The sequence below is a fragment of the Urtica dioica genome, chromosome 2 (assembly GCF_054948205.1).
Source record: "Urtica dioica subsp. dioica isolate 48M chromosome 2, U.dioica_male_clone48M_v1_H2, whole genome shotgun sequence".
Classification (NCBI taxonomy): domain Eukaryota; kingdom Viridiplantae; phylum Streptophyta; class Magnoliopsida; order Rosales; family Urticaceae; genus Urtica; species Urtica dioica.
In genome coordinates, this window is record NC_142757.1 from 53,031,564 (window position 1) to 53,139,571 (window position 108,008).

Here is a 108,008-nt window from a genome sequence, read left to right on the forward strand (position 1 = left end):
AATGGGTCCCAACAAGAATCTACTTTGGCTGATATAGCTTACGGGTTTTGCAATTTGTATATTCTCTTGGGGGTGTTGAGTGTATTTTGAAAATATTTGAAATATCGATGGAGGAATTTGTTTATTTTTATTAAGGGAGAGCTGTGTTCTGAACTAAATTGAAGAGACGAGTGAAGTATTCAGTGGTGATGTCGGATTTGACCGTCAACAATAAACTATAGTTTAAAATAGTTTATTATTTTAGTTATATTTATGTGAATCTCAAAATTTCATCCAGTAAGAAGAAAATCAAACGTAAATACTTGAAATCAAATGATAAATTGAGTAAGAAGAAATCAATGATAAACAATTTAAACATAAATAAATTGAGAAGTTTTCACTGCTAATGCCGAATTTAACCGTCAACAATCATGAACTATATAGATTAAAGTAGTATATTATTTTAGTTATATTTACGTGGATCTCAAAATTTCATCAAGTAAGAAGTAAATTAAACATAGATCTTTGAAATCAAATGATAAATTGAAATCAACGATAAATAATTCGAACATAAATAAATGATTTTTTTTATATGAACCGTTGAATACAAGAGTTGCCGAGCTCCACAAGTGATTTAGAGTAATACAAATAATGTTTAGCTGAAAATAAAGATATATTATATGGTTCCTGAATTCGAGCAAAGCAAATTTATTTATATTTGAAGATCGGCTTCATCTCATTGTCATTCTCGGGGATATGTGGTCGAGGTGGGCTCATAGCGTGACGTGTATATTGACTCGATACAAGAATTGGGCGAAGATAACAAACGAGCTATGATCGTAAAAGAAGACCGCTTATTTGAGAGTAGGCGCGTGCTAATCCTGGACTCGGTCTCGAATACACACTAGGATCGTCGGATTTATGGGCTTTGGCCCAAAATGAACTTGTCCTCCATTAGCCGAGATGCGCTGGACTATGATGGGCCCGACGATGTTAGGCTACTCGAGCCTTAGGCCCAAATGATGATTTCAGGTGATGGAAGCCGGATTCTACACCCACGTTCACCACTTTGAACAACTTTATTTAGTCAAGGTAGTTTGTTTTTGAAAGTTTGTAAACATAAATATCTTTTGACAAAAGTCAAAATACCTTAAATTATATACATATTGAAAGGAAAATTCAAATTTTTTTTAATAAACTAGAAAGTGAATCACGAACACAATTATTTTAACAAGAAGATTTATCGATTACTAGTCTTTCGTATCACTAATAAAAATTTATGCATTTACCTATAACGCTTGCGTTTTAGGGAAAATTCTAAGACTGTGATTCATATGAGAAAAAGTAAATGTACTGCTTTTGTGATGTCTCTTATGATGTTATAACAAGTTAATGAACACCGGTAAGTTTATCATATTAGTGAAACTAAATAAAGTGTAAATCAAGAGACATGCAATTGGTAATCTAGTTCGGTCAATCATGCCTATTTTCTGGATGGATAATTCTCCTGGTGGAAAGAGAACCTCACTAAACGGTAGAGTAAGTACAACAATGGACAACCAAGGATGATTACCATCATGATTTCCTAAACTTCAAAACTACCCATGTGAATTCTAACCCAGACTCCCATTGTGTTTGAGCTCCTTTCACTTTCCACTCAAACCAACTCTGCAAACATGCTCCAACAACGGTAGTCAAGAACAACAGAGTCACATCCCACAAAGGACAAGGTCTTTCGACGATGACGACTCTCTCAAAAATCCTAAGTGTGTAACGCTACCAAAAAGAGGAAACATTCTTTTTATATGACACATTCTCAGGTGTGTGTCCTTTGCTAGGGTTTTCCAATGCATCTGGGGAAACCTCATTGGACGATCAGAAAAAACTCGGAAGCATATCAGACAAAAAACAATCTACAAAAATTCCACGTCACAGATCTTGACGTGGAATAAGACCCTAGATGTCATAGCACAGATGAGTTTTGCCAATAACAAAAATAGGCATAGTAATAACAATATGCATATAGAAAAGAAATAATATCACTAATCTGAGATTCAGATTTAAACAACTGAAATAAAAGCACATTAATCATAGATCCAATGGTACAAAATTCATATCGAAATCTCTTATTGAAATATAAAACAATAATAGAAAACAAAAGAATAAACAAAATGCTTCATTGGGTACGTTGTCGATCGGCATTAGTTAACATGACGAAAATAGACTTGTAGTGGTGCAGATGGTGACAGCTCTGAGCTCCAGACAATGGGCGTTAAGAATAATGAATTTCTCGTTAGAGGCGAACTTGACAAAAACCGACAAAACAGAGAACAGTTAAATATATATCTCTCCCAAAGTCGAGAGCCCTTCGTTGATTTAGACCAAATTCGAAGTCTCATTCACCAGTGGTGGTTGGTGAGCTGAGATTATTCATATATATTAATGGATATGCGTTTATGTTTATCTCGACATGAATATTGATGTACATTTAAATAAAATACAAAAAAATTGAGTTCATATATATGAGTATTATAGCTAAAAAGTCAATTACAATTGGTAAATTTGTAAAATACTTCAGGTTTTATTAAAATTAATGAAAAAATGTTGGAGTATATATTCTTTTTTTCCTTTATATATATATATATATATATATATATATATATTATAATTATTGGTTATTTTTAATTGGATTAATAAAAGTCGATTGGGTAGAATTTTCACTCTTGTCATCCTCTATTTTATCATAGCCACTACACTAGTATTCCCCCGCCTATCAATAGTATTGACTATAGAAATTGATTGAATTATATATTTATATGGTTATATTTCTCGAAACAAAAATGAATCTCACGAAATAAGTTTTGATAATTTGGGGACTAAAATAGAAACTTTGAAGGAATTGAGATATTTTGAAGATTAGATGCAATTACTGGAATCTAGAATACTTAGTTCTTTCATGTTTGAAAGTCTTTCAATCGTTTCTCTATGTAAGTTTTTCCTAGAATGTATGAGTTTTTAACATAATGAACAAAACAGAAAAAGTTAGAAAATAAAAATTAATGATATCAAATTTATTACATCGACATAAATGATAAAAAGCGCAAGCAGAAATTAGAGTGGCGAGATGAGCACGATATATGAGGTTGTTCGTTCTTTTAATGCTAATGACCATATTAAAAGATTTGAGAACATGTACTTATAATTTTATTTTAATAATTCAATTTTTGCATCATACGTCAAATCATCGATTATATTGAATATTTAAACACAAATTATAAAATTTAATTTTCAAATATCAATATTGCTTTTTTTAGAGATTGAACATTCGTCATTTCATAGAGGTCACTTCACAGACAAGAGGTATTGTCGCCTAAATTAAGCATGTGGGGTCAAGCTGGGCAACAGACGAAATCGGAAATGCCGTACCGAGGACGAGACCTTCCGACGATCTCCCGGAAGGAAGCTTTCCGTCGCGTTTCACACGGAAATTCCGTGGGTCCGGAAATGGTATTTCCGTGCCGAGTGAATATTCGACGGAACTTGACGGAACGCCTTCCTTCCGAGCTGCGAGAAACCTGCAACAATGGCAGACATGATCTGGGTCGTTGGATTTTATATCCAACGGCCCAGATGAACCCAAAAAAAAAAAAAAAAAAACTCAAACGTCAAGTCAGCGACCCCCCCGAGCGCTCCTCTGACATTTCCGCCACGTCCGCGGAAGGAAATTTCCGTCCTTCATCCAGCGGTAGACGGTTCTTCCACGAGGCGCAGTCGATGCTCGGAATTCCGTTCCGACGATTTTCTGCCGTCCGAATGCGCAGGATGAATGTGGGGTGATCATGTACTTATAATTGATTGATATGTCATATTGAATAAATAAAAGCTAATAGGGTTGTTTTTTTCCATTCCCTTTCATGCCACCTATGTGTCACTCGTTGCCACTTGCCACAAGTATTCCCTAACTGTTCACTATAGAAGTTGATGAATTCTATGGCGAATATTAGACGTCCAAAAAAAAGGTACAAGAAAGTCATCACTTGATTAACACTCCTGTGTTACATCATCCATAATTAACAAATATTTTACGAGATATATAGACATATGAAATATTGAATTTCGCTATTTAGTCAATTTTCTGTAATTTACAAGTCTAAATTAACATAAATATCTTATAAAATTTACAAAAATTAACGTGGAACACAAAAGTAAGACTATCCAAAAAATACCACGTCGCATTATGACTATTTACATAAAATTAACAAAAGAATTAGTTATTTAGAAAATTTCTTATTTGAATTTAATTAGTTATAAATTTGATTAACAAATTCGTCACTTAATTAACACTCTTGTCTTTCATCGATAAAATGAACTCATCACTCAATTTACACTCTTGTCTTCTTACATTAATTACAAATTATTTTGCCAATTGGATTTGTCCATATGCATAGCGACAGTTGGCTACCCGTGATCGGAGATCTGATTTAAAATCCTAACGATGAAAAACGTCCAAATTTACATAATAAATAAAGTTATTTCTTTTAACTCTACCTAACTGCAAGTATAGCTGCCTTATATATTCTTGAGTCTCATTATAATTAAGTAGATTTCATAACTACCTAGTATTATTACAATAAGACATCAGTTACTGTCATATTATTTTGTGTTACATATTTTCATTCCAATTGATGTCAAGTTTCTTCATATTAATAGTATAGCTTTCGTCTCCTTCCTCGTCTACTGTGTGAAACGACAAATATGTTGACTTCTCTTGCACAATAGGTTAGACAAGATTAGCTAGCAATCGTTTTCATACACCACCCCAAAACAACAATTATTAAAATAAATTAAACTTTTTTTCTGGCAGTAATTATCATTTTTTTTTTTGCATGCAATGAAAGTCAAATTTATTGTTCTTTAACTGTGATTTCATTTATTCAATAAATGACATGTTATCATTTTCACTAAATCAGTAAATCTAAAAAATTATAACATTAATAATTAGAATTTTCATAAATTCGAAATTAGCTACCAGACGACTATTCTGCAGAGAAAATAAAATAATTATTGGTATATTCTTCCGTAATTATAATAAATACACTGATTAACAAAGATAAAATTTAATTTAATTTTATAAATTTATATCTATTTTTTTTTCAATAACACTTCGAATAGACTTTTAATCAAGCCCAAAAACTTATGACCTATAGTAGCGTACAAATAGTATAATAGACTACAAAACATTCCTTTTTCACTGATTATATAATTTTTTTTTACTGACAATCAAGTCTCTGAACAGTCTTGAAAGGCAAATTAATCAAAACACTGCAATCCATCTCAACTTCTTTCCTCTTCTTCACTACACGCAAGATCTCCACTCTCCCTCTCATCACCGTCTTCCCGGAGAGAGTCAAATATCCGGCGCCGATCTCCGTCGCCACGGCGTTCCCGGCTAATCCGGCGAGTCCCGTCGAGCTCACCGTCGCGAATAAGTCAACCCCCTTCGTTGACTTCATCCCAACCCTCCCAGCCGGGACCGAGGCTTGGCCAACGATGATTCCCTGGTACACGAACGACACGGTCGTCGCGTCGTATTTGAATCGCCCGAAATTAGGATTTTTGATCGTTACCTTGGCTTCGAAGGCAGCGTCGAACGTGGGCGAGGCTGAGGTACCCGAAGCTAGGGTTTGGATTTGGAGTGAGCCGAGCCTGAGCTTCGGGGAACGGACTCGCATGAAGACGAGAACGATAATTATGATTACAATGACTTGGAACACAAGAAAGATCGGGATGTATTTGAGAAGTTTCTTCTTTTTCGTGGATTTTTTGTTGTGGGTTTGGTCAGACTTTGAGTGTCCTTCTTCTGCCATATTTTTTTTTCTTTCTTTCTTTCTTTATTTTCGGGTGTAGTGTTGAAAATGAGAGAGAGTTTGTGTATTTATTATACAAGGCTTTTTCTTAGAAGGAACAAAATAGAGTTTTTTTTAAAGTGGAGGTTACATTAGAAAAGGGCTTACTAGGAAGGTGTGTGGAAATATTCGAAAACACGTTTGTATGTATAGTATTCGAGCAACAAAAATGACAATCACTATAATAGAGGAAATTACGTTGTCAGACACGAGGGAATATCTTACGAAACGCACAAGGTTCTGTGTTATATAAAAAATAAAAAGAAACAAGCACCAACGTTAAAAGATATATATCCATACGATTGATTAATCAATAGCACTCATTGTAAACACTTTAACATGATTCTAGTATAACTCCATTTATAATTCAAAATATGGATCGAGTCGAGTGAAAGATATTTGTTTTGTCAATGATCGCTCTTTAATGAATGGCATGGACTTGTTTATGGGACTACATTTCTCCACCAAATTTTCCCTTGCCTATTAACAGTTCCATATTGAAGATTGGGTTTTTCCTCAATGAGGAATCTTGTTAATTAAGGGTGTCCTTGAGCTATATCAAGTTGCCTTACGCCAAGGGATTAACTCCTAGAAATTCTTGATCATGATTAATCCTTGGCATAACGTTATGATATTTCTCATGGAAATTATCTTTATTTATCACACCAATTTTGGTCACAATAAGTAGTAGGTGTCTTGTTCAGTTTGTGATCGAGTACGGATATAGCTCTCACAATGAAAATTTCAATCATTATCCGAAGCGGGACACGAAACACCCATCAAAGTGGTGGCATTAACACTTCTAACCTATTCTATGAGCACAAGCGTGATTCCTTGTCTTCGATCTGCCTTCATTAGTATTAATTTATCCTCAGGGCTAAGTCATACCCTTCCGTCTCCTTTTTAACGCCAAACTCGGGCAGGCAACATTTTACTTATCGAGATCTTTTCTTTAAGGGCAGTACATGCTTAAAAAGGGTTCTAGGTGGGTGGGTGGCGATGGGAAAAAAGTCATCAATGCCATTAAAGATCGCTAGATTTCAACATCGGATTCACTAAATCCGATCATGACACCTCTAATTTTGTTGCGGGACTCCTAAATTTATGAACTTATTTTAGCTTAATTATGTGGTGAGCTGGTGAACTAAAACTCGTTTAGCTTTTTATGCCCATCGATGTGTCTAATATATTGAGTTTCGTGTCAAGTCACCTTCCTTCCAACACCAACATGATTATATGCACCACAAATTATGGGACAAATTTCTTATGACAATGTGGAGATAATATTCTCCTCGTTGCAAGCCAATTGGGGAAAGAGTTCCAAAAGGAAAGTATTATGAGTCCCATATAACTCCCGCAAAGAAGATGCCCTTGATGCCAAGTTAGCAAAAGGTCAAAAAAATCCATGTAAACATCGGAGAGGTAGTTGCATCATTTTGCAGGCCGTCCATGCACGGTGATGGTTTACAAGCCCATTTGCAGCGGAACGCAACTCCACCGGGGAAGGTTTGTTGTATGCCAGGACCCACAAGGTAGCATTTTAATAACCAACGTTTGATTTTAATTAGAAATGAATTTTTTTCTAATATGAACCAAATTGACATGTCATTAAATTGGCTAATTTCCACTCTTATTATCGCTACTTACCACGTCATAAAATTAGCTAATTTCTAATTATTAACTAAACATTGGCCAAAGTACAATTAACAAGTTTTGATAATAAAAAAAAAATACTATTTCAATTATTAGTCAACTATCATATTGTACTATTTTTAAAAAAGTAGGGAGTATTTTAGAAGTCTGACTTTTTTTTATTTTTTTTATTTTTTTTCCTTTATACATTATGAAAGCTTAATGGTCGTTATTATCATTAAGTACAACTTTTTATGGCATGTTTGTCATAAAAATAGAAGAAGAAAAAAAATAGAATGGGCTGCCTCTCGCTCCTGTTCTGGCTGGGAGAGGTCTCGGCATCGACGTGAAGTGTCGGTTGTGTGGTTTACATGAGGAATCAGTCAGTCATCTTTTCTTCTACTGTCACATTGCTGCTAGGCTGTGGTTCAGAGTGACGAATGGGCGGAGATGGATTTCAAACCATCTCGATCATGGGCGCTCAGCGGTCGAAGCTATCCTCTGCGCCAACGAAGAATGGAATAAGGGCTCGGGGTCTACAGATGAGTTTTTAATCAAGGCTTGCTCCATTATTGATGAAATCTGGTTTTCTAGGAATCAGAGTTGGGCGAATGGGGTTGAGTTTAGCTTTGATGGGGCTATGAACAGAATTTTTTCGAAGAGTAATGAACATCTCAAAGTTAGAGCGGAGAGTATTTTCGAAGCTGGGAGCATCATGAATAAGCCGAGAGAAGGGTGGTTTCCCCCGAAGCCAGGTATAATTAAACTAAATTCCGATGCTGCCTTTAGGAATGGCTCCGCCGTGGTGAGTGTGGTTGCTCGTAACAACAATGGTGATGTGCTCTGGGTTTGGTCTGATAGCTGCCAGACTTCTACAACGACGGAGGCTGAGTTGTATGGAGTGCTTATGGCGAGTTCCATGGCTAGATCTCGGCAAATAAGGAAGGTGGAATTTGAAGGTGATAATCAAGGAGTTATGCTCAGCTTGAAAAAGGCCAAAAGCTCCTTGCATTGGTCCATGGTTAGTTTATTTTTTGCTGTTATTGACTCGATGTCCTGGTTTGATTGTTTTGATTTCAATTGGATTCCGAGGAGCTCGAATGTCGCGGCCCATGAAGTGTGTAAATGGGCGGTTCAATCCCGAGCTTCCGGTTTCTTTGAGTTAAGGGATCTCCCGCCCCTTGTGCGGGAGAAGTGTGGCGGGTTGTCACAGTTTAATGAGATGTAATGGGGTACTTTTTCCTCTCCGTCGCTCTTTTCGGGCGGTGAGGTTCTTTCAGTACCCCTTTTTCCCTTCAAAAAAAAAAAAAAGAAGAAAAAAAATTACTAAGAATAATGGAAAAAAATATTTGACCATAATTTGAGGGCCACAACCATATCTAGCAGGTTGAATTATACCTACACCGCAAGTAATGTGGTCAATGAAATAAAATGAAGATGATGGGAGGAAATAAAAGGTTTCTAGATATGTATGCACATCAAAATAATGATGTCTTGATTGCGTATGATACCCTAAAATGTAATTTTTGTGATGCTTCGAAATTTAAATTGAAGTTTATTTTAGGATTTAAAGAGGATAAATGAATAATAATTGACGTCCATTCGCTTTAGACCAATCGTTAGACTACCCTACCATTTCACTCGTGTCCGTGAAGTGACAGATCTCTGTTACTAATTTTCTTAAATGATATATCACCAATATGGTACAGGACTTATTAGCAAAACAATCCTTGTCACATAAAAAATTGACTTGTCAAACTTGTTATGCCACGTCTAGTCTTAGATATAGCTCTTCTAGAGGAATTTGCTTGAAAAAAAAAAAAAAAAAAAAACCCAGAAATATATAGACCTACCCGTGAGCTCTTTTTTTATTTTTATTTTTTGCAAGAAAATTGACGGCAATAATACTATTGACTTGTCAATCGTAAAAATTCATCGAAAACTAAATATAGACACATCTAATATCAAATATAGGTGAGAAAAATAAATGTTTCCCCAACTATCCTCAACCAATATTTATTTTTCTTTTCCTTTTTTTTTTTCCCTTTCTCCTTCACGCTCGCTTTTTTTTTTTTTTTGGTCTCTTTCACTTTCACGTTTTCACACTTTGAGCTCGCCGTATTCTTTCTCCACTGGACCTGCCATAATTCACTCACTCAGTTGGCCAGAATATCGCCAAGGAGCTCGTCATCTTTCATTCAACTTTGGATCACATTTTCCAAGTTTGAATGCTAAACCTATTTTAAAAGTCCAAACTACACGACCGAGAATTGGAAATTGGCGTATGCATGAGTTATTCATACTCAAAGATGTGAATCGTCATGAACTTATCCCGATAAAATCAAACATATCAAAGTAAATCCGCCTAACTTCCGATGTCGTCCCGCCGGTAGCCTAAGAAGAGAAGGATTCTCTCTCTAGGAGAATATTATGTCATGTCTCGCAAATGTTCTCGATGCAGAGATATAGACCACAATTGAGCTACATGTCAAAACCCAATTCCTTCAGAAATGAGAGGATGATAGATGGGTAGTTGGTTTGGTTTGTAATTTGGCATCAGACCTCTTTTTATTATTATTTGTGTTTCCTTTAATTACATTTAAGACTGTGTCTGCTATTGAATTTGGAACGAAACTCTTTTGTAATTTCCTTTACTGTTTAATTTCTTTTACTGAATTTTGTTTTAACTTGGTACGGACCTCTTTCATGGTTTCCTTTACTCTTTGATTGTCAAAGGTGATTCTCATCATGGCGACCTCCTGCACAAGTCCATTAGACTTCCACTGACGTGTCACAGAATCAACCGGTCTGTGATCGATGTGACACAGAATCAACTATTGCGGGACAAAAATCCACTATTCTTGATACATAGGTCAAGAAAATGTCCTGAAATCAAAGAGTTCATGATGCAGGGAAGCAATAGAATAAAACCTCGACTGTTGATTCGCTCGCGAATACCAGTCAAGATCCTCCGAAACCTGTTGAGACACTCACGAATACCAGGCTTTGGGCATCAAAATCGAAGTTTTACTGAAACTCGAGTTTGGGAACAAAAGTGTTTGATAATTTCGGCTAAAAACTGCCTTACATCCGAAAAAGAGAAAGTATAAATACCGAACGAAAAACCCTAACGAAAGAAAACAACCAAAACGCGAAAAAACGACATAAAACTTAAAAAGGCCCGAAAGTGCTCGAAACATTGTTTTTGGGCCTAAAAGTCGAATCGGGATGGGCTAAGCCCGTCTTAGCGTAGATATCGTCGAGAGCTTCGATTTGATATATGGTACGCCCAATTCCGACTCCCGAGTCAAAAGTTATGGCCCGCCGAAGTTAGGGCCTGCGTGAGCTGCGTGAACACCTGTCCAAACGCTCTAGGAACGTCAGGGCCTGCTCATCGGTGGATCGGGCCTCCTCCTGGGTTTGGGCCGCATCATTCTCTCCCGGGTAGAGAGAATTCGTCCTCGAATTGCCTGCCACATCATCGTCGGAAGAGTCGCCATGGAAGGGAATGAGGTGCTTGACGTTGAACACATCAGCGGTGCGGAGGTGGCTCGGCAGCTTGAGGCGGTAAGCGTTGGAGTTGATCTTCTCGATGATCTCGACGGGACCGATCTTCTTGACCGCTAACTTGTTGTAGTCGCCGGTTGAAAAACGTTCCTTGGTAAGCACGGCCCACACGAAGTCACCCACATCGAACTCCACGTGGCGTCAGTGTTGATCGGCATGCTGCTTGTAGCGGGCATTGGCTGTAGACAGGTTGTCGTGGACGGTTTTGTGCACATCAAGGAGGCTCGTGACAAAATCAGCGGCTTTACCATGGACTTTGGTTGTGCTCGGCAGTGACATGAGATCAAGCGGTCCTCGAGGTTGCACGGAGTAGACGACCTGGAACGGGTTGAAATCTGTACTTCGGTTGGTGGCATGGTTGTAGGCGAACTCGGCTTGACTCAATTTCTGATCCCAGCTCTTGACATGATCACCAACAAGATATCGAAGCAAGTTGCCAAGAGAGCGGTTAACAACTTCGGTCTGCCCATCAGTTTGAGGATGATAGACACTACTAAAGTTGAGCCGGGTGTTCACCATCTTCCACAGGCTGCGCCAGAAGTGACTAAGGAACCTGGTGTCGCGATCAGAAACAATAGAGGTAGGCAGGCCGTGTAGACGGTACACGTCTCGAAAGAATAGCTGAGCCACGTTAACAGCATCTGTGGTCTTCTTACATGGGATAAAGTGCGCCATCTTAGAGAAGCGATCCACCACAACAAAGATGGAGTCGTTTCCCCGTTGAGTACGAGGTAAGCCCAGGACGAAATCCATGCTGATATCCACCCATGTCGCGATGGAATGGGTAGGGGCATATAAAGGCCGGCATTCGTTGCTGCTCCCTTCGACAGCTGGCAGATTCGACACCTCTGCACGAACTTCTCTACCTCTCTGTGCATGCCAGGTCAGAAGTAAGAGGACTGGACAAGCTGAAGGGTTCGGTCTCTCCCAACATGCCCCTCGCCGTGGAGTTCCTTTATAATCTGCAGCCGCAGACTACAATCGGGAACACAAAGCTGATTTCCCCGGAATAGGAACCCGTTGTGCAACAAAAAGTCAGTACGTTTTCCTGCCTGTACGTCTTGCAGTACTACCGAAAAGTAGGGATCAGTAGTAAATAAATCACGAAAAGAGTCAAAGCCAGGTACCTTGACCCTCATGGTGACCAATAGGCTGCTCCTCCGACTCAAGGCATCAGCGACGCGGTTGGTGATTCTAGCCTTGTGTTTCACCACGAAGGTGAATCCCTCTAGGTAAGCAACCCACTTTGCGTGTCGTGATGAAACCTTATCTTGACGGTGTAGATGACGCAGAGAGTCGTTGTCGGTGAACAGGACGAACTCCATGTGAAAGAGATAATGCCGCCAATGCTTGACAGCTTGCACCACCGCATAAAATTCGACGTCGTAGGTGTTGTAGTTGCGCCGGGCACCCGAGATCTTCTCGCTATAGAACGTGACAGGTCTCCCTTTTTGACTTAACACAGCTCTGATTCCTACCTTCGAAGCATTCGTGTGCAGCTTGAATGGTTGTGAAAAATCCGGCAATACTAAAATCGGGGCGGTGGTGAGACGTTCCTTGATCAGTTCGAAAGCCGCGTCTGCTTCCTCTGTCCACTCAAAATTACTCCCCCTCATGCAATCCGTGATTGGCGCCATGATGCCACTGAAATGGGAAATGAAACGCCTGTAGAAGGATGCAAGACCGTGAAATCTTCGTACCTCGGTAATGGTCGTTGGTCTGGGCCACTGTTGCACCGCTTCGACCTTGGCTTCATCCACCTGTAAGCCTTCGCCGGAGACGACATAACCCAAAAATAACACTTTCGGGGTCATGAAAACGCACTTCTTCATGGCGGCGTAGAATTGTTCACGACGGAGCACGGTCAGGACCTCCCGCACATGTTGGAGATGAGTGTCGTGTTCGGCGCTGTAGATCAGAATGTCATCGAAGTAAACAACGGCAAACTTGCCGATGAAAGGCCGTAGAAGTTGGTTCATAACTCGCATGAACGTGCTAGGAGCGTTGGACAAGCCGAATGGCATCACTAGCCACTCATACAGCCCCTCGCGTGTCTTGAACGCTGTCTTCCACTCATCTCCGGGTCTCATCCGAATCTGATAGTAGCCGCTCTTCAGGTCCAGGCGTGAGAAAACGGTAGCACCACTGATCTGATCGAGCAAATCATCTAGCCGGGGAATGGGGAATCGGTAGCGAACAGTGATTTTGTTGACAGCCCTGCTATCCACGCACATACACCAGGAACCGTCTTTCTTCGGCGTCAATAGGGCTGGAACCGCACAAGGGCTCATGCTCTCCCGGATATGACCTTTGGCCAACAACTCCTCCACCTGCCTGCGCAACTCCTCGTGTTCGCTTGGACTCATCCGGTAATGTGGACGGTTAGGTAGGGCCGCCCCTGGTTCCAGATCGATGTGATGCTGGATGTCGCGGAGATGTGGTAATCCGTCAGGTAGCTCGTCGGGGAAGACATCCTGAAACTCCGTGACCAATGGAGCGACGGCATCGGGGATGGCGGCGGGCGCATCGACCTCCTTTCCAATCAGGACGTAGACGATGTCGGACTCTTGCATCTCCTCGTCGAACTGAGCCAGCGTCAATAGGTTTGCCGGGGTAGATGGCACTTTATCCGCAGGCTTACTGGGGACTAGCACAATCTTTACTCCTTCAAACACGAAAATGTAAGAGTTCGCCCGACCGTTGTGAGTGACCGTCCTGTCGAACTGCCAAGGTCTGCCAAGGAGCAGGTGGCAAGCATCCATGGCTACAACATCGCACCACACAGAATCCCTGTACTTCGTGCCAACCGAGAACGAGATTAGTGCGCGTTTCGAGACGGTTACCTCACCCCCCCGCTTTAACCAAGCTAGCTTGTACGGCTTGGGATGTAATTATGTCTTGAGATTCAGCTTCTGCACTGCTTCCTCTGACACGATGTTCTCGCAACTGCCGGCGTCAATCACGAATCGGCACACCTTGCCGAGAATGGTGCACGTCGATTGGAAGATATTGGTCCTCAGCCAATCGTCTTCAGGTGCCTTTGGCGTCAAACAGGACCTGCGTACCACCAGCGCCATTCCCACATCACCTTCTACGATCTCCTCGTCGACTTCAGCTTCATCATACACAGGCTGCTCGTGGAAGTCTACATCGTCGCTGTCACCGTCTGTGAGTAGGACTCTCTTGCCTACCTTCTTGCAGTCAGACTGACGGTGTCCCTGCTCACCACACGCGAATCACTTTATAGTGCTAGTGGTCGCTCCCCTTGTGAAGGTGTTTCCCCCGGGCTTGCTGTCGGTGATTCCTCCGCGAGAAGCGCTGACCCCGCCAACACCTGGTCGAGCACCATTGAACGAGGTGCTTGAACCGATAGTGTTAGTGCGTCGCGATTGTTTCTCCACCATCAACGCTCTCTGATGGGCTGTCGAGACAGAAATCGGGTCGAACATGTTCACCATCTCCTGGATCTGGAGCTTCAGGCCACCGATGTAGCGAGCCACCAACTGATCGTCTATCTCCATTACCTCGTTCCTCGCCAGCAGTTGATAAAATTCCGTCGTGTACTCGTCGACGGTGCGAAGACCCTGCTTCAGATTCTGCAGTCGCTGGTACATCAGCCGCTGGTAGTTGTAGGGTAGGAACGCAGAACGGAGGTGCTTCTTCATCTTCTCCCAAGAATTGATTTTCGTCTTGCTGGCCCTATTCCGAGTCAGCTTCAGCTGCTGCCACCACGCGGTTGCGCGCGCGACCTCGGAGTCTCGTGGCCACCAGCGCAACTCGTCTGTCCTCCGGGACTCCCTTGAACTCTAGTATCTCCTCAACCATAGCTAGCCAGTCGAGAAATTCCTCTGCTTGCAGGCTGCCGTGAAACTCCGGAATCTCGGTACGCATCCCAGACTCCCATCGCCTATCATCGCCGTCGCGGCCTCGCTGAGGTCTGCGCCGAGGTTGGGGAATCTCCTCGTAGTACTCGTCCTCCTCCGTCGTGGACTCATCGTCAGTGGTACCCACCGGAGCACATCCCCGATCCTGGTTTCCCAAAAGGGTCGTCATCCGTTGAGTCAGCTGCTCCATCATGTGCTCCATCCTCTGGTCCACAATCCGACCAATCCTCTGCTCCAACTGGTTTTCGTTGTCGCGATCGTAAACCTCCTCCACGCGCTGCTGGTGTTGCTGTCCACGTCGCGGCGGCATGATCGATTCAGCTCTGATACCAAATGATGCAGGGAAGCAATAGAATAAAACCTCGACTGTTGATTCGCTCGCGAATACCAGTCAAGATCCTCCGAAACCTGTTGAGACACTCACGAATACCAGGCTTTGGGCATCAAAATCGAAGTTTTACTGAAACTCGAGTTTGGGAACAAAAGTGTTTGATAATTTCGGCTAAAAACTGCCTTACATCCGAAAAGAGAAAGTATAAATACCGAACGAAAAACCCTAACGAAAGAAAACAACCAAAACGCGAAAAAACGACATAAAACTTAAAAAGGCCCGAAAGTGCTCGAAACAGTGTTTTTGGGCCTAAAAGTCGAATCTGGATGGGCTAAGCCCATCCTAGCGTAGATATCGTCGAGAGCTTCGATTTGATATATGGTACGCCCAATTCCAACTCCCGAGTCAAAAGTTATGGCCCGCCAAAGTTAGGGCCTGCGTGAGCTGCGTGAACACCTGTCCAAACGCTCTAGGAACGTCAGGGCCTGCTCATCGGTGGATCGGGCCTCCTCCTGGGTTTGGGCCGCATCAGTTCATGACCAAAATTACCTACAATTCGTCCATCTCACAGAGTCCACACACAATAACATAAAAGACCTAAAATTGCAATCTTCACATGCACAAACAAAATTTTCCTCTTTTTTTTTTTCCTTCACAAAATGAGTTTGTAATCCATACTAAGAATCTGAGTTGACGGTGTCAATTGGACCGATTTCCCTTTGTCTCGGTTTCTCAAATTGGGTGCGACCGGTGCGACCATGAATGCGTCATCGTCGAAATCGTCCGTTGGCTTATCGGCCTTCCTTTTCGAAGCACTCATAGAGCTTCGCCGGACTTCCTTTGGCGCCAAAGCTTTGGCCTTGCTCGATTTTGATTTCGACACCTTCGCCATTCTAATGGAGTTTGAGTTAGGGTTTGGTTAATAGAGAAGATGATGGGTTTGGAGAAGATGATGGGTAATGGAGAGAAGATGATGGGTTTGGTTTATGCGTAGTTTAGAGGGAGGGGTTTGAGTGAAGTTGAGGGAGAGATTTGAGCAAGGGAGAGATTTCTTGGTTTTTTTCGAATGGTTTGAGGGAAGTTATTTTTATTTTTATTTTTTTTATCAGAGATTGATGGAAGTTTTTTTGTAATTGAGAGAGACTGAGGAGAGAGAATGAGTTTGGTTATAATTATTTGTTTTTTTTCTCTTTATTTTATTTTATTTGTTTAAATGATTATTTAGGATATAATTATCTTTACCTACCGAGTTTAGTACTAGATGTGTCAATATTTGAGTTTTGAGTGATTTTTGGTAAGTGGCAAGCCAATGATATTATTGCTGTCAATTTTCCATTTTTTATCCAGTTTTTTTTTTTTTTTTTAAATATGCAATGAGATTTTATTTATATATTAAAAAAAAAGAAGTAAGAGCCTGAGGTTTCAACTTTCAATCAACAAACGATTATTAAAAAGCTACAAATAGATCATATAGATCGAACTCTATGTACATATTCTTTTCTGTTTGTGTATTAAATAAATTAAAATATACGCTGATTATTAAAATTTAATTTGTAAGCCAAATCGTTACAACAAGTATTCGAATTAGCGATGACGATGTGATTCGCGATGGCACAAGGGTTTAGAAAACAATACTATTAGTAAAACCATAAAAGTCAGACATAATCCATCAACATTAGAAAATAGTAGTTGGTTGTCTTAACTCCCAAGAATACCACTAGCTTTGGAATTAAGCATTATTATTATAATTAATGTTATTATTATTAATATTTGTTTTGAGAGATTATTAATATTATAATGACTATTATCGGTGAGGAACTGTAACTGAGTATGACAGCAAATTCTCAAAATCACCCTACATTGAATGTACTTTTTATTTGTATCCACTTTTAATCAATTTTTTTTATTTAGGTATTTATTTATTTGCTAATTAATAATAATCATCAGCAAATTGATTTATTAAGAGAGAAGCATCAAACTTACTCGAATCATTCGAGTAAATAATTTCATTAGAATTCACTGTCCCAGTCCCATGAATGCAAACATTATATCTCTCCCTCACACTCTTACTATTTTCATTATTACACAGACATATATAGTGTACGAACGAAGTAATGTCTTCCAATCCAAGCTCTCGGGTGTGAATGTATACATTATCGTGTTTGTAGAAATAACTTCACTTGAGTGATCTGATTTTCGTAATTTGTATGGCATAGAGACAATTGACCAATGAGTTATAATAAGAAGGACGAAAGAGATGGAAAAGAAAAATCCAAATAAGATAGCGTAGTTAATTTGCTTCTTCAAACAATAATTTAAGGCTTGCAGATAAAGAATAAATAACGCAAAAAAAAGAAAAATAAAGAAAGAAACCGCTAGAATTTAAAAATATCACGACTTAAATACAAACTCATGACTAGTAATCATAGCTTAAATGCTGAGTTTGATCGAATTGGTCCAAAACTAATATTCGATGATCCAATTTTTGCCGAAAATGATTTTAGTAAACTTTAAAAATCGATATTCGGTTTGAAAATTATTTTTAAAAAACAGATTTCGAGTTCTTAAACCAATTTATACAAACAATCACTTATTCGATTTTTATAACATTTCTAGGTTAGGATAGATATAAATTGAATTTGAGAATTGGGGAAAAACTAACTCTCATCTTGAATGATTGAGAGTGAAAATGTTTATTCCAATCTAAATGTAATTGTACAAGAAACAACATATTTATAATTGAATTACAAGAAATATGTAAATGACTAAAAACAAACCATCTAAAACAAAAGACAACAAACGATAGAACTAGGGACACTTATAATGAGTTCTAATAATTTTAGAATTGGTTATCCGTTATTTATATCAAATGTTGCCTTAATCAAAGATACTTAGGCAAGCACCATCATTCAACAACAATATCGTATGATCGACTATTCATGTATTTCGGAAGAACAAAACTAGTACCATTATATTTGCTTATCTCAATAGATAATCCACATTTAACAACAACATTCAATGACAGACAGAAGCTCGAAATAACAGACATAAAAGAGAATGTTTAGGATATCCAAAATCATTAAGTGATCGAGTTCCATAAATTGGACCGCCAGTTAACCAAACTATATTATTAGTTTACATGTAAGAGTGAATTTTTTGCTCCACATTAGTTGGGTTGGGTTATCCATTTAATCGATTTTTTTGTTGTCGTTTATTTTTAGCCCTAAAAGAAAGTAGACTATGAACAAAAAGTAAATTACAATAGATTATCTTCCATCATTGAAACACGACAAGATTATTGCGTAAAATACTAAATAATTCACATTAGTAATTTAGCAGTATAATGTAAACAAAAACATGCAACCTGATAAAAAGACACAAAAATCTTACATATAGGCTCGAGCAATAACAATAATATATTAAAAATAACCCAAAACTCAAAATCACGGAATTCGAACAAATAACAAACACAAAAATAAAAATTAATTTATAGATATTGTCTACAATATTTGCACTCCAAAGACTTGAGATTCTTAGCCTTGGCATTAGTGACAATAGTGCAAATTCCTATTGCCAGCCTTGTTTTTCTTTATGATCATAATTTCGCTCAATCTAGAGACATTTCTTGGTCCGAGAAATAGATAGTCTCCAAAACAAGCGATTAGCATTGCGTCGATGTGCTTTTTCTAACTATAGCATAAAACTGTGAAAAAGAAATAATAAAATGTAAAAATAAAGAAAAAACAAACAAAGCAAACTAAAGAAAAACAAACAAAAATATTTAAAGTTACCGTCTCATTGTCGTTGTTGTCTCTCAAATGATTTACGAAGTTCCTCATTAATCTTATTAGATATCTACATTTTTCTTTCTCGCGTCTTTTAATCTTAGACCGACGTGTGGTGTAATTTGGCTTGCTTGAAGTTGATTCTGGTCTTGCAAGACGTGTAACAATGGAAGATAGTGCGATGCTCGATCATCCTAATGTTCCTGAAAAAGTATTTTAATTGCCTCGTAGTACTTATTGAATTCTTCTCCATTCTATTCTATAGCTTTTTCATTTTCCCGCGAAATCCTAACAAATGAGATCTTTTCTTATGTCGATAAGATAGCAAGGTGATGCATTAAGAAACTCCCTTCCACTTCACCAATATATAGAGCATCTAGTAAGCTGCACAGATCCTTAGGCATTTCAACTTCATTAGGAAAAGTATCATCACCCACCAATTTTGCCAAGAACTTGAAGATTTTAATATAGTCATTCTTTACACCCTGGTCAATCTTGGTTACGAGTCTCATTAAACATGTTTTCTCCTAATCATCTACCATCACAAGATTATTGATATCAAATTTGCTCGTACACAACTCATTGCGGTGCAAATACGTAATAACATCTATCACATACCTGATTACATCTCTATATACCTCATGCATGTATGTAGCTTCAGCCACTATGACCCCTTTAGAAGGAACATACGCTCCTCCCTCCGGATTCTTTAGTATGAACAATAATGACTTCAAAAGATGTTGATGGTATCTTATTTGATACGCAAGTTATTAATAATGATTTATTTACCACACATATTATTTGGTATGTGTTTTGATTAATAATTGAGACCCAAAATAGAACAATTGCAAAAATACAAAAGTTACGAAAAAAAATTAACATCGCCATAAAAACATATGCTACTCTCTTAAATGACTCCATGAGCACTTAGTTTGAGCTTATTGTTAGGATTTAAGTAAGAGAATGAGAGTAACAACGGTTGCATGTCCCTATTAGGACGTGTTTTATGCGATGGATGTGTATTCTTCGAATTTGATTGAAAAAGTATTTTATATGTGATATAGAATAAGTTATATTAAAAATCTATTGCAAATAAACAATAAAATACATTAAAATATATTATGCGAAATACATATATAAATAAATATCCTAAAAATAAATATATTTATATGTCATACACTATAAATAAATATATAAACTACTTCAATCTGTCACCACTTCCGTCCAACGTAAAAAATGAGAATGCTTTTGCCACGTCGTTCAATCTAGCCACATTCCCGATCCGACGTTGGCAAGGAGAATTCCTTAAGCACGCTAGCTAGCGTCGTTCAATACTCGATCAATCCACAGACACATATAAATAAATATCCTAATATAAAATTGGTAAAACAAAATACATTACAAATTTTAGTCTAAATGGATGTATTTTATGTTAAAATAAATTCAAACATTAAATAAATATTCCAACATGCTTACGTTTCTATAGTATCACACGTGTGTCTTGCTTTAAGTTAGATTATTATTTTTAATTATAGCATAATTCGGCTAGAATTTTAACGTACGATACTTGAATTAATAGGCTATACGACTAATAACTCTCCAGCCATTAATATATATATATATTTTGTAAAAAAAAAAAAGGTCATTATATCAAATAATCCCAATATTTTAATCTATAACTTACTTTAAAAGAGCCTAAAATAAAGCTTCGTACTCAATGATCAGGATATTATTACTCGTGGCCATTAACATATTAGAGCATCTTTAATCTTTAATGGTAAGCATACCATATTAGCTTCAATTTGTCACATGTAGACATATGTCGTATGAATTATATTTGTACATGAATTGAAATTCAAAAATATAAATTGTATAAAATAATAAAAAAAAAATAACTTTTTTGTGCATACATTTTACGTATCTGAATTGTTACACATAAATAAATAATATATTATGTCACGCGCGGCGCGTCCCAAATAAAAACCACAAATGTATATAATTTAAACACCCTACGTTACTCTCTCGCTCACACGCACTTCAAATCTCGGACAGCCCTAGCTTTCAAATCGACCACCATGGCACAACTCAGCCGAACCGTCCTACTCCGACGCACCTTCATGGTCTCAACTCTCCCCTTAAGCCTTGCCTCGCACGTGACCGGCAAAACTCCGCGGCTCAGGTCAAGCCCTAGACCCGTCCGGTCCGAAACCCCATCCGAGCTCATCGGAACAGTTACGTTGAACCGCTTGGTGGATCGAGCTCCGATCGAGCGCTTTCCTATCGCGGCCGCGCCGACGGGCGTGCCTTGGTAGAGAAACGTGGCCTCGGTGCCGCGGTACGAGAAGAAGCCCAAGTTCTTGTTCTTGACCGCGAACTCGGCTCGCAAGTCCATCTCGAAAGACGTTTCGGTGGCGGTGATGTTTGAGGGCGTGACCGCGGAGAGAGTGAATTTGGGAGTTTTGATCACGGTGGCGGAGGGGATGAACCACGTCATTACTCCGAACACGGCCACCGTGAAAAGTATGGCCGAGTAGATTATGCACTTTATGCCTCTTCCTGATCTTTCTTTGCTCTCCTCTTTGCTTTCTTCCAGTGGTTGACTTTATGGAGAGAGAGAGAGAGAGAGAGAGAGAGAGAGAGAGAGAGAGAGAGAGAGAGAGAGAGTTTGATCTTATTTTGAGTTCCTTGAGGAAAATATATATAACAAAGCTGAATGATACTATTTTGGAGAGGAAATGGAAGTGTATGTACATGCCCAACTTGAATGTACTAAATACTAAATGATTATATATCTTCTTCATTGAATGTACCTTACTAATATTATTATTATTATTGTTGTTGTTGTTGTTGTTTCATGTGATAGTTGGAAGCTTTGAATATGGGAAGTTCATTTTTAATGTGCAGCTAATGTATTTATTTATTTATTTTATAATAACACTAGCAAAGAGGTGGCTAATCATGAATCATTATTATGGAGGAATTCGGTCAGCTTTGGGTGTACTGACTGAGTTGTTAAAAGCCGCCATTTTTATAGCATGTGTGTTTAACTTTGTAAATTAGAAAACAATCGAAGAGTTTAATTCAAAGTAATTAATCTTCTAGCTTGTTATGATAAATTATTGATTAAAAGAATATACAGGTGCTCGGACTGATTTTATTTTCATTTTCTTTTTTCAGTCAAGGAGATGTTTTAAAAGGAAAAAAAAAAAAAAAACAATTAATCAACTTTGTTTGAAGTTTGAACATCAAAACAAAAGTCCACTTTTTTTTATTTTTTTTTTATTTTTTTATTTTTTTATTGTTATCATTTACATCATGGCACCTTCCTTACATAAGCTAGCACCGCCACTTTGTTTGATCCTAAATTTTATGTTCAAACTTCAAATTTGAAAATAACACATCTTATCTGGTTGAACCTGTAGAAGGAAAAAACATGGTCTGAAAAAGAAGACTAATAAGTGTCCCAAGAGAAATCTGTAACACATCTTCACTGCACGTGTTTTAGTGATTCTGTCTTAAATGCAAAATAGTCTGGTCTATCTCTGATTATATGGAACAAAACAAATATCTTAGAAATATTGAGACTACATTTGGTTTGTTTTTTGACAAAATACTCTGTACGTTGAGTTCTACAAAGTAAAATTGTTGTATGTATTTCAGAAATCAGTAAATCCGATTTAAACTATTCTAAAAGAATTAAAAAAAAAAAAAACTGGAGAAAAATAACGAAAATTATAAAAACAACACTTCGAATTGCTGGTGATTGCTGGTTTCAAAATCTTTAACGCGATCCGAGTGTGCGCGGAAGATCAGCCATGCGACGCAAGTTCTTGATGAATCTACAACACAAAACCACCATCAAAATTCCGTTTCCGGTTACACCACGGTGGCTCTGGATGCCTCTCGATAAATCTTCTGCCGGTGAATCGGAATCTTCATCAATGTCAGGAAGAGGAGGCCATACAAACTCGGAGAGTCCACAACAGCCCGATGTGGACGCACCTCATGATCATCGTCTTTTCGGGCTCGGATTCGTTTCTCATTTGAAGACGAGCAATGAGATTCCAAGCCGTCCCATCCCTCCAGTTTCTCCGGACCTGCATGTATAACTACTTGGGATATCATTCATTACATGTAATATGTGTAACTTGAGTGAAAGGTTTGGTATTTTGTTTTCTGATTCTAATTTTAAATTTAATACACATTTAGAATTACGTTTCAAAATATTTTAAAATGTTATTTGGTTATGTTTTACATTCAATTGTTTTAGAGTTTAATTTAAAATATAAGAGAGATAAAATAGAAAACACAATTTCATTGTTTTCTGTTTTCTAAACAAATTAAAAAAAAAACATGATTCTAAATTTATTTTCCAAGTACTATAACCAAACATATTTTCTAAAAATGTTTTCTATAATTTAGAATTAGAAAACAAAAAACAAATTTGTAATCACAAACCAAACAGTTTTACTGAAAAATTTAACTAAAAAAGTTTTTGTTTTCTATTTTCTAATTTTTGTAGTTGTACTGAAAAATTATTTTGCAGTTATTTTCAGAAAGATGTTTGGTACAGTTTTCATTTTTGTTTTTGAGAAATTGAAAAAACTGTTTGGTGCAGTTTTCATTTTTGTTTTTGAAGGAGAAGGAGGAGAGAAGAGAAGAAATTTTTTTTACAAAACACATTTTATTTGTTTTCAGTTTTCTTTACTCTTTTACAAAACAACTTCAAAATTTTTTGAAAATTTTTTCCGAAAAATTAAACCAAACACAATTTTCACTTTTTGTTTTCAATTTTTTTATCTCAAAAAATCAAAAACACTTTTTGGAATGAAAACCAAACACAATAGGCACTTATGCTGCCATTTTCTCTTGTTGAAATCAAGAAATTAGTTATACTGAAGGGGAAAAAAAAATACATAACAAAATTTTGGAATTGTTGATGCTGATTTTTTAAGGCAATTCGTATGCGCGTCGAAGGTCTGCCATGCGACGCAAGTTCTTGATGAATCTCAAGCTTAAAACGACCACCCGAATCTTGTTTCTTGTTACACCGCTGTGGCTCTCAGCGATCGTGCTCGATGAATTATCTGCTGATAAAATGGAATCTTCAGTGTCGCTCTGATAAGTCCGTCCATATCTGCATATTTGTCCGACATCCGGCAGTGAAACAGAGTCACAGCTAAGCATGTGGAGGACCGAATTCATGGTGGGCCTACTATTGTAGTCCTCTTGGACACACAATAGTCCAATGTGGACGCACTTCATGATCATCTGCTTTTCAGACTCGGATCCGTTTCTCGTTCGTTGCTGACCGACGAGATCCCAAGCAGAACCATCCCTCCATTTTCTCTCGACCTGCATATATAAATATTAAGATATCATTCTTGACATATACGAGTCAGGGTAAAGGAAATTGATTTTCGGCCCGATTCACGAGTCCCGAACGATCCACTCGCGTGATGACACGTGGCAACAAACTGCCACGTGTCATCACGTGAGTGAATCGTTCGGGCTCGTGAATCGGGCCGAATAGCATCACTCCAGGGTAAAAGCATCTCCAACTCACTCTATGGGGTGAGAAGAGTAAAAATGACTTGATTGTCTCCAACATTCAACTCTATTTTCTCCAACATTTGGGAGGTGGTGAATTTTCCAATTCAACAAATTCCATGGAGTTATTTTATAATACTATGTTATATTTTTAATTTTTAAAGTACCTTAAAAATTAGTGTGTGTGTGTGTGTGTGAATTAAATGTAATAAATGTAAAATAGTTAAGAGTTAATAAAATAATAGATAATATTTATTAAAAATAATTAATTAAGAATACGTCTTGGTGGATTGTGGTGTTAAAATGGAGTCTTAAGTTGGAGATAAAACAATATGATAACAACTATCTTATTTTAAAGTTTGTGGTCGGAGATGGTCTTAATATTCCAGTATTTTGTTTGTACAACTTACCTTGTTCAATAGGGGGACGAAGTCTTCTTCAATGTGGTACTGGAGATTTTTTCGTCCACACAAAATTTCTATAAGCACGACCCCAAAACCATAGACGTCCGCCTTGGCAGACATTATGGCCCCCCTAAAACATTCTGGAGCAATATATCCCCTGAATTTTGATATATTTACATAAGAATGTGAATTTCTATTTATTTGTTTTAGTTAAAACTTAGAGGAGAGAAGTAATCCGGACATAATATAACTAAAAGATGTTTACTTCACTTACATTGTCCCAGCTACTGCTGTATTGTCGTCTTCACTCTGACCTGACACCAAAAGCTTTGCCAATCCGAACTCCGAAATCTTAGGCTTCATATTTTCATCCAACAATATATTACCAGGTTTGATATCTCGGTGAACAATTGTTGACAGACAATCTTCATGAAGATAGAGGAGACCACGAGCAACGCCTTTTATAATGCTGTGTAGTGTATCCCAATCCAGATTCGCTTCTTCACCTTTGAGTCGATCCAAATATATCAATTAATACGATTATACGAGCCAGAAAGGAAGACAGATCAGAGTGCAAATTAAATAATACCGAATATGCAACGATCAAGGCTCTTCGGGAGAAATTCGTATACGACGAGCGTTTCATCTCCTTTCACGGCGGAATCAAGAAGCCTAACCACATTGCGGTGTTGAAGCTTGGACAAAACCTCTATCTCGTTCTTAGAGACATCCTTTGATGTCAACCCCGGGCGTTTCACCAGGATTTGTTGTCCATCGGGAAGAGTACCCTGAAAAATACATCTTATAGGAAAATACATAGATATGTATGCACATTTACATATAATATATATTCTTACCCTGTATATCTGGTCCACAAATGATCCCGTGTGTACTATATTTTGAACGGAAAAGTTATTTGTTGCACGTTCAATGGTCGCAAAGTTGAACTGCGTGCATTTTGAGGGTCCAACTCCTTCAGTACGCCGCGACCAAGGATTTCTAAAGAATCTCGCTCTTTTGTTGCGAGTAGGCTCGGATACGGGATCAGCTCTATTAGGCTCAGATACGGGATCTCTATCTAATCAACATAATTAAGCATACGTATTAAAATGGATGAACTGATGATTAACATGTCATGATGAGCCATACCATTTATGCATAAATGAAGGCAAAAGTGCATATTAATAGGTACGTTTTTGTAACTGTCATGGTGTTTATAACAAGTAATAATAATAAAAATAATTAATAAAATGAAAACTACCACAAATAGTAACAGAAAATCACCACTAATGAGAATATAATTGTATCTTCATTGTGGTGATGTTAGGCTTAGCAATGATCTTCTCTTGAAAGATGTTTTATTGGTTCCTATCTTCAAACTTAACTTGATTTCTGTTAGTGCTTTGAGTGAGAATTCCACAGTCAAAGTATTTTTTTATTCTAACTTTTTTAAGATATAGGGTATATGTCCCAAGAAGATGATTGGCAAGGGTGAAAGACGAGGAGATTTGTATGTGTTTACAGGAAAATCTCAGACTAGCTATATCAACAAAGTCACTGCAGACATGTGGCATGATCGCTTAGGTCACTTGTCCTTTAAGAGACTACAAATCTTGAAGAACAAGTTAGATTATATCTCTCATGAAAATAAAAATAAAAGGCCTTGTTGTATTTGTCATTTAGCAAAACAAAGCATACCTTATTTTCCTTCTATGAACAACATGTCTTCTAATGCTTTTGATTTGATCCACTGTGATATCTGGGGTCCTTTTTCTGTTCCTTGCAAAACTGGACACATATTTATCCTTACTCTAGTAGACGATTGTACTAGATTTTGTTGGATCTTTATGTTTTGTAGAAAATTATGTACGTGTATTAGTAGTTAGATAATTTAGCGTAAATTAGCTGTTTATTAACTAAATATTAGATAAGTGTTAGCTGTTAGTTAGTTCCTATTCTGTAGGCTAGAGTATTTCCCTACTTGTTATTTTATCTTACTATAAATGTAGATGCCGTATGGCTTGATGATATACAAAAAAAAGTATTCTTTCTCCAAACTCACATGGTATCAGAGCTATAGGTATTCATCATCACGATGGAAAACGATAGCCCCAAATCTTCCCAGTCACAAAATGTCTCTTTTCCTATTATACAAACTAGCCCTACAGTAAACCAACAATCTTCTATTTATTCGTCTATGCTCATTACTGGCCATAGATTGAATGGAAAGAATTATTTAGAATGGTCTCAATCTGTCAAGCTAGCAGTAGATGGAAAGGGAAGGCTGGGATACTTAACCGGAGAAATCAAAGAAAAAAAGAGCAGCGAAGATGGCTACAGTACCTTGAGGTCAGAAAATTCCTTGGTGACAGCCTGGCTTCTCAGTTCAATGGATGCATCAATCGCCAAGCCCCACATGTTCATGAAGACAGCAAAGGAGGTGTGGGATTCCATCAGAGAAACATACTCAGATCTTGAGAATTCTTCTCAGATTTTCGAGTTGAAGACGATGCTGTGGAAATCAAAACAAGGTAATCGAGATGTCACGACTCATTACAATGAGATGGTGTCTCTATGGCAGGAACTTGACCAGTGCCATGACGACGAATGGGAGAGCGCAAAGGACCTGGCCAGGCACAAGAAAAGAGAGGAGAACGACAGAGTCTACATGTTCCTAGCAGGAGTCAATCGGAGTCTGGATGATGTGAAGGGAAGGATTCTAGGAAGGAAGCCCTTACCCTCAATCCGAGAGGTGTTCTCCGAAATCAGACTGGAAGAAAGCAGGAGGAAGATCATGTACAGCAATCCAGGACAGAGCAATGAAGCTGAAGACTCCTCGGCAATGATGATTAGAGACGAGAAGAAGAAGCCTTGGTGTGATCATTGTAAGAAGCTGTGGCATACCAGAGAGACGTGCTGGAAAATTCATGGGAAGCCACCAGGGGCAGGAAAGAAGAGACCCGAGAAAGCTCTCCAAACTGCCATGATTGAGACTCAACAGGAGCAGCAAGTCAATTCCAATCAGCCTAATTTCACAAGGGAACAGATAGAACAGCTTCTTCAACTCCTAACAGCCCAGAAAAATTCAAACCAAACCTCTCCTTCCTGCTCTTATGCTCAGAATGGTAAAATCGCATCATTTTTTTGTTCCGAAAAATCAAAAAATTCCTGGGTCATTGACTCGGGTGCAACCGATCACATGACTTCTATCTCAAAATCTATCATTCATATAAACCCTGTGCAGGAGATAAAAAAGTAAAAGTTGCAGATGGCTCTTTATCAGCCATTGCAGGAATAGGAGATATCAAAATTTCCTCTTTAATTGATCTTTCTAAAGTCCTACATGTCCCAAAACTATCCTGTAATCTTGCCTCCGTAAGCAAACTAACCAAAGATCTTCAATGTTGTGCTACGTTCTTTCCCTCTTATTGCATTCTTCAGGATCTGGCATCGGGGAAGACGATTGGCAGTGCTAGAGAGGAAGATGGACTCTATATCTTTGATGAAGGGATTGAATCAAATAAAAAAGGTCAAAGAAATACTTGTTTGCAAATTTCTTTTTCCAGTGACAATGAATTGTACCTGCTGCATTATAGACTAGGTCATCCTAGTTTTCATTATTTGAAAAAATTGTTTCCTAAGTTGTTTGCTAATAAAGATCCTTCATTATTTCATTGTGATATGTGTGCTCTTGCAAAACACCATAGAAATCCCTATCTTCCTCATACTTACAAACCTACTAGTCCTTTTACTCTTGTGCATAGTGATATTTGGGGTGCATCTAGAGTATCAACCTTAAAAGGAAAGAGATGGTTTGTAACAATCATAGATGATCATACTCGGGTAACTTTGGTGTTTTTACTTAAGGAAAAATCTGAGGTAGAAAATGTGTTTAGAAATTTTTATACTATGGTCCAAACTCAATTCAATACCAAAATTAAAATGGTAAGAAGTGATAATGGCCGAGAGTATTTTTCCCAAAATCTAAACAATTTTTTTTTGCTGAAAAGGGAATTGTTCATCAAAGTTCTTGCATAAATACACCTGCTCAAAACGGAATTGCTGAAAGGAAAAATAGACATTTACTTGAAGTAACTCGTGCAATCATGTTTTCAACTAAAATTCCTAGATACCTTTGGGGAGATGCTGTTTTACATGCAACCTACTTAATCAATCGGATGCCATAAAAAATTTTAGGATTTAAAACTCCTATTAGCACTCTTCAAGATTGCTTTCCGACAAATAGGTTAATTAGCTCTCTTCCTTTAAAAAATTTTGGTTGCACAGTGTTTATTAAAAACCCTGACAAAACAGCAAGTAAATTTGATCCAAGAGGAACAAAATGTGTTTTCCTAGGAATCTCATCAACACAAAAAGGGTATAAATGCTTTGAACCTTCGACAAAAAAGATGTTTGTAACTATGGACACTAGTTTTGTTGAAAATCAACCTTTTTTTATACTCATCTTCAGGGGGAGAGTTTAATTGAAGATGCGAATAATTATAAAAATGATAATGATCATCTTAATCTTGATTTTCTTGACATTAATCTAGATGTGCATCATACTAGAAATCTAGGTGCATCAGAAAATGGTCATGAAACATAAGATAATGAGCAGCATATAACTGAAACACGATCAGCAGAAAATGAGCAGAATGCAACTGAAATTAAAACAATTGAAACAAAGGAAAAAGAAGAGCAACAACAAATAAGTAAGTTCTTTGGCAAAATTTATGAGAGGAAGTTCCCAAATCAAAGAATAGAGAAAGTCCCCGATCTTGTACCTGCTCATGAATCTGACTCGGTGACAGCAAGTGAAGAAGGTAATAATTCCATTGAACTTGATTTGCCAATTGCTCTCCGAAAAGAAAAAAGATCATGTGCCAAATATCCTATCTCAAACTATGTCTCCTATTCTAGATTATCCTCATCTTTTGCAACCTTCATCTTTAGTGTCTCTTCTATCACTATTCCCTCAACCATACAGGAAGCTCTATCTAAACCCGAGTGGAAGAAGGATGTTTTGGAAGAGATGGATGCACTTGAAAAGAATCAGACATGGAAAGTTGTCGAGTTGCCCAGAGACAAACCAACAGTGGGATGTAGATGGGTTTTCACTCCTAAGTTCAAGGCAAATGGAACTCTGGAGAGATATAAGGCAAGGTTAGTCGCCAAAGGTTATACACAAACCTATGGCATAGACTATACTGAAACCTTTGTACCGGTTGCTAAATTGAATACTGTAAGAATACTTCTGTCTCTAGCGGTTAATCTGGATTGGCCACTTCAACAATTAGATGTGAAGAATGCTTTTCTTAATGGGAAGCTTGAAGAAGAAGAAGTATACATGACTCCTCCTCCAGGATTTGAAAGCAACTTCGGGTCAAAGGTGTGCAAACTAGAGAGAGCCTTGTATGGACTTAAACAGTCTCCGAGAGCTTGGTTTGACAGGTTCACTCAGTTCATCAAAAGACAGGGATTCCAACAAGCTCAAGCCGATCATACACTCTTCATGAGGTTTTCAAGTAAGGGGGAGATTGCAGTATTGATTGTCTATGTAGATGATATTATCCTCACAGGAAATTATCATGAAGAAATCGAAAACTTGAAAAAGAAGCTTGCTCATGAGTTCGAAGTAAAAGACTTGGGAGAATTGAAGTACTTTCTGGCCATGGAGATAGCTCGGTCAAAGGAAGGAATCTGTGTTTCACAAAGGAAGTATGTCCTGGATCTTCTCCAAGAAACAGGAATGAGTGCATGTAGACCGGCGGACACGCCCATTGATCCTAATCAGAAGCTAGGAGATGTCAAGGATGGAGTGCCAGTTAATATCCAGCAGTATCAGAGATTGGTGGGAAGACTGATTTACTTGGCGCACACAAGACCGGATATAGCATTCGCTGTCAGCATGGTGAGTCAATTCATGCATTGTCCATATGAGGAGCATCTTGAAGCGGCTTACAGAATACTCAGGTACCTGAAAGGCTGTCCAGGGAAAGGCCTATTTTTCAAAAAGGGCAATAGCCGAACAGTTGAAGCCTTCACAGATGCAGACTACGCTGGTTCTGTAACTGATCGGAGATCTACTTCAGGTTACTGCACATATGTATGGGGGAATCTGGTGACTTGGAGGAGTAAGAAACAAAATGTGGTGGCTAGAAGTAGTGCAGAATCAGAGTTTCGAGCTATGGCTAATGGAATTTGTGAAATTCTTTGGATCAAGAGATTGATCAAAGAACTGAAGATGGAGATGGACCTGTCTATGAAGCTGTATTGTGATAACAAGGCAGCTATCATCATTGCTCACAATCCCGTGCAACACGATCGGACCAAGCATATTGAAGTGGACAGACACTTCATCAAGGAGAACATTGAAGCTGGAATTGTGTGCACACCATTTGTATCCACGAAGGATCAAACAGTTGATATTTTAACTAAGGGATTATTTAAACCGGTGTTTGATTTACTTGTTAGCAAGTTGGGAATGTATGATATATACTTACCAACTTGAGGGGGAGTGTAGAAAATTATGTACGTGTATTAGTAGTTAGATAATTTAGCGTAAATTAGCTGTTTATTAACTAAATATTAGATAAGTGTTAGCTGTTAGTTAGTTCCTATTCTGTAGGCTAGAGTATTTCCCTACTTGTTATTTTATCTTACTATAAATGTAGATGCCGTATGGCTTGATGATATACAAAAAAAAGTATTCTTTCTCCAAACTCACATGTTGAAATGCAAATCTGATGTCCACACTATTATCCCTCGTTTCTATGCTATGATCACTAACACCTTTGATACTAACATCAAAGCCTTTAGGTCTGACAATGCAAAAGAGCTAACTTTCATTGACTTTTTTTGCAAAACAAGGCATCATGCATCGATACTCGTGTGTTGAGACTCCAGAACAAAATTCTGTAGCTGAAAGGAAACACCAGCATTTGCTGAATGTGGCTCGTGCACTGTACTTTCAATCCGGAATTCCAATATCCTTTTGGTCTGATTGTATTCTAACTGTTGTGTATCTCATTAACCATACTCCCACTCCTTTATTGCAGCATTCCTCACCTTTTGAAAAGCTGTATCAAAAGGAAGTTGATTACAAATTCCTTAAGAGTTTTTGGTTGTTTGGCCTTTGCCTCAACCATTAGAGCTCATAGGACAAAATTTCAACCTCAAGCACGCCTATGTGTATTCATTGGATATACACCGGGAGTCAAAGGTTACAAACTCTTAGATATGAACACCGCTATAAGTGTTCCTATCAAGAGATGTAGTTTTTCATGAAAACTAATTTCCTTTCATCATAAGAATGTTACTCATTCTTTCCATGATCCTTTTGACAAGATTGTTTTGCCATACATTTCACATGATGTTCAAGATATCAATTCTGACGATTTGATCCCCAACTAGCATACGCTTGGATATCCCTTATCAAAGTGAGGTTTCACATCATGAAGGTTCACCTACACGTGATGTTGTAGAACACACAGATGAGGCACCAACATTGCGACCGCTGAGAAGATCAGAAAGAACAGTGGTTATCCCTCCATATCTACATGATTACCATTGTGGATTGGTCTCATCTCTATAAAGTCAATGCTATAATTCTCCACATTCTCTTGATCTGGTTTTGAATTATGATCATCTATCTCCTTCATTTCGGGATTATATTCTCTGTGTCAGTGCATTACACTCCAAGCTACTACAATCAAGTTATGAAGCATCATGAGTGAAGGCAAGCTATGGATCAGGAGTTGCAAGCAATGACAGAGAACGACACGTGGTCAGTTGTTCCTTTACTTGAAGGAAAGAAGGCCATTGGATGCAAATGGATATATACAAACAAGCTTAATTCAGATGGATCTCTAGCACGACACAAAGCTAGATTAATGGCCAAAGGGTATAATCAGAAAGGAGTTGACTTCATAGAGACTTTTTCTCCGGTGGCAAAGTTGGTCACTGTGAAACTTCTTTTGGCACTAGCAGTATCCTAGAATTGGATCTTAGCTCAGCTTGACATCCAAAATGCATTCTTGAATGGAGATCTATTTCAAGAAGTCTACATGGCATTGTCTTTGGGTTTTGAGCCTCAGGGGGAGCTTCAAACTACACAAGGAAATGGGAAGTTGGTTTGCAAGCTACACAAATCCATCTAATGGATTAAAACAAGCCTTACGCCAATAGAATCTAAAATTCACACAAGCTATTGTTAGAGGAGGTTTTGAGCAATCAAAATATGATTACAGCCTGTTCACTAGAGGTAAAGGATTGGAGTTTGTGGCTATCTTGCTCTACATCAACGACATCATCGTTGCAGGCCCTTCATCTCCTATTATTGACTCAGCCAAAAGGTACCTAAAAGACTCGTTTAGGCTCAGAAATCTTGGTCCCTTGAAATTTTTTCTTGGTCTGGAAGAAAAAATTTCTACAAAAGGGATTGTAGTGAGTCAAAGACAATACTCACAACTTCTGGAAGACTTCGGCTTTTTGGATTCTAAGCCGGTTCAAACTCCCATGAATCCACACCAAAACTTGTCAAGCACTGAGAGTGACTTGTTGGAAGATATCACTCACTACAGACGGTTGATTGGGAGACTTCTATATCTGACAATCTCAAAGCTAGATATCATGTTCCTTGTTCATACACCGAGTCAATTTCTACATGCTCCAAGGGAAGTACATTTGAAGGCTGCTCATCATCTTCTCCGCTACATCAAAGGTCAACCTGGCCTTGGTTTGCTTTTCCTTCCACGTCTTCAACACAAGTCCGACCATACTCTGATGCAGATTGGGCGACTTGCCAATACGCGTCGACCAGTCACAATCTTTTATCTTTGTTTTGTTATTAACCCATACGACAACGTTTTGATGTAAGTTGTTCGTTATGTTCGTTAATACTGTTTTAGCTCGTCTTTATATATTCGCATGTATTAATTTTTATTTCAATTAATGAGAAAGTAAGAATCAGTTCGAGGTATATTATTCAATCCTCTATTCTTCCATCTCTCTCTCTCTCTCTCTCATTCAATTTGTCTTCTCCGATCGTTCGATCGTAATAGGTGACATTACCTCCTCACCTAAGGCGTGAGTTCAATCCTCAAGAAAACTTATTAAAGACTAAATAATAACTCTTTAAACAATAATTTTCATAAATAAATAAAGAAAAAAGTAAAAACTAATGATATTTAGGAACTACTGATAATAAGAATGATTACTCAAAAAATAAAATAATAAGAAATTAAGTTACTATTAATATTTATTTAAACTTACTTTCAACCACTTTCTGGCCACTTGATTTATTCACTCTCGTGTAGACGCCGATAGAGATAATGAGTCCCAACACCGCAGCACTTGGCACGACAGTAGAGATGATGATGATAGTTCTAGATTTGTTGTTCTTCTTTCCTGCAAATCTCATCATATTTATCACCGAAGTTTTGCACTGTTGAATAATTATAGTACGTATATAAACCTCTAACCCAATACACACGCGTACACCAAGGCAATACTCTCATAGAGAGTTTGATAAACATACACAATTGGAACATTATTCAAAACTTAATGAAAGGAATAGTCACAAGCATGGCCTCCCCTGTTCTGCGATAAAATTAAGTGAGAAATGAAACAGATAAAATAGGTAGAAACTCTGGTAATTTGTTTTATCAAAGAACTAATCGGAAGTGTGTAATTTAGATATGTCGTAAAACCAAAGAAGAAGACAGTAGCTTCAAGCTTAAGTTTTCAGTGAATTTGATCAAATGCTATAAAAACAGTTAAACGAAATAAAATTTTATGTCGCATGAACATCAATCCATCAAAAGCTGTCACATTGTAACGAAATATATTTCCAAATTTCCATCTTGTTCCTGAAAGAAAAATATTTTTCAGGTAATCTAACATTCCCATTTTGCTCATCGCATACCATGACAATACTTCAAAACAAAAAGTAAAAGGGTCTTGTGTACCTTTGTTAGATGATGGTTGAGAAGAATATCGTATCGTTGATTGTAGACGCGCTGTTGGTGTTGCATTGTATGAGCGTCCCAGGAAATTATAAACTTCATATCTAAAGTTACAGGTCGGCGTGATAACTCTTCCTCCGATCGACCCATTATGCGAAGCTATGTCTCCGAAAGCCTCTTCCAAGCAACGTTCGCACCTCCGACGGGACAAATCAGGCGTGCATTGAACGAAAGCGTAAATCGTTCGAAAGCCTATAATGCTCTCATTTCCCATCGCAAACTTTCTCTCATGACCTTTGATCGATGCTTGGTTTTTCAACGTGCTCAACAATTCCCTCAGGCTTCGCAGAAAGACAGTCACATATCCGGATGAAACATTTCTAGTATTAGTATCCCACAAATTGAGTCTCGGGTGAGATGACGTCAAGCTTGATGACGATTCATTCGAGTATCGCAACATACACTCGTCAAACCCTCCGATCGCTTCCTTCTGATTCGGACAAATTTTCGGCAGAAGATACATGGACTCGTTGAGACAACGACTACAAGCGTCGCTCTCAATGTCACCTCTACAAAGCCCAGTCACGTAAATTTCGCCGGATTGGCCATAGAAGGAACTAGACGAACTGTAAAAGCCATTGCCATTGTTGATATCCTGATCGGCTGAGGTAAGCACGGACAGGACTCGGTTTAGGTTGGCCTTGTAAGTACTAGCGGTGGAATAGTTTCCCTTGGCGTTTTCACAGGACTGGTATACAAAGCTTGACTGAGGAAAGGCTTGTGTCACATGAATAACCATGAGACAAGCTAGGAAACATGATTTTGACCAGCCTGTAATTGGAATGAACATTTATGAGAAACTAAGACCACTATCAAGACAAGCTTTATCTGAAACCAAATTATACTCGTGTTTATAAGTAAATTATAATGTTTGGCATTCTGAAGGATTCATAGCCTATGATATGCATTTATTAGTTTTCAATTACGCATAAAGTATAGGTACGATTTTCTAAATACAATATAATGGTGATGATCATCAAAGCATGGAAATGCTCTTTAAAGATTTCATAGTTCAGGATTTGAACATAGTTATATTAACTACTTTTTCAGTTGAATTTAATAATATGAGCACTGAAGAAAAATTAGGAAAAGAATGGCCTATAATTTCCAAGGAAAAAAAAGACAGAAAGAAGAGGGGAAAAGAAGTTAAAGGAAATACTACAGGGAGTACCTTTAGTTGTTGTTTTCTGTTTATTGATTTCATGAAAATGATTAGGAGATGCGAACATGCTGATGATTACGGACAGACTTCTTTAGAGAGGTGGAAAATGTTATGGTACCATATGAAAATGGAAACGACGGATCATAAAAAAAAAAGACAAAAGTAATCGACTTAGAATGGTTGGAACTTGAAGGGACGCATCAGACCGAGAGAGAGAGAGAGAGAGAGAGAGAGTAGAGAGAGAATTTTGACTCATATTTTGGATTTTTATGTCTACTTATCATGATAGGCTTGTTCCAGCTTCTTGTGACATCATAGATTGATCCACTTTAAGTTGCATGAGCCTATCCTCAGATTGGCATTGAAACTTAATTTCTTCTCTTTTCATTAAAAAATTGATACGTTTATGTCCTCTTTGAATATCATAATATTATTTTTGGGAACACTATTTATTCTTTTCTTTTTTTAACTACACAAGTGTCAGAAATTCGGTTCAACGAATAGTAGTATCCTTTCATGCATAAATTGTTACATATTATAATATACCTTAATTATCTGTCAGGCCACTGAAAACAAATATGGAATCAAATAGCATTGTTAAGAACTTACTTTTATTTGCCTCTCTCCTCGGTCAATTTTGTGTACACACCCACAATTATTAATAAAGAGACAGCAGAATCATACTCTTATTTTTTTCATGAGTGATTATCTGGACAATTAATTCTTTAGGTTGTCAAGAAAAAATAGACATTTAAAAATGTTGTAACTTAAGCCCTAAAACTAACAACCTAATTGATGACATTTAAAAATGTTGTAACTTAAGCCCTAAAACTAACAACCTAATTGATGAACTATCAAGCAAACAAACACACACAAACAGAACTGTGCAAGAAAGTAAAAGACATGGCAAATTACCGAGGTTCAGATTCAAACCAACAATGTGTTGATCTGAATCCTAATCCCGTTGACCTCCAATCGGAGAAACTCAGGCACTATCTTCAATTCTTCGATTACACCCTTCGAACTCTTCTCACAACCACCCTCTCTCTCAAAACAATATTAACTCAGTGTTTACAACGAACCAATTACAACAACTCACACAAGGAGCTCACAATCAAAGCGATCGAACAGACTCAATTACACACTTAGAAAATATTCAGAGAAGAAGAGAAGAATCGCTCAAACCCTAGCCGAGCAAACACAGAAGAGATTAGGTCTAATGATGAAGACCACGGTCAAAGCTCCTTTTTATATCACTCATCAATGCTAGGATGAGACTCGTCCGTTAGATTAGACCAGATCCAACGGCAATCAACAAGCCGCACATAACACACTTGTCTTAACAGACTCAGTGTCGTTCATGTCGCTGACTTGTTACTACACGTCGTTTTTGATCTAATGGGCTGGGCCTTCGGCAAATGACGTTGGGCTTCAACTCCAACAATCTCCACCTTGAAGTCCAACAGCCCATGCAATCGAAGTCTTCATATAGTGCCTGGCTTCTTCCACGATCATCATCACTCGGTACCTGCAAACAGTCATGCAACAAAGAGTAAGTCCAGGCAGTGCTTGAACTTAGCAACAGTAACAACTTTAGTTCACATATCAGCTGGATTATCCTCAGTATCAATTTTACACAATTTCACAACATCAATGGCTATCAAGTCCCTGATGAAATGGAACTTGATATCCACATGTTTAGTTCTTTCATGATACACAAGATTTTTGCTCAAGTGTATTGCAGACTAACTATCTGAATACACCACAACATTATCCTCAATCAACTTAGCCTCTTTCAGAAGGCCTTGCAGCCAAACAGCCTCTTTAAAGGCATCACAAACTGCAATTTATTCTGACTCTGTGGTTGACAATGCAACCAGCGATTGCAAATTGGATTTCCAAGAAATGCAATTCCTGCCCAAAGTAAAACAGAAAGCAGTGGTTGACTTCCTTGAATCCCTATCACCTGCAAAATCAGCATCTACATATCCAGTCAGGTCAAAAGGTCCAGGTCTTTTGCAGTAACACGGTCCAAGGTTGACTGTGCTACTTACATAGGCAATAACCCATTTCAGGGCTTGCCAATGTTCAGGACCTGGGTTAGACATAAAACGGCTAAGCAAAGATATAGCAAAGGATAAATCAGGTCTAGTGCTTATCATGGCATACATCAAAGAACCAATAGCATTAGCATAGGGAACACTTTCCTTTCAGAGTATCTCAGCTCTGGAGGCTGGACACTGAGTCTTACTCAGAATGCAGTGTTGAGCAAGAGGCATAGGTACACGCTTACAGTCCAGACTGCCAAACTTGGACACAACCTTTTCCAAGTAGGATCTCTGATGAACTTTAAGCCAAAATTTCTTTCTTTTTCTTTCAATCAACATCCCAAGTATCCTCTGGGCTTGACCCAAGTCTTTCATATCAAAGACATTGTTTAGCTCCTGTTTTAACCTGTTGATATTCTCCACAGACTTGCTTATAATTAGCATATCATCAACATATAAAAGCACATAAACAGGATCAACAGACAAGGATGAGTAATAAAAACAACTTTCATAATTACTCCTGGTAAAGCCAATACTCAGAACGAAAGAATCAAACTTTTTCACTACTACAAATATAGTTTTCCGGTGCGGTAGACTTTTGGGTGCGACTTTTCGCACCTAAAAGTCGCACCCAAAAGACTTTTGAGTGCGAAAAGTCGGACCCAAAAGTCAAACAAGCACTGGAAAATTTTCGCGATTTTTTGTCGCACCCAATGTCCTGTGACGGACTTTTGGGTGCGACCAAGTCGCACCTAATACTTAATCCTAACTATTAGGTGCGACTTAGTCGCACCCAAATGTCTTAAATTTTTCCGCGGCCAAATTTTCCCCCTCTCTTTTCAAATATCAGTGGGTGCGGCAAAATCGCACCCAAAAGTACTGACACACGTCATTGGGTGCGAGAAAGTCGCACCTAAATTCAAGGTCAGGATATAAATGAAATTTTCTATGCGATTTTCATTCATAATCAACCGTCTCTCTCAATCCGACCCTCTCTCATAATCCCTCTCTCCTCTCCGGGTTCTCTCCTACAACCACAGTCCACCGTCGCTCTCTCCGACCACCACCGACGGCTCTCCGCCCGGCCTCTGCTCCCGCGGCGAGCGACCACCACCGCGTGACGGCTGTCTGCTCCAACGGCGAGCGACCACCACCATTGTCTACAGCCCGCTTCTTCATTTCCTTGCGCGCCATCAAGCTTCGAGACCCAGCCATCGCCGCGCGCTCCGACCAAGAAAAACGACCGCCGCGAGCTCACCGAGGACGCCGGACCGAGAATCAGCGCCAGAGAAAGAGAAAGTGAGCACCGGAGACAACACCAATCTCACGAAAACAAGGTGAGAATCTCTTACCCGAAATGAAAATTGAAAAATTAGGGTTTGAGATTGGAAAATTTAGGATTTTTTATTTCCTTGATAATTGCGTGAAATTGATTTGCTTTCGATATTGATTGAGCTCGGTTGATGTTGATTATTACCTGGATTTGTGAATTTGAAGTCGTTTATTTGGAAATTTCTTGATTTTGGCCGAAATTGAAAAAATTAGGGTTTTGGATGTTTGATTTGGGGCTACTCAATGTGTATGTGTGTTTTTTTCTTTTTGTTTCAGTTAGTTTGGCGAAACCCAGGCAGCGACGCCCACGAACTCCCCGTCGCAGCACCGTCGTGCCTCTCGCAGCCTCGCCGTGCTCAAGTCCCGCCTACAGGTTAGCCTCTCGAAGCCTTTTTAATTGTGTTTTTAATTAATTTAGATTAATTGTAATTAGTATAATTAGTCAAATTGTTAATTAGTTAGGTAATTAAATAATTTTTTATATGTATATATGTATTAATAATGTAGTTAGTTTGATAAAATTGTTAATTATGTTAATGAAATTAATTTGATATAACCAACTACAAAAGGCTAATATGTGTTGATGATCGATGACTCTTAAGGATCGCATTCATCGTTCATTTTGATGCGATTTTTGGGTATAACTAATTGCATCCGAATCCACATCTAAAAACCCAATTTATCTTGTGTAATGCACATCATCAAGAAGATGAGCTCGTGTGGTAAAAAAAATGGACACCCAAGATTTAAATCGGCCTTGGCATGGAATATAATAATACACTTTTTATTATTATTGACAACGACGGTTTCAAACAATTTTTATTTAATAATTTATTATTGTTATATATTGTCGACATGTTCATGTTCAGTTAAATGAGAGTGCAATCATACTTGTAGCCAAGCCAAGTCAATGTCTCAAAACAAATTATGGCAGCCCGTTGGGTAGAATTAATCATTCAAGTCAATGTCGTTATGTAATAATTAGATCAAGGAAAAACGCTACTAATAATAATCACTGCCACCAAGTAAAATAAAAAGGCACGTTCGTATTTTTAAAAAGTTTACCTCGATTTTATTTTTTATACAAACATGTCCATATTTGTAATCTTAAGAAGATCATGAAATAATAACATGTTTGATGGAAATACGTAAATAAATAAATAAGAAAACCCTCGATGCAAAAGTATACCAACTAATAATGTAGTTGAAAGTGTATTTTATTTCAAATTCAGTGTCCATGTGCCTGTATAGCGCATTTTCTACTAGAGAATACCTTTACAATAATATACAAGAAAGTGTTCGAACCTAAACGGGAAAATAATCCATATAATAAAACACTCGAGTAATCAATCACCGTGTGAATGAGCATATTTCTGTACTACTAAACTGGGAAAACCTGGTCACTAACCATATATCTAAGTTTTCCTTTTATGGCTATGCATTTGCTCAACTTTCCAAAAAAAAAAAAAAAACACAATGATAATAATAATAATCTTCAAATCATTAATGCACTGTGCAACATATATCAAATATTCAACATAATACATGAATAATTACAATCTAGTGCCACATAAAATACAAAAAATAAACTCATTTAAAAAAAATTACAAAAAAAAAACTAGCCAGCTAGCTATATATCTAGGGATTGATAGTGACAAACTGACCGTCATTAGATAACGGAGACACCGTTGATATGCTTGAATACGGAGATGAAGATGATGACAACAACGGTAACGAAGACGGCAAAGATAACGGCAACGAAGACAATATAGCATCAATGTTGAATGGCATAATAACTTTTCATTTTATAGGATGTCGACCGCTTCAGGTTCTGGTGGAGATTCTCCACAGAGACCGGATTATCAAGGTCCGCCACAGGAACCTGATTCCCAAGGTCCTAAGAAATCAAGGGGACCAACAACCGGCTCGACGTCGGCGCGAGCAACACAGGGTGTACCGGGTGCGAAGGTGGTCAAGTGGGACCCAATAAACCAAACATTCTATCAAGAGATAAGGAAAGAAAATAAAAAGGTTGGACTATTGTAATGTATAAACTTTTGTAACCGCTCGACTTGTGAATTTGAATAAATGGACGAGTTTTAATTCAAATTCTTGTTGCATATGAGACGTCCTTAAATTTTAAATATCTTGGAATATGATAATATTTAAGGTCGATGAAATTTCGGAATGAGAATATTCGAGTAATCCAATATTATTATTCGAAACATACTCGGAGATTTAAAAATCTCAAGAGTAAAAATAAATTCCGGAATCCCTTAAATATATTCAAGATAACGAGAAATAATAATAATTTTCTCGGTTATTTTTCAAGATTATTTTTAATTAATTAAGGACAGAATTGTGAGAGTTTATTTTGAAAGGACTTATATGCAATATTTTGAAGGACGAAAGTGAAAGAAAAAGAGAAGCTGGGGTTGATTTGAGAGAGTTGTGGCAGGATGGGATTGGTCCACGTATGCACGCGTGGCAATGAATGAGGGTGCCACATGGCCACTTCCTCCTCAAATCCTTGCCACCTCACCCTTCTCTCTCTCTTCTCTATTTTCTTCTTCTTCCTTGCGTTTCTCGGCCGAAACCCACACGAACAAACCAGGAAAAAAAAAAAGAACTCTCTCTCGGCCGCTCCTCTGCTCGTCGCCGACAACCATCATCACCGCCATCACCCCCGTTCTTCTTCTTCTCTTCTTCTTCCTCTCCTTCGCGCGCCATCACCCAGCACTGAGCTCCACCGCGCGCTCCGGCCCGAGGAAGCACAGCACCGCCGAGCCCCGACGTCGCCACCGCCACCTCTCACTCGCCATCCTCTCTCTCACTCTTCTCCTTCATTTCTTCTTCGCGCGTCACCGAGCACCGAGCCTCTGCGCGCGCTCTGGGTCGAAGAAGAACGACGCCGCCGAGGACCGCCGTGACGCCGGAGCAAGGAAAAAACACCGGGAAGGACGCGAGAACCCTCCGAGGAAGCTAATCTCACGGGTTAAGGTGAGAATTTCGTTTCCTTGAATGAAAATCTCTTGAGCTAGGGTTCTTAGATTCAAAATTGGGGATTTTGGATCCGGATTGAATTCAGTGAAATTGTTTGTTTTTAATCGATGTTTGAACTCGATTGTTGATGTTTATGGTTCGAGTTTAAGGATTGGATTTGAATTTCCTTGGTTTGGTATGGATTTGGCCGAAAATGTGATGAGCTAGGGTTTGATTTGGGGTTTTGAATTTCTGCGTTTCAATTGATGTTTCTGAGACGTTTTTGAACCTGTTTGAAGCTTGGGTTTTGATGAATATAGCTGTTTGGAATTTTGTTGAATTTTTGGACGAATTTTCATTGAAATTCTTGTCTTGGCCGTGTGTGTTTGTTATCTGGATTTCTGTTTGGTTGAAAGTCTGATAGTTGTTGTCAATAAGAGGCTGTGATGATAGGTTGAGAACCTGTTTATGTTGGTTTGAGTGGTTGTTTTGGCTGAGTATGTTGTTTGGCCGATTGTTTGGTTGGTATTAGTGTTGGCCATAAAGCTTATGTTTGTTTGTGACCGTGGGCTTGGTTTTGGCTGGCTCGGTCTCACTGCTCGTGATTTTTCTGAGCCTCGATTTGAGTTTTGTGGTCGTTTCCGGTCAGTTGGATTTATGTTGAGTTCGCTTGATTGAGTTATGGGTTCGGGTTTTGAGTTATGTGATATCGGAATTTGGTTTTAAGATGTTAACTCGTCGTTGGGTTCCAAGTTTGATTTACAGACATTGACAGACGGACGGGAACCAGACGAGTCGAGAGCGTCGAGATTAGCCTCTGAAGATCTCAAGTTGATAGAGTTATCGAAATAAAGCTCGATTAACTCGTGAGTTTTAAATCGCTTACAGCGTTTAAATACTCTTATATATGTACTTTCAGTATTTAAATAAATAATTTAGAATTATTTATTTAATAATGTTTATGAATTTAATTTAATTATTCATTTGGAATTCTCGGTTATTTTTAATTTCGGATTATTTAATTTATTTAAGACTCGTGATTACTCGTTGAACATTATCTCGTATCACTCTCGATATGGGATACGCGAGTCTTGAATAAACCTCCGAAAAACCGGGGAATAATAAATTAAATTCTCGAATTCCGAACCGACTCTAATCCCGACAACGAACCCTATTATCTTTAAGTAAACTCGAATCCAATAACTAACAGAAGTTCAACTCCGGATGCTAGTTCTCTCGACGTTCGACAAGTGCCAGGTGTCTCGAAGAACGTGTGAAGCAAGACATCTTCAGGAATCGTCAAGCTTTCTGTCGAACAATTCCGGGTAAGTGTGGAGACATAAGTCAACTACTTACCAAGGGTATAATCCTGCTTGTTTGTGCATATGCTTGCTAGTAAACAAGAGTAGGTAAAAGCCTAAAAATGAATAAACTCGAAAGTTAAGGCTTCGGCCACTCTTGCTTGAAAACTTAGCTCGGGTTCGCCCGTTAGGTTCAAACGCTAACTTGAACCAGCCTTGTTTGCTTTGTGTGTGATTAGACTTCTCTTCTAACTCTAGGAAGTAGGTTAGAATCGAGAGGACGGAAGAGCGATAGACTCTCAAATTCAATCGAGAGTAGAGAGTTCGAAAGTCACATTTCGAGCTTTCAACCTAAAACACTAAACGAGCTTCAAAGGGAAACAATAATTTCTTTCGGGGTTTATCCCGTCACGCTCTTCCGTATATAAGTTTAACGTGTACGCTGCTAGCTGCAGTGTACCCAAACTTTAAACTCGTGTCGGTGGTACTCACAAGTCCCTGACTTGTGCTTGGCGGGCCATGTCGGTCCGTGCGCCGAGTACTCGAAGCAATGGGTGATGGTCGCGCATCGCGAGCTCCTTGCTTGCTGGAAGACTCATCGGAAGCTGCCTTGAGCACACCGGGGCGTAGTGGGTGATGGTCGCGGTTCGCGAGCTCACTATGCCAGAGACCAGTGGCGCTGACGTCATGATGAAGGAAGTACCACTAGTGGATCCCAGACATGTGTAAAACTTAGATCGGTTAACGACTGCTGCTCGAAGTCGGGAACTGGTCTCTAGTCGGACCGGAGGTTATAGCAGTGAGGAGTGTATAACCTTGCGGGAAGACTAGTTTCTAGGATGCGCGCTCATTAGTCACTTTTAGGTGATAGCTGCATCCTGCATTCTTGTTTGCTTGTTCGCACGTCATATGCTTTGCATTAGCTGCTTTTCTTTCATAGGCTAGACTCCCGCTTGCTGAGTCATTCGACTCATAGTTTTATGTCCCTTGGTAATGTAGATAAGGGCAAGGCGGCAATGTAGACGACCAAGAAGGAAACTGAGACGGAACGCGTATCTCTTGACCTACGGGCTATGGGTTCTGGCTCGGGAAGTAGACCTCTATACATATAATGTTTTGAATAATATCGACTCTTCCTTAACTAATATCCCGTGTATATATGTAAAGTCGGGAGCTTTTATGTACATATATATATATGTATAAGGGTCGATATACGACTTCTAGTTCTAAAGAAAAACGAAAAATTTCCCGAGATTTCCGATAACCACTTTTGTTGTAAACGTTTTCGCACTTTTAATAATATCGTATTTCGTATATTATATGTTTTGTAAATTATGTATTTACTTTAAATGTTTTGTTTACATTATATTATTCATATATGATATGCTCCCGCTACGTGATGTTGGTTCCGTCGAGTCGCGGCTTGCGGGTGAGGTGACGACGCTCGCGGGTCGTGACAGATTTTGTGGTATCAGAGCCAGGTTTAGCCGTTTCTGTAGACCTGAGATACATGTTCTGGTTATGGGAAAGTGTTGGAACTTGTGCTGACCGTTGGCCTGTCGTTTTGGCAGGTGGAATGGCTCAAGTGACGATACTATCCTACCCGGAGGCTCTCGCATCTGTTCCTCCTACCGCTCCGACTTTCAGCGGGGTGAGGGGTACACTTACGTGGGTGCGATGGATTGGTACTACCATCGAGTGGATGGACGCTCTTGCTATCCCTGAGATGTTCTGTACTAGTATTGCCACGACGCTCTTGCAGGGACCAGCCTGGACTCACTGGACCCGGCATGTAGCGCTGGGTAGTCTGTATCGATCATGGGACATGTTCCAGGCCATTATGGGGGCCACTTTTTCAGCCCAGGGGCGCACGGATGAGTGGAATGAGTTCGCTCATGGTTTCTTTCAGCTCGACTTCGAGTCGATCGCTCAGTACGAGGATCGATTTGAGGAGGAGATCGTGACATCTTGCCCCTTTGCTTTGGAGGACCGCCGACAGTTTATCTTTCACCAGGGGTTACGACCCGAGTACAGGTATCCGATGCTGTTGTGTTGCTGCCCGTCCATGGGAGTTCTCAGAGCGCGTTTGGCATTTATGATTCAGTCCCAGGTAGGATGTTGGATTCCTCCAGGTTACGAGCCAGCCCCGCACCCGGCATATGCGCCAGTACCACCAGCCCAGCCACCTCAGGCGCCGGCACCACCAGCATCGCCGCCGCACGCGCCACCGCCACCGCCACCACCCGCACAGCCACCTGCAGCTCCTCTTGTTATTGTGATCTCTGACGACGAGGAGAGCGAGGTGGATGACTATGAGGATGAGGATCCCGTTGAGGATTATCCTCTTATGTGAGGGTGTGTTTAGGCTTGTTGTAGATAGTGGTGGTTAGTTTTTGAGAGGTTGGTTTCGAGAGGTTGATGGTTGTTGTACATGTTTTTTTTGATCTAGTAGACTAAGCCTGGTGAGAGCTAGTCTACCTGTAGTTTTTTTGTCTAGCATGTGTACGTGTGAACTTGATGCGGAATCTTGGTTGTATCTTTTGATGTGTATATATATGGATGTAGATATGGTTGTATATATATAAAATCGCGCTTTCGTTTCAGTTGATCATGTGTTGATTGTATGTCTCTCGCATTCCGGTATGGATACCTGAGTAACCTTGTTTGTTCTCGTGTGTAGAACTGAGGAAATATGTCCGGACAAGACCCGTCTCCTACCGAAAATGCTACGGCGGAAGACCTCGCAGAAATGCGACACGCCTTGGAGAGACAGGCTGCTAGCGCAGCACAACGAGATCAGATAGTTGCACAGCAACTTGAAGCCCAGAATCGCACGATCACTGAACTTTTGACGAGATTAAATGCGCCACCTCCACCAAACCCGGAGCCTCCTGCTCAAGATGAACGACGTGAACATCCACCGCAGGCACGCGTGGATCCCCTGGAAGAGCTGAACTTCCGGATCCCTGATGTCGTTCCCCCGGTAGGCGAACCGGTGTATGAAAGATTTCGGAAACAGAAGCCTCCGCAGTTTGGCGGTAACGTTGACCCCGCGACAGCCGAGAACTGGATCAAGAGGATTCAGCAGATTTGCAACTATATACAGCTGTCAGATCAGGAGAGGGTAGCGTGTGCCGTGCACCAGCTGGAAGACGAGGCGAGAGGTTGGTGGGAGGTCGTAGCGTCATATGAGGACATCCACACGATGACGTGGATTCATTTCCTCAACTTGTTTCACGGAAAGTATCTAAGCGAGGCAAACCTATCGAACAAGGTACGCGAGTTTATGAACTTGCGACAGGGCACCCTGTCTGTTTCCGAATATACGGCGAAGTTCGATACGTTGGCCAGGTTTGCTCCTTCCTTGGTTCCCACTGATCAAGCTCGCAAGATGAAATACATGCACGGTCTGAACGTGGAAATTGTGAGCCAAGTAGATAGTGGCGACACCGGACCCCGTACTTATGCCAACGTTGTGCAGAGAGCATTACGCATTGCTGGTTGGCGTGAAAGTGAACGAATTCCTGAGTCAAAGCCGGTTGCAGCACCGTCTTCTGAACCTGCTAAAACGGGGCAAGGTAATTCACAAGGAAGAACCCGATCTCTATCGCGATGGGAGAATCGGCAGCAGCAGAGGTCTGGCAATAGGTTTCAGCAAGGATCAAATAACCGATCTCAGGCGAGTTCTAACCGATCTCAGGCGAGTTCTAACAATAGACGCCCAGGGCCGTCCAACAAGAAGCCCAGAAACTTCGGGAACCAGCCGTCGTCCCAGTGCTGGAGATGTGGCGAAGTGCATGATGGCGACTGCTTTGCTCGCACGTTGACATGTTTCCGATGTGGAAAAGTAGGTCATATGTCGAAAGTCTGCCAGAGTTCAGAAAGAAAGGCTCCTGCACCAAAGGAACAACCAAAGGCTAATGCTCGAGTCTACTCTATCTACGAGGATGAGGTTCGTGCAGGGTCCTCTACTGCCGTTACAGGTCAGATTTCTGTAGCCTCTTTCTCCGCATATGCATTGATAGACTCAGGAGCCACGAATTCTTTCATTGCATCTAGAAGATCTGATCAGTTGAGTAGAAACAAAAAAGACCTTCTCGTATCCGTTTGTTACGGTTACACCCTCAGGGGAGAGATATCAGTCGCTATACTGGTATAAAGATGTGCCTATTCAAGTTCAGGATCAGGTCCTTGAAGCAGACCTGATTGAACTAGAAATGGTTGACTATGATGTAATACTTGGAATGGATTGGTTAAGTAAGCATTATGCAGTCATTGATTGTAGAAAGAAGTCGGTTTTGTTCCAAGAGCCGGGGCTTGAACCATTCCAGTTCCAAGGTTCCTCTCGGAAGTTGGAATTTCCCGTCATATCGGCACTTAAAGCGTTGAAGATGATGCAGCAGGGATGTGCCGGATATCTCGCGAGTGTTGTGGATACTGCGAAGGCGACTAAGCCACAACCGCAAGATATTCCTGTTGTGAGGAACTTTCTGGATGTTTTCCCGGAAGATCTTCCAGGTCTACCTCCTGACCGTGAAGTCGAGTTTAATGTAGAACTCCTTCCAGGAACAGCACCAATATCGAAGACCCCGTATCGGATGGCTCCGGCGGAATTGAAGGAACTTAAAACGCAACTCCAAGAGTTATTGGATAAGGGATTCATCAGACCGAGCCATTCGCCATGGGGAGCGCCAGTCTTGTTCGTCAAGAAGGCAGATGGTTCGTTACGGTTATGTATCGATTACCGTGGCCTGAATCAGGTGACAATAAAAAACAAGTATCCGTTGCCGCGCATTGATGATCTGTTCGACCAACTGGCTGGAGCAACTGTGTTTTCGAAGGTTGATCTGCGATCAGGGTACCATCAGCTGAAGGTTCGGGACGAGGACATTCCAAAGACGGCTTTTAGGACTCGTTATGGTCATTACGAGTTCCTAGTTATGTCTTTTGGACTAACCAATGCACCTGCAGCATTTATGAACTTGATGAATCGAGTATTCGAGGACTTCTTGGACAAGTTCATCATCGTGTTTATTGACGACATCCTGATTTACTCGAAAACCAAGGAAGAACACGCGCAACATCTAGAGATGGCTCTGACAAGACTACGAGAAAAGCAACTGTATGCCAAGTTTTCAAAGTGTGACTTTTGGCTGGAGCACGTTGTTTTCCTCGGTCACGTAGTCAGTAGCACAGGAATCATGGTAGATCCGACCAAAGTGGAAGCAGTGAAGCAGTGGAATCAGCCGAAGACGGTAACCGAGATAAGAAGCTTCTTGGGTCTTGCAGGCTACTACAGGAAGTTCGTAGAAGGATTTTCTAAATTAGCCATGCCGTTAACCCAACTGACCCGTAAAGGACAGAAGTTTGTCTGGTCTGAGAAGTGTGAAGAAAGCTTCCAGGAGCTGAAGAATCGTCTGACCACGGCTCCAGTGCTCACTATTCCTCAGGGAGCCGACGGATTCGCGATCTACTGTGATGCCTCTAAGCAAGGATTAGGCGCGGTTCTAATGCAGCATGGTAAGGTTATTGCTTATGCCTCCCGACAGTTGAAGGATTATGAAACCCGGTACCCTACGCATGATCTGGAACTCGCAGCAGTTGTTTTTGCGCTTAAAATATGGCGACACTACTTGTATGGAGTTCATTGCGACATTTATACGGACCATAAGACGCTGAAGTATCTATTCACCCAGAAAGAGCTGAACATGCGACAAGGACGCTGGTTGGAACTTCTGAATGACTACGACTTCGAGCTACACTATCACCCTGGTAAAGCTAATAAGGTCGCTGATGCGCTCAGTCGTAAGTCGGTAGTTTCACTAGCAAGTCTAGTTAAGACGTCCCTCAAGCTAAAGAAGGATGTTCAACAGCTGGAGCTTCAGCTAATCACGGGAAGAATAGCTGCGCTCAGTGTACGACCAATGTTGTTGGAACAGATCAAAGACGGTCAGTACGCAGATGAGTATCTTCTCAGCAAGATGTTTGATGCCCAGAATGACGCAGAAGGTAAGTTTACACTGGACGAGAAAGATGTTCTAAGGTGTAACGGGAGAGTCTGTGTACCGTCCGACGAAGGAATCAAGAGACAATTGATGGAAGAAGCTCACGGAACGCCGTATTCCGTGCATCCTGGTGTGACTAAGATGTACCAGGACCTGAAAAAGGTCTATTGGTGGCCAGGAATGAAGAAGGATGTAGCTGCATTTGTTCAAAGGTGCTTAACTTGTCAACAAATCAAGGCAGAACATCAGAAACCAGCAAGAATGCTTCAACCCCTTGAGGTTCCGCAATGGAAATGGGAGCAGATAACGATGGATTTCGTGTCAGGTTTGCCAAAAACCACTGCTGGTCATGACTCTGTCTGGGTTATTGTTGATAGATTAACCAAATCAGCTCACTTTCTACCTATCAAAACCACTCACACGGTGGATAAGCTTGCTGAATTGTATATCAAGGAGATTGTACGTCTCCATGGAATCCCTAATTCAATCGTATCCGACCGAGATACTCGGTTCACTTCCAAATTCTGGAAGAGTCTACAGGAGAATTTGGGAACACGATTGAAGTTCAGTACTGCTTTTCATCCCCAAACAGATGGTCAGAGTGAACACACGATACAAGTGTTGGAGGATATGCTTCGGGCATGTGTCTTAGACTTCCCAGGCTCGTGGAGTCGTTATCTCCCTTTGGTCGAATTCTCCTACAACAACAGCTACCAAGCGAAAATCGGAATGGCGCCTTATGAAGCCCTCTATGGACGGAAGTGTCGCTCTCCAATTCATTGGGATGAAGCTGGCGAGAGCAAGCTGTTCGGACCTGAATTGGTAGAGCAGACTACAGAGGCAATCAAGACGATTCGAGCCCGAATGAAAACATCTCAGAGTCGTCAAAAGAGCTATGCAGACAAGCGGAGAAGACCGTTAGAATTCGAAGTAGGAGAGAAAGTTTTTTTAAAGGTTTCCCCGATGCGTGGTGTCATGAGATTCGGGAAGAAAGGGAAGCTCAGCCCGAGGTATGTTGGACCTTTCGAGATTCTGGAGCGAGTGGGCAAGGCAGCGTATCGCCTAGCTCTACCACCGTCGATGTCCAACCTCCATGATGTATTTCACGTATCGATGCTACGGAAATACATGTCTGATCCTTCACATGTACTGCAAGATCAAGAGGTTGAAATTTCTCCTGACATCAGGTATGAAGAATCAGCCGTCGCAATCCTAGATCGCAAGGAGAAAGTCTTAAGGAATAAGACTATACCTTTGGTCAAAGTACTTTGGAAGAGTCACTCTACAGAAGAAGCTACTTGGGAGCTTGAGAGCGAAATGCAAAAGAAATACCCTTCCTTGTTCTAAGTTTCGAGGACGAAACTCTTTTAAGGGGGTACGGATTGTAATGTATAAACTTTTGTAACCGCTCGACTTGTGAATTTGAATAAATGGACGAGTTTTAATTCAAATTCTTGTTGCATATGAGACGTCCTTAAATTTTAAATATCTTGGAATATGATAATATTTAAGGTCGATGAAATTTCGGAATGAGAATATTCGAGTAATCCAATATTATTATTCGAAACATACTCGGAGATTTAAAAATCTCAAGAGTAAAAATAAATTCCGGAATCCCTTAAATATATTCAAGATAACGAGAAATAATAATAATTTTCTCGGTTATTTTTCAAGATTATTTTTAATTAATTAAGGACAGAATTGTGAGAGTTTATTTTGAAAGGACTTATATGCAATATTTTGAAGGACGAAAGTGAAAGAAAAAGAGAAGCTGGGGTTGATTTGAGAGAGTTGTGGCAGGATGGGATTGGTCCACGTATGCACGCGTGGCAATGAATGAGGGTGCCACATGGCCACTTCCTCCTCAAATCCTTGCCACCTCACCCTTCTCTCTCTCTTCTCTATTTTCTTCTTCTTCCTTGCGTTTCTCGGCCGAAACCCACACGAACAAACCAGGAAAAAAAAAGAACTCTCTCTCGGCCGCTCCTCTGCTCGTCGCCGACAACCATCATCACCGCCATCACCCCCGTTCTTCTTCTTCTCTTCTTCTTCCTCTCCTTCGCGCGCCATCACCCAGCACTGAGCTCCACCGCGCGCTCCGGCCCGAGGAAGCACAGCACCGCCGAGCCCCGACGTCGCCACCGCCACCTCTCACTCGCCATCCTCTCTCTCACTCTTCTCCTTCATTTCTTCTTCGCGCGTCACCGAGCACCGAGCCTCTGCGCGCGCTCCGGGTCGAAGAAGAACGACGCCGCCGAGGACCGCCGTGACGCCGGAGCAAGGAAAAAACACCGGGAAGGACGCGAGAACCCTCCGAGGAAGCTAATCTCATGGGTTAAGGTGAGAATTTCGTTTCCTTGAATGAAAATCTCTTGAGCTAGGGTTCTTAGATTCAAAATTGGGGATTTTGGATCCGGATTGAATTCAGTGAAATTGTTTGTTTTTAATCGATGTTTGAACTCGATTGTTGATGTTTATGGTTCGAGTTTAAGGATTGGATTTGAATTTCCTTGGTTTGGTATGGATTTGGCCGAAAATGTGATGAGCTAGGGTTTGATTTGGGGTTTTGAATTTCTGCGTTTCAATTGATGTTTCTGAGACGTTTTTGAACCTGTTTGAAGCTTGGGTTTTGATGAATATAGCTGTTTGGAATTTTGTTGAATTTTTGGACGAATTTTCATTGAAATTCTTGTCTTGGCCGTGTGTGTTTGTTATCTGGATTTCTGTTTGGTTGAAAGTCTGATAGTTGTTGTCAATAAGAGGCTGTGATGATAGGTTGAGAACCTGTTTATGTTGGTTTGAGTGGTTGTTTTGGCTGAGTATGTTGTTTGGCCGATTGTTTGGTTGGTATTAGTGTTGGCCATAAAGCTTATGTTTGTTTGTGACCGTGGGCTTGGTTTTGGCTGGCTCGGTCTCACTGCTCGTGATTTTTCTGAGCCTCGATTTGAGTTTTGTGGTCGTTTCCGGTCAGTTGGATTTATGTTGAGTTCGCTTGATTGAGTTATGGGTTCGGGTTTTGAGTTATGTGATATCGGAATTTGGTTTTAAGATGTTAACTCGTCGTTGGGTTCCAGGTTTGATTTACAGACATTGACAGACGGACGGGAACCAGACGAGTCGAGAGCGTCGAGATTAGCCTCTGAAGATCTCAAGTTGATAGAGTTATCGAAATAAAGCTCGATTAACTCGTGAGTTTTAAATCGCTTACAGCGTTTAAATACTCTTATATATGTACTTTCAGTATTTAAATAAATAATTTAGAATTATTTATTTAATAATGTTTATGAATTTAATTTAATTATTCATTTGGAATTCTCGGTTATTTTTAATTTCGGATTATTTAATTTATTTAAGACTCGTGATTACTCGTTGAACATTATCTCGTATCACTCTCGATATGGGATACGCGAGTCTTGAATAAACCTCCGAAAAACCGGGGAATAATAAATTAAATTCTCGAATTCCGAACCGACTCTAATCCCGACAACGAACCCTATTATCTTTAAGTAAACTCGAATTCAATAACTAACAGAAGTTCAACTCCGGATGCTAGTTCTCTCGACGTTCGACAAGTGCCAGGTGTCTCGAAGAACGTGTGAAGCAAGACATCTTCAGGAATCGTCAAGCTTTCTGTCGAACAATTCCGGGTAAGTGTGGAGACATAAGTCAACTACTTACCAAGGGTATAATCCTGCTTGTTTGTGCATATGCTTGCTAGTAAACAAGAGTAGGTAAAAGCCTAAAAATGAATAAACTCGAAAGTTAAGGCTTCGGCCACTCTTGCTTGAAAACTTAGCTCGGGTTCGCCCGTTAGGTTCAAACGCTAACTTGAACCAGCCTTGTTTGCTTTGTGTGTGATTAGACTTCTCTTCTAACTCTAGGAAGTAGGTTAGAATCGAGAGGACGGAAGAGCGATAGACTCTCAAATTCAATCGAGAGTAGAGAGTTCGAAAGTCACATTTCGAGCTTTCAACCTAAAACACTAAACGAGCTTCAAAGGGAAACAATAATTTCTTTCGGGGTTTATCCCGTCACGCTCTTCCGTATATAAGTTTAACGTGTACGCTGCTAGCTGCAGTGTACCCAAACTTTAAACTCGTGTCGGTGGTACTCACAAGTCCCTGACTTGTGCTTGGCGGGCCATGTCGGTCCGTGCGCCGAGTACTCGAAGCAATGGGTGATGGTCGCGCATCGCGAGCTCCTTGCTTGCTGGAAGACTCACCGGAAGCTGCCTTGAGCACACCGGGGCGTAGTGGGTGATGGTCGCGGTTCGCGAGCTCACTATGCCAGAGACCAGTGGCGCTGACGTCATGATGAAGGAAGTACCACTAGTGGATCCCAGACATGTGTAAAACTTAGATCGGTTAACGACTGCTGCTCGAAGTCGGGAACTGGTCTCTAGTCGGACCGGAGGTTATAGCAGTGAGGAGTGTATAACCTTGCGGGAAGACTAGTTTCTAGGATGCGCGCTCATTAGTCACTTTTAGGTGATAGCTGCATCCTGCATTCTTGTTTGCTTGTTCGCACGTCATATGCTTTGCATTAGCTGCTTTTCTTTCATAGGCTAGACTCCCGCTTGCTGAGTCATTCGACTCATAGTTTTATGTCCCTTGGTAATGTAGATAAGGGCAAGGCGGCAATGTAGACGACCAAGAAGGAAACTGAGACGGAACGCGTATCTCTTGACCTACGGGCTATGGGTTCTGGCTCGGGAAGTAGACCTCTATACATATAATGTTTTGAATAATATCGACTCTTCCTTAACTAATATCCCGTGTATATATGTAAAGTCGGGAGCTTTTATGTACATATATATATATATGTATAAGGGTCGATATACGACTTCTAGTTCTAAAGAAAAACGAAAAATTTCCCGAGATTTCCGATAACCACTTTTGTTGTAAACGTTTTCGCACTTTTAATAATATCGTATTTCGTATATTATATGTTTTGTAAATTATGTATTTACTTTAAATGTTTTGTTTACATTATATTATTCATATATGATATGCTCCCGCTACGTGATGTTGGTTCCGTCGAGTCGCGGCTTGCGGGTGAGGTGACGACGCTCGCGGGTCGTGACAACTATTTAACAACCGCCTCGGTGCTTTGGTGAAAGCACATATCCCGCCTACGACTCGTGATTGGAGTGAAGTGACGCCCCATACGCTGGCTGCTATTTTGAGCGCACTTCATTCCGAGTTCAGATTTGTGTACACGGATCCTGACACCGGCGAGGATCTGCCTGCGGATTGCTATCAGAATACGATTGATCAGACTATCATTCGGAATACCAAGATCAGGCGACGCAACCAGAAGTCCAAGCTATCAGAGAAGTTCAGGTTGGAGTTTTGTGGGAGCAAAGAAAACGTTAAGGCGGAAACACCACCGGGATATAAGAAAGATGATTGGGAGGCGGTGGTAGACGAGTTCGCAACTGACGATTGGAAGGTACGTAATGTATGATTGTAATAAATCACAATATATTTATCAGATTGAATAATGACAAAATTAATTATTTGCAGAAAAAGTCTAATCGCAACAATGAGAATTCGAAGAAGAAGAAGACGAGGTCGACTCAAGGATCTCTTTCTTTCTTGGCTCATCGTCATTTGAACGTAAGTTATTCTAATTTTGAAATAATTAATTTGAAATAAATTCAATACTTATATTTTCATAACAATTGGAGAGTAAGGATGATGGGACTTTGGGCTCCGCGTTAACGACGTGGGAGCAAAAACACCATAATAGAAAAGGTGAATGGACGACAGATTGGGCGAGACGAGCACATGTAAGTCATATGTGATAATTACGATTACGTTACTTACATAATAATTAATTTTTAATAATTTTTCTTATGTGTAAAGGCACGGATAGTTACTCTACTGGCGGATCTTCAGCGACAAGCATAAGAGCAATGCGTAGTCTTTAACCAGGACGACGCAGAGGAGCACGCGATGCTAGAAATTCTCGGGAACCGTCAAGATTGGTACGTTGGAATAGGTCCAGCGGTCCCGAGATCATCTTGGGCTATTGCTCAAGCTCAGGATGAAATCTCGTCGTCAGGCTCAGGCTCATCGCGGCACCGCGTTCCAGATCCAGTGGTTGGCGAGCTCCAAGCTCAGGTGGCGGCATAACAACTCGCTATGGATGAGATGAGGTGAGCCCAACAACAGCAGATGGAGGAGATGCAGCGACAACTGTTCGCGTTCACGCAGCAGTTTTCGCCCTTGCCTCAGATGTCGTCCGGCACGACGCCACAGATGCCTCAGATGTCGCCCGGCATGTTGCCACGGATGCCTCAGACGACGCCGTCGCCTCAAATGCACCCGTCGCCTCAGACAACGCCACCATCAGTTTCAATGGCAGATGCTCAGACGACGCCGCCAGCTTCAGCAGAATTCCAGCGAGAGCGTATGAGCGACAGTGCACGAGGAGGTAGCAGCAGTTCCGGAGGAAGATTTGGCGGAAGAGGGAGTAAAACATTCAAGGAGTGGTTTACAAACCGAGGAAAAGGAAAGGGAAAAGAATGAACATTTTTTTTAATTATTTGTCGTACATTATAATAATTATTGTAATCGAACAACAAATGTTTAGTTTTATTATTATTATGAATATTAATTAATGAATTTTCTAATTAATAAACTATTTAGTAAGTATTATTTGATTATAATCATAGAATTTATAAGCATAACAAACAAAAAAAAAATGAAAAAAAAACTATTGGGTGCGACTATCCGCACCCGAAAATTTGGCGGGTAGACCTTTGGGTGCGAATAGTCGCACCCAAAGGTGGCGGGAAGGCTATTGGGTGCGACTTGTCGCACCCAATAGTTTCACGGGAAAGCCATTGGGTGCGACTTGTCGCACCCAAACATTTGGTGGGTAGGCCAATGGGTGCGACTAATCGCACCCAAATGTTTGGCGGGTAGGCCTTTGGGTGCGAAAAGTCGCACCCAATAGCCTTCCCGCGGACTTTTTCGCACATCTTTTCTGACTTATGGGTGCGAATTTGGGTGCGGAAAACCGCACCTAAAAGTCATGACCATCGGGTGCGACTTTTCGCACCCAACACCTTTAGGTGCGAACTTTCGGGTGCGACAAAGTCCCACCTAAAGTCGCACCTAAAGGTATCATTGGGTGCGACTTTTGACTTTTAGGTGCGAAAAAAGTCGCACCCAATGATGTTTTTGGTACTAGTGTTTATACCATTGCCTTGGGCTTTGTTTGAGCCCATACAGAGATTTTTTCAGAAGGCACACTTTATCAGGATGAGCTTTGTCAGTAAAGCCCTCAGGTTGTCTCATATAAATCTATTCTTCCAAGTCACCATGTAAGAAAGCAGTTTTCACATCTAACTGCTCAAGTTCAAGATCCATGCTTGCCACAAGAGACAACATGATCCTGATAGTTTTGAACTTTACCACAGGAGAGAAGATTTCTGTGAAATCTATACCTTCTCTCTGAGTATAGCCCTTTGGAACCAACCTGGCTTTAAATCTAGGAGGGTCTGTGTCAGATATACCCTCTTTGATTTTGAAAAGCCATCTGCACTCCACCAGTTTTTGGGTGCTAGGTTTCTCAACCAGAATCCAGGTCTGGTTTATCTTTAGAGAATTCATCTCCTCAATCATGGTCTCATGTCATTTTGCCCTTTCTTTAGAACTCATGGCATCCAGGTAGGTTTCAGGTTCAGAGTTCTGGGTTTCATGGGCTGCAACTAAGGCTGTGAACACTGGGTCAACATAAGAGTATCTAGTAGGTGGTCTGATATCTCTCCTAGTTCTGTCTCTGGCCAGCTGGTAGGTTTCTAGATCCTCTTGAGCAGACCTCTCAAGCTGCTCCAACTGATCAGTGTGCTCATCATGATCATCAGGCTCCTGATCAGGTGGGACCTGGTGGCCTTGCTCAATTGGATCAGGTTCAGGTTGAGGGTCATGAATAGAGTTCTCTAGGTTGGTGAGCTCCACCTCAACAGGGTTATCTAAGGTTTCTGGTTCAGTAGGAACACTAGGCTCGGTATTGATCCTACATGGGAAAGAGCTCTCATAAAAAACAACATCTCTGCTAATTATGATTTTAACCCCTTGAGAGCTCTTATCCCAAAGCCTATACCCCTTAGTACTACTCTGTTGTTGGTAACCTAGAAAAACACATCTCAGAGATCTAGGGTCTAACTTCCCATCCCTATTGTGAGCATAAGCAGCACAGCCACAGATTCTAAGGTACCCTAACTGAGGTATTCTGCCACTCCAGATTTCTATGGGACACTTAAGGCTAAGATTCCTATTAGGGCTCCTATTGATAAGATGTGGTTGTGGCTAAGGCTTCCCCCGAAAAGGATTTACTGAGACCTGAGGTGAACAACAGGCTTCTAACTCTCTCTAGAAGGGTTCTGTTCATCCTTTCAGCAACACCATTCTGCTGAGGGGTTGACCTAACAGTTCTATGTCTAAGGATGCCATGGTCTTTACAGAAAAGGTCAAATTCAGCATTACAGAACTCTAGGCCATTATCTGTTCTGAGTACTTTCAGAGTTTTGTTGTTCTAATTCTCTTCAAGGGTTTGCCACTCTTTAAATTTAGAGAAAGCTTCATCTTTTGTTTTCAACAGAAAAGTCCAAACCCTTCTAGAGAAATCATCAACAATACTCAGGAAGTACTTGTTCCCACCATGGGACTCATGTGACTCAGGGCCCCACAGATCAGCATGTGCATAATCAAGGATTCCCTTAGACAGATGAGTTCCAGTTCGGAAACTTTGTCTATGTTGTTTTGCCATAACACAGGGCTCACAAAAAGGAAGATTTGAGATAGAGTCATTACCTAGTAAACCTTGTTTGTGCAGTGCTGCTAATCCCTTTTGGCTCATGTGGCCAAGCCTCAGGTGCCACTTCTGAGTGCTTGACAAGGTTGTTTGAGCCACTGCAGCACACCCATTTTGTAACCTGCAAGCAACACCATCCAGAACATACAAACCAGCAGCCTTGGTGCTAGTCATCAGAATCTTACCATCCTTATGGACATACAGCTTACCATTCTCAGCAGAGTAAGTACAACCTTCATCATCCAGAACTCCAAGAGATATAAGGTTTCTCTTGAGTCCAGGGATATATCTCACTTTGGTCATTGTGACCAACTTACCATCGGCCATCTTGAGTGTGATTGATCCAACACCAGCAACATTACATGCATTGTTGTTGCCCATATACACTATTTCATTAGAGACCTCAGAAAGATTGGTAAACAAATCTTTCTGGGGGCTCATGTGAAAAGAGCAACCAGTATCAAGAATCCACTGGTCAATCCTGGACTGAGTAGTCACATTCAGGACCTCAAAGGATTCTTGACCTCCGCCATAACTAGAGGCAAGATTAGTCTCGGGATTACCTGAGGGCTTGTTCTTTTCAAGCCACTTGAAGCAGTTCTTCCTCAGGTGTCCTGCTTTGCCGCAGTGATAACATTTTCTGGTCTCTTAATGTTGCTTGTTGTCATTTCCCTTCCCTTTCTTTCCCTTGTCATTTGTCCCTGTCTTAGACTTAACAAACAGGTTAGATCCAGATTTGGACTTATGATTCTTGAGTTCTAATTCTCGAGTCTTGAGAGCAGAACATAAGAGATCATAAGTCGGAACAACACCAGTATATTGGAAAGCATCTTTATCAACTTGGAAATTGTCTGGGATAGAATTCATCAAGATCATGACAGTACTGACATTGTCTAACTCATGATCAGTTCCTTTCAGCACTAGGGTGAGCTTGAGGAACTCATCAAGGTTTTCATCGACGGTTTTTCCAGAGTCCATTTTATATGAGAACAAGGAGGCTTTGAGATAGGCAAGATTGGGTGCAGATTGGTTAAGTACAGAGATTCAAGTTTACCCCATAATTTTAGTGGAGTATTGCACCCATGAACCTTTCTGATGACCCCATAGGCGATGCTCAGTATGAAGAGGTTGTGTGCCTCCTCATCGATCTCCGTCTTTCGTTTCTTGTTCTCCTCAGACCAGAGCTCGGTCTTGGGCTCTAGTGCTATAAGCACTTTGTGGTGAGACAACAGGGCATGGATCTTGGTACTCCAAACACCAAAATGTGACTTTCCGTCAAACGCCGTGACTTTAATTCGTCCGACCCCCATTGTATCCTGTCAAGAGAACAAACGCGTGTGCGAGTATCAAATAGTTCGAGAAATCAATTATCAAGAAACAGATATTAGGGTTAGGGCAAGGATCTATCAGCAAGAAAACAGCCAAGAACAAGGCTCCGATACCACTGCTGTAACTTAAGCCCTAAAACTAACAACCTAACTGATGAACTATCAAGCAAACAAACACACACAAACAGAACTATGCAAGAAAGTAAAAGACACGGCAAATTACCGAGGTTCTGATTCAAACCAACAATGTGTTGATCTGAATCCTAATCCCCGTTAAGCTCTAATCGGAGAAACTCAGGCACTATCTTCAGTTCTTCGATTATACCATTCGAACTCTTCTCACAACCACCCTCTCTCTCAAAACAATATTAACTCGGTGTTTACAACGAACCAATTACAACAACTCACACAAGGAGCTCACGATCAAGGCGATCGAACAGGCTCAATACACACTTAGAAAATATTTAGAGAATAAGAGAAGAATCGCTCAAACCCTAGCCGAGCAAACACAGAAGAGATTAGGTCTAATGATGAAGACCACGGTCAAAGCTCCTTTTTATATCACTCATCATTGCTAGGATGAGACTCGTCCGTTAGATTAGACCAGATCCAACGGCAATCAACAAGCCGCACATAACACACTTGTCTTAACAGACTCAGTGTCGTTCATGTCGCTGACTTGTTACTACACGTCGTTTCTGATCTAATGGGCTGGGCCTTCGGCAAATGACGTTGGGCTTCAACAACAAAAAAAATTTACCTTTTTTCCCTTACCTACCTATTCAAACAATCTTAAAAAATATGAGCAAAACTATCATTTTATTAGTATGATTTGTGTTGATACCAAGGATCGAAATATCGTTACCATTACTGTTTCGGGGTTCAGAATTTACTGATAACCACTAGTACGCCAAAAGAATATCGTGGAAAGCATAACATGAAATGGTAAACTGTACCGTTGAACTTACCGTTACCGTTGAGGAATACCGTCAAATATACCGTATTTACCGAGAGAAATCCAATGAAAAAATATACATAAGTCGAACATTATTCAAAACTTAATGAAAGGAATAGTCACAAGCATGGCCTCCCCTGTTCTGCGATAAAATTAAGTGAGAAATGAAACAGATAAAATAGGTAGAAACTCTGGTAATTTGTTTTATCAAAGAACTAATCGGAAGTGTGTAATTTAGATATGTCGTAAAACCAAAGAAGAAGACAGTAGCTTCAAGCTTAAGTTTTCAGTGAATTTGATCAAATGCTATAAAAAACAGTTAACGAAATAAAATTTTATGTCGCATAATGAACATCAATCCATCAAAAGCTGTCACATTGTAACGAAATATATTTCCGAATTTCCATCTTGTTCCTGAAGGAAAAATATTTTTCAGGTAATCTAACATTCCCATTTAGCTCATCGCATACCATGACAATACTTCAAAACAAAAAGTAAAAGGGTCTTGTGTACTTTAGTTAGTTGATGGCTGAGAAGAAGATCGTATCGTTGTTTGTAGATGTGAAGTTGGTGGTGTATCATATGAGCGTCCCAGAAAATGAAAAACTTCATATCTAAAGTTACAGGTCGGTGTGATAACTCTTCCTCCGATCGACCCATTATGCGAAGCTATGTCTCCGAAAGCCTCTTCCAAGCAATCTTCGCACCTCCGACGGGACAAATCAGGCGTGCATTGAATGAAAGCGTAAATCGTTCGAAAGCCTAGAACGCTCTCATTTCCCATCGCAAACTTTCTTTCATGACCTTTGATCGATGCTTGGTTTTTCAACGTGCTCAACAGCTCCCTCAAGCTTCGTAGAAATACATTCGCATAGCCGGGCGAAACAGTTCTAGCATTCCACAAATTGATTCATTCGAGTATCGCAACACACACTCGTCAAACCCTCCAACCGCTTCCTTCTGATTAGGACAAACTTTCGGTAGAAGATGCACGGACTCTTAGAGACAGCGACAACAAGCGTCGCTCTCAACGTCACCTCTACAAAGCCCGGCCATAAAAATATCATCGGATTGGCCATAGAAGGAACTAGACGAACTGTAAAAGCCATTGCCATTGTCGATATCCTGATCGGCTGAGGAAAGCACAGACAAGACTCGGTTTAGGTTGGCCTTGTAAGTACTAGCGGTGGAATAGTTTCCCTTGGCGTTTTCACAGGACTGGTATACAAAGCTTGATTGAGGAAAGGCTTGTGTCACATGAATAACCATAAGACAAGCTAGGAAACATGATTTTGACCTGCATGTAATTGGAATGAACATTTATGAGAAACTAAGACCACTATCAAGAGAAGCTTTCTCTGAAACCAAATTATACTCGTGTGTATAAGTAAATTATAATGTTTGGCATTCTGAAGTATTCATAGCCTATGATATGCATTTATTAGTTTTCAATTACGCATAAAGTATAGGTAAAATTTTCTAAATACAATATAATGGTGATGATCATCAAAGCATGGAAATGCTCTTTAAAAATTTCATAGTTCGGGATTTGAACATAGTATATTAACTACTTTTTCAGTTGAATTGAATAATATGAGCACTGGAGAAAAATTAGGAACAGAATGGCCTATAATTTCCAAGGAAAAAAAGACAGAAAGAAGAGGGGAAAAGAAGTGAAAGGAAATACTACAGGGAGTACCTTTGGCTGTTGTTTTCTGTTTATTGTTTTTATGAAAATGATAAGGAGAGAGACGGGATCGAAGATAATTAGTCATCACTCACTCTGTTCTTTATTTCACTCGAAACGTTTCTTTTCGTTCGCTGGCGAATCTCCTTACCGCGCTCGAACGCTAGAGAGGAGAAGCATCGGCAGATTTACATATTTACCCTTGTGCTGGGTGTCATTGGCAAATTTCAAGCGGTTATATAGCCAAATATAACTTAAGCTTTTGCAAAATAGCCATAGTTTGCCAACTATAAGCAAACTAGCCTAAGTGAGATTAATCTAGGCTGGATTAAATTTAATCCCAACGAACTATAAAGAAAGAATGTAAGCTTTATAAAGGCTGGATTAAAATTAATCGAGGCATGATTAAAAGTCGTAGTACTCTCAATTGGCTATTTTGCTATACCTAATGAAACTATGACTATTTTACAAAAGTCATAGTTTGAATTGGCTACTTCATATCATTTCCCTTTAATTTTTTAAGAGAGAGAATGGGAAGGTTTAACTAGGAGCATTCTGACATTAAAACGAGATTGATTTTGCTGAGACCAATTTACGAAGAAGTATGAGGTACGACAAAAAAAAGTGCTCTTTAATTTATTCGCGAGGGAAAGATATGTTTTCTTCAACAATGTTCTTTTTTTTTAAGAGAGATAAATAATTGATCTTGTTAGGTTTCAATGAGTCCTATTGGCTATATTGATTTTTCTCATAGATTGATATTTTTTGGAATATTTATTTCTATTCTATGTAAAAAAATTACAAAAGATTTTGTTAAAATAGAGAAACCTTTTCTTTAAGGAATTAGCAACATTGATGCATGTTTTTAAGTTTATACCCTTATATACTCAGATTTTTTTTTTCGCCAACTGCCACATTTCTTTCTGTTCTTTTTGTAATTACGAGTTACGTCAATTCTCCTCTGGGCTTCGGTTGCCGGCGCTGAGCAATCCACGGCTCGGCTCCGACCCGGAGGGGAGGATGATACGCTCTCTGCGTGCCTTCGCTCTTTCGGTGTCTCCTCTTTTCTTCCGTCGACGTCGTCATCGTCTCCGCCGTACGTGGACCTTTCCCCCAGCGACCCTCTCCTTTCCTTCGCATTGGTTTCTTCCTCTCACGCCGGCCTCCGCTGTGGTCTCGCAGCTCTACCGCCATTAGATCTGCAACCAGATCCGCCATCGCCTTGGCCGCGTCCACTCGTCCGGCAAGAGCCTCTGCTCCATCCCCACATCTTCCCGGCTCCCCGCGTTTCCATCGTCTTCGCTTACTAGAGGTGCTCCGCGCCGTGGGTTCGAGCCGTTGAAGCTTGCCGAGTGACAGGGTGTTTGGGTCTTGGTTACGATTAGTTCATTGGGTGGTGTGTTATGTGTTTAATTTCGGTTTGTAATTTCCATGTTTTCTTTGCTTTTTGCACTTCTGTCTGGTTTCTGAAGTTGGATTAGCCATCGTTCAACCTTCTGTAATGGAATTCCTATTAGACATACGTTTATGCAAGTTTGAGACTCTCTTTCGAGGTCTTTTGCTCATGGTTGATCGGGTTTGCCTATCAATCATAGAGGTTTTTGTCAAAGAGCTGATGTCGTGCTCGATTAGTTGTGTGCATTGTTGGTTTTTCAATGTTGGATTTCAAGCCACGTTTAAACCCCATGATCACTTTCATATGTTCATATCGATGGGTTCGATTCAGTCCGAGACCATGCGCATCTCTGTATTGAGACTTTCATAGTCTGCATTAGTGATTGTAATTACTTCTTTCTAATGGAATTCTCGGTTTTTCCCTAAAAAAAAAAATAAAATAAAAAATAAAAAACTTGTATAAATCTTAAAAATTTTAGGCATTTATGCTGCCTTTTTTTCTTGTTGAAATCAAGAAATTAGTTAATACTGAAGGGAAAAAAATACATAACAAAACTTTGGAATTGTTGATGCTGATTTTTTTAAGGCAATTCGTATGCGCGTCGAAGGTCTGCCATGCGACGCAAGTTCTTGATGAATCTCCAGCTTAAAACGACCACCCGAATCCTGTTTCTTGTTACACCGCTGTGGCTCTCAGCGAGCGTGCTCGATGAATCTGCTGATAAAATGGAATCTTCAGTGTCGCTCTGATAAGTCCGTCCATATCTGTGTATTCGTCCGACATCCGGCAGTGAAACAAAGTCACAGCTAAGCATGTGGAGGACCGAATTCATGGTAGGCCTACTATTGTAGTCCTCTTGGACACACAATAGCCCAATGTGGACGCACTTCATGATCATCTGCTTTTCAAACTCGGATCCGTTTCTCGTTCGTTGATGACCGACGAGATCCCAAGCAGAACCGTCCCTCCATTTTCTCTCAACCTGCATATATAAATATTAAGATATCATTCTTGACATATATGAGTCAGTGTAAAAGTGTCTCCAACATTCAACTCTATTTTCTCCTACGTTTGGGAGGTGGTGAATTTTCCAATTCAACAAATTCCATGGGAGTTATTTTATAATATTAAAATGGAGTCTTAAGTTGAGATAAAACAATTTGATAAAAACTTATCTTATTTTAAAGTTTGTGGTCGGAGATGGTCTTAATATTCCAGTATTTTGTTTGTACAACTTACCTTGTTCAATAGGGGGACGAAGTCTTCTTCAAGGGGTTGCTGGTAATTTTTTCGTCCACACAAAATTTCTATAAGCACGACCCCAAAACCATACACGTCCGCCTTGGCAGACATTATGCTCCTCATAATATATTCTGGAGCAATATATCCCCTGAATTTTGATATATTAACATAAGAATGTGAATTTCTATTTATTTATTCTAGTTAAAACTTAGAGGAGAGAAGTAATCCGGACATAATATAACTAAAAGATGTTTACTTCACTTACACTGTCCCAGTTACTACTGTACTGTCGTCTTCACTCTGACCTGACACCAAAAGCTTTGCCAATCCGAACTCCGAAATCTTAGGGTTCATATTTTCATCCAACAATATATTACCAGGTTTGATATCTCGGTGAACAATTGTTGACAGACAATCTTCATGAAGATAGAGGAGACCACGAGCAACGCCTTTTATAATGCTGTGTAGTGTATCCCAATCCAGATTCGCTTCTTCACCTTTGAGTCGATCCAAATATATCAATTAATACGATAATACGAGCCAGAAAGGAAGATAGATCAGAGTGCAAATTAATTAATACCGAATATGCAACGATCGAGGCTCTTCGGGAGAAATTCGTATACGAGGAGCGTTTCATCTCCTTTCACGGCGGAATCAAGAAGCCTAACCACATTGCGGTGTTGAAGCTTGGACAAAACCTCTATCTCGTTCTTAGAGACATCCTTTGATGTCAACCCCAGGCGTTTCACCAGGATTCGTTGTCCTTCGGGAAGAGTACCCTGAAAAATACATCTTATAGGAAAATACATAGATATGTATGCACATTTACATATAATATATATTCTTACCCTGTATATCTTGTCCCCAAATGATCCCGTGTGTACTATATTTTGAGCGGAAAAGTTATTTGTTGCACGTTCAATGGTCGCAAAGTCGAACTGCGTGCATTTTGAGGGTCCAACTCCTTCAGTACGCCGCGACCAAGGATTTCTAAAGAATTTCGCTCTTTTGTTGCGAGTAGGCTCAGATACGGGATCAGCTCTATTAGGCTCAGATACGGGATCTCTATCTAATCAACATAATTAAGCATACGTATTAAAATGGATGAACTGATGATTAACATGTCATGATCAGCCACACCATTTATGCATAAATGAAGGCAAAAGTGCATATTGATGAGTACCGTTTTTTTAACTGTCATGGTGTTTATAACAAGTAATAATAATAAAAATAATTAATAAAATGAAAACTACCACAAATAGTAACAGAAAATCACCACTAATGAGAATATAATTGTATCTTCATTGTGGTGATGTTAGGCTTAGCAATGATCTTCTCTTGTTTTATTGGTTCCTAGCTTCAAACTTAACTTGATTTCTGTTAGTGCTTTGAGTGAGAATTCCACAGTCAAAGTATTTTTTTATTCTAACTTTTTTAAGATATAGGGTATATGTCCCAAGAAGATGATTGGCAAGGGTGAAAGACGTGGAGATTTGTATGTGTTTACAGGAAAATCTCAGACTAGCTATATCAACAAAGTCACTGCAGACATGTGGTATGATCGCTTAGGTCACTTGTCCTTTAAGAGACTACAAATCTTGAAGAACAAGTTAAGATTATATCTCTCATGAAAATAAAAATAAAAGGCCTTGTTGTATTTGTCATTTAGCAAAACAACGCAGACCTTCTTTTCCTTCTATGAACAACATGTCTTCTAATGCTTTTGATATGATCCACTGTGATATCTGGGGTCCTTTTTCTATTCCTTGCAAAACTGGACACAGATTTTTCCTTATCTAGTAGATGATTGTACTAGATTTTGTTGGATCTTTATGTTGAAATGCAAATCTGATATCCATACTATTATCCCTCGTTTCTGTGCTATGATCACTAAAACCTTTGATACTAACATCAAAGCCTTTAGGTCTGACAATGCAAAAGAGCTAACTTTCATTGACTTTTTTGCAAAACAAGGCATAATGCATCAATACTCGTGTGGTCACTTACAGAATTCTGTAGCTGAAAGGAAACACCGGCATTTGCTGATGTGGCTCGTGCACTGTACTTTCAATCCGGAATTCCAATATCCTTTTGGTCTGATTGTATTCTAACTGTTGTGTATCTCATTAACCGTACTCCCACTCCTTTATTGCAGCATTCCTCACCTTTTGAAAAGCTGTATCAAAAGGAAGTTGATTACAAATTCCTTAAGAGTTTTTGTTTGTTTGGCCTTTGCCTCAACCATTAGAGCTCATAGGACAAAATTTCAACCTCGAGCATGCCCATGCGTATTCATTGGATATACACCAGAAGTCAATGGTTACAAACTCGTAGATATGAACACCGCTAGAAGTGTTCCTATCAAGAGATGTAGTTTTCATGAAAACTAATTTCCTTTCATCATAAGAATGTTACTCATTCTTTCCATGATCCTTTTGACAAGATTGTTTTGCCATACATTTCACATGATGTTCAAGATATCAATTCTGACGATTTGATCCCCAACTAGCATACGCTTGGATATCCCTTATCAAAGTGAGGTTTCACATCATGAAGGTTCACCTACACGTGATGTTGTAGAACACACAGATGAGGCACCAACATTGCGACCGCTGAGAAGATCAGAAAGAACAGTGGTTATCCCTCCATATCTACATGATTACCATTGTGGATTGGTCTCATCTCTATCAAGTCAATGCTATAATTCTCCACATTCTCTTGATCTGGTTTTGAATTATGATCATCTATCTCCTTCATTTCGGGATTATATTCTCTCTGTGTCAGTGCATTACACTCCAAGCTACTACAATCAAGTTGTGAAGCATCATGAGTGGAGGCAAGCTATGGTCAGGAGTTGCAATCAATGACAGAGAACAACATCTGGTCAATTGTTCCTCTAAGCTAGATTAATGGCCAAAGGGTATAATTAGAAAGAATGAGTTGACTTCATATAGACTTTTTCTCCGGTGGCAAAGTTGGTCACTGTGAAACTTCTTTTGGCGCTAGCAGCATCCTAGAATTGGATCTTAGCTCAGCTTGACATCCAAAATGCATTCTTGAATAGAGATCTATTTCACGAAGTCTACATGGCATTGTCTTTGGGTTTTGAGCCTCAGGGGGGCTTCAAACTACACAAGGAAATGGGAAGTTGGTTTGCAAGCTACACAAATCCATCTTATGGATTAAAACAAGCCTTACGCCAATAGACTCTTAAATTCACACAAGCTATTGTCAGAGGAGGTTTTGGCTATCTTGCTCTACGTCAACGACATCATCGTTGCAGGCCCTTCATCTACTATGATTGACTCAGCCAAGAGGTACCTAAAAGACTCGTTTAGGCTCAGAGATCTTGGTCCCTTGAAATTTTTTCTTGGTCTGGAAATTGCTTCTTCTACAAAAGGGATTGTAGTGAGTCAAAGACAATACTCACTACAACTTCTCGAAGACTTTGGCTTTTTGGATTCTAAGCCGGTTCAGACTCCCATGAATCCACACCAAAACTTGTCAAGCACTGAGAGTGACTTGTTGGAAGATATCACTCACTGCAGACGGTTGATTGGGAGACTTCTATATCTGACAATCTCAAAGCCAGATATCATGTTCCTTGTTCATACACTGAGTCAGTTTCTACATGCTCCAAGGGAAGTACATTTGAAGGCTGCTCATCATCTTCTCCGCTACATCAAAGGTCAACCTGGCCTTGGTTTGCTTTTTCCTTCCACGTCTTCACACAAGTCCGAGCATACTCTGATGCAGATTGGGCGACTTGCCAATATGCGTCGATCAGTCACAGTCTTTTATCTTTGTTTTGTTATTAACCCATACGACAACATTTTGATGTAAGTTGTTCGTTAATACTGTTTTAGCTCGTCTTTATATATTCGCATGTATTAATTTTTATTTCAATTCATGAGAAAGTAAGAATCAGTTCGAGGTATTATTCAATCCTCTGTTCTTCCATCTCTCTCTCTCTCTCTCATTCAATTCGCCTTCTCCGATCGTTCGATCGTAATAGGTGACATTACCTCCTCACCTAAGGCGTGAGTTCAATCCTCAAGAAAACTTATTAAAGACTAAATAATAAGTCTTTAAACAATAATTTTCATAAATAAATAAAAAAAAATGTAAAAACTAATGATATTTATTTAAACTTACTTTCAACCACTATCTGGCCACTTGTTTTCTTCACTCTCGTGTAGACGCCGATAGAGATAATGAGTCCCAACACCGCAGCACTTGGCACGACAGTAGAGATGATGATGATATTTCTAGATTTGTTGTTCTTCTTTCCTGCAAATCTCATCATATTTATCACCAAAGTTTTGCACTGTTGAATAATTATAGTACGTATATAAACCTCTAACCCAATACACACGCGTACACCAAGGCAATACCCTCATAGAGAGTTTGATAAACATACACAAGTCGAACATTATTCAAAACTTAATGAAAGGAATAGTCACAAGCATGGCCTCCCCTGTTCTGGGATAAAATTAAGTGAGAAATGAAACAGATAAAATAGGTAGAAACTCCGGTAATTTGTTTTATCAAAGAACTAATCGGAAGTGTGTAATTTAGATATGTTGAAAACCAAAGAAGAAGACAGTAGCTTCAAGCTTAAGTTTTCAGTGAATTTGATCAAATGCTATAAAAACAGTTAAACGAAATAAAATTTTGTGTCGCATGAACATCAATCCATCAAAAGCTGTCATCTTGTTCCTGAAAGAAAAATATTTTTCAGGCAATCTAACATTCCCATTTTGCTCATCGCATACCATGACAATACTTCAAAATTGAAAGTAAAAGGGTCTTGTGTACCTTTGTTAGATGATGGCTGAGAAGAATATCGTATCGTTGATTGTAGACGCGATGTTGATGATGCATTGTATGAGCCTCCCAGGAAATTATAAACTTCATATCTAAAGTTACAGGTCGGCGTGATAACTCTTCCTCCGATCAACCCATTATGCGAAGCTATGTCTCCGAAAGCCTCTTCCAAGCAACGTTCGCACCTCCGACGGGACAAATCAGGCGTGCATTGAACGAAAGCATAAATCGTTCGAAAGCCTAGAACGCTCTCATTTCCCATCGCAAACTTTCTCTCATGACCTTTGATCGATGCTTGGTTTTTCAACGTGCTCAACAATTCCCTCAGGCTTTGCAGAAAGACAGTCACATACCCGGATGAAACATTTCTAGTATCCCACAAATTGAGTCTCGGGTGAGATGACGTCAAGCTTGATGACGATTCATTCGAGTATCGCAACATACACTCGTCAAACCCTCCGATCGCTTCCTTCTGATTCGGACAAACTTTCGGCAGAAGATACACGGACTCGTTGAGACAACGACTACAAGCGTCGCTCTCAACGTCACCTCTACAAAGCCCGGCCACGAAAATATCGTCGGATTGGCCATAGAAGGAACTAGACGAACTGTAAAAGCCATTGCCATTGTCGATATCCTGATCGGCTGAGGAAAGCACGGACAAGACTCGGTTTAGGTTGGCCTTGTAAGTGCTGTTGGTGGTGTAGTTTCCCTTGGAATTTTCACAGGACTTGTATATAAAACTTGACTGAGAAAAGGCTTGTGTTATGTGAATAAGCACGAGACAAGCTAGGAGACATGTTTTTGACCAGCCTGTAATCGGAATGAACAACATTTATGAGAAACTAAGACTACAATCAAGAGAAGATTCATATGAACCCAAATTATACTTGTGTTTAAGGGTAAAAATTATAAGACGATTTTCGTTGGCATTCTGAAGGATTCATAGCCTATGATATGCATTTATTAGTTTTTAATTACACATAAAGTATAGTGTACAATCTTCTTTACATAATATAATGGTGATGACCATAAAAGCATGGAAATGCTCTTTAAAAATTAAGTAGTTAAGGATTTGAACATAGTTATATTAATAACATTTCCAGTTGAATTTAATAACATGAACACTGAAGAAAAATTAGGAAGAGAATGGCCTATAATTTCCAAAGAAAAATAAAACAGAAAGAAAGGCTACAGGGAGTACCTTCGGTTGTTGTTTTCCTCTTATTATTTGCATCAAAATGATAAGGAGATGCGAACATGCTTGATGATTAAGTACAGTGTTATTTAAAGATGTGAAATATGTGATTGTACCCAGACTGATTGTACCGTATGAAAATGGAAACGAAGGATAATTTTTTTAGAAGTAATCGACTTCGAATGGAACTTGAAGGAAGGAGAGAGAGAGAGAGAGAGAGAGAGAGAGAGAGAGTTATTCAAGTGACTTTAGAATGCCTGAGACTTCGAGTCAAACACACCATGAAAGATGATTCACAAACTTTGCTGACCAAGTCAACCAAACGACGAATTCCAATGCGTTTTTAAGTAACTTTACTTTAGTTTGCCTTTCTCTTCTCGGCCAGTCTTGTGTACACACCAACAATTATTGATAAAGAGATGTGTAGCCGAATTGGAAAGATAGTGTCCAAAAAGAGTATCCTAGACAACACAGCTTTCGTTATTGTTAGTGGAGAAAATGTCAATATTTTTAGAGGTAATTGGGGGGTAAAATTGAATGGGCCTTCGATTGGGCTTGATGACCAGACCAGAAGCCTCACGGTGGACAACTTATTCCAACCAGGCAAAAGAGAATGGGACAGTCACAAAATCGCTGAAATCGGTGGTCGTGAGTGGTCGTATTCAAGCCATCTGAATCAGAAAGAAGCCGACAGAGGATAAGATTTTCTGGGCTCCAAATCAGATTGGGCATTTTTCAGTCAGATCAGCGATCCACGCTTAGACTAGAGCTCCCTTCATTCTGGCGAACCAGATTCGACGTAAAATCTGAGCGAGAAAAATTCATGAAAGAGGGAAATTTTTCTTATGGAAATTCGTCCAGAATGAGTTGCTTCTAGGTCCGAATCTCATCTGAAGAGGGATTGGGCTTGATGATAAATGTCGGCTCTGTGAGAAAGTGATTGAATCGCCATCTCACTTGTTCTTCTTCTGCGATCTAGCCAAAAGGTTATGGTTTGTTGAAGGCTTGTGTAGATCCTAGGACATGAGTGTGGAAGCGGAGGGGATGTCAATTGTGGAGATTCTTCTGGCCGTCAACGATGATCTTGAACCCAGAATTGGCCGGGACGTTTTTTTTTATCAGAGCCAAGCAGATTATGGAGACTATTTGGAAGGCCCGCAATGAAAGATTTTTTGCGGATGATGGTATTGAAGAGGGGGTTCTGATGAAAAATTTGAAGCTTCGAATCGCTGAACATATCAAGGCTAAGGTGAGAGAGTCAGAGAAAGAGGAGGTTAGCGAAACTGAAAGAGCATCGGTGATGGGAAGGCTGGAGGAATAAGTTCACGATCGATTAAAATGGAGAAGGCCACCGGAAGGTGTGTTGAAAATTAATGTCGACGCCGCTTTCAAAGACGGAGAGGCTGCCATCGGGGTCATAGCGAGGAATCATCTAGACAATGTGATGTGGACATGGAGGAGTAAAATCGGAGCGAATTCAGCGGCAGAGGCGGAGCTCCATGGAGTGTATGTCGTGGCATTGCTTGCTAAGTTCCATAACGCGCGTAATGTTTTATTTGAAGGGGATAACAAGTGCATAATGGATAGCTTAGAGAAGAAAATGGAGTGTCCGTTTTGGCATCTTTTACCCTTTTTTGAATCGACACTTGAGGTTGTAAAGGATTTTATTCTCGCTTAGTTTTATTGGGTTCCTAGATTGCTTAACGGTGTGGCTCATAGCTTATGTAAATGGGCTATGCAAGATAGTCTTTATGGTTTTTGTAATGTAAGGGAGTTCCCGCCCCTTGTGCGGAACACAATTTTAGCGGAAGCTGGATAATGAGATGCAAGAGGTAAGCTTTCCTAAACCGATCTTCCCAAAAAGGAATGGCCAGATAGGTTTTGGAGCGGCCCGTTTTTTTATTAAAAAAAAAAGAGACGGCACAACTCGCTTATTCTTTCATGAGTAATTATCTGGAAAATTAATTCTTTTAGATTGTCAAGAAAAAGATACATTATAGACTACTAATATTTTTTTACCCTTTTTTTTACCTACGTATTCAAACATTTTATTTAGAAAAACTACACGAATTAAGCCACAGGAAACGTTGGAATTGCAAATTAGCCAACGTTTCAAAATTATTTGAAAAATAACCAATAAGCATGAGGTGGCAATTCGTGTATTTTTATCCTTTTTATTTTTATTAATTTTATTCACTTAATTATGTATTGATTTTGCATGTATACGGTTATATTTATTTGCTCTTTATTGTAGCATTCAGTTATGAAAACAATTTTAAAATTTAATTAAATGCTCTTTATTCCGTCTTATCCTGAGAGGTTTTTGCTCAAGTAATCCGACAAGCGTGAAAAGACGATAATAAGCCTTTTAGAACATCTCTAATGCAAGTAACTAAAGTTGCTTTACACATCATAAAAAAAGTAATATTGTCTATTTATTTTTATCCACATCAACATTCAATATTTGTGATGTCTTACATAAAATGCTCCAATGGTGGTAGCATTAAAAGTTGCTAAAAGTTGGTCTCACGTCTATTCAAGATATTGGTGTGTTTAGTATTTTATTATTTTTTTATATTAAAAAATAATTGGCATTGGTGTCAAAATTAGCTACTTTGCCATAATCATTATAACTCATAATATTAATATGCAAAAATAAAAATGACATGGTATTGTCAAATAAGCAATAAAGCAACTTTAGTTGTGTTGCTTGCATTGGAGATGTTCTTATGCAACATGTCTCGACGTTTTCTTTTCGATCACTACTTCTTGTGTTCGTACCGGTTAAAATTTATCCGATTTTATATTTTTATTTCTTTTGTCTATTTGTTTTCTATTTTATATTCTAAAATTATTTTATTAGTTTTTTATTTTTTGATAAATTAGTCTTTGCAAATTGTTTTTTTTATTTTACTCACAATATTATTCTAATATTGCTAACATGCCCTGCAAAACATGATCGATTTCAGCTTTTAACCGCGGCTTAAAAATAGGAAGACTCGGGAACTAGGGCTTGACATTGTCAAATAGCGGATAACAAAATCTCACTAGATTTCCATCAATTTCAAAGACGAGTGTCCAATATAAACAGCAACACTTAGACTTTCAATGATCTATATCTCTCCTGGGATCTTAACTATTAAAGGACTTGTAACAAATAAAGGTTAATTGGTAGATTTTTTTTTTTTTTTACAAAAAGGTTAATTGGTAGATTTGGATCCTCAACTTATTACAAATTAATATTCTAAAATTAAGAATCCCTTACCTTATGCCTTGTAACAAAAGAGAAGAGTACCATTCTAATCACAGAAGCAATATACCGATTCTAAACATAAATCTATATTATGAATATAAAATGGCAGCTTGGTCTGCATCATTACATTCCAAAAGGTTTCCCTGTGGTGGAAATTTCATTTTAAAATAACAATAATCGAAAAAAAACATAAATTATGATTTATTTAGATAATGCATACAAGTGTCACACTTCTTCTCTGCTGTACACCAATATTGTCTTTGTTCCCAAAAGGTGTCTAGTTTAGGCCTACCTGACACTTGTCACTTCTGATCGCTCGCCATATGTACAATCCAGATCGATTCATCTAAATAGCACATCTGTGTATTACACTATATCTGATTATATTTTTTTGGGTTTTTTTTTTAATTTTTTTTAAGAACTTTGTCTAAGCAAAATAATACTGTACAATTAAATTATCTGTAATTCTTCTATAAGCTTACAAAATTGCCTACTCTCTCCAAGCTAGATTTTTCATTTGAGAGAAGACTTTGGTGTTTGCTTTGACGTATATATATACCAATACCAATAAATACCAATTTGGGTCTAAAATTGCTCTTTGTGGAAGTCAAACTTGGTTGAACCTTTCTGATTGAACTCATAGCAAAGCTTGCTAAGCTCTTTGGCCAAAACTGGAGCTCCACAATAAAATACCCCTGATCCACCCAAAAAACCACATACTATATATTATAAGAAAAATATCTCTTTGAATATATATATATATATATATATATATAATAATTAAAAATAAAAATATAATTATCACGGGTCAATGGCTTTACCTATTCTAGCACCACAGTGCTTGGAGCACATTTTGGAGAAAACTTTCTTCCAATTAGGCCTCGCGAAATGTGTTCGAACCTGATCCATCATCAAACTCATGTAATTAAGTATTTAAAAAAATAATACATTAGTGGAATATGCAATGTCCACTTAGGAATCTACGGGGAACAAAGAGCGTTCAAGTTATACACAAAAACATGGCATGTTATATTTAAGTGATCTGAGTACTGGGACTAAACGGTGCCAAAAGGAAGGAACACAACTTCTCTTCTCCTTTGTTAGAGAATTCTCTAAAATAAGGGAAGAGAAATTCTCTTCCTTTATTTTAGGGAATTCTCTACTAAAAGGGAATTCCAGTCTGGGACTCATTGTCAATGGGTTCAATATTCAAACAGTGATGATTTTTTTTTTCTTTCAAAATGATGATGATGGTGATGACGTGTCAAAGAGACCATACCCTTGTGCCCGAGACTATATCGACGCCGTTCTTGGCGTGGTTGAGAGCTTGAACCATGGTGATGAGAGCCGACCGAGCATCGCCTTCCTCGTACACGCTCGTCAAGTAGTTGTGCATCTCAATAACACCCTACGCGGCCAAATTAAAAACATTTTATGACTCGTAAAAACTTAGTACATAACGTATTTCTATATTACGTTTGGAAGTCAAATAAATTTTTGAAAGAAGTGGTAAGAAAAGAGAGTCACATATGCGTGGCCATGGGCGGAAATTTGTATAATTACCTACTAAAAATTATTTATCTTCAGTCCATAGGTATTTGTTTTTTTTTTCCTAAATTTGTTTACAACATTTATGTCTCTTTTAAGATGAAATTCTGGATCTTGATGCGAAAAAAAAAAAAAAAAATGTCGCATATGTGTGAAGTTCCTTGTATTTTTAATTTTCGATGTATTTGTTCAAGGCAAATAAAATCTAAATTTAAGTTGTTTTTCCATCTTGTTCCATACTTTTTTTTTCAAGGGGAAATTATGAAATTTAAATATCCGTACCCTTTGATCCTGATCGGCGATTTCGTTCATGACGCCCTTGAACCAATCAAAAGAGCCTTGCTCTCTCGTCACCCAATAGAAGTATGCGTTTGTGGTCTTTAGTGGCTTTTTCCGCTTAGGCGAAACCCTATTGCCTGAATCTGCGCTTCCTATGCTCAAATCCGACGTCCTACTGAAATCCAAGTCCTGAAAAGAAAAGAGTTCATGCATAAATTCGGTTTAGTCAAATTACAAATTTATAAACATTGCCCCGAAATTTACGAAATATGTCTCTATAAAAAAATAGTCAACCATTGCCTATTAATTGGCGACTAAGTGTAGAATATTTCGCTTCATTACATATATTAAAAAAACAAAAAATTGGCTACGTAAGCCACCTAAACTATAGGAATTGTAAATTAGCCAACCTTTGGTAAATAATTTGTAAATAGCCAACTTGCATACGTGGCAGCCTATTAACTACCTAAAATATATGTTTGGTTGTGTTAAATAAGGCTTTTATTAATCTGTTAATAAGTTTACTTGGCTATTTACAAGAAATTAACCAAAGGTGGGCTATATCTCAATCCACTATATCCGTGTGGCTATATAACTTAATATTGAAGAAAAAGCTACAAAATTCCGGCGTTCCAAGTTTTTTTTACAAAACAATTTTTTTTTCTTTTAGCTATATAGCCATTTGACTTATAGCGTTTTGTATAATAGCCAACCTTTTATTAACTTTCTGTAAATAGCCACTTCAACTTATTTACAGCACTTAAAAAGAAAAAAAAAATCAAAATAAGCGTGAATGTTTTTTTTGGTATTTTTGTCTTTTTGAGTGCTGTAAATAAATTGATGTGACTGTTTACAAAAAATTTACAAAAGGTTGGTTATCTAGCAATTTTTAGACTTTTGGTGGTTTTTTGTTTTTTTTAAATCGACAAAATTTACTATTGACCATATAAAAGGGCATTACTATATACTTACCGCAAGTTCCTCCATCTTGACCATATTGTTGAGCAAATCTTTCAAAATGCTGATGAAAGGCGTCGCGCCAATTCCAAGGCCGACGAGCAACAAGACGTCATACTTTTTGTAGTCTTGTGCCGGGGCGCCATAAGCCCCGTCGATCAAAAGCTTGGGCAAACTACACATACAAATAGAAATGAACAATATTTAGAATTACATAGGAGGGAGTGTTTATATATCCTGTTGATGATCAAGTATTATGATACCTTTTTTTGGTGTTTTCGTCGGCCCTGAGAAGACCGCTCTTCCCTGAGACGGGAAGCTCGCAGGCTTCGGCAAAAACCCTCTTGAGCTCCTGCGTCCAGTCCCCGAGCTGCCGGATGTGAACGCTCAGGTAGTCGTCTCCCGGAGCAGAGGTTATTGAAAATGGATGCCTGGTACATTAAAAACACACAAATACAGTTTTGTTAGAAATACAAAGACAATAATTTTATTACGTGGAAAACTCAAGAGTGGAAAAAAAAATACTTTATGTCTCGTTCTTGCAATTTTAAATCTTTTGATTTTTTTTTTTTTTGTTATATTATTAAATTATGGCTAAGTGGCTAAAATTTCATTTGAGGGGTTTTTTTTTATTATTGAAATTGACACAGATTTAATAATTAAATAAATTTCTAATTTTTTTTAACTACTCGAGTTAATTTAAAATATACCATCCAAAATAAATTTTGTTTCTCAATTTTGCTCCCTAGCTGTAATTTTTGACTCTGCCATTGATTACTTGAGTTTATTGAAAAGAGTGATTTAAATCACGATTTTCGTATATTTTTAGCCTCTATGGTGAGAAAGTATAGACATTTTTTTAAATTTAATTTTTGACTTCCCTAATTTTATTTTCTAATTTATGTGACGCTTGGCCCCCTAATTCATCTTAGTTTTTGGTGATAGTGCTGGAATGTAAGAAGACCATTCAACTATACTAAAGTAAAAAAAAAAAAAAAAATACTTCCTTGTTGTCACCAAAACTCTTAAAACATTTCATACACAAAATCTATATGTATATATATGCTTTGCTTCATAAGATACGTACCACTCAAATGGAGAAACTGCCGGGCACTGAACAAACATGTATTGACCGCTTTTGTATCGAAACTGCGGCGGCTTCGACATTTGCAGAGTCAACACATTCCCGGGATAAATCGCTACCTGAAAATATTTTCAGAAATTAATTTAATAAGAAGCTAGAGTTAAACACAAACTAACTAATTCAAAGTACAGATATACATTTATATCTCACCTTTAGAAGACGGACACTATAGAAGCCGGACCTAAAAACTCTCAAGATCCTCTCTCCGGCGTATAAAAAGACCGGCACAGAAAGGTACATCCATGTCTACAAACAAACAAGAACAACATAAGAAATCATTTATATGACAAGTATGTAATGTTACCCTTAAAATGTATCATTTTTATGTTTTTTATCACTATATTATATAATGTTTTTTAAAACTTGCCCCTCTAATTTTTTTTTTTCTTTCAAATTTTCCCTCCGGACTCCAATTCCTTTCGCTGAATATATACCACCGTAACGAGAGTAATTTTACTTTTATACGTGTTTAGGTATAGATATATACCGTTTTGAGGTACCACGTGTCGACGAGGTAGAGAAAGACGCCGTGGATGACAAGCAAGACGTAGACGATGACGAAGAGGTGGTGAGAGTACCAGAAGGCGTTGTAGCCGGTGAGTCTATCGAACGGCTTTGGGAGCTTGACGAGGCTTCGTCTGAACCACTTGGTGGCGAGAGTGAAAGCTATTGCCATGCATATCACCATTGCGATTCCGGTCAAGCCTTCCACGCCTCTCATCAGCTCGCCGTAGCTTGGCTTGTCTTTTCCGAAATCTTTACTGAGGTAAAGCTCGTAGTCCTTTTCCGATGAATCGATCAGCCTCGGGAAATCGCACGCCAGATGGTTTCCGGCGTGGACAATCACCCCAACTACTATGGCTCCGGCGATTGTCTGTACAAGTATTTTTTTTTTGTGTATATATGTATTAGTTTTAATGAACGTTGAACTAAAATAAATGAGTAATGCTATTTGACACAACTCACGAGTTGGAACGATCCACTCAGAAGTTGACACGTGGATGTTGGTGGACACGTGTCAACTTCTAAGTGGATCGTTCCAACTCGTGAGTTGTGCCAAAAATCATTCCCCAAAATAAATGCAATAGTTCTTTTTACTTGTTTTAAGTAGAACTTTCCAATTAATAATATATCAAAAAATAATTCAATATATGTATTATTACTAAATAATATATGTATTAATACAATATATGTTATACAATATAATATTTCAATTAATGCTATATATGTAACAATAATATTGTAAATTAATAATAATTCAATTTTATGCTAAATAATATACCAAAAAATGAAGAACACACACAGGCACACATATTACTAAAACTAATTGGAAACATATGAAAAAAGAATCAAAACCCTAAAAATATTCCTAAAACTATAAAAGTGTGTCCTATATATCGATCACATCCATCGACCCAAAACTATATCTCGTAAAAATCAGATTTTATTTATTAATAATATTGTAAATTAATAATAATTCAATTTTATGCTAAATAATATACCAAAAAAATGAAGAACACACACAGGCACACATATTACTAAAACAAATTGGAAACATATGAAAAAAGAATCAAAACCCTAATAATATTCCTAAAACTATAAAAGTGTGTCCTATATATCGATCACATCCATCGACCGACAACTATATCTCGTAAACATCAGATTTGTCGCACCACGGAGATTTTAGGCCCGGGCGCCTGGCCAAACTCTTTTGGGTCATTAAAACTCTACATATTTTACATAAAAAATAAACTTCTTTTGTTTTTTTTATTATTAATTTCCACGCTAATCTTTTATTTATATATTAATATACATATAGAAAGAATAAAATAATTAGTATGGTTATATGATTATACATACAATAATGTACTATAAATACTATTGCGAATGTTGAAAAAAAAAATTAATCTTCTCAAAAAAAAAAAATTAATTGAGTGGTCTGAGTGGAAACGAAACCGGAGGTCCATATCATAGAAAATCTACAGTTGGAACGCACGACTTTAATCCATATTAGCGATCCAAAGTGCAAATGGTGTGTGTTGTTTTCTCTATAAGTTTGTCCTCATTTACTTTTCATAAAGCAAATATCAAATATTCTCTCTGGACCCTTGTTGACGTAATAAAGGTATATAATATAAACCGTTTGTTGTTCGAGAAATATTCCTTCTCAACCTTAGATATTTCTTTCCACGTATATTTCCTTAACATCTCTTTTATTTGTCTCTTTTCTAATTTCAACTACGTTTGTTGAAAAGTAAAAAATAAAATTAAAAATTACAGTGACCATTTGTTCTGCTTTTGGAAACTTAAACAATTTAAGGGAAAAAAAATAATTAATATTCGAAAGGTCAATTAAAGGTTCTAGTCTTTTACGCGGTACTGCTACTCGAATATTTCTATTCTAAGTAAATACTAGAGATAGTAGTTTAATTTAATATACAAAGTCAATCACTTTATTTCATATCCAAACCCAAATATAAGCAAGCCCATAGTTTTTTTGTCAAACAATTGCAGCGTCAAAACAATCCATCTTAAACGCGCTACCGAATGAATAAAGTCCTTCTAAATTAAGTTCCTTAAAAATTAATAAATTATAAACTAACCAAAAAAACGACAATCCTTCCATATATCAGCAAATTGATTAGCTTAGCTTTATAATGACCCAATCGCCAATAATAATGAACAAACCTAGAGACAAAGCAAACTACAAAAACAGCACTTAAAAGTAGCGAGATAATAATCAATATGATATATAAACGTACCTTGTGGAAGTTGATATTATCGTCAAAGGGCACAATCTTAGCGACCCTGGTGTTCCTCAGCCAAGTGATGATGTTCCTACAAACGGGCAACAAAATGAGAGCCATGTTGAACTTCAACGTCTCTCCCGCTCCTTTGGCCGTGACGAGGCAATAACCCATGACGTGGAAAGCGTCTTTGTCCATGTACTGAACGAACTTCCACGTGAACAAGCCGATCATGATCAAGACCCAGAGCGCGATCACCCAAATCCTCTTCCAGTGCTCTTCGAGATAGTAGAGGCATTTCACGCTCATTCGCCGGATTCGGCTCCGGTTTCGGAAGCCGTGGAGGTTCTGGCTCAGGGCTTGGCTTGTGTAGCTTAGGGCTTGGCTGTAGTTTAGGTACGTGTCCTTTTGGAGCAATAGTGTCTCCAATTGCCATAGCTGCTCATATATATATTATTAATGGAAAACTTTACAGCTGTTAGTCATTGTGGAAACAAAATCATGTCGGGGGTTTTATCTTTTTTTTTTTTTTTTTTTTTCAACTTAATATATGATTGCATGACAATATAGACTGTCACACGTCGACTACAGGGTGTAACAATAGTACGAGTGAAAAATAAGTTATGCATGCCTCCAGAGTGAAATTCCATTGTCTCTATGAAAAAGAAAACAAAAATAAATAATGAGAAAAACCCACTTGGTATGGAAATTTGTTCAATTAGTTTTTTTTTTTTTAAATATAATTTAGTAATGAGATCTTAGAATAAATACAGTACGATTGAAAAATAAGTTATGCCTGCCTCCAGAGTGAAATTTCATTATCTCTATGAAAAAAAAAACAAAACAAAAATAATAAGAAAAACCCACTTGGTATGGAAGTTTGTTCAATTAGTTTTGTTTTTTTTAAATATAATTTAATGGTGACTTTTTATTATTATTAAAGTGAATTTGGCAATGCTTTTTCGGAGACGTAACTATATCAATTATGTATGATAAGTTAATTTAATTGAGTATGAAAATTAAAAAAATTTGTTTGTCATTGACATGGTCATCAAATATTATGAATTAGTTGAACGTATAATAGAGCAATGATGTCGTTTCATGACGTTACGAAATAGTAGTAGCGGCCAAATGAGTTGCATTTGTTTATTAGTTTGTCTAATTTTTATATAGCAACATAACATATTACGATATATATATATCGACTAAATCAGAACAGCTCAAAATGGTAATGTGAACACGAATATGACCGAAATACAACTTTGATAAACTTGCTCAACAACTGCAAATGCCCCTTAATTTAAGAAAGAAAAGGGAAAAAATAAAAGAAAAAAAAGATTGCTTAATTTTCATTCCTACTTATATTATATAGTTGGATTGTTAAAGTCGTGTTCCATTAGAAAGTTATCCAAGACCGTCAGAATCATTCCTCTAGAATTTCTCTTCGCTATCCTTTTCAAGTCTTTTTCTCCTCAATTTTTACACGGTTTAACAAAATATTCGTTTTTTTTTTTTGGTTGCTCAAAATAAGCTTAGAAAAAAAGAAGTCAAAGTCACATGGTAGTTAAACTTTAGTCAAAACATGATCGTAGAAGGACTATTTCTTTTGTTTTATATCACAAGGTTAAAGATTCGCATATATCTCGACTAATTTGTATATATCACCAATAATTCACAACATTTGATTAATTTTACTGTTGAACCTTACCTCAATATAGCCAAGCCTTTCAGGGTCTAACTCTTCCATGATTAGAGCTGCATATTCTTCTGCTTGTTCTTTCAATCTTGATAGCTTGTTTGCAGAAGCACTTAACATAATGATCTAATCATCAAACAAATAGAATAATAAATAATAAGAAGAAAAAAAAAAATTAACTGTTAACTGTTAAAAAAAAACAAATTTCTCAAAAGGTTAAATAAATAATTGCAACATTTTTTTTTTTTTTTTGTGATTACAGAAACGCCCTTCTACCAACCCCACTAAAAAACGTCATTATTTCCTTCTAGAAATTTGGCCAAATGTACTTTGCCATCTGTCAAACTAGGAACTATGGAAATGGATTTACAGAGTCCTTTCTCACTTACTCTTGAATATAAAGTTATAAACACACCCCATCTAATAATAGACAAAGATGCTTAGGAACATGGCAAACATCATAGACCAAGAAAAAAAAATATTTAATGAAAAATCAATCAATTATTAGAATTTGTCATCTATAATAGTAATATTAAGGGAGTTGTTGGTTTTACAAATTTATGGATTAAGGTCACCCAATCCAGCCTACCCGTAGACTAATTACGAAATCCCAAAATTTAAAAATTATATCACTGATAATTTTATTTTAAAAAAAAAAGTTAAACAGCATGGTCGGCGCTACAAAAATCTTTATTATAGATTTTCCCAAAAGAGCTGTAAAAACCGAGTTGGCTAAAATTAATCATGCATGTCAATAGTTTAATGGTGCTGATTAAGCAGCCATAATTAAATATTAGTCAAGTAAAATGGGAAAGAGATATTAAGTATGACTTTTTTTTTGTTTACCTCTTTTACTTCTTCTTCCGTAATCCTACCATCTTCGTTCTTGTCCACCCTTGAACGTCAAGAACAGATTAGAATAAGCGAAAATTTGAATAGGTGAAAAAGACAGATAAACCCCCTACGTTATTAAGTATAAGTATACAAATTATCAATAAAATGTAAACAATAAAAAAAAAAAATAAACTGTAAAATTAAAGAAACATTAACCTATTAAAATTTTACACTATTTCGGTATTCCTGTTTTTAATATTATACTTTTGACTTTTTTTTCTTTCTTTGCATCCATAACCTTGATATTATGTAAGTATCATTTTTTTTTTTTTTTTTTACTGATGCAACAAGGTTATTTTTTAGTTTTAAATTATTTCTAACTATATTTGATTAAAAATATAATTAGGAAGATCTTATGAAAATTATAAAAACCAAAATATCATATCGTAAAATAATACATCATACATGTGATTGTTTTGCCATTACATGAACAGCGTTAATATAGTGCCAAAAGTTATAAATTCGGAAGGGTAAATACAGAAAACAACAACAACAAAAAAAAGGCCAAAAGATAACATAGTTTTTTTTTTTTTAATAAAAATATATATAGGGTTACGCATAATAAATAACTGCCATTACATGAACAGTGTTCTTATACAAAAGATTAATCAATGCATTAATATTGGGATTAATATTGTTAGTAAATCGATGCATATGTTTATATGAATAAAATAATGCGTACATGTCGAAGAAGATCTGAAGCCGCGAATCAAAGCTCTGATCTGTGATTTGCGACCAAAACTCGTATAGTTCTTCTCTACTGATTTTATCAACCTTCCGTCTCCGTCTTCGTCCCAAAGCGTCGAGTAATTCCAGCGCGAACTCTTTCGAATCCTTCATTCCTAACAATCACAAACGACAACTTTAAATTTAAAAATTAAAAAAAAAAAAAAAATTAAAAAACGAAATTGACGATTATTAATTATTACCAATGCACTGAGCGAAATCGGCGCGAAAGAGAAGTCCGTCTTTGGAAAGCTTCTCGAAGTTGTTCTGAACTTCGTTCCAAGCCTCGACGCCATTGTTACTCGCTTTGCTGTTCGTGCTAATGAACTTCAGACCTCGGAGAGCTTTGTGAGCGCCGGAGCGAGTCCGATCCAGCTGCGCTCTCTGTCGCCGGAGAGCTCTCGCCGCAAGAGCCGACTCCACTCCGCCGCCGCCGCCGCCAGAGGCGGAGGCGGAAGCGGAGAGAACGCGAGAGTTGTGGCCGTGACTCCATGAAAATCGGCGAAGCTCAGCCTTGAGCTCGTGAGAAAGCTGTTTGGCTTTCGCGACCGCCTCGGCCTTAAGCTCGTGCGAGAATTGGCGGAGGCGATTCGAGGAGCTCCGGCGGATCGACGACGGCGATCTGGAAGCCGACGCCGAGGGAGTTTCGATCGCCGCCGAAGAGGCAACGGAAGCTCCGTCGTCGACGGTGATCACCGTCGCGGCTAAATTGCTGTTATTAGCCGCCGGACCGACGCTGCGGAGGACGATTGTGTCGTCGTCTTGGAAATCGAGAGTGACTTCAACGAGCTCTTCCTCCGCCGAGGCCGATTCAGCTCCGGGAGAAGATCCGCCGCTCATTCCGGCCGAGACCGAGTCCGACGACCATCGCCGATCGTGATAGCCTCTCATTGGACGAACACAGATATAAAATACTAATAATAATAATAATAAATTATAATGGACAAAAACGGAATATCTCGATTTCGCAGAGAGAACTTCGTTTTTTTTTTGGGGAGCTTTGTGAGAAAGAGAGAGAGTTTTTGTTTATAAATGGTAAAGATAGATTAGAGAGCCCTTTAAAACCGCGTCGTTTTGGAATCTCTCAGACTCAGTGCAGAAAATAAAGACTAGCACGTAAACACTCGGAGTCAGAGCTACACGAAAATAAAATGATATGCAATGAAGATTGAAATGAAAAATATTTGGAAAATACTATTTTTTTTCCTTTCTTTCTTTCTATCTTTGAGAGAGAGAAAGAGAGATTGGACCCCAAAATAGATTTGGACCTAAAAGGAATAAAAATTTATGGGTTAATTATTATATCCTATATACGCTCTTATTCTTCTTCTTCCGCTTGAATATATGACCGTAGCCGTAGCTTTATGATTGAGATTATAATGGCACAGTGACCACCTAATAGGGAAAATAAAAAAATAAAAAATAAAATAAATATTTTTGCCACTTCTTCTCTATTATGTATTTGGTGTGTATCTTCATTTTTTTTTTTCTTTTTTTGTATTATGTGTCTCAACGCGGTTTAGAGTGAATTTGAAGGTGGGTAGTGGAAAATAAGGACAAGGATAGGAGGGCTAAAAAGGGAAAATAACCTATTCTTTTTCCTTTTTTCTATTTATGCATTAATTATACTATGTATGTTCTAAACTTCTATGATCTTAATAATTTAATAAGAGAACCTGTTTCTCTTTATTTATTTTTAGACATTCATTATGTGTGTAGCGTGGTGGAGATGGGGCCGTTGATTTTGCATAATGTAGAGCCGGTCAACGGCCGAGATTGCTCAGGTCAACTCCTGCCAAAATAGTATATATAATTGAAAAGGATTAATTATTACATAGTTTTTAGTTTATCCAATTAATGATAAACTCACACTAACTTTATACATACATATATATTGTGAAATATATAGCTTAACTCTTAATTTTTGTGATTTTTGAAATCTTATTTGCAATTTGTATAAGAAAGAAGTGGCTACTTTATGTAGATTGGTGAACTTTTTATTATCTTAATCCCTCTTTTTTATTATTGATGAATTAATTGGATTTTGGGATTTTACTATTGAACTTCAATATATCTCTACATGATTTTTAGGTGTAAAATACAATATAATTTATTGAGTGCAGTAGTTGTTGAAGACAGATGCTTTTAAAAAACTAATAGTTGATAATTTATTTATTTTATGGTGATCGCATAATGCAAGCTTTAAAAAAACCACAAACAGATTAATTTTGCGGCAGTCTAGTAGGCAAATTGATTTAGACTTATTACCGGCTGCTTATGAGGCCAATCTGCACTTTTAATATAAATGTAACAAACTCGGAGTTCATTAAATTCTCCTGATTTGAAGGAGTAAACAATAAATGTATATATATATATATATATATAACACTAGATAATTTTATTAAGACATGGTGCTTTGCTATTTAAATCAACAAGTTGGTAATATTTTAATGCAAAATTTACGTAGTACTGTTGAATAGCATATAAATAAGCAGGCGATGTAGTTCTTTTTAAATTAAATTATTATTATTATTTTATGCTTCAGACTCTTCAAGTGGCCTCGGAAAATCCCAAAATTATACTTTCAATTATTGTTTGTTCTATTTTCAAATTATAAGTCAATATCGTATCATCATTTGTATGAAGATATATATACAAGTATTAAATCATGTGCACTACAACAATCACGTGTTTTAGCTATTGGATTATTGACTTGAAGCAAAGGAATGAAGAAATGAAAGGCCAAAAATTAGTTAAAAGGAAATCATATATATGTACTTGTATTTGCATTTGCAGTTGCATTCATATTTGCATGTTTTTATGCTTGTTTTGAGGTGTTGGAAATAGTGATTAGAAGCAAAGGAATAAAGAATAAAAGGCCAAATAGGCCATCAAATGAATATTATTCCTAACTCGATTAGCAGCAATGGCGTCACGATACGCTAGCTATATCCCCTCAGCTTTTCTAAATATATTTTTACTATTATTTAAGCTGTTTTTCTTATATTTTACATTCATAAATTACAAACTAGCCACCTGAGATTCTATTTTCAGCTTCTCTTTGCTCTAACCCATAACTTGATAAGACATCAGTATTGAATTAAAGTGGTTATTAAATGGCGCAGCGTTGTTCACACTATATATATTAATTTTAATTTGATTGTTTATTAATTATTAGTATATAAATTAGGTGAAGTAGACGGTGACACAGCTTATCGCTTAATTTTTCGATTTGAGAATAAAGATGTCCACACTTTTGCACGTAAGTCTTTTGAATATCATCTAATTTGTTGGTTAGTTGAGTATTAGAGTGTCCTCTCGTGTTATGACCACGAAACTCTAGCATGTTTTGCTAATTTGATAAATTAGCAAAACTAAATATGTTCATGTAATCACATTCATAAAAGTTATGGAATGGCCACTTTGATAGGTAAAAAAATTAGCGAAAACTAAATATGTTCATGTAATTCCATTCATATTTACATTCATGCATGTTTTTATATGGAAACATTCATGTTTTTATATGGAAACATTCATGATTTTATCTCCTATTTTTTTTTTCCTTCGTTTCTTTATTCCTTATTTTGAACACAAAGGAGGCACGACACTTCCTGTGCAAGGGTTAGAGTTGATATCAAACTTTTAACACAAATCAAAGGGAAATTTGCATGTTTTTAGTTTTAGAATAAAAAATATGGACACGACCTGCGCGTCAATCCCAATTAAATATTAAGATATGTGAATCTCAATCCAATTTCTTTCATTCGACACTTTCAGAGAATCTCAAATCCCACCCTCGACGAAGACTCCCGACGTCGACAAAGACTAGTACGGTCTCTCTCTCTCTCTCTCTCTCTCTCTCTCTCTCTCTCTCTCTCTCTCTCTCTCTCTCTCGCCCAGGTACGTCGTATATCTCTGTCACCGCCGTTTTTCTCTACCGCGCCCGACGCCTAACCAGGTCCGCATCTATCTCTCTCTCACTCCCTCACTCTCTCCCCCCCCCCTAGTTTAGCATCTCTCTATGTCGTCTTCGTCTCTCTCATGTGCGCCCGACGCTTGTTGACGCCCGACCACGCCCAAGTACTCTCTCTCTCTCTCTATCTCTCCCTCTCTATCTCTCTCTCTCTCTCTCTCTCTCTCTCTCGCCCACGTACGCCGTATATCTCTGTCGCCGCCGTGTTTCTCTACCGTGCCCGACGCCTAACCAGGTCTGCATCTATCTCTCTCACTCCCTCACTCTTTCTCCCCCTAGTTTAGCATCTCTCTATGTCGCCTTCGTCTCTCTCATGTGCGCCCAACCCTTGTTGACGCCCGACCACGCCCAAGTACTCTCTCTCTCTCTCTCTCTCTCTCTCTCTCTCTCTCTCTCTCTCTCTCTCTCTCTATGTGTGTGTGTGCGCGCGCGCGCCCTTTTGATGTCGCCATGTATGCTCTCGAACCTCAAACGTCGAGCCCCGCCAAACCATCCCCGAACGCCGAGCGCCCCGCCTTACCAGCCCTGACCTCAAGCTCGATCGTTGCCAAACCCCTTGCCTTACATCTGCCAATTCCCACCAACCCCAATCCCGACCGCCGCCAAACCAACCTCGTCCCCAATCCCGTCATCATGTGGCGAAAGTTTATTTACGTGTCTTTAGCTATGAGAAATAGATATAATTAGTCGCATCTGTTTGTCATGTCTATAAAAATACGCTACAAGTTGTGTCTATATTACTTTAGACATAGACCGATAGATGCGATCAATGTCGCGTTTGTTCAAGAAACAAACGCGCCTTTTTGAGTTTTAGATGAAAAAAAAGTATTAAAAACCTCAACCTACATTCATATACTAAGGTTTATAGTTCTGAATTACATATTAATTTAAGTCACCCGGTATAAATGATTTGAATAAATAAAACTATATAAAACAATGAGAAATAAAGGCAATACATAATTAAGCAACCAAGAGAGGTGAACATAAACATGTATTATTTCTTTTGTTTTTGTTTTATTAGCTTGAAAGGGGCTTATTCATAAATTACTTATTGATTTGCTAATTGGATATCCTCTATCAAACTCTCATGCAAATTATTGGATATGTGTCACAACATAAGGTGTCTATATCTTGACGGTCTAATGTGTTTTCACTTGAGTATACACTAAAGCTACCTATTGGATTATTTTGAGATAACGACTTAGCCACAACCTCAGTCACAAAATTTTCAATGTGTTAGAAATTCCAATATTTTAACTACCATTAATTAGAGTTCCCTTTTCAATTTGTCTACCAATAAGTAATTCATGTGAATAAAATAATCAACTTAACCAATTAAGAACATCTCCATTTAAGAGAAGTCGTATAACCAATTAATTCCAATATATTGTTATTTTTTTTTCTTCCCTTGAGTCAACCAAAACACCGAATCATATATAGCATGATTTGATGTTTATGATGAAACTTCAGTGAAATTCTCTTCAGTTCAGCTTGCTCTAGGGGAAAGATATATATCTATGAAATTTCACAATGTTTATCCTTCAATACTTATTTGCAGTAACGAATTAGAGTCGTACCATCTAAATTGAACACAAAACATACGTTAGTTTATTTTATTTTTTGTCTTCGATAATGATCATTGATAAATAAGTAATATACGAAAAAAAAAAAAAAAAAAAAAAAAAACCCCTTAGTGAGACAACTAATTAACATGCTTAGAATGCGACACAAAATATAGTGAAACAAATTAAGTAAAAAAAATGTGGCTATTAATTATTCTGAAATAATCACACATGTCAATATAACAATAGATTGAAACCATTAATTTAATTAAGTAGAGCATATCAACGTTAATCATCATCATTTAATTTCTCATCTCTGTACGTAGAGCTTTAATATATATATATATATATATATATATATATATATATATATATATATATATTGTAGTACGTAATATAACATTTTACACGGAAAAAAAGTCAAATAGTTAAACGAGCTTCTGGATATAAATAGATACAATATGTATTTATGCATGAATGTGCAATAGACACATGTAGAATATATAACAACTCTGCTTGTTATTAAATATTTTAAACCACATGGCTTTATATATATATATATATATATATATATATATATATATATATATATATATATAGAGAGAGAGAGAGAGAGAGAGAGAGAGAGAGAGAAATTCTTACACACACGCCCGAAGGAATTAGCTTGACTTATTGTGAGGTCTCATTTTGTGTGGGTGCATGAATTCAATTTTATAATTTGTGTTTAAATGCGCAATATAATTATTTATACACGTATACATGTGATGCAAAAATGATATCGTAAAAAAATATTGCTTTCACACTAGAGTTTTAAATTTTGAGCGAGACTTTGATTAGTACTGGTCGACTTTCGATATGGAAGAATAAATTTGATCGACCTCGAGATCTCTAAAGGAAAGGGTTATATCCCTCTTTTTCTTGTTGTTTTGTGTTTTGATAATACAAATTAAGCTGATTTTAGTATTACCAGATCTTTGGTCGGATTCAATATTAAAGTTATTTTTATAAATTTAAATCTTAAATATGGAAATGGCTTTTTTTTCCTCTATGGGTGTGGACTGTGGAGTTAGTGATTAAAATAAAATAAAAATGTGAGGCACCGGTTTTGAAAAAAATTTGTGTAAGGTCAGATTCATTAATTTGATTATGTACGTTTTAGTGTTTTAGTTGCTTACTATTTTTCTTAATTGCTTTTGTATTTAGTTGAAATTTAGGCCCATTCTCAATATATGTTATTATTATAAAAGTAACCAGTGGAAATATAGTTGGTATATATAGCTAACTGATTTGAATACAATATATCTAGTAATTTTATACTCCTTGACCCTAGAAAATATATCTAAATCGACTTTAATGTAGAAACATGCATGTGAAGCGTAAACAAAACTTAACCTAACAAAAGAAAAGTTCGAACATATTGAATTACTGACTGAACTGACATTAGGATCACATTAGTGTCAGAAAATACCTCGCAATTATATATATATATATATATAGAAAGGACGTCAAACATTAGGTTTTTTAGTAGGGTTTAGGAGATATAAATTATTGAAAAAAGCTAGAGCAGCCCAGTTAATACTTAATAATATCGATATCTTTCTTCTCCAAAAGCAACCTTCTCCAGTAACTATTACTTGTTCCATAAGATAGTGCTTCATGATATTTATATTATATACTTTTGTTAATAAAAAGCTTTGACCTGCCAAAATGAAAAATATTTTATTTTAAAGATACACAACTTAGCAAGAAATAGAGAGGGGGTGGCAGTTAATGTGTTTCTTATCATATTTTATTTTATTTTGTTTAGATTTAGACATATATATATGTACATATATCACTTTTCTTTTAGAAACTTGGCCTAAATCTTGTACTCCTGGCTAATTTTGTGTTGTATTTCTTGATTAAGGCCATTGGTGGAATAATTACAAACAAATAATATGTTAACCTGAGGTATCCAACTGTGTTTTCCAGACCGATAAATAACCGAACCGCTCTTAAATATTTATTAATTCACCTACATCATTCAACTAAAAGAAGAAATCATTTGCTAAAAAGAAAAAGAACAAACAAAAGATCTTCTTGCATGATATTAACTGCTTAACATGCTAAAAACAAAACGCAACAGTTTACTTCTTACTTTTTAAGTTGTGATCATCCAAAAGCACAACAACTTATTCATAAAAAGTAATATATATCCACAGGCAAATAAATATTGTTTATGGAGATATGATTGATTACATAGTGCTTCTCTTTCCTTTTTAATTATTAGTGAATATATATGTGTTTGATAGTTATAATTGCATGAGGATGAACTAGTTTATTAAAACATCTAATTGAGTTAAATCTATATAATATAAACCAAACAAGGACTTAAATGTTATATATGTTACAAGTTACAACATATAATAATATACTATATATTTTATTATTTTTTAATAATAAATAATACCTTATATGTTTGTAAAGTATATCAATATTTGTGGTGATAAGTCGACCACTTGCTTATTTGGAGACGCAAGTTTTATTATATAATATACTATTTATTCTACTTTAGTTTCCCATCGGGCAAATTTCACAATATGCCAGAAAAATATGGTCCTGACTCCTGACTATAGACAATATATATATATATATATATATATATATATATATATATATATATATATATATATATAAAAGGGAAATTGATCAAGAAATATTCGAATCTACGGTAACTATATATGCAAGCATCATCTCTTTGACGTCCCAATAAAAAAAATGTTGCCATAACACATTATTTTATTTTTATGATAAAATTGCATATATATATATATATATATATATATATATATATATATATATATATATAATTAATTAAGGAAAATGTGCAACAGCCAACACGCTTGTGGATAGGAAAATTACAAGTGTGAACATTTTCAGATGTGAAATGTGAGAATTACGTTCAATGTTACCAATGATATTTTGATGATATTATTTCAATGAATTCCCAATACAGCCAAATATTATTGAAAACCTTCCATTAATATCCTCAACCTTTATATTTGCGTGTATTATAAGATTCTCATTGACGCAGTAGTTGACGTTGAATTGGAAAAAAGTAGTGGATCGTTCTTAAATATTTTCTCAATACATACACACATATTTATATATTAAATAGAAAAAAATAATACGTATATATTATGTGTTTTAGTGAAATGTCGAGTTTTTAATTTTTGGTTTTCGAAAATATCGAGTTTATATCTTCTATTTAATTAAAATGACGAGATTATACCATAAAATTAAAACAGAGCCACAAATATTCTTTTTGTTGATTTTTCATTGATGTTGATTCTAATATTTATATGTAAACTCTATTTTACTTTTATTCATTTGTGTCATGTATATAATTTATTTAAAAACGAAAAAACAAGAAATAATTTTTGAATCGCGGAGAACGTAGACAGAAGGAATGATATAAATCGACAGTCGATAGTCATCAAAATTACTGATTCGGTAGTGAAATTCATGACTCAAGGTTGCAATTCGAACACGGAAATAAATCATCTATTGGGATATATGAATTTTATTAGTCTATTTCGAGTTAGTATTTTTTTATTTCAAAATTGAGAATTTTTTGGAGTTACGATACTGATTTGCAGATTGGTTCGATTTTCATCAATGAAAAATCAATAAAAATGTAGATTTGTGGCGTTCTTATCTATTTTAAAATATAATTTTTTTCATTTTACTTAAATAGATGATACAAAGTCGATATTTTTTAAAATTAAAGATTAAACTCGATATTTTATTAAAACACCTGATATATATGTGTTATTTTTCTTATAGTATGTAAAATTCCTACTATATTTTAAAGCTAGTAATGTAATGGCTTGTATAAAATTTTCATTAATATATTATATAAGCATTATTTAGATATATCGAAAACATTCGCGATTGTTCATAACTTCCGATTTTGGACACGTACTCTTTGATTTATTTATTTATATAAAAGCAAAAAAGTGAAAAGCAAGCACACTCTTAAATGCTGTACAGTACTACTATATGTCATATCTATGTGCTCAATTCAAAGTATCAGGGCTTCAAAAGCCAGAATTGTACTACATTCGTTTTTTATTTATATATTTTTGTGCTTATATCGTAGATTTATTTGGGAGAAAAATATAGAAAGTAGGTTTTGAATAGAAAGGCTTCTAGAAGCTCTTTAACGTATAAGACCCACAGCCGAAGACACAAATGTCCAAGTCAATTCCTCACCAACTCCTAGTCACAATCATCTCATATATATATTAGTGGACATTTAATATTAATTTTAGTTTCTCTTAAATAATTCTCATGTGTTAAAGATTTTCCAAACATGACATTGACAAATTAATTATTTATGAGCAGTGCTACTACTATCTTCAAATAATTATCACATTACTTTTCCCGTAAGGAGGGTACGATTTTCATATCACCTTTATTATAGCACGCATTATATTTCAATATTTATGAGGAATTTTTATGTTCGTAGAATATTTTTCTTTGGTATTAAGGGTAAAAAAATTATACTTAGGAAGAGCTTAAATAAATCTATAAAATAGTTTGGTATAATTTAAAATTATAAATGTCTATGTTGAAAAGAACATGTAAGAGAGACAAAAATATATAAATAAATATTTAAGAGTAAAAAAATCAAACTTGAGAAAAGGTAAAAACAAATCTTGGCACTATTTCCTACCCACGAGGTCTTCTTCTGCATAATGTTACGAGTTCGATCCCCTGAGACGACGATTTATCTCTATTATTTGATTTTTACATGATTTATCTATAATCTGAACTTAAATGTTTCATGTGATACTATATGATATGTATTAATGAAAAAAATAGTAATAAAAAGAAATATTTTGGTATAATTTGAAACAACAACGTATAGACGATAAATAAAAAAATAATTTAAGGCTCACTTATATTTAAGATTCTGCATAGGAGTTAGAACGTAAACCTCCAATGGAAAGGGCATTATTTATTTATTGAATTTTTTATTTTATCTATTTATTTTTCATTTATTTTCTTGTTTATGAAATAAAATACAAAACTTTATCACTCCAATCATCTAGTTTTGGTGGTACTACCTCCTGTTTGTGAGGTTTCCTCATGCGTGAGCACACACTACAACAAATACAACAATTACCGACGATTTTTTTCGTCGGTAATAACCCATTAATCGTCGCTAAATATATTTAGCGACGAGTTTAGCGACGATTATTATCGTCGCTAAATGTCCGTGCCTAAATATATTTAACGACGATTTATTCGTCGCTAAATATTTACCGACGAGATTAGCGACGATAATTTCGTCCCTAAATGGTGTAACGAAAAGTTTTTTTTTAATTTTGTGAAAGATAATTAGCGACGACTTTTCCGTCGCTAATACCTCCAGTGTTTTAATAATTAGCGACGACTTTTTCGTCGCTAATTATTATTATTATTTTTTTAAATTTTTTTCGTCGTTAATTATTAATTTTTTATGGTTTTTTGTTTATGAAATTCTAAAATGAAAAATCAAATAAAAACCAAATTATATTATCCAAATCAACAAATATATAAAATCCGGTTACGTACGTTTTCGATTATCGAAAAATGTGTAAATAATAATCTACTATATACAAAATATCTAATAAAACACTAGTCGCGACGTTTGCTTTGTCGTCCCGCCGTTCGTTTTCCCCCTCCTCGACGTGAAACGCTCTTCGACTGGCGCTGAGACTCTGCAAGCTGCGGCGGAACAATGTGCTGATCAGTAGACTGACTTGGTCCACCGGGCGTCGTCTGCTGGCTAGCGTCGGGAGTCCTCTGCTGGCCGCCCGTCGGAGTGTGGACGTCGGGCGTCGGAGTGTGGACGCCGGCCGTCGGAGTCTGCTGGCTGTGGGATGACGGAGCCTGCTGCGAACTCTGCGGAAATTGGGGCATGAACGAGCTAAGGTTAAGGCCGGGCACTTGACTCTGTATTGCCTCGGCGAACGCGGCGAGGGTCGATGTCAACACCTCCTGCGAGATATATCCTGGTTGCGACGTCCCAGCCTCCTAACTAATTGTTTTTACATGTTTTTACATAATTTTACCTAATATAAATATTTATAACTAATTTAAATATTTATACCTAACATTAAAATTTATAACTAATTTAAATATTTGTGTAAACAAAACTAATTTAAATATTTATAATATTTATAACAAATATATAACTAATTAATTCATTTATAACTAAATTATGTAAATATAACTAATTAATTCATTTATATTTATAACTAATTAATTCATTTATATTTATAACTAATATATATATATATATATATATATATATATATATAAAGTTATAAAAAAAAAAAAAACTTACCGTGAGAGATCAGGACAAGGACGGCGCGCGGGAAGCGGGGAAGCGGACAAGGACGGCGTCGGCGGCGGAGCGGCGGAGGAGCTGCAACGGTTGAGAGAGAGGTTAGGAGAGAGATGTGAGGAGAGAGAGAGAAGTGAGGAGAGAGAGACTTACCGGGGAGGACGAGGACGGCGTTGACGGCGTCGGCGGCACACGGCGGAGGAGGGCACACGATCGATCTGGTATGGACGGCCGGTGGAGAGAAGAAACAGAGAGCTATTTTAGGTTAAAAACCGAAATGGGGGAACTAGGTCGCGATCTGGTATTTAAAGACATTTACCGACGATTTCCCCGTCGCTAAATGATTAAATCGTCCCTAATAGTTTCGTCGCTAAATGTCGTATTTCTTGTAGTGACATTGGTTTGATCCTCTGAAACAACAATTTGTCTCTATTATTTGATATTTATAAGATTTATTTGTAATTTGAAATTAAATGTTTCATGTAATATCATTTGCTATATATGAATGAAAAATATTTATAAAAAAGCACCTATTTGGTTAGTTGTTTAAAAAAAACATATAAGAAACTTTATCCTCTTTGTTTTATAATTTATGTCAATTATGTAAAAATAAAAAATAAATTTCTCTAATGATGATGATTTTCCACAGCCTATATATATATATATATATATATATATATATATATATATATATATATAAAAGAACATAATTATCCTATACTCAATTCAATTAGAGTTCTGAAAAGAAAAAAAGAAGCTTGCTTTACATGTATTTCATGTGATCACACGTTTTTGCCTCTCTTTTTGGATCTGGTTATATCTTAATTTAAACAAAATCATCAGTCGACTAAAACAAGCCACTATAAGAATTCGGTATATTAGAGCATCTTTAATGGTTTAGCTAAATGTATTGCTTAGCTAAATAGTATTTTTGCCACATAGATTTTTCTAGAGCTAAATAGTTAAGCAATTAGCTTAAATTAGCTAATTTACTTAGATTTGCTTAGCTAAATCAATAGCTAATATGCAAAACAATGATTAAGCAACTAGCTAAACATTTTTTATATTTACAAGTAAATCCCTACAATTCTTAAGCAAGAAACCATTAAAGATGCTCTTATATATTTGCATAGTTCACTTTAGTCTTTTCGACATGGATGTGAACTCTAAATTTTGTTGGCGGGATTATGTTTCACAAATAGAATGTGGAATATTTTAAATCTATTTATTATTTTTGTATATATAGTAAGTTGAACTAGTTAGCTATTAAACTAATTTATGAATAAAACGCCTAGTATTATTTCGTATTTGTGCCTTTACTATTTATTTCCTTATGCTCTTAAGCTATTATCAGTGACTGAAGAAGGAATGAAATGTACATGTGACTCGGAAAGATTTTTTTATATGTACATATATGATAGTTTAAATTACATTTCACAATTTATAGATTTTTTTTATTATAAAGGGCTCCCACAAAAAAATATATTGATAAAAGTCAAACGCTTAGATTACAAAAATAGCGCAAAAAAATTATAAACTTATACAGCAAGAAGATGAAAAATAGATCACAAACAATTATAAATACAACAAAATAACTTGACATGTGAGTTAATAGTCAATGCGGGTAACCAGGTAATCAGTTATTATCATATTAATTACGCTGTTAATACTTAATAATTATTTTGAAAGTTAATTGCGGTTGCGCAACCTACCTTGATCCGAAATCCGTTAGTAAGTGCATGTAATAAAGTCCTAATAAATGGCAAGCAAAATATAAAATATATTTAAAGCAAATCATATAAAAACTATATATATATATATATATATATATATATATATATATATATATCAATACTATTGATATTACAATAGTTGAAAGACTTTTCTTTTTCTCTCTAGACTGTGAAGTTTGAGAGTGCTTTTTCCCTCTTGCGGTGTATGTGATTTTTCTCCAACTTTACGATGGACGAGGAGATCGGAAGTTTACAAGGAGTGTCTTTCTCGGGAGAGGATGAGGTTCTCAATCTCGATGATGCCCTGGTTCTGGAAGGAAAGAAAGAGACCTGGTTCAGCTTCTTAGAGAAAATTCTCCCACGACTAAACCGATACGGTTGAATTTTTCAAGGATCTCTTTACTTCCCTTTGGAATTCAAGAGGCTCTCTTGATATATCACTCAGTGGCGGCGGATAGATTTTTCTTCAATTTTAGTAACAATGAAGACCGACGGAAGGTGTTGGAGAATGAGCTACGACACTTCGACAAAGCCATCCTCCTTATCAAGGACTATGGCTCGAGGAAGTATGCAAATGATGAGTTTGCCTTTACGAGTCTATGGATCCAAATTCATGGACTCCCCGTTTTCGCTATGACAAAGGCGATTGGCCCCTGTTTCTGGAATCGGGTGGGTCGGGTCCTTGAGGTTGATTGTGATGAACAAGGTATTTGCTTTGGAAGATATATGAGAGTGCGCATTCGGTTCAATGTCAGGACCCCGCTGAGAAGAGGCTCAAAGATTAAATTGGGAAGTGGCGGCAAAGTTCATTGGGTTGATTTTAAGTATGAAAAGATGTCATTGTTCTATTCTAGATGTGGACTCCTTACCTATTCGATTAAAGATTGTCAAATTATAATCCCAACCCATTTGGTCTCTTCCTTTGTGGCTCGGGGCTACATCTCTCAAGTGGGCATAACTCCACGACAAATCTACGTGGACAGAAACAGCGAGTGTAGGAGCACCCTCCTCTGAACGTCGGCACTTCCAGCGCATGCCCTTGGGTTTCGTCGAAGAATGTTGACATTCCTACTATAACTCCACATTCTTCGCAGTTTGACAGGCATGTGATAGAGAAATCGACGGATTTTACCCATATTATTGCGCACGTGGATTGTGAAGATACGGGCAAATCTGTTGAGCCCTCTTCAATTAAAAATCCACTTGCCATGCGTAGAAATGGGTCTCCGGGCTTCTCTTCGGACCCGGCCGGATCTAATACCCAACTCATGGGTGCCCATTACCCGACCCAAATCTCTTATTCGGATAACAATGCAAAGAATCCTAAAATTCAAAAAAAAAAAACTCAACAATGTTCGTCCAGAGCCCGTCGACGACCTACGCCCTTTTGGAGACTACCCATTCGGATTCCGCTGGCTCGGCGATACGAGTTTCGAGCGCCCTTAAATCCGCTTCAACTGCTATACCCACAAACTTTGTTTCTCAAGGTGTTTCCGAGGTTGTTCTTCCTTCCGTCACTCCCACCAAAAAATGGAAGAAAGTCGCAAGGAAGAAGGGACAACGCCGATGGCCCTGGCTCCGGTGGAGGAGGATGTTCGTCGTTTGCTGGTTTAGTCTAAGTGTGGTTCTTGAAGTTTTATTCCCCGCGAGGGAAATACGACAACCCACAAGTTAGCTCAAGTATCTCTTATTTTCCAATCAAATGTATGTTGGATTCTTGAATGTCCTTTGTGTATAGTGTCAAAAATTGTTGCCGATTTGGCATCAATAAATTTATGCAAAGGCCATTCTTGCTTAAAAAAAAGTGTACAAATATGTATAACTGAAAACTATTTGTAACATTTGTTTAAAAAAATAAAAAATTCCTTCCGTATTGAATTTTTTTTTTTTTTTGTATTTATATCCTTCATGAACTCTAATATTTGGATTTAGAGGATTTTTTTGGATGTCTTTGAGTTATTTTTGTAAATAGTGTAAACGAGACAATTATAGTCCATTCCGATCGTTAATGGAGCACTACAATGCTACACTACGTATATATTGATATGATGATCATAATAAGTTTTCAAGGGTCCACATTTGCTTTACAAGTGTCTTAATTACCTCATAATCCTAATATATAATTTGAAAGGTCAACCTAATTAATCACGTATCTCTCTCATGAGGTCGGCAAATCGTATTAGGACCACAAGATGAAATTAATTTGCGTTGGATGTTTCAGCACCAATCTGTGTGTGTATATATAATTTTATTTTTTTTAGTAAACCCATAGAATTCATGACAGTAATCTAAACTTCATGCTTTTCACATTTCCAATTCACGACCATTCACACACAAAATCACCTCCCTTTTTTTAAAGGGAATATTGAAGCATACACTAAAGAGATGATGAGAGCAATTCTTCTATGAGAATGATTTGTGATATGAACGAATAGTTCTTGATAATTTTAATATATATCTACTATTGTTATTAGGTTTCCATCACATTATAATTTGTAGAGGTTGTTGTTTAACTTTGTGGCATGCGATTTACCTGTAAAATATGAGTTGTGACGTGATACCAAATAAACAATATTCGGGAGATGGGCTAAGAAGTCATCCCCGCCTCCGCTGCCTCCAGCTCCTGTAGCCGCAGCCATCTGAAATTCAAAACAAAATACGATCCTACCGAAATTTCGGCAGAACCTCCCCTATAAACTTAAAAACCCGGCATCAAGCCTTTAACTTTAAAACCTGCATAAAAACATCCTAAAACTAACAATAAATCAAACCTCAGTGGTTCGATTATTAAAATTCATAATCCATATCAACTAATCATTTGTAACAAGAATTAAATACAATTCCATTTAATTTACATAAACTAACTAATTGTTTTTACATGTTTTTACATAATTTTACCTAATATAAATATTTATAACTAATTTAAATATTTATACCTAATATTAAAATTTATAACTAATTTAAATATTTGTGTAAACTAATTAATATAAATAACTAATTTAAACTAATTAATATAAATAACTAATTTAAACTAATTAATTCTATAAACTAAATTAAATTACCTAATATAAATATTTATAACTAATTAATATAATTCCATTTATTTATAACTAATTTAAATAATTTAAATTACCTAATATAAATATTTATAACTAATTTAAATATTTATAACTAGTTCATAATCCATATCAACTAATTAATTTCACATTATTAATCATTTGTAACAAGAATTAAATACAATTCCATTTAATTTACATAAACTAGCTAATTGTTTTTACAAGTTTTTACATAATTTTACCTAATATTAAAATTTATAACTAAATTAAATATTAAACTAATTAATATAAATAACTAATTTAAACTAATTAATTCTATAAACTAATTTAAATTACCTAATATAAATAACTATAAACTAATTAATACAATTCCATTTATTTATATAAAGTTATATATATATAAATAACTAATATATATAACTAATATATTAATTATATAAATAACTAATATATCTATATAATAATATAAAAAAAAAAAACTTACCGTGACAAGTACAGACGGCGCGCGGGAAGCGGGGAAGAGCAGCGCTGCCGGACCGGGGCGGACGAGGACGAGGACGGCGTCGGTGGTGGAGCGGCGACGGCGTCGGTGGTGGAGCGGCGACGGCGACGGCGTCGGCGGCGGAGCGGCGGAGGAGCTGCAGACAGGAGAGAGAAATTAGGAGAGAGATGTGAGGAGAGAGAGAGAGAAGTGAGGAGAGAGAGAGACTTACCGGGGAGGCACACGGCGTCGACTGCGTCGGCGGCACACGGCGGAGGAGGAGAAACCAGAGAGAAAAATGAGGATTTTAGGGTTTTGGAGCGAATGAGGGAACTGGGTCGCGATCTGGTATTTAAAGACATTTAGCGACGATTTTATTGTCGCTAATTGATCAAAAATCGTCGCTAAATGAACTTAATTGAACCAGGCATTTAGCGACGATTTATTCGTCGCTAATAGTAACTTTCACATCTTTAGCGACGTAAATCGTCGCTAAATCATTTCGTTTTAATTAAATGGGAGGGATTTTTCCCTCTTTAAAATTCGTCAAAATTCGAAATCATTTAGCGACGATTAAATCGTCGCTAATTGAATTCACAACTAATTAGCGACGATTGTATCGTCGCTAATTATTTTGCCGCGAACTTAGCGACGATAAAAACAAATTAGCGACGATAAATTCGTCGCTAATTATCGTTGCCGCCAAACTTTAATATTTTTGGCACCAAACAATCAGCGACGATATTATCGTCGCTAAAAGGGTGATTAGCGACGACTTCATCGTCGCTAATAGTGGTAATTCTTGTAGTGCCATAATAGCTTTGTGAATAAACTTTTGTATCTATTACTGTTTGAGAAAAATGAATTCTTCTTATATGGCTTTGATCTCAAGCCCAATTAATTAGTGGAGAGTTTTAGGTCCTTGAAAAAGAATTACATGTGTTAAGACACAATTATCATCCACGATAACAAGGATGTATATATACTATGTATCATAAATACAATTTCTCGATATGAATCCGAGATGAGAAGACCGTAGAGAATCATTCGAGATGAGAAATAGTAGAATCACTTTTGAAACCATGCCCTCGTATATTGTTTCATACTAGAGGAATTTGTGAAACTATAGATTATGACATGTACACAAGTTCAATTTTAGAAAAATCAATAGTGCATTATTGACATCTAAGTGACGAATATTCCAACCGCGAAATAGAGCTATGCATAATATAACCTGAATAGTTACTTGCCTTGCAATTATAAGTGTGAGGAACAAACCTTGTTTACCTTGATACCACACGAGAGAATATTGTGAAACTATTGACATGTGATAGAATAATACATTTATATATGCGGGAGTGATTTCGAATTTTATTGAAAGTTTACTAACTTTGCCAAAGATTGACTACCACTCTATTATTTTGATATATAATTTTATCACAGCTTCTTCTACTTCTTCGTTGGTGCTAACGCATGCAAATAATATTCATGAGAATGATGCCAAAAAATACCAGCTAGTTTAATTTTTAATATTATTTCAAAACTCCTGCTAGTCAAAAAGCTTGGAACATATTCTTTAAATAAGTGATCACTATTTTATTTGTGCACATGAAATGTGGATAATTGCTAAATGGCAGACAGGTTGAAAGAAACACCATGCCATAAGGCATATGCATGCCTTTCAAAGAGATAGGTATAATGATATACACCTAATACAAGGAAATTCTATTCAGTTTACATTATATGATTAATATGGTATGATCAGAACCATGATTGTATCGATTAATAAAGCAACATCAGCCATATATAAATTATGAAGTTTATGTTGTCAAGCAGTATTTTAACGCACCAATCTAGTTTACACTGTTTGCTTCGAGAAAGAAGAAACTAATAATCTTAATCAAACATTTTAAGATAATAAAAATATTTTGCATATATATATAGTCAACCTAGCTTCGAGTTTTATAATTATTTTTTGGCTCGTAGCATGTGGACTTTATTAAGTTTTGAGATTCCATGATCTGTATTTAGATTTTCCTTGGATTTTAGGAGACTAACTAAATTAAATTGCTTATTAGTACTTTCTACATGCAGTAAAAAGTAAACGCGTGTATGATAACCAGAATATTAGGGTAAAATCACATTGGCAAATATGGTTAGATTTGCTTAATTTTTTTCAAATAAAGTTAATCTTACTTTTATACGTTCAAAAATAGCATTAAAAATATTAGTTTGTTGAAAACGGGTCAATCTAGCTGAATTTTACCTAAACAATTCAAATAAAAACCGGTTACAATATGAAGGGTATCTAATTAAACAATGTATGGATAAAGAAGCATGTGTAGAAATATGGACGCCTTGTTGTTGTTGTTGTTTTTTTTTTTTTTTATCAAATGGATGTCTTGTTAATATCACACGATCTAGCAAAATATAGCTATTACAAAACTGAATTAATGAAGAGAAATACCACAAATAAAAAGTAGTTATGTCGCACTTTACTAAACGACTACAAGAACAAATTTTATTTTCTGTGTTCCAAGTAAGCCAGATCAATAACAACCAAAAGAAAGAAAATTGAAGCACGAGAACACTTAAATTTTGTTATTGATCTGGTGTCGCTAATGGTCTTGATAAATTCGCTATGCGTAGCTCTAGTCACAGTTTTTGTAATGAAATGGATGTTCCGGATAATGGGATGCAAGGGGTACTCTTTTCTCTACCGAATTTCTCAAAATAAATATTTCGGAGAGATTTTGACGAGACCCGTTTTACCTTTTAAAAAAAAAGTGTGATGAATTTCGACTGTTCATTCATATATAAGATAATTTCCAACAAGTTATATAAAAACAATTTTTTAAATAAAATATTTAGGTTTTTATACTTAAATAGTTACTTAAGTGGTGCTCATATTTTTCCATGTTGAATCATCGATCATATATAAAAATGTTCCGAGTAGGATACAAAATTGTAAATAGGTACAAAATACAAAATTTCACAATTATATTTTTTTCCCCATTTTAATTTGGAAAAACGACATAAGAGTTTGTGGGAAAATTACAAAAATAGTGTTTTCCAAATTCAACATTTTTAAAATAGTTGCTATTTAAATCCTTCGAAAAATTGCATTTTTAAACAGTAAACAGTTTTGTTCTTTATATACGAAATTGTAAACAATTAATAAAGTAAAAAGAAAAAAGAAAAAAAGAGAGAGACTAAACTTCAAGAAAAAAATTAAGAAAATGACTATTTGCAAGGTTTAAAATTAAAACGTTACGTTTGCATTAAAAACTTTAAGCATGTTATATACAAAAGTTTATCTCTCTAATTAGTACAAATATCATGGGCCCTAATAAGTCCATTACGGAAAAGCTGAACATTTAGAAGGCCCATTGGTTCTTGAAGCTGTCTTATACTGGGCCATTTCAGTATCAATTCAATAAGATAATAGCATATGTGATTATACTAGAGAAGAGTAATATTAACAATAAGAAATTATACTCTAGAGAAAAAGAAAGCACAATCTTAAACTCATGGAGCAAAAACGATAAGAATGAAAAAAAATAATAAATGAGAATCTCGTATTTTTCCGCGTGAACATTGATGAGCAACTCCAAATTGATAAAGATCATATTGTTTTCCTATCAAAAGCCATTGTTGACCAGCTTCTTGTCTTGTTTTCCTAACTGTTAGACATGGAATCGTTGGTTGAATAATATTTTTTTTGCAAGTGTATTTGCAGAAAATACAAGTAGAAAAACTTGGTCATACAATTAGACTTGGAGCCATTGTATTGAGAATTGAAATGCTTGCACATTTGCAAAATTAAATAAATAAAATGGAAAATGGAAATTGCAAGTAACAATAAGAAAATAAGGGTTAAGCCAAATAGTCAAATTTTATCTTAAACTAATATAGTAATCAAAATTTTAAAAAAATATTTACAAGTACTATGCGTCAATAAACTTTTTAACCACGTATATAGATTCATATATGGTAAATAATTTATGCACACGGGTTAAAATGTTTAATTAGCGAAATTGTACACCTTTGATTATTTCACTAGACATCTAAAATCTTGATTTTTTGTTGTTGTTGCAAATATACTAATTTTGAATGGTTCTTTTGTATAATTTTTTTATTTTATTTTTATATAAAGATAATAGCATAATATAATGTGATACTAACTATCTATTGCGAAATGATTTTTGTCCCGATTCACGAGTGGGGAACGGTCCACTCGTGAGTTGACACGTGGCCACTAACTGCCACGTGTCAACTCACGAGTGGATCGTTCCCACTCGTGAATCGGGACAAATAGCGTCGCTCCTATCTATTACATACTAAAAGAATGGTGGGACAAGTGATGTTAAAAGTTTCGTTATTATGCTAAGCTAACACGTGACAGTCTTTTATTGTATTTTTTATTTGTTATTTATCCGCTTTTCTTCCCACAACATTTAGTGTGACGTGGCAGTGGCCCTTAACACAAGGTATTGAAAAAAAGGCTAATTAACAATAAACGATCTATTATTTTATGCAAGAAACACAATTGGATAGTGTAAAAAAAAAAAAAAAAAATTACGTCATGACTTTTCTTCTTTCACGCAGAGTTTTATCAACTTTTTTAGCTACTAACTTTAATGAATCGTGATGGGTAATTAAAATGGCTTTAATATTATCGAGTTTTATAACATATATAAATATATATATATATATATATATATTTGTCTATATTTCACAAATACATGTATTCAATTTTTCATTTAAAAAAATATTTTACTGTTAAAATAATTTTTCACATCTGCAATATATATATTTTTTCTTTTATTATGACTTTTTTTTTTATTATCCTTTATAACGATTTACCATTATAAATTAAATTTATGCTGTATATAATATTATATTGATAATAAATAAAAGTAATTGAAAAATATAAACTATGTCATGCACGGGCATGGCCATTAAACTAGTTAATTCTAAATATGTATAGCTTTATAATCACATGAATCATATTCTCTTCAAACACGTATTTGTGGGAAGTCTTGCTCAAGAAATTTGGATAAGAATATTGAGAAAAACACATTCTGAACGTTGAACCTATCTATATTATATATCACTCACTTCAGTATTCTCATCATCCTCAAGAGTCAAGAGTGCTATGCCATATCATGAGGAGACACGTATCGGATATAAAGAAAAAGGAAATATATTTTTGTCGCTGAACATGTCATATACTCGTATATACATATTATATGACAAATTAAGCTAAGGATCTGATATGCCAAAAAAAAATTAATTTGTAAATTTTAAGTAAAAAATATATAAAAAATTAAAAAAAACTGGCAAAAAAGTGAATTGTTTTTAAAGAGAGCTATAATCCCCCTATATACACGTGGCTTCGTTATATATATATATATATATATATATATATATATATATATATATATATATATATATATATATCGAGCTCTATAACTAAGATTCAATATGACTGAATTAACACAAAGATCCGGTTAAAAAAAAAACACAGAGTTCTTTTTCATAATAAATTGATGAATGATGAGTCCATCGTTATTATCTGGTTTGATATAAATTTTATAATATATATAGTTTTGTAATTGGTACCTTAACACTGTAAAATATATACACATAAATTACTGATAATTTTTTACGAGGGTATTATTAGAAAAAATGTATAATTTTAAAATTTGAGAGGCAACATATGCCCCAATTTCACGCGACTCCACCTCTCTCTCTCTCTCTCTCTCTCTCTCTCTCTCTCTCTCTCTCTCTCTCTCTCTATATATATATATATATATATATATATATATATATATATCGACCTTCCTAGAGTATAAAAGAAACGTTTATAATATCAAAGTATATCTTTACTACGTGTATCAATCACAGACATTAAACTCAAATATTAATAATAAAGAATTATATAGATACAGTTTTAGCCAGGTAAAGTCTCTATACATAGGACTATAGGAGGACCGCTCTTAACCTATTTAGTGGCTTTAGCTGAAAATTGGGCTTCTTTGGTCGCTGTCCTTCTATATATTCTTAATAGTTAAAAATTGTGGAAATTGCTTACGGTATCCATTTTTTGTAATTTATCACAAAAATAACCCGTTTAAAGTTTTTACTACAAAAAATAACTATTTTTTCTTGATGTTTACCATCTTTTAAAAAAAATTACGTAGTATTTTGAGCTCTACTTAACTTTAT

General features: G+C 37.3%; 6 protein-coding genes across 7 annotated transcripts; 1 reads left to right on the forward strand and 5 right to left on the reverse strand.

Annotated features, from left to right (window-relative positions):
* Positions 1-5,080: 5,080 nt before the first annotated feature.
* Positions 5,081-5,910, reverse strand: LOC149405610 (late embryogenesis abundant protein At1g64065-like). The gene has a single exon (XM_089602007.1). The coding sequence runs from the start codon at positions 5,844-5,846 to the stop codon at positions 5,250-5,252; it is 597 nt and encodes a 198-aa protein (XP_089458133.1). The 5' UTR covers positions 5,847-5,910; the 3' UTR covers positions 5,081-5,249.
* A 15,096-nt stretch (positions 5,911-21,006) lies between these two features.
* On the reverse strand, positions 21,007-21,861 carry LOC149405611 (late embryogenesis abundant protein At1g64065-like). The gene has a single exon (XM_089607053.1). It carries the CDS (start codon positions 21,576-21,578, stop codon positions 21,111-21,113), a length of 468 nt encoding a protein of 155 aa, XP_089463179.1. The 5' UTR covers positions 21,579-21,861; the 3' UTR covers positions 21,007-21,110.
* A 1,567-nt stretch (positions 21,862-23,428) lies between these two features.
* On the reverse strand, positions 23,429-35,837 carry LOC149405612 (cysteine-rich receptor-like protein kinase 25). Its single transcript, XM_089607349.1, has 7 exons — positions 35,007-35,837; positions 34,312-34,446; positions 25,896-26,116; positions 25,628-25,826; positions 25,313-25,544; positions 25,045-25,195; positions 23,429-24,439 (listed from the first exon to the last, which is right to left on the reverse strand). The coding sequence occupies exons 1-7, from the start codon at positions 35,800-35,802 to the stop codon at positions 24,035-24,037; spliced, it is 2,139 nt and encodes a 712-aa protein (XP_089463475.1). The 5' UTR covers positions 35,803-35,837; the 3' UTR covers positions 23,429-24,034.
* Positions 26,201-31,728, forward strand: LOC149405613 (uncharacterized). Its single transcript, XM_089603745.1, has 8 exons — positions 26,201-26,226; positions 26,366-26,465; positions 27,048-27,118; positions 27,256-28,163; positions 28,283-28,374; positions 28,480-28,567; positions 29,682-31,524; positions 31,713-31,728. Exons 1-8 carry the CDS (start codon positions 26,201-26,203, stop codon positions 31,726-31,728), a joined length of 3,144 nt encoding a protein of 1,047 aa, XP_089459871.1.
* Positions 35,838-64,522: 28,685 nt separating the features above from the next.
* LOC149405614 (cysteine-rich receptor-like protein kinase 19) lies at positions 64,523-71,625 on the reverse strand. Of its 2 annotated transcripts, XM_089607348.1 has the most exons (8): positions 71,359-71,623; positions 70,146-70,967; positions 69,483-69,617; positions 66,176-66,396; positions 65,908-66,106; positions 65,593-65,824; positions 65,325-65,475; positions 64,523-65,067 (listed from the first exon to the last, which is right to left on the reverse strand). In XM_089607348.1, exons 1-8 carry the CDS (start codon positions 71,414-71,416, stop codon positions 64,666-64,668), a joined length of 2,220 nt encoding a protein of 739 aa, XP_089463474.1. In that variant the 5' UTR covers positions 71,417-71,623; the 3' UTR covers positions 64,523-64,665. The 2 variants fall into 2 exon arrangements, with proteins under 2 accessions (XP_089463474.1, XP_089463473.1); XM_089607347.1 differs by having other exon boundaries at positions 65,908-66,396; positions 71,359-71,625.
* A 3,157-nt stretch (positions 71,626-74,782) lies between these two features.
* Positions 74,783-86,038, reverse strand: LOC149405615 (respiratory burst oxidase protein F). Its single transcript, XM_089607350.1, has 14 exons — positions 84,800-86,038; positions 84,553-84,712; positions 83,823-83,871; positions 82,989-83,102; positions 81,296-81,718; positions 79,021-79,407; positions 78,684-78,779; positions 78,477-78,592; positions 77,653-77,820; positions 77,405-77,564; positions 76,436-76,621; positions 75,885-76,013; positions 75,427-75,505; positions 74,783-75,300 (listed from the first exon to the last, which is right to left on the reverse strand). The coding sequence occupies exons 1-14, from the start codon at positions 85,485-85,487 to the stop codon at positions 75,191-75,193; spliced, it is 2,865 nt and encodes a 954-aa protein (XP_089463476.1). The 5' UTR covers positions 85,488-86,038; the 3' UTR covers positions 74,783-75,190.
* Between the last annotated feature and the right edge of the window lie 21,970 nt (positions 86,039-108,008).

What these genes read in the sequence shown, in the direction of transcription:
- LOC149405611 (XM_089607053.1), bottom strand. Translation starts at nt 21,578, where the DNA reads ATGACGTGGTTCATCCCCTCCGCCACCGTGATCAAAACTCCCAAATTC.
- LOC149405610 (XM_089602007.1), bottom strand. Translation starts at nt 5,846, where the DNA reads ATGGCAGAAGAAGGACACTCAAAGTCTGACCAAACCCACAACAAAAAA.
- LOC149405612 (XM_089607349.1), bottom strand. Translation starts at nt 35,802, where the DNA reads ATGGTTATTCATGTGACACAAGCCTTTCCTCAGTCAAGCTTTGTATAC. An exon ending in CCTTGATCGTTGCATATTCG is followed by an intron (nt 25,545 to 25,627) that starts GTATTATTTAAT and finishes ATCGACTCAAAG; the next exon opens with GTGAAGAAGCGAATCTGGAT. An exon ending in TCGTCCCCCTATTGAACAAG is followed by an intron (nt 24,440 to 25,044) that starts GTAAGTTGTACA and finishes TTATATATGCAG; the next exon opens with GTCGAGAGAAAATGGAGGGA.
- LOC149405615 (XM_089607350.1), bottom strand. Translation starts at nt 85,487, where the DNA reads ATGAGAGGCTATCACGATCGGCGATGGTCGTCGGACTCGGTCTCGGCC. An exon ending in CTTCAGATCTTCTTCGACAT is followed by an intron (nt 83,872 to 84,552) that starts GTACGCATTATT and finishes TTGACGTTCAAG; the next exon opens with GGTGGACAAGAACGAAGATG. An exon ending in ATAGTGTCCGTCTTCTAAAG is followed by an intron (nt 78,593 to 78,683) that starts GTGAGATATAAA and finishes AAATATTTTCAG; the next exon opens with GTAGCGATTTATCCCGGGAA.
- LOC149405614 (XM_089607347.1), bottom strand. Translation starts at nt 71,416, where the DNA reads ATGTTCGCATCTCCTTATCATTTTGATGCAAATAATAAGAGGAAAACA. An exon ending in GAGGAAAACAACAACCGAAG is followed by an intron (nt 70,968 to 71,358) that starts GTACTCCCTGTA and finishes TTCCGATTACAG; the next exon opens with GCTGGTCAAAAACATGTCTC. An exon ending in ACAGTAGTAACTGGGACAGT is followed by an intron (nt 65,476 to 65,592) that starts GTAAGTGAAGTA and finishes ATCAAAATTCAG; the next exon opens with GGGATATATTGCTCCAGAAT.
- LOC149405613 (XM_089603745.1), top strand. Translation starts at nt 26,201, where the DNA reads ATGAAGGCAAAAGTGCATATTAATAG. An exon ending in ACATGGTATCAGAGCTATAG is followed by an intron (nt 27,119 to 27,255) that starts GTATTCATCATC and finishes TACTGGCCATAG; the next exon opens with ATTGAATGGAAAGAATTATT. An exon ending in CTTTAATTGATCTTTCTAAA is followed by an intron (nt 28,375 to 28,479) that starts GTCCTACATGTC and finishes TGCATTCTTCAG; the next exon opens with GATCTGGCATCGGGGAAGAC.